This window comes from Salarias fasciatus, chromosome 18 (genome assembly GCF_902148845.1).
Source record: "Salarias fasciatus chromosome 18, fSalaFa1.1, whole genome shotgun sequence".
NCBI classification, from domain to species: domain Eukaryota; kingdom Metazoa; phylum Chordata; class Actinopteri; order Blenniiformes; family Blenniidae; genus Salarias; species Salarias fasciatus.
In genome coordinates, this window is record NC_043762.1 from 15,819,311 (window position 1) to 15,941,206 (window position 121,896).

At 42.6% G+C, this 121,896-nt stretch overlaps 5 protein-coding genes, 1 long non-coding RNA gene and 1 pseudogene across 12 annotated transcripts; 5 read left to right on the forward strand and 2 right to left on the reverse strand.

Moving 5' to 3' along the window:
* Nucleotides 1–1,372, reverse strand: part of LOC115405983 (C2 calcium-dependent domain-containing protein 4C-like) — a 2,832-nt pseudogene extending 1,460 nt beyond the window's left edge.
* Nucleotides 1,373–33,933: 32,561 nt separating this feature from the next.
* On the forward strand, nucleotides 33,934–36,955 carry LOC115405440 (phospholipid hydroperoxide glutathione peroxidase-like). The gene is made up of 5 exons (XM_030115018.1): nucleotides 33,934–34,074; nucleotides 34,779–34,930; nucleotides 36,200–36,224; nucleotides 36,304–36,363; nucleotides 36,548–36,955. Exons 1-5 carry the CDS (start codon nucleotides 34,006–34,008, stop codon nucleotides 36,578–36,580), a joined length of 339 nt encoding a protein of 112 aa, XP_029970878.1. The 5' UTR covers nucleotides 33,934–34,005; the 3' UTR covers nucleotides 36,581–36,955.
* Nucleotides 36,956–49,360: 12,405 nt separating this feature from the next.
* Nucleotides 49,361–50,822, forward strand: LOC115405441 (uncharacterized). The gene is made up of 3 exons (XR_003933431.1): nucleotides 49,361–49,394; nucleotides 49,427–49,443; nucleotides 50,654–50,822. It is a non-coding gene; the product is annotated as an uncharacterized LOC115405441 (long non-coding RNA).
* Nucleotides 50,823–54,096: 3,274 nt separating this feature from the next.
* Nucleotides 54,097–58,265, forward strand: LOC115405439 (phospholipid hydroperoxide glutathione peroxidase-like). Its single transcript, XM_030115016.1, has 7 exons — nucleotides 54,097–54,185; nucleotides 54,926–55,020; nucleotides 55,112–55,256; nucleotides 56,168–56,319; nucleotides 57,449–57,473; nucleotides 57,553–57,612; nucleotides 57,798–58,265. Exons 1-7 carry the CDS (start codon nucleotides 54,120–54,122, stop codon nucleotides 57,828–57,830), a joined length of 576 nt encoding a protein of 191 aa, XP_029970876.1. The 5' UTR covers nucleotides 54,097–54,119; the 3' UTR covers nucleotides 57,831–58,265.
* Nucleotides 58,266–59,524: 1,259 nt separating this feature from the next.
* LOC115405523 (phosphatidylinositol 4-phosphate 5-kinase type-1 gamma-like) lies at nucleotides 59,525–72,126 on the forward strand. 7 transcript variants are annotated; one of them, XM_030115121.1, is made up of 18 exons: nucleotides 59,525–59,672; nucleotides 63,126–63,154; nucleotides 63,293–63,382; nucleotides 63,492–63,622; nucleotides 63,717–63,834; nucleotides 65,286–65,438; nucleotides 65,863–66,162; nucleotides 66,250–66,458; nucleotides 66,534–66,617; nucleotides 67,424–67,472; nucleotides 67,605–67,689; nucleotides 67,784–67,945; nucleotides 69,413–69,569; nucleotides 69,646–69,714; nucleotides 69,820–70,372; nucleotides 71,027–71,101; nucleotides 71,747–71,833; nucleotides 71,957–72,126. In XM_030115121.1, exons 1-18 carry the CDS (start codon nucleotides 59,576–59,578, stop codon nucleotides 71,957–71,959), a joined length of 2,451 nt encoding a protein of 816 aa, XP_029970981.1. In that variant the 5' UTR covers nucleotides 59,525–59,575; the 3' UTR covers nucleotides 71,960–72,126. The 7 variants fall into 7 exon arrangements, with proteins under 7 accessions (XP_029970981.1, XP_029970982.1, XP_029970983.1 ...); XM_030115122.1 differs by lacking the exon at nucleotides 71,027–71,101 and having other exon boundaries at nucleotides 71,750–71,833; XM_030115123.1 differs by lacking the exons at nucleotides 71,027–71,101; nucleotides 71,957–72,126 and adding an exon at nucleotides 70,538–70,584.
* Nucleotides 72,127–85,532: 13,406 nt separating this feature from the next.
* Nucleotides 85,533–110,020, reverse strand: LOC115404967 (ephrin type-A receptor 4-like). The gene is made up of 19 exons (XM_030114336.1): nucleotides 109,803–110,020; nucleotides 109,170–109,237; nucleotides 106,616–106,813; nucleotides 105,672–105,782; nucleotides 104,989–105,343; nucleotides 96,870–97,025; nucleotides 95,690–96,205; nucleotides 93,688–93,812; nucleotides 93,376–93,535; nucleotides 93,177–93,288; nucleotides 92,398–92,456; nucleotides 92,085–92,198; nucleotides 91,801–91,986; nucleotides 91,654–91,715; nucleotides 91,302–91,511; nucleotides 90,616–90,792; nucleotides 88,101–88,303; nucleotides 87,837–88,022; nucleotides 85,533–85,695 (listed from the first exon to the last, which is right to left on the reverse strand). Exons 1-19 carry the CDS (start codon nucleotides 109,960–109,962, stop codon nucleotides 85,578–85,580), a joined length of 3,276 nt encoding a protein of 1,091 aa, XP_029970196.1. The 5' UTR covers nucleotides 109,963–110,020; the 3' UTR covers nucleotides 85,533–85,577.
* Nucleotides 110,021–117,275: 7,255 nt separating this feature from the next.
* LOC115405736 (C-C motif chemokine 18-like) lies at nucleotides 117,276–119,238 on the forward strand. Its single transcript, XM_030115417.1, has 4 exons — nucleotides 117,276–117,434; nucleotides 117,557–117,662; nucleotides 118,586–118,663; nucleotides 118,754–119,238. The coding sequence occupies exons 1-4, from the start codon at nucleotides 117,356–117,358 to the stop codon at nucleotides 118,893–118,895; spliced, it is 405 nt and encodes a 134-aa protein (XP_029971277.1). The 5' UTR covers nucleotides 117,276–117,355; the 3' UTR covers nucleotides 118,896–119,238.
* Nucleotides 119,239–121,896: the final 2,658 nt, after the last annotated feature.

Consider the following 121,896-nt stretch of genomic DNA (forward strand, 5'->3'; position numbering starts at 1 on the left):
GTTTGGGGAGGTGAGGGGGCTGTTGGGGTCGCTGTGGAACAGGCTCTCTTTGCGTCGGGTGTGAGGAGACTCCACCAGGGTGGAGAAGCCGTAGGAGGTCTGAGCCTTGGGGACGTACGGGAGAGACATGGCAGTCTGCGACTGGGGGTCGGCGTTGGTGTTCACGTTAGGGTTGACCTTGTCTCCTGATCCGGCGCCCGGCTCGTCGGCGCTCTCTATCTGGATGATGTGGCGGTTGGCCGACTTCTGGAGGTTGCGGGAGAAGAGGCGAGGGCTGCAGGGGTTCTTGCTGCTTCGAGCTCTGGGGCTCTGGCTGCAGATGGCATGGTCGGAGGCGGAGGGTCTCAGGGTGGAGCAGTGCTGAGATTCTGGGGTCAGAGACTCTTCAGGTGGGCAGCAGATCAGCTTGGGAGGGATGAAGAAGTCAGGGATCTTTTCTGGAGTGAGGACATTGGCATAAAGAGAGACAGGAATGGCCTCTGCTGCCTGTGGGGGCTGTGATTGTGTCCCACTGCTCTCCACAGTGCTGCGGAGCTTCTCCAGTAACCACATGCCCACTCAGACGCCTCTGCTCAGTGTCTCTATGCACACACAAAATGCACAACATCAAAGACAAAAACGAAAGGCTAAATGAACACAGCAAGATCACAGAAAATGTCAGTCTCAGACCACGTCCACTTTAACCTCACAGTTCACAATTTAAGGGAAAAATCTAAATACAGCGAAAAGGATATGTTTCATTTACAATACGGAATTTCACTGATGTAACATTCAACAGTAAACTCAAGTCATAAATCCAATCATAAACCTAATGATATTTAATAAAAATATACAATTATTCAATAAAGTAGACAGCATGGGATCTATTACAAATAAGTGTAGCCTCGAACAACAACGCGTTTGTTTTGCTGTGCGTGTTAATTGCCAAGTATTATATGCAATTAACACGCTTTTAACCCATTGGAATTTAAATTACGCAGTACAGTATTAAAGATATTGAACAAAGACGGCTTTAAGAAAACTTTTTTTCCTCGAACAAAGCCACATTTACTATCTTAGGCTCGCAAATCTTCAGTCGCGTATACCCACCTGTTGGCTGTATAACTTATTTCCTTCCAAACAATTGATCTCCGCTGTGCGCCCGTCTCAAAGCTCTCCGAGCCTCCTCTGTGCGTAAAAGGTGTTTTCCCGACGGCAGAAGTGTGATCCACGGCGCTCGCCAACGGGAAAGAGCTGCGGGATCAGCCGCCCTCGCTTTATATGATGGGGTCCCTGACTTCTGAGCCAATGAGAGGGTCCTGAAACCTTCCCATGATGTTTACCATCAAACTAATTCCCGTGGAGGCACGCGAGGGAGGCGCGCTACAGGAGAAGAAAGAAAAAAAGGAGGGGGGGTTGATTTCTCACCCACAAAGTGTTGCAAATTAACAGAGTTTCAAATCTCACCGCCTCATTGATTTTTAGAGAGAGAAAGAGATCGCTCGTGGCATTCACGTGAGAGCAGCAAATTCTCAGAGCGCCCCGTGTCTCCCAGGGTCCACGGACACGCGTAATTGGACTTCCTGGTGACAAACTGACGATAAAATGTAGAGACAATATGCTATTACCACCTGAGCGCCAACTGAACTCATTTACCAATGATAATGCCAGAAACATTTGTGAAAATAACACAGGATCGCAGATGCACGATAAGCAGTGATAAAGTAAGTGCAGAAGTGAGTCTATCTATCTATCTATCTATCTATCTATCTATCTATCTATCTATCTATCTATCTATCAGCTTGTTACTGGAATGCAGAAGTGCTTCAGTTCGGTTTATTTAATAATTTGGCTTTTGTTTTTTTTTTGTTTTTTGTTTTTTTAATCTGTGGCTATTTTCTCAAAATCTCACTGCCTGTTCATAATGCTCCCCATGCTCATGCTGCTGACTTTGATTTACTGCCAAAGTATGTCCTGTAGAGCCCTCGGATCAGACAAAGACCTGTGGCAAAAGCTGCCTCCTGTAGTTTTGGATACAAACTCTGAAAAGTCTCCCCTGCTGATAAGAAGATGACACATAAAATGAGGCGTTTATGCTTCCTCATGTTTTAGCTATAATATGATGGTCAAACAATGTGCTGACTAAAGAAAATGTGTTACATAAGTCTTTCTAAGCCTGCTTGAGCATTGACAGCCTATTAAATGTGAGTGGGTTTTGTTTTGTTTTGCTTTAGTTATAGTTGCCTTGTTAGTCAGAGACTTTAATAAGGACACAAAAACAAGTTTTGCTTTTGAATGTTTTGTTACATCTGCCAAAGAATTAAATTAAACTTCCAAAAGTTAACCTGACATTGGTTAACTTGTCATTGCTGAATAATAAGTCAAATACTTAAAACACAGTTAAATTCTGTATTAGTTGAGGCCCTAAGGGCAGTTCTTGAAGAAATACTGAACATTTATACTGTGCTTTAAGTACAAGCTACAATATCTAAACATTTTAAAAATCACTATGGAGCTGACATTTACTATGTCTGAATACTTGAGATTTTAAGATGTTAACATTAAATTTAAGAAATCCGTCTCCCTTTGTCATGCATCTTTACTCAAAACTCATTGCAGTCTCTGTTCAAGTTTTCAAAACAGCATATGGCACTGCAAATATGCCACGCTTGGACTCCAGATCTGGTCACAAAACTGCCAAATTACATCATGCAGAATGGTGTATACTTTCCATAATTTGCATGCAGGCCCTGCATAAACAGATGTAAGGTTTAGCATATAGACAATGAAGATGTACACAGAATAAGCCTAATGTGAGGGGATGAATTGTCTTTGTTCTCTATTTGGACCAATTTGTGGTTGGAGAGCGCCAAATGAAATGTATTCAACTCACAGTGTCTTTTGCCAGGTGTTAAACATGGAGGTGGATCTGTCATAGTATGAGCAGGCATCTCGTAGGAGTCATTTGGACCACTCCACGTTCTCCTGGTTTTGAAAGTGGCCAGCAAATATGAGGCCGTCTTACAGCAAAAATCAAGTCCGTTCACATGTATGTATATTTTGTTGTTTACAACTTAATTGTGCTCATAATTTGCACTTTATTTTCCCTTTAACATTCTTCCCAAATTTTAAATTTTTTCCATCTTCTTGAGGAGATTCTTGAGAGTAGTATAGATTTTCACCACAATTTAATTGTTTTCCTCAATCTTTTACACGTACAACCTGCTCCACAGTCTAATCTGTTGGTCTACAAACTCCGCTGGAGCATTTTCTGTCTGCCAGCTGGTAACTAGTTCTTGAGCAGCTTGTTATGAGTATGTACACACGGGAACTGAACAGTGTGACACTCCACCTAATAACAGCTCCACAGTACCATTTACGGAACGACCTAGGTACACTAATGCACATGTGAAAGTGCAAACACTTGCACAGGCTGCCTGCTTAGATTATGATGAGACTCCATGTGACCCCTTCTTTAAATTATCCGGCATAGTTTATCTTTGATTGCTTTTTATACTACAACTGCGAGTTGGCATGGTTCCGGTCCTCAGTGGATGCAGTAAAGGTCTTTTAACCCTTGCTGTCATAGTGGATAAATGACCAAAATAAGACTGACTTTCATTCAGAATGACAACAACCAGATCGACTGACAGATGTGTGACAAATACTCAAACGTCAGCTGCTGCGGCCACTCAGGTCTGCAAAGACCTAAATTACCAAGATGTGATTCATTCAAGCTGTTTTTTTTTCTAAGAGTAGATTACGGCCAATTATAGATTAGTGAAGAACCATTAAGTTGTACATCAAGGGTATGATTCATTCAGTGAACAGCGGTCCATGAGATTTTCTTACAGCTTCTGTATGAAAGGGCTGAAAATATACTCCAGATTTTCACAATAATGACCATGTAATTCTTTTTTTTCGGTGCATGTGGTGATATGAAATCATGTGCTTAAGAGCAATTCTACATGAATCACTCAAACATGAACTCTTCTGAAGTTTCCCATAGTAGTGTCAGTCAGACAGCGCCCACATGTTCCTGTTAGATATAAATCACAGCTCATTCTATATTTGTGGGAAAGTGTCAGATTCTACAATTTTATGGATTAACGACAAGGCCGGTCTCTGACAAATCTGCCACGTAAATACTCAACTTGCACTGAACATGACTGTATGCAGACTCATATACCAGCCGTCCATGTGGTATGACTTTTGTCAGTTGTAATTGGACCAGCGCCGGTGTGCCTCTGTTTATAATGAGGCCTTCCACACTTTATCTGATTCTTCTCGGCCTCTCCAACACAACCTACAGGATCGAAGACATCGTTTCTCACTCCAATTAGGTCTCTGCCGTATGCTATCTTCAGGAGCGGCTCCACACACAAAGCTGCACATATCACTTCAGCTGACCATGAACTGATCCAAATAATCACCAATCCTGTTTGATGGTGGGAACATTTTTTTTTCCCCAGTGCAGTAAATTGATCGCTCTTCTCAACAGCTCTTATCACAAACAGGTTTTTGTTGTTGTTGTTGTTGTTTTTGCCTTACACCTCCTTTAGGTTTTTTTTTGCTTGTTTCATGTATTGTTATGTGTTGTTTCTATTTTGATTTGTGGTTTCTGTTAAATCAGAGATCAACAAGAAAGATTTTTCTTTTGCTCCTGGCTGGTCAGTCTATCATCCTTGTTACTCCTGATTTTTCCTGATAACAGCTGAATAGTGTCTCAGCAACTTGTGTACCAAGAGTCAGGATCCAGCTGGTGTTACTGACGTTTCATCTAAACATGTCAAGTCAATTTTTTCATTTCTTCATATATCCATCCCTCTTCTATCTCAAGCAATTCAGCTTATTGGCTCTGGAGCCGGTTCATCACTGAGCAAAAACATAGTCAGTCTTGGTCACAGCTGGGTAATCTGAAGCTACCAGTCAACTGATCCGAGATTCATCATTTAAGGGAGACCCGGCCAAAAAATATCAAATAATATAATGTTCAGAAATGACTAAATGCAAACTAGATAGCAAATTGAAAGCTGTATCCTTACTATTAATGTAAATACAAGGAAGATTTGTCTATGCTGCACTTTTCAAAATTCATCTGAGGAGGGATGGTGAATATATTTAACAAATTATTGTTGGTGATGGAGCTGCTGGAGTAGAGGGAGATCTCCAAGATTCATTCATGTCCTCCTTCACTGCATCCATTTATCTCAGAGAAAGAACTCAAAGAAAACGCATGTGGGGATATGATTGGTCATAAAGTAGGAAAGGCAGGGTGAGACGGAAGAAGCTCATTCAGTGTCGCAGCCAGAAGACAATAGAGAAGATATGAACTGAGTAGAACTACATGATATATCACACTAAAAAGAAGAGAAAAATAAAACACTTTTCACTGTTTCATACCTCAAATGAGTGAGAGATAAAATGACAGGATTTTTTCTTCAAGTAAAGTTTTCCGCAGGGTTGAAACCCACATTCAAGTCATGTCAGCTTTGGTCTATAAATCCAGTCAGGTATCGGCGAACATTGCCTTATCCGCAGATCTTAAGCTACAAGCTGGTGAGTAATGATTTGGCAGCTCAGTCAGTTAGCTCAATGCCAAAGCATGCAGGGTCTCCAGAGATAAAGAAAACAAAAAACTGATCCTGTTTTTGTGCCCCGTGGCATGAGGAGCTTTTTTAACAAATGCAATCATCAGTAGATGCCATTTGTTTTTTATTATTCCAATATGGTGAAAACCAACAGGCAGTCCTGGAAGATAAAAAAACAAGGAGATCAAAAGCATCAGTGATAAGTTTAACCTGCATCAAGATATGACTGTTGAGTCTTACAGTCAAACTTCCTGTGCTGCTGATGCAAACCGAATCATACCTTTTCGAAAATGTGGTTTCTGGGCTTTAAATGCACACCTGATCACTGCAGTCAAGAGGAACCAGAACAAAGTGTCCCTGCACAAGCACTCTCAGAATACGAGACACACTCAGAAGTGAACGAGTGAGCGGGAGTGCCACAATATCTTGAACTGTAATAATAATAATGGTATAGTGAAGTATGTGAAAGTGTTGCCTTTGTTTGTCATTCATTGCGATTCATTTGCAAAATTCATTGAGATGAGTGAAGTGTCCAGCTGGGGACAAGCTCAGCCAGACATGGAGGTCGGTGGGGGAAAGTTTTTATTGAAAGTTCCCAATCTGGTGTGCTAAAAATAATTCAAACGTCCTTTTATAGCCTGTATTAGAAGTGAGAAGGATCCCATGAGAAACCTGGGCGACCGCATGATCAATAACTTTAAATCAAAACCCGGCTTGCAGGAGGAGGAAGTGATGAGTTCTGAGAACTCCTTTGCTCTTGCAGTTTTTTGATTTTTACCATGAAGGGATCATGATAAAACTTTAATAAGTTCATAATCAACACAGAACTGTGATTTATTCCAGTGTCTCAGACCTTTTAAAACTCTGTTTTTTAGTTTGGATGCTTTCATAATTAAAGCCAACAGAAGCAAACAAGTGAATTTTGGGTAAATTAAGGCTACGGTGTTGAAATAAATTGTGTGAGCTCACAAGCTCATTACATTTTCAGAAGAAATGTGAAATGTACTGTAAAAGAAAAACCTGAATAACTGCCACATCTTCAGTTCTGCTTTCTTCCGCCATTTGCATCAAAGCAGTGTCTCTGAGCTTGAACTAATGCAGAGTTTACAGTATCAGGGAGATTGTCTATAAAGCAGAAAAACTCTTCTCAGAGGATTTCAGAATCTTTATTTTAATTTCGTGTGGCTTTCTTGACACGGGCAGCGAGTTCAAAGCACTGTGCAGATACAAGCTGTTTTTTCGTGCCGGACCATGTGTCCGGGTCCACAGGAAGCAGAGAGCAGTGCGAGCGCCTGTCGGACCACCTGGGGAATTGAACGTCTTCACTGGTAGAAGGTGAGACGAGGTCCTCGGTGACGGAGGAGTTATTAGATAACTCCACAGTGAGGAAATTTAAATTAAATCAGCTGCGATCTCAGAATAGATATATCAAATTACCATTCATGCTATAGAGTCATGCACTTACTTTATGCTTACATTGTGTTTATTTCCTATTACACGGATATTAAACTCGGTGGAGATATTTATGCATCCCTCCCGATGATTAAAAATCTGCTTAGTCGTGGATAAATAGTGCAATACGCTATGAAATAGACAAGAAGATAATAATGCTCTCATCTCCGTTAACTTTCAGTGTTGGTGCTCAAAATAATAGCATGCTGGAAAATCTTATGCATACTGAATATTAGCTTGTTTTTCGTGCCAACAACTACTGCTGGGTTAATTTGCTGGAAAAAAAAAATTGTTTTCGTGATTTCTGCAATATTTCATCTTATTTGCAGACCCCCTGTGGGCGGATGAATACTGTTACTATGATAGCTGATCTATTCTACGTTTTTAAAAATAGTCCATTGCCTCCAGGGACAACTCTGGGGCAGTATTGTATCTTAAAATGAGTCACATTCAGGTTTCATTTGATGTTTAAATGTCAATGTGCTCACTTTGAATGACTTCTGCACCTGGTATCCTCTGACATTACAGACTGATATGAAAACCAAATGGGAAAAAAAAAAGCGAAGAAACTCGCCAGTTATTTTCTTGGTTACCGGAGAGCAAATGAAGTCTAAAAACAGGGCGCAGGGATCACGAGGTGGAATGTAAAAGAAGCCAACATCGGCGTCACCATCACGTTTTCACCACTGGCTCTTATTTGACTGTCATTATTGGTCTGATAGGGAAAATTGGCTCCACATCACAGCGAAAGTGGCAACTATATCAATTCCTTTCAGCTCATTTTTTTTTTTTGCACACCGTGTGCCAGAATTACTGACTAAAAGGACCTATTGATTTTTGTACATAGTCAAAGTTGGAAGTTGAATTCTTCTTTGAGAAATCGTGCAGGAAACTCAAAGTAAATGTCAAATGAAATGCCACTGGGTTTAAAGCCTCTGCATTACTTCGCGCCTGTCAGCGGTTTCACATTCTTTCTGCTCAATTTCTGGAGCCGCATATTTATGAATTTGTAGAATTTCCCAGTCCAGCCTTGTTTGACCCACGACTACCTTCAGTTGATTCAAAAGGCAGCAGCGCGCGGACTGACAGGAACCCGCAGGAGAGCTCACATCAATATTAACTTACTGAATTTAGAATATTTCATTTAAACTTATAAAACTCTCAACAACCAGACTCCACCGTATCTTAAAGAGCGGTTAGTCCCACATTACCCCGGCCTCACTGGTTCTCAGAGTGCTGCTTCCTGGAAGTTTCTTTTTAAGGTAGAACGGGAGGCAGAGCTTTCAGCCGTCAGACTCCTGTCAAGTGGAACCAGCTCCCAGCTTCAGCTATGGAGGCTGACACAGTCTCTATTTTTCAGGTGAGCCTGAAGACTTTTCTTTTTAATAAAGCTAACTGTTCAAGAAGTTTCATCTACCATTTTGTAGTGAAGCTGCCATACGTAGGTAAAGACTGCTGGGAGGGTGAGACTGACCTTTCCTTTCCCACTCTACATGATTCACTGTTACATATCACAAACATCTCTCTCTCTCTCTCTCTCTCTCTCTCTCTCTCTCTCTCTCTCTCTCTCTCTCTCTCTCTCTCTCTCTCTCTCTCTCTCTCTCTCTCTCTCTCTCTCTCTTCCTTATGGATCTCGGTGGAACTGAAGGTTCATATTCTGACACTCCTGCCAGCATCACATCTGCAGCCAGAGGATTTATGACAATCTGTTCATTGTTTGCTGCTCTGTCTCTGTTCTGTCCTTTTCTCTCTGTCTGTCCTCTGATCAGCTGGAACAGCAGAAAGTCTCCACATCAGAGCCCAAATGTTTTCCTCCCGTTAAAGGGAGTTTTTTCCTTTCCACCATCGCCGCTTATTGCTCTTGTCAGGTTGTTACCTCTGCCGAGGAGGTGATGTTTTCGGTAGGGTCTGTTTGTGTTAACAACGTAACTCAAAGAGTTATGCAAGTGTAACGAGTTAGTTCATTATTTCCACTTGCCGTCACTTCTACGAGTCGCACGATGGCTCTTGAACGCCTCCTCTTGCTGACGTGATCATGCATCAACGCTGATCCTGTCAGTTCGAGGTTGTTCACGTTTGAGGTGAGTCGGGTCCCCCTTGCGCTCTGTAGTTGGGAAAGTTTAAAATGATGTGGCTATTGTAATTAATAATATAGCATTACAACTTTTGGATTCTCTCGCAGGGGATTGTGTTTGTGCCCGACCGTAGAGTCATTGTGACGGCTGACCAGCACTTTCATTCATTGTCATTGCAGGTAAATATGTATATATTGTTCATATATTTTTGAGGCAGTTCGAGGTTGTTCACGTTTGAGCATTACAACTTTTGGATTCTCTCGCAGGGGATTGTGTTTGTGCCCGACCGTAGAGTCATTGTGACGGCTGACCAGCACTTTCATTCATTGTCATTGCAGCAATAAACGGCCGTCGTGGGGCGAAATCTCGACAATCGTCTCTGTCCTCGTTATTAAAGAAAACAAAAAAACACAACGCAGAGTCAAAGGACAGAACTGAACCTGCCAGCACCAGCAGCTGGCATGGTTACACTGGTGCCGTGACCCGTTCAGCTGTTTTTTGCGTCCGAACCGGGCGCCATCTATTCCTTGGAGCGTTGCAGACGGTGGAGGAAAGCCCGCGCAGTGGACTCCGCCCCGTCTGGTGTGAAGCGCCCTCAGACAGAAAAGCCCGCGAAGTGGAGCCAGCGCTGTGTGGTGGACGTTTCCGCGGTGTGAAGAGCCGCGAAGCTCGGTGGCGTGGTCAGAGACTGCACGGCGGATCAGCGCAGGTGGCTGCGCTGCGTGTCCGGGGGGCTGGATTGAGGAAGCGTCTTTTCTGCTCTGGCTGCGGTACACATTACACCACTAGGGGGCAGTGTTGTATAAGAAATTGTGGCGTTTTCTCCTACTACCTGTTTAAACAGCCTGGGTCTACAGTGATGTTTTGAGATGCTCATGAATGTTTGATTTTGTGTGGTAACCTCATTGAAATTTTTTTTTTCTTCCCTCATTTACCAGTGTTTTATTTGTTGGTTATTTCCTCATATAAGGGTTGTTGTATTGTTTGTGCAGGATGGATAAAAGTTTGTTTTTTGGAAGGGGGCGGGGTACAGTGACGTCTACCCCACTTCGGCAGGTTGGCAGGGGCAGAGGTACATTTTTGCTCTCCCCGGTGGCCCCCACACCAGGACTTGGTGTGAGGATTCTGGAGGAAAATGATGGTGCTTCCAGCAGCGTGGATCATGGCATGTGTCAAACACAGCTTCCAAAAGGGGGTGAGGCATCAGACCAGTACTTGGCTGGTGTGGCAGCGCAGATTGGCCTCTCCATAGGTGAAAGCATCGCTGCATGCCTGGAGTCTCGTTTGGGTACCGGGTTGGGACCTAGTTCTGCGAGTCCAGCAGGTAACACAGCTTTTGATCCATCGCTGTTGAATGTGGTGATAAAACCTGAGGTTAAAGAGCCTGTTGGATTCAGAGGGGATGGTCGTGATGAACACACTGTTCAGGAGTGGGAGGAAATGATGTTGGCTTACCTGAAGAAGAAAGGGGTTCCAGTTGCTGAACAAGCCGAAGAAGTGCTGAATAAGCTCAGTGGGAGGGCGCGGGAAGTTGTTAAAGTGGGCGTTCGCAGTAAACCACATGTATCCCTGTCTGGAGGCCCAGATCCTGTTTTTGAGATTCTGGCACAACACTTCAGTGGCACAGTTTCTTCTGAATTGCCTCTGGCTGATTTTTATGCTACATTGCCAAAGGAGGGTGAGGATCCCTTTGAGTACTGGCTGCGGTTGAACAGAGCAATGGACATGACACAAGACTGCCTTAAGAAACAGAGTAAATCATTTGAGTTTTTGCCTCATGACTTGACAGCCATGTTTATCAGACACTGCCCCGATCCAGAACTGTCACTGATTTTCAAGTGTAAACCTCTGTCTCAGTGGTCTGTTGCAGAGGTGCATGAGCGGCTTGTGGAGCATCGCAGGGGCAGTACACAGGTGTCTGGTGTCAGGATGCCCGCTCCGGCCCCAGCTCGTCAGCAGCAGCAGGAAGTGAGCTCATGTGTGCAGCAGTTGCCGCGGGCTGTGGCTACAGCGCAGCCGCCGGAGGTGCGACGTTCTGATGACTCCGTTGACAGGCTTGACCGCATAGTGAACATGCTGGAGAAGGTGCTGGATCAGCAGTCGCGGAGTAATGACGTGTTGGGTGGAGTGGGAACTCGCACTCGCCTCAGTCCAGCACCAAGGAGCAGGGTGGCTGCTCCCTGTGCTATCTGTGGTGATCAAGCACACACAACTCACTACCATTGCAGAATGGATCGATTGTGCTTCGGCTGCTACTCACCTGATCATTCACGTGCAGCCTGTCCCAAAGCTCCACCCAGCACTCAGTCGGCCGCAGGTTTGGCGGCTCAGATGGAGGGAAACTAAGTGGCCGACATTCAGAGGGGGAAAATGTTGGGCCAGAGGGTGAGCCCCCAGTGTGTACAGACAGTGAGGGTGATTTGGAGTCTGTTTATCAGAGTGTGTGCGAGGAGAGAGTCCTGGGGCGTAGACCGGTTCTCCAAAACATTCAGAGATTGAAATCGCATGACGATCTGTTTTATGAGACTGTGATCTTGGGTGGTAAATTACCAGTGAGAGCCATGATAGATAGTGGTTCCATGGTCTGTACATTGAGCTCTGCTGTAATTCCCCGACTTTGTGAATGTGATGTCTTGACAGGAGATGTTTTGGACTCCACTGATGTGGTTCTGGTGGGCTGTGGTGGTTCCAAAACAGTACCATCTGGTTTGTGCGAACTAGAGGTGGAAATTTATGGCTGCAGTATGACTGTCCCGGTCTTGGTGGTTGACGGCCAGAATGATGACATCATTTTGGGCAGTAACATGCTGCGCTGCTTGGTTCACCAGTTGAAGTCAAGACAGAGTGTGGCTGATGGAGCCTCCACTCCCGGAGATGATGGCAGCCCTGTGAGGAAGCTGTTCAGTCTGTTGGCTGGGGTAGAGGAGGGCACAGAAGACCTGCCAGACAAAATTGGTACTGCAACAACCAAAAGAGCCATTACACTGGAGCCGCTGACTGAGCACCTGGTATGGGGTAAATTGCGTGGTGGAGGTGATATGCTTGCTGGCAGTACTGTGATGTTGGAACCTACCAGTGCTGGGTCGGGTCCCAGATCAGTGATGGTGGGCAGAACGGTTGCAGTTCTGAGAGTTGATGGGTGGCTGCCAATTAAAGTTGTTAACCCCTTTGACAGACATGTGACCTTAAAGAGAAATGCCAAGCTGGCTGATGTGTATGCATGTACTACATTGGAGAGCTTATGTGAGGCGGAGTTGTCCACTGGCACTGGTGCTACAGTCAGACAGTCTGTGCAGATGTCTGTTGAGATCTCAGGTGTGGGTGCTGATGCCCATAGCCTGGTCACTGACGTTTCCAGTCTTCCCGATCACCATCCACCTTTGAGAATGGAGGGTCATGCTGACCCTCTGAATGCATCATTGCATGCAATGGGATTGTCAGATATTGACATTGACTCGTGTGAGGTGTCGCAAGCTGGGAAGGAGAAGTTGGTTGGTCTCATCTCAGTTCCAGTCGATCTTCTCAAGAGACAAGCTGGACTGTGGGAAGGCGACTGGTTGTTGTCACCGGATTAAGGTGGTTGATGAGAAGCCATTCCGGCTCCCGTGCAGGCGTGTCCCACCCACACAGTATGAGAAGCTGCGGCAAGTACTGGACGAGATGGAAGAGAAAGAGATCATCCGTAAATCCAGCAGTGACTTTGCATCACCGCTTGTTTTGGTCTGGAAAAAGTCGGGAGATCTAAGAATCTGTAACGACTTCCGTTGGCTCAATGCCAGGACAGTCAAAGATGCACATCCTCTCCCGCATCCTTCAGATGCCTTGGCAGCATTGGGTGGCAACGCCTTCTTTTCAACTATGGACCTCACATCGGGGTATTATAATGTTGAAGTACACGAGGCTGACCGGAGGTACACGGCATTCACGTCCCCTTTTGGCTTGTACGAGTACAACAGGATGCCGCAGGGGCTGTGCAATAGCCCGGCGACATTCATGAGAATGATGCTGAGCGTGTTTGGTGATCAGAACTTCCTCAGTCTTCTGTGTTACCTTGATGATGTGTTGGTGTTTGCCCCCACTGAGGCTTTGGCATTGGAGAGGCTTGAAATTGTCTTCAGGCGGCTCAGCGCTAACAACTTGAAGTTGGCCCCGAAGAAATGTCATTTTCTGAGGAGATCGGTGAAATTTCTGGGGCACATTGTGACGGCAGATGGCATTAGCTCAGACCCAGAGAAAATAGCCGCCATTACATCATTGACTGAAGCGGATTTGATGGAGGACCAGTCAGATATCCCGTCTCCGCGGAAGATCCGGTCTTTTATGGGCATGGTGGTGTTCTACCAACAGTTTATTGAGGGTTGTTCGTCACTGGCTAAGCCGCTGTTTGAACTGGCATCGAATGTGAAGGGACCCCGTGGAAAGGGGAGGAGGCCCCTCAAAGAAAGGAGGGTGCTCCGTGCAGGTGACTGGACTGAGGAGTGTAGTCAGTCCTTCAACCAATTAAAGCGGGCCCTGTTGGATCAGGTTCTTCTGGCACACCCAGATTTTGAGAAGCCATTTCTGCTGTCTGTTGATGCGTCGACAAGCGGACTTGGGGCAGTTCTGTCACAGGTTCCAGAGGGGGGATCTACCGCCAGACCTATTGCATTCGCAAGCAAGTCCCTCAGCCACGCCCAGTCAAAGTATCCAGCGCATCGGTTGGAATTTTTTGCACTGAAATGGGCCGTGTGTGATAAGTTTCACCACTGGCTGAGAGGACACGCTTTCACTGTTTGGACGGATAACAACCCTCTGACCTACATTCTGTCCAAGCCACGGTTGGACACCTGTGAACAGCGTTGGATTGCAAAGTTGGCACCTTTCACATTCGGAATCAGGTATATACCAGGGCCGCAGAACATCGTAGCTGATGCTCTGAGCCGAGAGCCGTTTGCACAGGAGACAGTGTCTCATCGGTTGACCAGAGTGGCCTATGGGGACCTTCTGGCGGAAGCAGCAGCTGTGTGTGCATATGGTGTGCAGGAGGCTTTCCGATGCTCTGTTCATCCCGGAGACAAGGCTGTGGATGGGTGCAAGGCAGTGAGTTCAGAAGCTGTTGTGGCTGGGTCTCTGGAGGCTGACGAAGTCTCAGCAGCCCTTCAGGCACATGATCGAGTGGAGCCCAGGCTGTGTCAGCAAGCCCTTCTTCTGACGCACTTCCCACAAACTGTGCAGTTCCCAGATTGTTCTGGTTTGAAGGTGATTCCACAGGAGGAACTTCTAGAGAAGCAGTGTGCTGACCCTGTGCTGTGCAGAGTACTGTCCTATGTGAAAAGGGGGCGGAGACCTTCACGGAGAGAGCGGGCTAAGGAGCCAGCAGAGGTCAATAGACTCCTGGGAGACTGGAGCAAGTTGACAGTCAGAGATGGCATATTGTACCGTGTGTCGAGGAACGTGCTGACGAGGAACAAAACATACCTGTATGTGGTCCCTTCATCACTGCGGGTCAGAGTTTTGAGAGGTGTTCATGATGAGGCTGGCCACCAGGGTCAACAGCGGACGCTGTACCTGGTGAGGCAGAGGTTCTTTTGGCGGGGGCTGTGCAAAGATGTGGTGGAGTATGTGCGGCGCTGTAGGCGGTGTGTTGTGGCAAAGTCTCCGGATCCTGAGGCTAGAGCTCCATTGGAGAACATCAGAACAACTGAACCTCTTGAGCTGGTGTGTGTGGACTTCTGGACGGCCGAAGACTCTTCCAACAGATCACTTGATGTCTTGGTGGTGACAGACCACTTTACCAAACTGGCTCATGCGTTTTTGTGTCCCAATCAGTCTGCCAAAGCGGTGGCACATCAATTATGGCACAATTATTTCTTCATTTATGGGTTCCCCAAGAGAATACATTCCGATCAGGGGGCCAACTTTGAGAGTGCCTTGATCGCTGAGCTGTTGGAGGTCGCTGGCGTTCAGAAGTCACATACTACTCCTTACCACCCAATGGGGAATGGCTCTTGTGAACGGATGAACAGGACCCTGGGGAACATGATTCGGGCTTTACCTCCAAAAGCCAAGCAGAAATGGCCCACAGTGCTGAAGTCCCTCACTTTTGCCTACAATTGTACAGTTCACGAGACTACTGGCTATCCACCGTTTCTTCTGATGTTTGGGCGGGTCCCAAGGCTGCCTGTGGACATCATTTTTGGCTCTGTGCTGGATGTACCAGAGGTCACTGATTATGATCGGTACATTCAGTCTTTGAGAAAGGATCTGAAGGAAGCCATGGATGTGGTGCAGTCGGTGGCGTCAAAACAATTGCAGCGCCATGCTGAGCTGTACAACAGGAAAGTGAGGGGCGCACCTGTGGAACTGGGTGACAGGGTTTTGCTGGCGAACAAAGGGGAGCGTGGGAAAAGAAAGATTGCTGACCGTTGGGAGAATGTGGTTTATGTGGTGACTGGGGTGCAGGAGGGCAGTCACACTTTCAGGATTCAGAATCCCTCCTCAGGTCAAGAGAAGGTAGTCCACCGCAACCTTATTTTGCCAGTAAACTTCCTTCCAGTGTGTGATCAGTCATCCGAGGATGGGGTGGCAGTTTCATCCCTGTCTGATTTGAGTGATCTGGATGTGGAGGGAGCATCAGTGGCTGCGTCCGAAGGCTCGACTGATTACAGAACCAGAGTTTAGGTGTCTGGCTTACCATCGGCGTCAACTGGGGGAACCACTGTGGATGGTTCAGTCGCAGCTGCTGATGAGGAACCAGCTGTTTTGATGGCTGATATGGCATCTTGTTCTGATTCTCACTCGGTGTTGGATGACCTGAAGCCAGCTGAGGGTTCTGGCCTTGGTCGTGACTCACTTGAGCCTGCGAAGGTCCCGTCGTGCGAGGCTGGTGTGGAAGATCTGGATTGCTCCAGGATGGAGTCGTCTATGGTTGTGGATACCATGACTGTTCAGGACACCAGGAGTCGTGTCATGTCTCGGGCTGGACGGCTGTTTAAGCCCGTGAATCGACTGATTGAAATGATGCATCAGAGGATGGAGATGGCATCATAGTTTTTTTTGTTTTGTTTTTGTCTGTTTGTTTTTTTTTCTGCCCCTTTTTGAGTGTTGAGACCTGGGGGTATTGTAGTGTTGGAGTTTTGTACTGACTTGTGATTTTGTTGCGTACGGTCGGTGTGACCATGCTGAGGTGCAGAATGCGACAGAGTATAATATATGTGACTGGCATATGTTGCTCGGTGTGTGGGGTGGAGGTTTGGCCAGCCTTTTCCTCATACTGACTCTTTGGGAGTGGTCTTGTGACTGAGTTCTGTATCTATTCATGTAATTACCTCAGCTGTGTGATATTTGTATGCTTATGTAGATGTTTGTATATATATATATATATATATATATTTTTTTTTTTTTTTTCTTTCCTTGTTCCCTGTATTTGGAAGAGAGTGCTGGTCAATTTTTTTTTTTTGCTTTTGTTGACGGGCAAGTGGAATTTGGCAGGGGGGAATGTAACGAGTTAGTTCATTATTTCCACTTGCCGTCACTTCTACGAGTCGCACGATGGCTCTTGAACGCCTCCTCTTGCTGACGTGATCATGCATCAACGCTGATCCTGTCAGTTCGAGGTTGTTCACGTTTGAGGTGAGTCGGGTCCCCCTTGCGCTCTGTAGTTGGGAAAGTTTAAAATGATGTGGCTATTGTAATTAATAATATAGCATTACAACTTTTGGATTCTCTCGCAGGGGATTGTGTTTGTGCCCGACCGTAGAGTCATTGTGACGGCTGACCAGCACTTTCATTCATTGTCATTGCAGGTAAATATGTATATATTGTTCATATATTTTTGAGGCAGTTCGAGGTTGTTCACGTTTGAGCATTACAACTTTTGGATTCTCTCGCAGGGGATTGTGTTTGTGCCCGACCGTAGAGTCATTGTGACGGCTGACCAGCACTTTCATTCATTGTCATTGCAGCAATAAACGGCCGTCGTGGGGCGAAATCTCGACAATCGTCTCTGTCCTCGTTATTAAAGAAAACAAAAAAACACAACGCAGAGTCAAAGGACAGAACTGAACCTGCCAGCACCAGCAGCTGGCATGGTTACACAAGGATTATGCTGAAATTTTCAGGAAACGTTCAAGATGGGACGAGGAACAAGTGATTAGATTTTGCGAGTGAACCAATTAAGCTGTTTTCACTCTCCGAGTGCTTTTCCAGTCATTGTTGGTTTATTTTATTATTATTATTATTATTATTATTTTTGGTATTGTATGAATTTGGATTGATTGAATGTCGACACCACTGAGCCAGATCACTATTTGCCATGTCCACTGTTCGATCTGATAAAAACCCTGGACGAGAAATCGATCAGCTGACCCTGCTCCTAGAGCTGAATAAATACGTTCACACACCAGCTCTGCATGCACTAAGAGTGGCTATAATTAGTGGGTTACCATGTTACTGTGAAAAAGGCTGCGCTGGTCCTTTGTTCTTACATCTGCAGCGGGGATGTTGGTCTTTCACAACTGCGGTTCAAACGGTAAAATGAAATTAAAAACCTGAGGAAAAACATCAAGACCATAAAAAGCGTGAAACTCCCAGAACAATTACTAAGATATCCTCCGGGTACCACCACTGCTGCTCCGTTAGTTATTGTGTCAGTGAGCAGTACTGGTAGATCGCGGTGTTTTGGTTGGCGGACGGCTCATTTCACTGCTGCACTGATATCCGCTTCATGGCTCCGAGAAAACCAACCCATCTGGTTCTGAGCTGCCAAGCACCGTGGTAAACAAACAGGAGATAAGAGAGAAGGAAAAAAAAAAAAAAAACGAAAAGGAGGGTGGATTGTGTGGCGCTTAGCGTTGATCTTCATAGTTATGATACATTTGTTGCGGGATTATGACTTATACAGACCAACAGACCAGAAGCCATGAGTGTACACAGGAGAAATAAACATGACAAACTGAAAAATAAAAGGAGGGGACAGATGGAGAGGGGGTGAAGACAGTGCAAGATGAGGCATGTACAAAGTGAAGAGTGGACTTAAACCATCTGTAAACCAGTTTATAGAAGGAGTTTACAGGAGAAAGGACAACAGAGAAAACAATCAGCGCGAGTGGTATAATTGTTACTCTCTAGAAGATGATATTGTGTATCAAATAAACACATAAGGACAGTATAAAACTAATGCTCTCAGCTCTCGATACAACGATAAACTTTCTAATCATGTAACACGGCACAACCTGAAAAACTCCCAATTTCACAGTTCCCGTCTTTCAGAGGTGAATATCGACGACTACCTCTCCGGCGTGAAGAACAGGGTCACAGTGACCACAGAGTACAGTATACGCAGCTCACACGTCAACAGATTCACATTCACTAAAGCAATACATCACTGAAATAGTTTGAATTACACGCATCCCAGTTATTTCACTGCGCATAAGATCCGCAGTTCTCTGATCTGACACCAAAAAGCAAATCAAGATGGAGGAAATACAAAGACTTCAGACTTGGTATGAGTGATGTCTGTTCTAAAGCAGGTGCAACAGAATACAACATTCACTATTTAAAGTTTTAATTTCATAACTTTGAATAATATAAAAGCAGTTGTAAACACAGAGACGTGAATCCAGCGCCTCTTTGACAGTAAACGTTTACCGCTCATCAGTCAGTGCATGCTGTGAACGCCAATTTCCTTTGAGGCATTTGCGCCTCAGGAAAAGCCAGCAACAGACCGAAAACCGAGCGAGAGGCGGATTGGTTAGGATATCGAGTTGCTTCCCAGAAGGAAGAAGTTGATGTCCCGTGTTCATTTACCCCCACCTGCTTCACACGCACACCCCCAGCTCACGAAATATAACAAGACGGAGGTGTCAACTGAGAAACAGCTCTGCACTTCACAGTCAAATCAAAAGTTGTAATCATTGTGATTACATTGCACATTCAGGGTCATTGTTATGCCATTTTGCATGTGGTGTCATTCTGCCAACTCTGTTATGTTTTCACATGGAGTTACTCCTGAGTCACCCTAATACGTTCTTTATGAAAGCTAAGAAGGCTTTTTTTGTGCCCGGTAACCAACTGAAATCCTTCAATCTAGAGCTCTTACTGCGTGCTTGTTTGTGGGTGAGTTTTCTACATCCCTTGTGGCTGCTTGGTATTTTGACAAGTGTGTGACAGTGAAATCTGTTGACAAGGGCAGCGTGATGAATCCTTACACAATATGTTGGCAGCGAACAGCGTCTCTCAAACAGACAGAAAGAAAAGAAGGAACGACTGAATGGCACGCTGCATATTTTTGGAAAAGAAGATAAACACAGCAGCTTTGATTCATCGGCGGCGCAAATTAATGGGTGAATGAATCGTGACAGACGTCGGTTGGCGCGCGAACAAGAGAAGCTTGATTAGCTCCACAACCAACAGATTTCAATACTTTTGCAAATTATAAGCCAGTGTCCAGGCTGCTTCGAGCTCCCGTCACATTATTTCATTAACTTCACATAAACATGATAAATACATGTTTACCACCCGTCTCTGTATAGGTCATGCATTTTCTCACTTGTTTAACTGAAGAATTGCCTGCAGCAGCAAGAGTCTTTTTCTTTTTAAACATTCTTTTCTCTCTGAACCTGGTCAAACTGTCCCTATATTTGTCTCTGCAAGAGGCACAATAATGCAGATAATCTAAAAAAAAAAAAAAGAGACTTTCACTATTTTTAAACTCTAAAAAGATACATATTTTTAAAGGTATATAGCAAAGTCATCTCGAGGAGAAAAGTAGATGAATTATCAAATATAGAATGAAATGTCGCCTCATGTGTAAAAAAAGTGGTCGTTAGAAACTCCAAGTGTGAGCCTGATCTTTACTAAAGGTAACTGTGACATATCTCAGAGCTAAAAAGAGAATAAATGAAGAATATGATCGCATATAAGCGCTTCACTTAAGCGTTGCAAAAACATTTCCAGCCACACTGGAGTCGGAATTTTGAAAAAAACTAAATCGACAACGTGACAAATCAAAGCAGCCTTTTAGGGTTTTTAATGCAGCACTTTCAATAAGGACGAGCTGGTCACATGTCCTCTTTCGCGTTGTTGTTTTTCTCGGAAAAATGCTTCCCCCCCCCCATGTGCACAAGTTATTTTAATATACTTTCTGCTGCAGGAAAAAACATCCTGCTGTCTTTGAATTGGTTACTCGGTATCAACTCCAAGCCCAGAGGGACATAGAAGAAAGTGGCTGTAATGAAGTCCTCTGCTAAGAGGAAGAATTAAATGAATCATGAACGGTTTGGGCTGATTTATACGGTGTTGTCAACACCGAGTAGTGCAGATTGAAGCATGTTTTGCCATTTTTTTTATACGGGCAGCGTTTGGATGACTCATTGTCCTGAATCACCAAGTAAATGTAAATGATTGCTGGTATTCATTGTATAGCGCAGTAATAATGGAGGAGAAAGGTAACAACAGGGCTGGAGTGCACTTCTGCTCTCCACACCACCTCGCAATCTGTAATTGTTGGTCATGTTAAAAAGTCATGGCGGTTTGATGTTTTCAGTTTTCCTTTTTTTCTGGTGTGCATCAGGAAAACACTCAAAGTGAACCATAACAGCGCTGGTCAGATTGTATTTTTATTTTTTTTTTAAATGCTTTTATTGGTTACTACTCATTTGCACTGCAGCTCTCTCAGTTCTGTTTAAATGTTGTACGAAGGAGAAGGAAGTCAAGTCACGGGTGACAAAACAAAAAAAAAAAAAAAATACAGGTATGCGTGTCGATAATCAAAATTCTTGAGTGTTAAAAAATAGATCTCATAATACTGCAGGAGCAATCGTCGCCCTCTGACTTCTATGACCTCTCTCCTCTCTCCTATGACCTCTCTCCTCTCTCCTCGAAGACCTGACAGTGTTTCCTTATGAATGTGAAGAGCTATCATTTAATGAAATGGAAAACCAATTCAAATATGAGAAAGAAATAAAAAACGTATTATTTTACTAGGGAGTTCCTCAAAAATTAATCTCTTTTGCTTGATGGATCTGACCAAGGCTGCAGCAATTGCAAACCAGCAAGGTAAAATAAACATGAACAAAATAAATGATCATTACAAAGGCAGCAGTTGGTAATAACCCCCATCGCTCTATTAACCTGGCACTTCATTTATTGAAGACACTTGGTCCAAATGTTTGGTTTACAACAGTGAGTCACCTCCCTGCTGATTTTAACTCACCCAAGAAATCCCAAAAAATTAATAACCCAATGAATGTGATGGAACTCTATGATAGATCATGTTGTTGTAGCACTGCCTCATGGCAGTAGAAACTTTTAAATGGTGTCACATGCTCTTTTGCCAACAGGGTAATATTTTCACAGCATATAAAACGGTTTTCCACCAACACCAAAAGTACCGACTCTGGAAACACGATCGCCACAGAGCAGTGGAAGAGAGAATCCTCGTCTGACGAATCGTGTTTTTTTGCATCATGTGGATGTTTGGTTGCGTGTGTGCTGAATACCAAGTAGATACATTGAAGCAGGCTGCATTATGGGAAAAGGCGAGACGGCGCAGGCACAGTGGTATTATGGGTAATATTCTGCTGGAAAGGCTTGGGTCCTGCTGATCAAGTGAGCATTAATATGAATATTCCCTGATGGCAGTGACTCCTTTCAGTAAGATGAAATCGCAGACAGTTGAATAACAATTTGAGAAAAAGATCTGCTGTGTTGATCCAGCCTCTGAGCGTCCTAAATCCTGATCTAACAGAGTATCTGTGGGACGTGTTGGGCAGATCTGTGGAGCCTTCACCTTGAAACTCACAGGGTTTAAACGATATATTTCTAACATCTTGGCGTCAGACACCACACCAAATGGTTAAGGCTTAAGTGGAGAGAATCTCACAATATTACCACTGACCTTTTAGCATATGTGTAATTAAAAGTACCCTCAGAATGTCTATGCAAAGAGTGACTGTACTGTCCACTATGGATCTTTAATCACCTTTAAAACTGAAGACAATAAGGATGGTGAGTTCATCAGGTTAAAAAAAGCAGTGCACACTGTTTATTTAAAGTAAATAAGACAGGGAATTTGTGTTTTTATGTGCCTGTAATTAGAATGAATTAGTTAATATTCTAATAACTGGAATGGCTTCAGGAGCAGTTAAATAAAATGCAGGCATTGTGTCATTATCTCATCACTGGAGCTGCACATGAATTTTCCAGTTTGGGCTGATGTTGAAAAGCCTGCACGCCCTCACTCGACAGTCCCTGTCATAACACACAGCCGTCAGCGTGTTACTGCGTGTGATGTAACCGTGAGAAATGTGACGCCTGTCACATGGGAAGCTTGTAAAGTCAGAAGAAGGGAGAGAAATTTAAGGACAGTCACACCTGAAAAAAAAGAAGAAAAAAAAATCGACACCCTCCAGAACAAATGTTAACCATCTGCCTGTCTTTGTTAGGCTGCATTTCTGCGGCTTATTATATTCACTGACTCATTCATGTTAAATTTGATTGTGTCTTCAGAACAGGCCTACACACTCGGTGAATGTGACCAACGCGGTGTCCGCCATCCTGCTAACAATCCCCCGTGGAAAGGTTGGATGTTCTTGTGTCCGTGTTTCCCGGTGGAGGTGTTCTCGCCGGCGGCGCGGTGATGTGACGCTTTCAGACCTGAGGTGGTGAAACAACAAGGGGCCACACATAGCAGCACAGGAACATGTGTTTATTTATGTTGTTAACACTCCCACGAACTACAGTTGGAGACTTATCAGCTCAAACCATCTTCATACGGGCGCCAGCAAACTTGGATGTCGTTGCTGTTAGTCTTGTGATTTTAATGGACTCAGCCAAAAGCTTTACCTACACGTTATGTTCCTTCCACAGCTTGTTGTCTTGGGGATAAATTAAATTTAGCTTTTATTATCACTTCATCTGTCTGTTCTTCATTTGAGGTCAGATGTTTATTTCATAAGTACGTTTGATTTCAGCATTTTTAAGTCTGGTACTTTTATGTAATGTAAACTTTCAGAGCCACATAAATAATCCTTCAGCCAACATGTATTTACAAAATGACACATATTTGCCTTGTAGCAAATAGTAATGCAATAATAGCCGATAATGTGATAAATTTGGCAATTTTGAATACTATGAAGCCAATAGCATAATTATTTCCTGATAACGTATGCCATCTACTATACTGATTTAGATAACCTCTGAATGTGAGTGTGTGTGGATGTTTGCCTCTGTGTTGGCCCAGACCTGGCCCTGGGCCAGGTGTGTGACCCCGCTTCAGCACCCCGCGACCCTGAAAAGGATCAAGCGGATCAGAAAATGAATGAATGAATTATGATAATGGAACAAATATTAGGGCTGCATCCCTCTAGAGCTTGAGAAGGGATATTATGCTGACGAAATTCATTCCTGATTTTAATTGAAAGATTCATAATTTCACATTAGTGGTATTGGATTGTCTCCAAGCTTGAATTTAGTCATCAGGATTAAAACACACACATACACACACATATCAGGTGTCAGATGTGGAATCTTTTGTTCCTAATGGTATGGATTTTTCCACGTATAAATATAGAGGTAATAGAGCGAGAAAAGAAAATCACAGTAACATAGATGATAGGAGGTGAGTACAGTGCATTTGTGCTGAAAATATACATGAGGGATATGGCAGCAGTTCTCTGCACAAATACTAATTGAGCCGTTCTGTGTGCAGGTCAGGATGAACCATTACAGTGAAAATACACTAATTTGCTGACAGAGAGACAGAAAACACAGCAGGGTGCAGACCTCAAACAGAGAATAAGGGGAGAAAGATACAAGAAAAGACCAGCAGAAAAGACAAAAAGAAAAAAGAAAAAGAAAAAAAAAAACCTGAAGACAGCAGTTAGCAAAACAAAAATCTTAAAGTAGCAGGAAGGAGAGCAGCGTCTTTTAGAGATTTCAGCAGAAGCCATGTCTTGCTGCGAGGCAGCAGGTGATCAAATGTCTGTATTGTTCTCCTTTGTGGTAATGTGGATACACTCATCCCCCTTTTGAAAGCACACCCAGAGCAGCGGTGTGCCGCCGCCATCGCCAACAACACGCCATGTGCCTTAATAATCCAAATAACGACATGAATCTTAACAAGTAACTGAAAGACTCTCTCTGTTGTTTACCTCACATCATGGCTCACATCCTCTCACTCTTTTTCAGACCGTCAGACTTCATGTATTCCCGTAACGAAACCTTTGTTGAGTGGTCATATTCATCTGCTCATTGACTTTTTAGGAGACACATGCTGCCCCTGTTGCTTGAAATTGATTTTCTGTAACAAGCAGCGGCAGAGCGTCCGTTCTGCTGCAGCTTGTTTCAGATGTTCGGTGTCTTTGTGTGAAGTGGTGCCTGCAGACTGACCTGCTGATCAGGAGAATTTTCTCTCTGGAAGTGTAGATTTAATCAAAGAATAATCAGTGGGGAAATAATATAAAATCACAACATAGTGGATTATTGTATTCTGCTCATTATCTATAAGGCTTGTAAACAAACTTTAGCAGTCAAAATCCAGAAGAGTGTAAGACAATAAGCCACATGTTGCTCAGGGTGGAGCGTGAATGTCTTGTGTGCGTTTTGCGATGAAATGACTGTGATTTTATTAAAACCTGAGATGAAAAAAATGGTCATTATTATGGCCCTATAATAAAGGGCACACCAGGGACGGAATTGTATTCGTTTCTCTGCAGCAATCACGAGGCTCTGGATCAATTAAATGTCATCATAGCCAAGTGTGATTCTCAGATTTCCATCTTTATTGTGGCTCATATTAAAGTGTCCCAGTCGCTGCCACTCAGACCCGGAGCCCTCCCAGCACACTGCTGCCACTTCATCGCCTCACAGCAGGGGTCGTGTTAAATGCTTAATGAGCTGTACGCTCTTTCTTCAAGACGCAGCACTTTCAGTCGTAGATGAAAAGTTCAGCTCTTGTTTCATTAGACTCAAAAATCAGATTTCGACTGGCAGTCTGTTGCTTTCATTTAATTGCCATTTTGCCATATTGCGCAGATTGATTGAGCTCCGCTCTGATTTTGTTCTTAAATAAAAATCTGTCATCCTAACAAGGACAATCTGCTGAATCGTCTGCTAGTATTAAGTTTTTTCTTTTTTTAGTTTATGTTTTCACTACTTTCTGTTGTCATGGAACAAGGGTTTCTCACATCGAGAAAGAAAATAACAGTATGGTCGAGTGTACCAGCATCTCACATTCATTTCTGCAATTTAACCATATATATGTTACAGATTATTTAATCTGCCAAGTGGGTTTGAACCCTTGTTTCTTGTACTGTTTTGGGGGTTTACCTCATCGAACATTTAACAACTATTTATAACTTTTATGTGTGTGTGTTCTTTTAATTTGAATTAGTTGTCCTAAAGTGTTTCACCTCCGTATTTGACACATTTCATCCCTAATAAAAAAAACAAAACAATTACAGCCTCTACGCCACGCTATTGATTATGACAACAAACTTGGAAAAGTACGTAATATTCAAGGATAACAGTCCCAGCAGGCCGAAGGTGAAAGCACACTGGATCTGTCAACCACAAAGACTCACATTCACGAGGAATTCAGAGTCAACAGTCTCAAATGTGTGTGTATGTGTGTGTGTGTGTGTGTGTGTGTGTGTGTGTGTGTGTGTGTGTGTGTGTGTGTATGTGTGTGTGTGTGTGTGTGTGTTTTTGGAAGATCATAAAAAAATACAATACAATTTGAGTTTTCTGGTTGATCTCTACTGATGAAATCCTTTCCAGCGGGTACATGCAGGTTAAGCCAAGGCAGTCGGTATAAATCTGACCCGAGTGCAGTGAGCTGGCTGCCAGTCGCCCGTCGACGAAACATCAAACGCTTCGACTCATGACAAGGCAGCCGGGTCTTGCTTTTGTACTCTTCCAGGGAAGAAGATGGAAGGAAAAGTAGGCTGATCTGGATCATTGAGATGCAGTCATGAGAAACAGACTGTTGAATCAGATTGTAGAATCTGTTGCCTTGCCAACCAAACCCCTCCGAGTGTGAGGGTTAAATGTAAAACATGCTCTGCCAAAGCAAATATAGGTTGCCATCTGTTTTCATTACACTCCTTTTGTTAAGTATTCTTAAACATGCAAGAATGTGGCGAGGTGTCATGTGGGTGTTCGCATCAGTGGTCCCTTTCAGCATCATCCAAATTTGATGAACACAGCCATCACTGGACCGCAATTAAGACTCCCTGATATACTTAAAAAGGCAGTGAGATGTGATAGTGAGCGCATGCGGGCTCCTATTATAGCACAACTTTGCATTCTCAACAGGTTTAAATAAGTATGTAGTATGTATGTGATGACCAAGAAGAGGAAAAGATAAAGAATAAATATGAAGCCAGCGACATTAACTGATTATTGCCATGAATTGATGCGGTTAGCAGTGAGTTCTTATCTATTTACCTCTTATTTTAAAACTGTTGTGGAGCTGCTGTCTCTCTGTTGTGTGGTTTCTGCTGTTAACTTAAAGTCAGCTGAGCTGGTGAACGATTTAAAGAGACAATCAGAAGCAACGCAATGTGAGAGTCACTTCTTCCATTTGACAACCGATAGTTTGATTTCAAGCGAGGAAACAGATTTCAAACAAGAATGTCTCAATGCTTACAATTCCATCTATATTGATCAGTGTTTCACATTATAAAAGGCAAAATAAAGCGTCTCATCTCCGTGGACCACCTGTTGCGATTTCAGTTTTTTTTCACTCCAACTTCAAAACTCCCGAGAAACTGCGAAAGTTTTGTGATCAATTTACTTTTTCTCTCTGACTATTAATCTCCAGTAGAGCTGCGAAGACACAGTGAAGGCAAGAAAACTTCAAACTTGTTGCTTAGGAACAGTGAGAAATAACCCTAAGCATCTGATCTTATCTCCCATGGTGCATGGTGCGCAGAGCTGTGTGTGTGTGTGTGTGTGTGTGTGTGTGTGTGTGTGTGTGTGTTCCGGGGGGTGGGGGAGTCAGGTTGAGCAGCAGTTGTTTCTAGGCAACAGATTTTTTTTTTCTTTTAATAGGAAACTTTGTTTGTTTTTCTATTTTCTGTCTTTTCCTATTCATTAGCTCTCACTTTTGCCACGATTGTGATTTCCCGTCATCTAGGTACGTTCAGCCGGTGCCCTCGAAAATGCACTAGTATTTGAAACACGGTAAAGACACTAAAACTGATGAGAAAAAGCCCCAGCTCGTCTTTGTGATGTTTCATAAAATAGATCACACACACTTATGCATTTTAAATTCACACACGATGGTTTGTTTACCTCTTTAATTGGCACTGTGTGTGTGACTGTGGCGGATGCGTGCGATTATCATTAACCTTCGACACTGTTTTGGAGACTCACAGCCTTCCTTTGCGTGCACGCCGCAGGTGCGTGCACGAGCCGCTGTGCAAATATTTGACCTATAACAGATGTTGAACGGCTCTCCAGTTTTGCTTCGCATGAGAGCACCTCGTTAGGTTACAGCTCCAACTGCCGCCGAGCAAACAAACCTTTTCTTTATCTGCCTTTTTAACTGCTATCAGGTCTGCCGTGCTGTTATTAAGGTGGCATCCGTGTGTCGTGCCACAGTTTAAAATGTCATCTCGTGACCTTATTATCCTCGGGTCTTTAATTGAACCACTAGGTGTGTGTGTGCGTGTGTGTGTGCGTGCACGTCAACGCGTTTCAGAATTTAGTATTTTTCATGCATTTCACTCAGAAATGTCTTAATTTCACTTAAACGTGAAAGGAGACAAGCAGTCGGCGAACACTAATTGATTCCGCTACAGCTACGTAAGAATGAAAACCACCTGCAAGGTGGAAACTGGCTGTATGATTTCATGATATTCACTTTGACAACCCAGGCAGGGCAGCACTAATTAAAAGAGTCTACCCCCTGCATTTCTCTCTGGCTCTCACACACACACACACACACACACACACACACACACACACACACACACACACACACACACACACACACACACACACACACACGCGTCAATTGCAAAACACATTGTTTGATTTCAGTTTTAATTGGCAAAACATTAACTATTTTCATTACATCTACTTTTTATATTGATAATTGACTGTTCTGACTGTTCTGACCCAACATCCTTATCCTGATGTCTTGTTTCACTAGGTTCTTTTTTTTCTCCTCTTTTCAGAGCTCCTGTTCTTCCGGTCCTTCACATTTCTCTATGTTGTTTTACTTTTTGGATGAACATACTGTACATGACACTTTTTTTTTTTTTTTTTGCTGATTATTTTTAAAAGCATTTTTTAACATCTGTCTGTAACAGTTCGCATTGTGGTGTTAATGTCTGCTGTGATCTCTTTTGTGTTTGCCATCCTGTGCGTCTCATGCATCGTCTTCTATCATCTCTCTATGTTTCATGAGGTCAAAGGTGAAGTGAAACACCGAACAGACACTGAAAGGAAACATCAAGCACACACTTATCCACATAAGGAGAACTCCACATTAAGAAGCCTCATCTGACCTCCAGGGTGAGATGATCACGTTCATGCCTTCAGGCAGCAGTAACACCGTGACGCTGTCTAGTTGACTAAAGTCTCTGTTTTTGAGCTCCTGTGTCATCTAAAAACTTCATTACAACTCCAATACACACCAGCTGTGGCTCAGATTGAAAGATGTGCTCATTGGATTTTTGATCCCTGTCTTTGCCTGTGTGTGTGTGTGTGTGTGTGTGTGTGTGTGTGTGTGTGTGTGTGTGTGTCTGAGGATTTCTTGAGTAAAGCGATCGAACATCTTAAACGGCAGCTCTGTCACCTGAATGGATGCAACAATAATTTCTTTAATGATCTCTGAGATCCATCAGGAGGTGAAAATGTGTTTTATTCATAAATTCCTGTTTAAGTAAATTAAAATAAAAGGGTCAGAATGTTGTTTTTGTCATACAAGTCAAACACAACACATGTTAAAAGCAGTCGTCTAAATATTTCTTCTGTTGTGTTTCTATCGTGACACACTCTAAAAATGAGTTATAAATTGATATAAAGCAATTCCAAGACTTTTACACCAGCAACAAGATCTGATGACCTAAAGAAAGAAAGAAAGAAACCTCTTCAACCCATATCGAAAAATTGGTTTAGTGAAGAAAACACAAGCATTCCAAGTAAGGGTCTAAAAACCATTGAATTGATGAACTTTTTTCCTCTGAGATGATAGCCTCATGAGTTACACTTTGGAGTGATCCCCTTGTGTGCTGCGTCCCACTTCAGCATCCATTTTCAGCTGGGAGTCTGGGACAGCAGCCAATTAAAGACGCTGAAGCTGTTTCAGAGGGACTCCAGTCAGTCGATCCGCTGGCCTCATTTCACACACAGTCAAGCGCGGAAACACAGAGAGGTGATAGATTAGAAAGAAGTCATGGTCATTTCAAATAAACTTGCGAAAAATGGAAATGCCAGCCCAAACTGTGGGATCACAAAACCTGACAACTGTGAGGCCCAAAGAAGGAGAAGGTTTGTGATTCTGAAGCCATAAAACTGTATTTGAACATGATCGATACAGTTTTTTTTTTTTACATCTATGAGTCCATGTCGTTTTTTCCAACCTAAAGTCGTTTCCTTTTACTTTCATTGACATCAAAACAGTTAAACGCTCGTCTTTCTTGCGGTGTTATATTGCCCTCTGTTGGACAGAAGACACAACTACAAAATTAAAAAGTTCACGTTTTGAATTTTTTTTTTCACTGCTTTATCAAAGGGGGTTAAGTTATTCTTGGTCATATTTATGTTTGATGGCGCGTTGAGTAAAAATGTTGGTATTCCTTTTAAACCTCTTTTATTAATGATGCGACGATTGGACAAGTGAAAACAAAGTTACTGTAAATATATGAGATTAAGGAAGTGGAGCTGCTTAATGGGCTGCTGGACCTTAAAAAACACACATTTTCAGAAGGTGACTTTTGTAATAGAATTGCATTTTTTTTTTTCTTTTTCATATATTTTGATATTGATGGACTTTTCCCAAAAACTAAAATGGCATTTTGTGGACAAAGAAAGTACAGTTGTTTGTTTGTTTTTTGTTTTTTTGTTTTTTTGTTTTATTAATGTTTGACAGTAGCTAAATAATTGATTATAATTCACTGGAAACAACCTGGCAGACTCTCTGTTGCTCTCTGTTTTCTACAGGGAACAATCATCTCCTGAGGAGGAGCTAAGGAGAGCAACCTGAGACAGCAGTGGTGTTGGTGCAATTCCCCTGTTCAAAATGATATCATGCAGGGGTTTTGTTTCTAATCATTTTCTCCTTTTCTTTAATCCACTTTTGCTGTTGGTACCTGTGATTATCCAAGATTTTTTCTTAATGTATGCTGCACTTATATCTTCAATGTTTTCTAAAACAAAATATATTTGATAACAAGAAGTGTTTCTTATGAGAGGGAACTTAAAAAAAAGTCCTCAGTGTGCAGAGATCCAACAAATGTGTGTAATTTAACACCAGCGTCATAGGACATTTGACTACAGCTGTTGATGGGATATGGCAAAGATGCTGATCATCATCTGTACTCAAACGCTGCCGCGCGTCTCCATGCAGTATCATCTGACTGCGAGCAAACAAACAGTTTACCTTTACAAACATGTGATCCCTGTGGGACAGGAGGAGCTGTTAACCACCAGCAAACATGCAATGCACACTGGGACGAAACAAGCTGGGTAAAAAAACCTTCCAGGAGGTTGCACATGACTTCAGTATATATAATAGCATAATACTTGGAAGTTGTTTTCTACCTCTAAATCATAGTTTCATGATCACACTGTTGTAGCTTTTCGTTTAAGCTGTATTTGTGAAGTAGAAAAGTGGGTCTATATGGCACTATTCTGAAAGAAAATACAACAGTTCAAAAAGGAAAATTTGTGTTCATTTGATTCCCAGTTAGGACACTTTGGTAAGAAATGGCTTCAATTGTCGGCTTAAAGCTGCCTTGAAATGCAGATGACAGAATTTTAAACACGCAGTTCAAAATGTGATTAACTATGGAAACCCTGCAATTAATCATGATTTCTTAAAAAACATTTTTTTTTTCTTTTTGGCAGCCCTGATTACAACACATTGCATCATGACCAGAAACATGTTTATTTCACACTTAATTCAGCTCAGTTTTTAAAGGTTCACACTGAAAGCAAAGTGACCTGAATCTGAAAAGTTTAACTTTTTTTTTTTTTTAATCAGATGCGATCCAGATTACTGTCTGTTTAACTGCTCCCTATTGCACCATCCACCACAGCAACTTACTGTGGACTTCACTAGTATTTACACTTCAAATGCTCATCCCATGGAAACCTGGAATCAAACCCAGGTCCCCTGATACCCCTGATATGTCAAGACTTAACTGGCATCAGGATAACAGGTAAATATTCAGCTTTGATCTGAGAACTCAAGCAGGCATGTGACCTTTAAAAAACAAGATCTGATCCTGAGCAAATATATCAAGATTACAAGTTAACAGAACAAACGCTGGTTGTTTACGATCACATGAAATTAACTGAAGGTACTTTCCTGACAGAAACATCAACGTGCAAATGATGTAACCCTAACATTACAGTACTGAACACATGCCAAAGGTCTGAAACGTTTTACACTTTTAAATTCTCCCTGAAGCAGAAGAGAGGAAAAGAGGAAGAAAGTGGTGGAATGAAGCAACATTCAGTGTGAGGCAGGAGTTTCTAATCACCTTCAAGCGTCTAATCTAATCAGTGCTGTGCAGATCTCCTCTGAGTTACAGTCGATGGTGCTGAAGGCTGTTATTTATTTAATGCACCATGTCTTACTAAAACCAGAGTTAAACAAATAGGAATGGAACACAACTCACTTTCCTGTGAACGTTTTGCCTTCGGGCTGTGGCTTCTTCTACTTCCACAGAATGGAGTAGTGTAGTGGAGAGCACTCCAGCCTCACAGCAAGAGTAACCCGGTCTGACTCCGAGATGGGTCACTGTGTGGAGCTTTCTTGTTCCACTTGACTTTAATTAGTGACTAAATCAACCGGCCCTGACTGTGAATATTTGCCCTGTGAGAGACTGTTGACCTCTCCTGGGTGGACCCTGCCCTCACCTACCAGCTGAGATGGGATCAAACACTGTGGCCACAAACTGAGTGAAGCTGAATGGAAATTGATGAACGTTACAGTCTGCAACTGTCTCGACAAACTGGCATTATTCCATTAATATTTGGTACTAAAAAGAAATACACCTCTAAGTGGGCGTGGCCTAAAGGTCATGTGACTAGTGTGGCCCTATAAGACTGTGGGCCCCACAGCTTTGTTGAGATCAAAAGTGGAGGAGTCCAGAGTCATGGTGAGTAGAAACACCCACAAACCTACGATGTGTGTGTTGAGGTGTGCATCTATCATAATGTGAATATGAACTTCCTGATATGATTGAATAATTTTTCTGTTCTACTACTTGGTGCGACAATCTTCACATCTATGCTGGTTTTTGACCCAGTACTTTAACTGTATTCTTATCAGTACTTCTTCTTTTCTTTTCTTTTCTTTTTTTTTTTTTGTTAATAATAACATTTAAAAAATGTATTGACAATATCGATCAAACAATCTTTTGAAAAAAATACCTTTGCCAACTGAAATGTAGTGATGATTACACTGAACAACAACTGAGACAAAACTGTCAGTGGACCATTTGGTACTGGATTGCAAAGACAGAATAAAAAGTTTTATCTTGAAAGTAAGCATTTTAAATTAGCCTGCTTTGAGTTTTATTTTGAAAACCACTTCACTTCCCTCAGCACCTCTTTCCTTTACTGAAATTTGTGAGTTCTTTTTTTTTCGTGCAATTATCACGTTGTTTTAATACATAAATTCTACATTCTCACTAACTGAACTAATGAAAAAGATACCGTAGATTGTCCAACTTCAACTATAATTTGTAAATTGTAAATGTCCAAACACTGAAATAAAGCTTTGAGTAAGCAACCGGTAAAAAAACACGTGCACACTAGTCTTTTGTTGCTGCAAAGTGAAAACCAATGCAAATTATTTCAACCCACATGTATGAAAGTGTTCAATAAAAAGTAGCAGAAAGACCACTGAAAAATATCAGAATGAAAATTCAATTTGTTTTTTTCACTTTGCCCAACTGAACCCTAACCCACAGAGACAGGAAATAAATATCAGCAGTTAATATCTGACCAGTTCTACTTATCAGACCGATACTGAAAACAGAACTTATCATGCATCATCAGAATTTATTGTTCATCTTCTTAATATCCTCAATATTTTTTTCTGTAATTGTTTTGCTGTTTCTGTTACTTTTTTATATTTTACATCTGGCTTTTATATTTTGTATGTTATTGTTGCGCCAACCACAAATACAAATTCCTATTGTAAAAACTGTATTTGCAATAAACATGATTCTGTTCCGTGCCACAGAAAAATGGGTCCAATGGGGAAGAGGTTATTGATAAAGATTTGTTTTCTGTCAGTTTCAGGACCTCTAAAGAACCAAAAATTAAATAAAATCTGCAGTCAAGAAATGACATTCCTGCAAGTACATCTCTGACTTGTCGCTGTGTCCTTTAACAAATGATTGTCCTTTGTGTTTAAACTACTTAGCTGAGCATTAATAATGATGATTAAATTTGTTAATAATACAGAGTCAACTGTGTGATTCAGGTTTACCCATAAACACACGTGTAACTTCCGTGCCTCTCTGCATGCAGTGTGCTCAAGTGGCAGACTGGAAGAGCGCCAAGTCCATCTATGAGTTCTCTGCCAAGGACATTGATGGAAATGAATCTGCTCTATAGCAATGCTAATCATTCAACATAATGGTTTTCTTGTTTTCTCTTTCAGAGGGTTTGTATGCATCATTGTAAATGTTGCCTCTAAATGAGGTAAAACCAAAGTAAACTACACTCAGCTAGTGAAAATGCACGCTGACTATGCTGAGAAAGGTTTACACATCCTGGGCTTCCCATGCAACCACTTTGGAGGACAGGTAACGTGTTTTTGCATGTTTAGTGTGAATTATTTTAACATGATTGATGTCAATCCAGTCATGTTGCCATGCAGCACATGGCTGTTGAATCTTCACCCTTTCCATCTTGCTCTGAGTTTTAGGATGGATACTTCTTATCATGATTCTGTCATATTCTGAAATTTACCAAAAAAGCAGATAAATAGAGCTTTCATGATTTCATCATGGTTCCCTCATAATATTTTGAAAATAACCATTGTTAACATTAACCATTCATTAAATGACCATAGAAAAGGTAAAAGGAGCTTTATTTAGTCATTACAGTGAAGCTGGGAAAGTCCTCAGGGTCATGAACGGACTCACCTTTGGCTGCTCTGTTCACATCTGGTCATATTTTGTCTTTGTTAATTCCATATCGGCTCTTATTTTGGGCACAGTTCACTAAGGAGAGATCACCAGTCTATCATAGTACAAACATTCAAACTCAAGCAACGTTTTTAGTTACTAATAAATAGCAGAACAAGCAAGCCCCACTCAGTAAACCATCCTGGAGTCAGATCGGGTTATAGGTGTGTGATCAACTCTGATTAAATCATATCAAATTTGTTTTAACTGTCCAATATGGTTTCAGCTATTTCAATAATTTCTCATTTTAAATGTGTCAAAGCATATAAAGTGTTGTAAGTTTTTTAAGTTCTGTCGTTAACTTTTCTTTCATGTCACAGGAGCCAGGTGCTGAAGCAGACATTAAGAAGTTTGCTAAAGGTTACAATGTTGAATTCGACCTCTTCAGTAAGATCAACGTTAATGGCAGTGACGCTCATCCTCTGTGGAAGTGGATGAAGGCTCAGCCCAAAGGCGGAGGACTCTTTCTCAAGTGAGTTATGATCCTACTTACCTGTTTAACTGGGATTTTATGGTACATGAAATAAATAGCAGCCATTAACTGGATGAATTTAACAGAGAGGAGATCTACTCAGCATTGATTATGTCAGACTCTTTAAGGTGATTATTAACGTCATTTTTTAGGTTTGACACCACAGTTGGCTGTCAGTGAGCGTTACTGTCCTGGATGCATCAGACGTTCTGAAGCTACTCAAAGCCTGATAACAACAGGCTCATTGTAACCAGATGTGTTGTGCCAAGGAGATTCTGGAACCTGCAGAGTGTTTATTAAGAGACACATTCGGAGATGGATTCCTCTGCTATTTGTACTTTTGGTCTTTTGGTAAAATTAGAGACAGTTCATTCTACTCATTCTTCTTGATTCCTCCACCTCATCTTTTAAAAAATAGAACTCAATAATGAAAATTTTCAAATCTTCATCTCAGCGACTCTTGTGATTATTCTGTTTTCACCTTTGTTCATACAAGAGAAAAAAATAGCTATTTCCTCTTTGCTTGCACATCACGATCAGTAGTTAACTTTTTTTGTTTTTTTGTCCTGAAATACAAACTTGCTATCTGTGCCCTGTTGAATGTTGCTTCATTCCACCATGATCTTCCTTCTTTCCTCTCTTCTGCTTTTGGGACAGTGTGTGTCAAAATGTTTCAGACCTTTGAACAGCTTTGGCATACTGTCAGTATACCAAATGTAGTTGTGATAAGTTGATGTGCTGTGAGGACAGTAGGCTCAGTCACTTTTGGCTGTCTTTAGTGGATGTTTTTTGTGGAGTGTGCAGTGGTTTTTACCTTTTGTACATAAGAATTTAGAGATTGATCCATTATTAGGTGTGATCTTGTGAATCCAGACTGATGAAATGTTATATGGGAGTTCAGGTTACTTGTAAAAACATCAGACCTGTGTCCTGTTTAAAGCCAGAAATGAAAGTATTCCAGATCTCACCTGAGAGAAAATTAGTTTTGTTCTTTTATACGCTTAAAAAAATCATGCAAGTGTCACATCAATAAAGTCAGATTTGGGTCACTGAGCTTTCAATGTGAACAAGCAGCGCCACTGGAAGGAATTGAGGTTGCATTTCAGAGCTTAAGTGGGCTGAGAAATTTCCCTGTGAAATAATTAATGACTTTTACTCTGGACTATTACCTGTACATGGAGGTGAGCTAAAATCACTATGAAATAAACCAGTTCTTGGCTGTGATGCTTCCATAATGTGTTGTAATATGTGTGTCTTTTCCTTTCACAGTGCCATCAAATGGAACTTCACAAAGGTAATCAGCTTTCATTGTTTGTAGCAGTCCCTTAGACCCATCCTCAATAATGTCATATTATTGTCTTTTTACTTTCCAGTTTCTCATAGATCGAGAAGGTCAAGTGGTGAAGAGATATGGTCCAACAGACGATCCCGTTGTAAGCAACAATCTATTTGTTTTTATTGTAACACATATTACTTTAAGCTTGACACATTTGTATTTCTTCAGATTTTTTGCTCATTTCTGGAAAATAAAATTTTAAAATAGCCCAGATATAAATGATTTTTTTTCCCAGCTAGCCAGCCTAGACTTTTAAACTTTTCCGTTGTTTCTCTACGCAGGTGGTGGAGAAGGACCTGCCAAAGTACCTGTAACCGTCCTATAAATGTTAGTGTGACTCCTGGCCTCTCTCATGGACTTCAGGGTATTTGTGTGTGTGCCTGGACCAGTGACGGCCTGTCCGTAAACCCAGCTTTGGGAAGGACATGGCCTGATGATCCTCAGCGTGCAACTAAACTCCAGAGCCCACCCCAAATCTCTGAATGACCATGTGAGAGCACAGTCAGACTTACACAACGGAACAACCCTCCCACTCCGTGATTCACACTGAAAACAGCCATTCCTTTTTCTTAGTCATCATGATCTTAACTGACTCGTTTCTTTGTGCATCAGTGTTTATTTCCATGTACCTTGTTCTGTTTCGCTCAGATTTCTGTCAAGCTACTGATTTCAATTATTTGAACAGCAGGCCATTTATTGAAAATGAACCTATGACTTGTAATGAAACTGGAAAATAAATGCTGTCTTGAACACCATCAAGTGTCTCTTCAAACGCCTACCTTAGAAGATATATAAATAATTGTAATAACTCTCACTAGCCACATTTGAGAGGTGTATTTCAACTTTCATACTTCTTTATCCAACTTGCAGTAACAAAATGCAAAAAAACCCCAACAAAAACCAAAAATAAAAAATCAAAAATCAAAAAACCAGCACCAAAGTTAGCCACTGTAACAAAAATTAATTGAAAATTTTTTTAAGTAAGAAAAAAAAACTTGACTTTATAGTGACTAGGCTTTATAATGGATCAGTAACTTTTACTGCAGTCCAGTTCAAAAGCATTCGAAAGATATGCGGCATTTAATTGCATTGTCATATATCTAATTAAATTTACCTGAATAACATATCTGTAATCAAATGAGATTTCTCTGACACAACCCAAACATTATTTTATGGTAATTTGATCTGGCAACACATGTAAATACATACCGAGCCATCAAAGGGTCTCAAGATGTCTTAAGACGTGTCATAAGACGCATTTGTTGAGATGTCTTGAGATGTCTTGGTAAGTCAAGACGTGTCTATAAGACGCGTCTATAGACATGGGTCTTAAGATGTCTTAAGATGTCTTGAGATGTCTTAAGATGTCTTGGAAATATGAAGATGTCTTAAGATGTCTCAAGATGTCTTAGAAATATTACTGTCTCAAGATGTCTTGTAGGCTCTATGCACAACTCAACCACTCCCTGAACTTCAGGAGGCTCGTTTCCTGTCTTTCATGATAGGATGAGCTGATTAATGCAGGTGTGTCTGAAGTTGTTACAGAGGTCAAACACACCTGCATTAATCAGCTCGTCCTATCTTGAAAGACAGGAAACAAGGAACCTCCTGTATGAGCTCCATACAGCCACTTAGTCTATTAGATGCAGCGGACAAAACTAAACTTTCTACTGCATCTAATGTATTTTGTGGCCATATGGAGCTCATACAAACCCACTTCAAAAAACTATCCCTTTAAGGTATCCCTTTTCACTATTCCTTTTCCGTCAGTTGACTTTAACATTTTATCTTTTATTTCAGTTAAACTTTCATTACTAATGTCAAAAAAGAATGAAAAATTGTATGACATACTCAGCATTTAATAGTAAAACACAGTATTTACAGAATGATTATGTTTACAAACTGATTATATTTATATTGGTATCCTTCCACCCCCTATCGTTCCAGCCCCTATCATATAGGGCATACATCTCAAAATCACATTGTACACATTAAAGACTGCTTCATTCAGGCACAACAAAAACATCTGTATTTTGGACTGGTACCAGTCCAAGGCTTTAGCAGCACAAAGAACTGATTGAGTGTTTACTCTATATGAGAGTGAAGGAATGTGTTCATCAGGTATTGTTTGTTCCTGGAATTGTGGATGATTTTTTTGTCAACTATTTGACAGTACTGTTCATTGGTGGCAGTGGACTTTGTCCCGATTCCTAGCTGTCGATTTGGTTCCCAGAAGCATTTGTGGTGGAGGAACATGAGGGTGTCAGTGATGACTGCCGTTGGGAAGAGGAGTTTTCCTCCTTCTTGGTATTCTTTGCAGCCTGTCAGGGGATCTTCTCTGTGTTGAGGCAGGAAGATGGTGCCCTCAAACAGGACCAGTGGATTATCTGGGGAAAAAAAACGTCATGCATTTAGCTATGGGTTACATCAATATGTTTAACTACAATATTTAACCTAACACGATAGCATCAAGCAGGGCCGGCTCTAGGCATAGGCGAACTAGGCGGCCGCCCAGGGCGCCACGTACGGGGGGAGCACGCCGTGGCCGTATAAGGGGCATCCGACACTCCGTGTGAGCACTGGTCTGTGCTGCTCTGACGGCCGATCATTTGGCTTTGTTCACCGCTAACCCCCCCCCCCCCCCCCCCCCACACACACACACACACAGCTTGGTTCCTCTGTAATCTTCCTTACATATTTCATTCAAGATCTTTTAACTACTTTACCTGAGATGGTAGCCCATATGGCGGTGATTTTCACTGGTTGCCTGTCACTCACATGGGTTTGGTTGAGGGGGGCTGTCTCCACAAATGAGCCAACTTTTATAGTCTTTATATCAAATCTGCAAATGAAACAATACATGTTAAACACACTTTGGTTTGCTAAAAAGATGAATTATAAAAGGGGTATTCCACCTCTTTAGATAAATATCTAAGGTCCTAATCTAGGATGCACAGCATCTGGGAAATGCTATGCAATCCTATTGTGTTGTTGGTAGAAATGCAGTGCTATAATGCACTGAATACAGGTTTCTCAATTAAATACATTGCTTCCACTATTAAACACATAGATAACATACTTGTATTTTTGTGGGGACAGTGTAACACTCTGGTGTTTCGTGCATCTCTCCGGTTGCCCAGAAAGAGGGTTGTCAATGACGGTGATGACAGGCTTCCCCCGTATCCAAACCTAGGAAATAACAGCATATGATGCAAAAAAATGCTTCCATACAAAAATATTGTACTGATTTATTAATATGCATTGTCTGTACTTGACTGAGAATGATCAACTACAGGGATCATACCTTGGGTCCAAGGAAGATCTGTTCCCCTGCCAGGACTCTATCCTCCATCCTCTCCATGAGGTCCGGCTGCCGCATCATTTTTGCCACTTTCAGATGGCATAGTTCTGGCATTTGGTTTCCAAGCTGTAACCCTGTAAAGAAATAAGTTAGAATAAAATAAAGAATGTTGTTACCATCATTTTAGACATTGTTGGTTGAACTAACATGCAGGAATATGTTAACCCTTGACTACTGTGTTAAAACACATCCATAAGTCCTGTTTTGGCTTTTTAAAAGCCACAGTTTGAGGTGTTGTAAAAACATAACCCATTATGTTTTTTAATTTGTTTTTACTCAGATCTCTGCATCTAGCTCAGCCCATTTAAAAATCTTAAACATTTTGGATTTTAACCATTGAAATTCCTTTTTTATAAGAGATGCAACTGATTTGGTGAAAAAAAATGGTTATAAATTTAAAGTGACTGATTTTCAATTTAAAAAAACGATCAGAGGCTGGAGATTTTTTTACAATAACATTGACTTTAGTGCTTTTTCTTTTGCACCTCATCAGATTTTAATTTTTACTACCCTTTTTCCTGTGTTGGCTGTTAACAACCCACAACCTTACCTGATGTAAAACGTATCAGAAAAATATTTCATTTCTTTCTTTTCCTCAAGCTCATCCCTGATAAAAAATAATGAATACTTTCAAAAGATTATGGATTTGAACCTTTCAAATGCCCATTCCATATTGATTTGGTGGGAAAAAAACACACAAAATGACAGTTTTTCAAAATAATAAGTAAATAATAAATAAATCAAAGGATGGATATTTTTTACGTGCTATCACACTCTTGGATATGTCAAAGATTAGTTAAAAAAAACAGGCTTTGGTGCTTTATTATATTTTGCGCAGCATCAGATTTTAAGTTTTACTCCCTACTGACTCCCATAATAACCACATTTTTTAAAATGCAGCCATTACACTGCCGTGGAATCACCTACAAAATTTGCATTTAAATTGTTAAAATCGACAATTTAAAATAGAAACGTTAGTTTTGATCAGGACTGAACCTGACAAAGAGATATGGGGAAAAAATGTTTAAAAAAAATAATTATTTGATACATTTTTACAGCAGGTAAATGTGTGACTTTTAAATAAACAGGACAAAGGGGTAGTAAATTTGCCTACAGTGTGTTTTCGACCATTTAAATTTTTATGATCACATTTTTTAATTAATGTAGAATAAATAGGGTTCCCACTCTTTTCGATAAATCATTTTCCAGGACTTTTCCAGGACGTTTTCCAGTGTCGAATAACCAACTAAAGTTACAACAAAGGTTGTGGGCAATTCTCAGGTCAATCTAACCATCAAAAAACCAAGATTAAAAGATGATGGCCAATATCTCTAGCGCCACAGTATCATATTGAACTTAAACTCTCAGGCATGAAAATTGTCTGCTAGATGGCTTTATATATTGTCTCGCTATTCTAAATTTATGGTTTACACATATATTTTAATCTTTATTTAATCTGCTTTTTATATATTTTTTTTGTTGCTTACTGTTTGAGAAGCCTAACTTTTATTTTGTCATATTTATTATTTCTTTTTGTCACCATTGTTGTGTGTTTTTATGTTTTATTCCTTAACTTGCATTATTTCATCAACTCATATCTTATGGCTAAGTGTGCATTAGTTACCAAGTATATTTTTATTTTGTTTCTTCTGTTTAAATTTGTTCACTAACAAGGTAGAAGGAAGACAAATAATTTTCCAGGACAATTCAAGTTTTTCATTGACATTTTACTTTTTTCTTCATTTTCCATAGGTTTTTCATAACTGGAAAATTGGCCAATAATTTTTAAGATTTTCAAGGTTTTCCAGGATGTGTGGGAACCCTGATCAAGTTTCCTCACCAAAAATGTTTTCTCTCACTTAAATATAGCGAAACCCAGAGACCCAAGGGGTTAACAAGCAATATAGTTATTTCAGTAATACATTTTAGTAACATACAATGGGGGAAGTAAGTATTGAACTCATTAACTGTTTTGTCATTACATTTATTTCCAAAGATGCAATTCATGTGACATTTCTTCCAGACACTGGTATTAACTCAAATAATCCACACATGAAAAGAAATCACAACATTCAAATCCATAAATAGTGATTATGTGGAATTAAGTGCAATAACACAGGAAAAAAGTATTGAACACACTATGGGAAAGCTGTATAGTTTGTCAAGGAAAGGCACCATACCATCTCACACCTGAAAGTAATTAGTCTTTGTACTTCCTATAAGTGCAAACCAACATCAGCTGGGTTAGTGCTAATTGATGGCCCTATAAACAGGTTGTTTTTTCAACAAGTAGTCAAACAAGACACATCTCATGATGGGTAAAAGCAAGGAGCTCTCTCAAGACCTTCGCAGCCTGATTGTTGCTCAGCATCAGAATGGAACTGGTTACAGACTTATCTCAAAGAATCTGAGTATTCCAGTAAGCACCGTTGGGGCCATTATCCGCAAGTGGAAGAAGCATCACCTTATCATCAACAGGCCGCGCACAGGAGCTCCTCGCAAGATTTCTGACCAGGGAGTCAGAAAGATGGTCAGAAGAGTTCTCAAAGAGCCAAGGACCACCCGGAAAGCACTCCAGCAAGACATGGAGGCAGCAGGTACAAGTGTTACAGAGAAAACGATAGGCAATGCACTCCACCGCCATGGCCTCTATGGACGCTCAGCCCGCAAGACTCCGTTCCTCAAAAAAAGGCATGTTGAAGCTCGTCTAAAGTTTGCTAAACAGCATCTGGATAAGCCTGTGGAATACTGGGAGAATGTTGTCTGGTCAGATGAGACCAAAATTGAACTTTTTGGCTGTCACACTACACACCATGTTTGGAGGAGAAATGGCACTGCACATCACCCAAATAACACTATACCAACAGTGAAGTTTGGTGGTGGAAACATCATGGCATGGGGTTGTTTCTCATCTCGTGGTACTGGCAGACTTCATATAATTGAAGGAGCAATGAATGGAAACATCTATCGGCAAATTCTTGAGATGAACCTCCTGCCATCCACCAGGATGATGAAGATGAGACGGGGCTGGACCTTTCAACAGGACAACGATCCGAAGCACACGGCAAAGTTGACTCTCGAATGGTTTAAAAAAAAAAAGAAAATCAATGTGTTAGAATGGCCCAGTCAATCACCTGACTTAAATCCGATCGAACATTTGTGGAAAGAACTAAAGAGAAGGGTTCACCAGAGGGCACCAAAGAATATTCAGGATTTGAAGACAATCTGTGCGGAGGAATGGGCAAAAATCACACCTGAGCAGTGTGGGCGATTAGTTCATACATACAACAAGCGTCTGGAAGCAGTCATAGCAAACAAAGGCTTCTCCACAAAGTATTAAACGAGTCTCAGATAGTGTGTTCAATACTTTTTTCCTGTGTTATTGCACTTAATTCCACATAATCACTATTTATGGATTTGAATGTTGTGATTTCTTTTCATGTGTGGATTATTTGAGTTAATACCAGTGTCTGGAAGAAATGTCACATGAATTGCATCTTTGGAAATAAATGTAATGACAAAACAGTTAATGCGTTCAATACTTATTTCCCCCATTGTATTTTGAAATAGATTATCCTACCAAGCCCACGTCTTTGTCGAAGTTCAGCAGCAGATATCAGTGTGACTGATCCTGATGGCCTGTAAACAGGGGCGTAGCCTGGAAGCCCATGGACACAAGCATTGTCTGCTTCTTCATCATTTGGTGTTGACAATGTGCAAAGGGCATCCAGCACTGCAACCCTCTTCACCATTGTTTTCTCGATACTGACGCCATTCTTGTGAGCGATAACTGAAGTACAACATGCATATCAAAACAGTGAGCTTCAAGCATCTGTGGGGCCTAGCAAATAAAATGTCTAGGAAATTTACTTACCCATATCCTTGATCCTGTGGTGGTATCGCTCAAAGCGGTTGCAGTCACCAATCATGGGGTGGCCCAGCATATCTATTTGCTCCCAAGTATGATAGCCACAATGGATGTTGGCCCGGTTTGCCACCTCTGCCTTCCATATCTTAACAAAACAAAAAGTTTGTAAATGTCTAAACATACAGTAGCATTGAAGAAAAAATAACATGGTTGTACAAAATTACCCTCTCAAATAGTCTGTGATGGTCACATATCTGAACCTGGAGTTGCCTTGCCTCCTCGTCAGTTAGACTTGCTGATCGAACTGAAGACAAGTAGCCACTCAGCAAGATGTTGGCTTTGGTGACAAGGCGGCAGTTGTTGTGGCCTATGTATTCAGCAGAGGCTGCTGTAAATGCCTCAGGGCAACACAAAACATCTCTTGTCACTATGGTCCACATTTGAATAAGATGGAGCACCTCACAGCCAGTGGCACATGCCAAGTGGTGAAGATCTGGGAGCTGAAAGAATAATGTGTTGTGTAATTGATGTAATCTACGCATAGCACAAAAAGCTATTAGGAATATATCTATTTAAAATGAACATGCAGAAGCATCATCTTTGGCTGGACTGTCAGTGAGTAAATGCAATGGATATCTATATAACTTTATTACCTGCTTGAGCCAATGAGGTCTCTCAATTGCAACAATGAGATCACTAATGAACTGTTGGACTTGTGTCTTCATGTTGCCCCAAATGAGACTTATTTGTAATCTTCCAACACCAAGAGCATCAAGGTGGAAGTGATCGATCCTTGTCTGAAACAAAATACAAGGCAAACTGTTGTATTATTTTTAAATGGTTTCTGTCACACATGCTTACTATTTCAATCCTTTCAACGCAAGGTAGAGCAGGACATGTTCAGTCCATTAGGATGGTTGCTCGGAGCTTCTTTGTGGCTACAGATACATTAAAACAATTACCTGAATGTGTGGTTCAACAACAATGCTATCGGAGAACAGCTGGTTGTTTGGGCTATACAGAGTCCCAGTCTCTGTTTCATGTTGTTTTCTCTCCACAACACCCATTTCAGACATGGCAGTGATAATGTTGTTTGTGTTAGCCTTTGTCCTGCGGGGTGCTTCACTGGCAACCAGTGGACTGAAGAGGTCGGCCTTGTCAACTGTGCAAAATCTACATCTAAGAGAGGGCACAGTATGAGGGATTAGGAATACATCTTTAATATTTTGCACAAAAAAGCAATAAAATCAAATAGCTTGTGAAGTAATAATGAATCTAACCTTTTGTTTGCAGTGGATGACAAACAGTTAGCACAGTGGTTTGCCTGGGGCATGTCTGCATTGATCTCACCAATTCCTCCACAAACAAACACCTCACCCCCATAGTAAGGGCAGTCAGCATAGTAACCTTCCTGCAGTTTCTTTATGTATGGTGTAATGGCATCCATACACTGCTGAAACGATGTTCCTGATTTGGAAATAAGATAAACTGTATCAAATCCTATATTAATGCCATGATTTAAACAATTAACTATCTAAATATAGTGACTATGCTACCTGGTTCTCCGAGGCCTATGATTCCCATGTGTTGCCTTTTTGCCCCCTCAGAACGAGGCAAATTACCCAGGGAAAAGTACATCCCATTGGTGGAATGGTACTTCCACCTGTACAGCCCAAACCCATCAAAATACAAATGGATGTACAGCGGGAGCACTGGTACTCCTTAAAGAAAACAACAATTAGGCATATTCATCTTAGTTACATCAGTCTTACTCTTTTGATTGAACATGTTATCCATATTATTCACTGACCATGAAAAGTTCTACTGTACCTGTGGGGAGGTCTCGTTGTTGTTGTCCCTCACTGCAGTGAGGAGGGAGAGTTGAAGCATCTCTGATGAACCTGCTGCTTGGCTCTGCAAAAGCTGTGGCAGAGTGGTGGCTGTACAAGTAGTGGCCAGTGTACTGTTGGATCTGTGGCATTTTTCTCACCACAGCATTTAGTGTAATGGACTCAATGGCATCAGAGATGAAATTTGTTCTTTAACTGGTGTTATATGGTGATAGTGCTGATGATTTCTCATCTCCAGGCCACGGAACAGCAGCCTGCACCTGAGGACCAGGTTCCTTTTAGAGCTATCAAAAGCAATGGACTCTACTCTTGCAAGTTGTGCTCTCCGGTTGGTGTTAATGCTGATGACGTCAAGTGCAGTTACCTGGAAAAAAATAGTAAATAAGCCTACATAAGATGATGACCTGCATCTCATTTGGATGAGGGCTTTTTAAAAAGTTAGAAATTACCTTGCCCACATTTGTCTTGACAGACTGTATGCAAAAGAGCTTGCTCTGATGAAAGAGCCTTGAATTGAAGGCATCCCTGTGGCAGTCAGTCACTGGCACAAATGTCATTTTGGCCATGTGCATATTGTTTTTTAAGATGTTGTCAACTGCCTTCTCCATATCAAAGTGGAAGAAATGAGACTCATCACCATGAACACTAATAGGCACCATTGGTAGGTTTTTCCTGATTTTCTGAAATGGGGAAACAGTCAAATTACATGAATACAGTATCTTAAAAAGGGCCTATTTTTTTACTTGCAGTCATTGACGGGACCCTATGTGAGTGCCCAATGTAAAGCTGATGCTAAAACGCCTTGGTATCTAACTTTGCTTTGCCTACCTTGAAAACACTGACATTTGGTGGTACATCCTCCTTCTTGAAACTGTCGTGTGACAGGATTTCTAGTAAACTGGAGAAATTACTCTCTGAAATGCCAGAGGTTTCAAAAAACAGGCTCAGGGCTGCCTCAGTGAAGGAACTGAATGGATATAGATCCACCTGCAGAGGCAAGGTATAAGCAAGCATACAAAAGCATATGACACATCTCTCAATAAACATTTCAGCAATAATTAATGTGGAAATCATGCATTGTTGTGCTATTTTCTTATCATATACTAATTTTGTGAGTAGTGTAACCATCGATTGCACAGTCCAAAGACCGCATACAGTAAAAAGCCATGCATTATCACAATGTATCAAAATTGTAAGTTGTGACTCCAGTCCACACGTCTGATTATTAGCCTACCATTTCATTTTCAGCATCATCTTCTGGCTCAGGAGCTTCCTCAGTGTCCATGATGTCTTCGTCTGGATGGGGCATGTCTTCATCTGCATCCTCTTCATTGGCATAGTCATGCATCTCATTGTCCTCATCAGAGTCCTCCTCATTGCGCACTTCAGAGGCACAAAAGCAAAGCAGTCTGTGAGCAATAAAAAGGCTTTCTATTTTCTCCATCAACAATTATGAAAGATAGTCTACCGTATTTTCCGCTCTATAAGGCACACATGAAAGCCTCTAACTCTCAAAATCCTTATAATGTGGTGCACCCTTTTAGGGGGAAATATGGTGCCCAGAGCTGACAGCCTGGACACTGGGATGCCAGGAGCGATGGGAGACTTCACCAGCTGGCTGGACATCAGTGATAACCCCAGAACAGCCAAGATGGTCTGACAGACCCTTTGGGTTTTTATAATTGAAATAAATTTGTTAAAAAATAATTCCCCTGTCCTCTCCTAAATTAGTTGTTAGTTACTTGTATGTTTTTCTGAAGCAAATAAGGTCCTAACAATGACACACATAATATTGCAAAGCATTTATACCTCCAAAGGAAAAAAAAAAAAAACAAAAAAACAAAAACAAAAAAAAAACACACACTTTGCGGGGCTTTTTTTCTGGACTGATTTGTTTTGGTTCATGCGCGCATCTGAACAGGGAGCTAGCTCTGACAGCAGACAACCGGACAGACGGCCAAAAATATCAGCCAAATCCTAAAAGAAAGACAATAAAAAGAGGCATAATGAAGGTGGAAGAAGCTTTAGCAATGATACAAGAGGGAAGTGAGGGGGAATCGGATGGCGGAGACGTGTCGGACATCAGCGATCTTGACTGGAGTGAAGAGGAGGAAAGTCCTGAATCAGAGTCAGAACAGCCGCGGACCAAACAGCGAAAACAATGTAATCCTGCCCCAAAAATACCCGACCGACCTCCAGCTGCTGTCCAGTCCAGCAGAACCTGCAGCGGCGCACGAAGCGCTCACGCTCACCTCCAGGTATAGAGAATTACTGTAGGCTACTGTCAGTTTTCAACTAAATAATAATAACATAAAATGGTGTAAAAAATAAATAGATTAATGTAATAAATCTCAACAACAGTGAACAGGACAGTTGACAGCAGGAGCACTGCAGTGTCTCCAGGTGCCAATTACAGATTCAGGTAAAATATTATATCCTCCATCAAAGTACAGCAAACCATGTATTTCTCGTTTCCAGAAATTAATTTTAGAACGAACATATTTTCTTAATAAATACCGTTGTCCTGTCAAGCCTGCAGTCCCAGAATCAAAAGAGCAGGGTGAGGAATGACCGTGTGGGAAGGTGTCCGTCCTGATGCACAGCTGGGGAGACTTATTTTACTAATTTTAATGTTCTTGATTATTATTGACGGTTAATAATACAACTATTTTGTGTGTGTTGGTCTGTGTGTGCGTGTTTATCAGGGAAATGAGTGCGCGGAGTGTGTGTGAGAGGTGACGATGCGCAAATGCGCACTGTAAAAAGTTATATAAATTTTAAAACCTGATTTGAGGCATTAATAAAGCAGACATGAGGCATTAAAAGGATTGCTGATCCTCTTGACTTAATGTTTTGTTTATTTATCTTAATTTCTAATATATTAGATTACAGAAAAACAACCTGTCGGTGTGCTCCTGCGCAAAAACACTGTAAAATGTATGACTGTCAGGCTGACCGTAAAAAAGATTTTACTTACCGTGCCTTTGGGAAACTTTACATGTTACATATTATATGGTCTTTTCTAGATACACAATGTTGCATTTGGAAAGAAAAAGTCATGCGAAATCAAAAGAGGAAAAAAAGTGTAAAAGGACAAATAGCGGATTTCCGTGATCCGACAGCTGGTCTCACCGTTGAGGCTAATGTCACAGGTGACCTGCCACGCACTCATCCTGCAAACCCGCCCTTCAGCAGCGGTAAAGAGGAGCTTCATCTCATCAAATGATGTGACGGTGCGTGTGTGGGCTTCGCCAGTCCAATACACTACTTTGTTCTAAGGTAAGATGCTAACGCTTACTTGTCTTAAGACATCTGAAGACATCTAAATATTTCGTAGAATCTGCTTGCCTCATAACTAAATAAGATAGTTAGATAGATAGACAGATAGATACAACTTACCTTCTGCATCTTCCCTGACTCTCATGGGATGAGGGTTGACGTTGTTGGAGCGAATTCGCAACATTTGTAAGACGAAGTACACACGATAGCGTCAGGCTGCTGCGACACTGTTACGGTTGGGCTTGATGTGCGCTTCACTGACGCGTACGAGTTGGCACGCGCCGTCTTTTCCAACCCCTGTTGAGCGCGAGCTGAAGCGCAAAAGCCCGCGAAGCAATCGCTGTTTGCTAGGAGAGTGAGCTTTAAAACACAGTAGTGAAAATGCCTCTGTCCAGACTGGGAAATTTAACATCAAGCAGTGAAGGCGAAAATCAAGGTTAGTAATAGTTATAGCCAAACGGTCAGTGTACGGTGTTTGATGAAAAATGAACTAAATGCCCCTTTCGATTATAAAGTTATATTATTTGGTTATTGGCCAGCTAGTTACCATCAGTGTACATGTATCCAACGTTTACTAGGCTGTATCAAGGGTGACAGTTGGCCATCTTTGGAAGAATAATGCTTGCTTTTCTTACTGAACCAGAGCAGACTTTACTGCCATACAAAATAGTAAAATATGATAATGCCAGCCTGCTTTACTCCTTTAAAATCTTTGTGATTTAGATGGAGAAGGCAGGAGGAGAGGAAAGGAGAGGAGAGGACAAATCCTGGTGCCAAATCTGTCAAGATTTGGCACCAACAGAGGGAGAGTTGTTCGAGGTGAGTGAGTAATAGACATAGATTAACTTTATCATCATATACATAGACAATTGTATAAGTCCAACTGAAAGGGTACAATTGCATTTCAGTGTTATTGTACCATATTTGCAGCAGTAGCGTATGCATGCTACATTACAAGACAAATAAAAATTGTTCTATATCTAAGTAAACTGGTGGGTGGGATGGTTCAAATGTTAAATGACTGGTTTTATACAGTAGCCCTGTGTGCAGTGGCTCGAATATGTGCATTGTACTGTATATTTACAGTGACCTATGCATGGAGTTTACACAGGAGCCTACACATCATAAATATAGTTGAATGATACACATTGAGCCTCATTCACTATGTTCTTAAAGAGATAGTTCACCCAAAAATGGAAAATTAGCCTTTGTGTACTTACCATGATGACAGTGGAAGGGGGTTAGGGAGCTATTTTGCACAATATTTTTGTAAAATAAATTATAGAACATTGCCTACTTACAGCATCAAATAGCCCTTGTATTTGTGAAGATAACCTTTTCATTTTGGGTATGTTTTTTCACGCTGGAGGTTGAAAAGTAGGTGAGGAGGCAAGGATACTATGAGATGTGCTTTAATTGTGTAAATGAAATCGATATGCGTTCATAGCTATAGACTGATGTCTTTGATTTTGCACCACAGGGTCAGCTGAACAAGAAAATGAGGCATGCTGTCCCTGTGTGGCATGTTCATGCCCATGCCACCTCATGACTCCAAAAAGGATGACAAGTAAGTAAAAAAATAAATAAAGAAATAAAATAATATATGCCTGTAGCTCTCACCATTGGCAGCTCCACTATCACGACAAGACCTGGCACACAACCTTAAGGGAATAGTTCGGTTTTTTTTCAAGTGGGGTTGCATGAGCTCCATACAGCGACTAAGTAAATTATATACAGTACACAGCTATCTCCTCTCCCTCAGTAAGGCACAATTACTCCAAGTTTGGGACGTGTAACCAGCCACAAACAGGGAGGTATTGAGGAGGGAGGATTGATTGATTGATTGATTTAGTTTGTTCCTGGAGCTCACCATCTCCCAGAAGCCCATGTCTTCTCTATGATCAAGACCTCATAGTCCACCTCCATTACATCCCTGTCCTTCTATCTATCCCAGCAATTATGTTGTCTCTTAGTAATGCAGGAGAGTGTATGGTTTTTAAAATTGGTCAAACTTATTTTGTTTTTCCAGGCAATGAAGGGGGGCAGAAGAGGGCATTGGAGAAGAGCAAGGCTCTCTTTCTTCGGAAAAGATACCCCTCCACTGAGGAGAAGTCAGAGCTGTTGGTGAGGGGGCTTCAGATGAAGACGGTGAACAAATGGTTCATTAATTACCGGTAAGAAAGGTCAATAACATGGTATTGATCCATAGGTCCTGTAGCCTAGTTTCGAAGCTCTGTTTGCACAATATTTAGAATTTACTCATCTTACTGTACCCTTATGGATGTAACAAACGGACTGCAGATTTTACTGTACTGTCAATACATGCACTTAAAAAAAAAAAAACTGTAAAACTACAGTGAAAGCCCTGGCAGTAAAGTTTTCAGATGGATACTGTAAAATTATAGTAAATAATTGTATTTTTACAGTTATTGTCTGTAGTTTAGTGATACAGAGTAGATTTTTAAAGTCAAAATTCATTAAAATAGAATATATTATAGCTGATAAATGCCCACAAGACATACATACGATGCCAAAAACATAAAAAGTCAGATACTCTTCATGTTAATCTCTGCAAAAGAAAATAAAGTTTCTCAATTCGAATGTTTAGTGTGTCTTTGCAGTGAATTCAATTGAATATAAGTTGAAAAGGATTTGCAAATTATTGTATTCTGTTTTTATTTACGATTTACACAGCGTAACAACTTTACTGGTTTTGGGTTTTGTATATTAAAGGAAATTAGTCATTTGATAAAACTCACAAATTCTGTAAAAACAAAAAAAAAATCCCACAAAATTGCAGTGGAAATCATTGTGTTCCATATAAATGTTGAAAACTTAAATTACTCCCTAAATCTGTAAGCTTACAAATGTTTTATTGTTTATGAATAGCAAAAATCTGCAAGAATCAGAATAATTTCTGTTACATTAATTAAAGTGCACTTTTTGTAATATAGTATATTTTAGATTGTATTTTTACAGTAATGTACACTAAATTACTTTGGTGTTGCACAGAAACTACTCATTAACTAAAAAAAAAATAATAAAATAGAATCACCTTAACTCAATTAATGACCTGCAATTTTATGGAGCACACTGCAAATTTCTGTAATTTTACATACATTTCTTCATTAACATTATCAAGGAAGATCTGTAAAATGACATTATATTTTATGTATATTTACATTTAATATGATCAGTAAGTGTCAAATTACATTTAAAAAACAATAATAATGTATTATAATTAGTGATTACATGTAATTCTAAAGGTCAATATTTAAATTACTGCTAGTGTCTGTTGATTTACAGTTGTTGCATTGTATTACGGATGATACTGAAAAAAAATAGAAAAATTTATGTAAAATTACAGTTAATGATGTAGAATTACAACAATTTTTTATAAAAAAAAAAAAAACCCAGAATATTTAAATCATCATAAATTACAATTATCTGTAATTTTAAAGGTGCTGTAGGCAGGATTTTGCTAGTCAATGCTAATTTTTCTGTATTTTCTTTGGATTAAATGTTAGAGTATCCATTGATAATCCTTTAGGGGTGTAGCATAATTGTACTACAATGAGGGCGCAGCGTTTCCATCTGTCTCTGTTCTGAGCTGAAAAGGAATCTCCACAGCTCCAGGTATCTTTGACCAATCAGAAGAGCCCCAAGGCTCTAACCGTGATTGGTCGAGGGGCATTCGTCGCACGTTCTTGTGGGAGGGGCTTAACTTGCATAAGGGCGTGATGTCAGAGGAAACAGGACAGGATTGGCTGTGCTGGGTTTCAAATGGCCATCTTTGATGGGTCAAATCGCCATCTTGCGGAGATGCTGAATCCTGCCTACAGCACCTTTAAGCATAAAACCTAAAACTACTGTTAACATCTATTAAAATACTAGCATATTGTTTTATTGGAAATCTGTAAAATATTACAGAATATTTCCTGTGAATTCATTCCCATTTTAAACAGCAGTATTTCTTTAAAATTGCAGATACACCATGTTTCTTGAACTGCGGAGGCGGGCAGCAAAGAAAATCGAAATGGAGAGCACTGAGGCTGATGTGGAGCGCTTGGTGGCGAGGGGCACAAACCTGGCCTTTGCCCACCTCCTTGGCAATGGGAGAGAACTAAATGAGTCCTGCAGAGAAACTGTAAAAACATACCTGCAGGCTTGGCTCAAAGCCCAAAAGGAGGGAAAGAACCCCAATGCCAAGGCCATGCAGGCAGTGCAGGACATGTGCAGTGCCTAGTGTGCGTGTGTCTGTATGTTTGTTTGTGTTCAAGCTTGAAATGCATTTTAATTTAATGTTGTGATGTTCTGAATTTGTCTGATTGTGTTTTGATGGAATTGTTCATTGCATTCCCTAATTCATTTAAATTCATATTTATTCAATTAAATAATAAAATATTATATTCTTTGTTACATATTGTTGCATAGATCATTGAAATTGTCTTGTAGTGTATTTAAATTTGAGTTCTATGATATTTTTCTGTGATATTTATTTAATTCAGTAATTTATTAAATAAACATTTTGTAAATTTAATTTCACCTCCTGTTGTTCTCACCTGTATGTTCATCTTCTGTTGAAAAGGTGTTTCAAATATTTGTTACATAAAAAAAAATCACAAAAAAATCCTCTGAAAGCAATGTTTTACAATTTTAACTTAAGTTATTATTTGTTTTTACCTTATTGATCCCATTACGCAGAGCTCTCTGGGAAATTAAAAATAATTCAAAATATATATTGAAAAATAATTAATTACCATTTAACACTCCAACAATGTTATCTCAGATTTTACAGTAAAAAATAAAAAGACCATTATCATAATATTATCATCATAATACTCCAGTTGAAACGAGACAGCTTGACCATGTCTTTGAGACACACATACCATGTCTGAAGCCATCTTAAGATGTGAATGTCTTAAGACAAAGGAAATATGTCCTAAGATGTCTCAAGACACTCAGTGTCTTCAAGACACAAAAATCTGTCTGGGTGCATCTCACATTCTGCTTTGGCATGTCTTAAGACATCTTCAAATTTTTGTCTTAAGATGTCTTCAGATGTCTTGATGTACAAAAATGTCTGGAGACGTCTTGATTTTGGTTATTAAGACATCTTAAGATGTCTTGAGACATTTTGATGACTGAGTATGTATACTGTAAGCTTTTTTTCTGTCATGAGAAGAAAATTATTGGTGACAGAATTCCAGATCAAAGAGTTTGAATGGACATTAAGATTGTGAGTGTACTCAGTTTGACAATCTAGTAGAAATGTAGATTTGATTTTTTTTCTGAATTCACTGACTTCTCACCTTGGGAGAGATTAAACAATCGCCTTGTTTCTGTTTTTACTTCGCTGTATTTTTGGTATCTGTTAAGATTTGCAGCTGCATTGTACATTAAAAGACTCCTGCAGGTAATCCACGCCCACTTGGTGACGTAAGGACGTCTCTAGGTGGGCGTGGTTTGCGGGTCATGTGACGAGAGTTGCCGCCATGTGGCTGTGGAGACCCGCAGTGTTGTTGGGTCTGATCGGAAGCAAAGGCGTCCAGCGAACCATGGTGAGTAGAAGCAGCGCGCACATATCGACAGAATGTCTCCCGGTGTGTTTTTACGGTGGTTTCAAGCCCAGTTTCCCTCAGTGCTGCTTTCGTGATGAACTACGAGAAGGTCAGATTTAGAAGGACTATTTTTGTTTACGGTGCCACAGAGAAATGGGTCCGGTGGGGAAGCAGCTGCTCGAGCTAGCGTCGTAATAAAGATTCGCGTTTTCTGTCGGTCCAAAGGTCCAAAAGCGAAATAAATTGAGTCGCCAAGAAAATTCTTAAAGCTGCTGCAAAAACATCTCTGGTTTATCGCAGTGTTCTTTAAGGAATTCTCGTTTTTTGTGTTTAAGCTAATTGACTGAGCATTAGCAGTGGGGATTATATTTGTCAATAATCCGGAATCAACTAAGTGATGCAAGTTTGCTCATTAACAACGTCAGTACAGGTTTTTCTCTTAAATGTTAGCAGTACAGAGGTATAGATTCAACCTACATAGAGGGGCTCGGCCGTTAATCTCTTTGTTTTTCTCAAACTTGAATCAGATAAACGCGGGTGCGGCCTGTACAGGGGGAACCCTATTCTGTGTTTAAATTCTACGTGTGGGGGGACATGAAAAAGACAGATTACGGAGATGTGAGCCGTCGCGCTCTCAGATTGCTGGTGCCCTTTGTATTGTTTCATTGGACTTTAAACTTGTGTCTTCAGGTGTTACTCAATCTCACCTACATGTAACTTCTGTGCCTCTCTGCATGCAGTGTGCTCAAGTGGCAGACTGGAAGAGCGCCAAGTCCATCTATGAGTTCTCTGCCAAGGACATTGATGGAAATGAAGTGTCTCTGGACAAATACAAGTAAAATATATTTATGTAGTTGCAGCGTGGATATCTGCTCTATAGCAATGCTAATCATTCAACATAATGTTTTTCTTGTTTTCTCTTTCAGAGGGTTTGTATGCATCATTGTAAATGTTGCCTCTAAATGAGGTAAAACCAAAGTAAACTACACTCAGCTAGTGAAAATGCACGCTGACTATGCTGAGAAAGGTTTACGCATCCTGGGCTTCCCTTGCAACCAGTTTGGAGGACAGGTAACGTGTTTTGGCATGTTTAGTGTGAATTATTTCAATATGTTTGATATCAATCCAGTCATGTTGCCATGCAGCACATGGCTGTTGAATCTTCACCCTTTCCATCTTGCTCTGAGATTTAGCATGGATACTTCTTATCATGACTCTGATATTTTTAAAGTGACCACAGAGAAGATAAAAGGAGACATTTCTTTAGTCATTACAGTGAAGCTGGGAAAGTCCTCGGGGTGACAATCAAACATTTGTTCATGAACTGGCTCGCCTTTGGCTGCTCTGTTCACATCTGGTCACAGTTTGTCTTTGTTAATTGCATGATTCCATATTGGCTCTTATATCGACTCATTCTTTGACCACATGTGTTGAAGGATTGTTTTCAAACTTCAGAATGTTGTACATTGTTCTGAATTACAAGTCTGAATTTCTGGTTAGATGTTGGTTTGAAGTGAGCAGCTGTTACATCAGCAGCATTAACAGTTTTGTGTGTGTGTGTAAAGTTTAACACACTGTTTAAGTAAAGTAGTGGCAAATCCATCATTCAATCAGTTTATAGTTATAGTACGCTGGAGCCGATCCCAGCTGGCAAGAAATGAGGGCAGGGTTCACCTAGGAAGAGGTCACCCAGTCTATCACAGCGGAAACATTCACACTAGAGCAATGTGTTTAGTTACTAATTAAAAGCAGAACAAGCAAGCACCACTCGGTAAACCATCCTGGAGTCAGATCGGTTTATAGGTGTGTGATCAACTCTGATTAAATCATATCACATTTGTTGTAATTGTCCAATATGGTTTCAGCTATTTCAATCATGTTTCATTTTAAATGTGTTGAAGCATATAAAGTGTTGTAAGTTGTAAGTACTGTTCTGTATTGTTGTATTCCATCCTGAAATGAACTTTTCTTTCATGTCACAGGAGCCAGGTACTGAAGCAGACATTAAGGAGTTTGCTAAAGGTTACAATGTTGAATTCGACCTCTTCAGTAAGATCAACGTTAATGGAGACGATGCTCACCCTCTGTGGAAGTGGATGAAGGCTCAGCCCAAAGGCAAAGGATTCCTGGGAGAGTGAGTTGTGCTCCTATATACCTGTTTAACTCAGATTTTAGTGAGACCTGGTGCATGAAATAAATAGCAGCCATTATCAGGATGAATTTGCTAGAGAGGAGAGCTACACAGCATTGATTAGGTTTGACACTGCAGTGACTACATGGACCAAATTTGTTTAAATTTGCACTACATAAACACTTCAGTCTGATCATGTTTGCACCATCTGATTGAAATTTCAGTCGGATTGGGGGATTGGTACAATCCAGGGTTTATCCTAAGATTGTCCATGTAATCAGCACATTGGCTTATTTCCTCCAGTCTGAGGTTCAAGCGCATGTCTTTGACGTCAGTTCATCAAACGAAACGGCGTGATCACGAACTCTGTGGCTTGGAAAGAAATAGCGGGACTGTGAGGTGGGACCATTAGCAGAGTAGTACGTGCCACATAATGCAAAAAAGCAGCCAGTGCTCATCTCTTCCTGACTATATTCCAGACTAAGACAAAGGATCTTTCATGTTTCAAAAATAATGAAAGAAGATTCTTGTCAATAAGCGATATAGCAACGGTTAATTCCATTTTTGCCGTTGGCGTACTTCAGGGTAAAGCCTTTAGTGGAATTCACAAACCGCAAATGTTACAGTGCAAAGCATTGTGGGATTGATCTGCAGAAATTAATCAGGTCAGATCTTGGTACATCTTTTAAAAACAAGAACTAGATGATTAAATGTACTTAAACCTTCCTCTTCGTGATTATTGTGACCCTCGATCTATTTTCACCTTTGTTCATACAAGAGTTAAAAATGGGTTTTCCACATTGCTTGAACGTCATGATCAGTTGGCAGCTTTTTTTTTTTTTTTTTTATCCTGAAAGAGAGATTTGCAGTCTTTCCTGTTGAATGTTGCTTCATTCCACCACATTGTTCCTCTTTCTTCTCTTCTGCTTTTGGGACAGTGGGAAAAGTGACAAAATGTTTCTGACCTTTGAACAACATTTGTCATACTTTAGATAAATAAATAATTCATATGATGTTTACTCTGAACTATTCCCTGTATATCGAAGTGAGATAAATCTCAGTGAAATAAACCAGTTCTTGGCTGTGATGCTTCCATAATGTGTTGTAATATGTGTGTCTTCTTCTTTCACAGTAACATCAAATGGAACTTCACAAAGGTAATCAGCTTTCATTGTTTGTAGCAATCCCTTAGACCCATCCTCAATAATCTCATATTATTGTCTTTTTGCTTTCCAGTTTCTCATAGATCGAGAAGGTCAAGTGGTGAAGAGATATGGTCCAACAGACGATCCCGTTGTAAGCAACAATCTGTTTGTTTTTAATGTAACACATATTACTTTAAGCTTGACTCATTTGTATTTCTTCAGATTTTTTGCTCATTTCTGGAAAATAAAATTTTAAAATAGCCCAGATATAAATGATTTCTTTTTTCCAGCTAGCCAGCCTAGACTTTTAAACTTTTCCGTTGTTTCTCTACGCAGGTGGTGGAGAAGGACCTGCCAAAGTACCTGTAACCATCCTATAAATGTTAGTGTGACTCCTGGCCTCTCTCATGGACTTCAGGGTATTTGTGTGTGTGCCTGGACCAGTGACGGCCTGTCCGTAAACCCAGCTTTGGGAAGGACATGGCCTGATGATCCTCAGCGTGCAACTAAACTCCAGAGCCCACCCCAAATCTCTGAATGACCATGTGAGAGCACAGTCAGACTTACACAACGGAACAACCCTCCCACTCCGTGATTCACACTGAAAACAGCCATTCCTTTTTCTTAGTCATCATGATTGACGTATTTTGTGCATCAGTGTTTATTTCCAGGTACCTCGTCCTGCATGTCAGATTTCTGTCAAGCTACTGATTTAATTTATTTGCACTCGTCAAAAGGCCATTTATTGTAGCTGAACCAGCGACTCATGAAGAAATTGGAAAATAAATGCTGTCTTGAACATCATCAAGTGTCTTTTCATACAAATACCTTATTCATTTTCTGAATTGGGTCGCTGGAGCCAATCCCAGCTGCTAATGGATGCACTGAACAGTTTGCCAGTTCATCACACAGGGGCAGACCAACCACACACACTCAAACCTCGGGGCAGTTTAGGATCGCCAGTTACGCTCACATGCCTTAGACTGTGGGAGGAAGTCAGTAACTGGAGGAAATACATGCACACATGGGGAGAACATGCAAACAATGTATTAATCTCCCAATATGAATTGCATTTTTTGAAAGTAAGTGCATTCTGTAACATTGAGCAACAGGAAAAGAAAATGCATCTTTGTGAGCTTTTACACAAAATTAAAAGAGACTGGCCTGGCACACGATGGCAGGCATGACTGGCATTGCACTATGAGAAATGAATTGTGAAATTAGGAAATGAACAGTTTGATGATGAATGGAACAGAGGAAATGTGATAATATTGACTATTTCTCATTAATTTCTGGTCAAATCAACAGTAAATGGTGCAGTTGAAACAAATCTAGTAGTGATAGACTTTGAGAAGTGTTGAAGGTTAGGCTATTAATAGGGTCATATGGGCATATTGATTGATGTGCATAATCTGTCGATTGCGCTGCACAAACAAAAGATCCTTAATTAGATCTTGGGTTAAATATTTAAAATATGCAAATAACAAAATCTCTGTTAACTTTTGAAACTGAACGCGTAAGACTGAAAAATGCATTTCAGCCGGAATGTGCCAACATTGTTTTGATTGTTCATCTAATTAAAAATCATTCATGAAAATGTCACATAAAAAAAAACATCTGATTATGTCCAGTGTTTGAGTGTCTTTTAGTGTTTCTGTCCTGATGGAGGAAGCCTCAGCGTTGAATACACAAATAGGGGTTTCCAGTAGTTTATCACGTGCGCCCGTCTGGACATCAAGATTCGAAGGGTCGCTGGTGTCACTGCATGTTTTATAGCTGGGCCAGTCGTGTCCTGTTCTGTTCCACAGGTATCGCTTGTTTGCGGCGGTGTAGGGTTTCTGCAGCTTGCGCAGTCGTGTGATGCTGCTGCGTGGCGGAGACGCGCAGCGGCGCTTTGCGTGCGGATGATGACGCACGGCAGCGGCGGAGGTGATCCGCGGCACCGCTGGCTCTGAAGCGTGCCCACGTCGCCGCATCCACACAGCCGCAAGTAAACATCCGCGCAGCGGTGCGCCCCGCGCTCCGGTGAGGTGGCATGACGGGATTTCTGGGTCGCTCGGAGGCGCGCGCCGCGGCTCGTGGTTCTCGCTGAGGGACGACGCGGCGGCCGGGAGATGGACGTGGGGGCTGCGGAAACCGGGGATGGAGGGAGCACCAGCCAGGCGGCGGGCGCCGCCGGCCTCTGCCTGCAGCTTGACTTGGAGGACACCGGTTCGTATGATTCTTCTTGTTTTTTTTTTTTTCTTTTAATGCAGGACGAAGCTGTCAAACAGGCCCGTTCTTCATCCTTCATTCTGTGGGCCGGTGTTTGCAGGCGCACGGGGACGTTCTCATCATGCCTACACTGTATGTTCATATGACATTGAACATTTCCCTTATGAACGTGATATAATCGAAAAACCTGCACTGTTGCATTTATTTCCTTGTTATATAGCCGTCAAGACCAAAGCCAGTGCAGCTCGGTGGTAAATGTAAAGTGGCTCATTGGCACAAATACAGAGAGCACATTAAGCATGTGTACACAAGGTCCCACTGGAAGAGAGGAGCTTGGATGAGAGTTATTTTCCTTGAATGCGTGTGGTTCTGTTTACATGCATGGCTGAGTGACTGTACACATGTCAAAGTCCTTTAACATTGTCAGCCAAAGCTGGACTCCTCTGTATGAGGTATGTATTTATCACATGTACACAGTAACTCACTGGAGGGATCTTCAGGGGCCTTTCTTGTGGACCCACAGGGTAGAGTGCTGACCAGCTGCAGTTTAGTCCCCCTTGACTCCTATAATGGACAATATTAAACTCTTAGGTGTCTTTTATTTTCCCGTCAGCTGAACTGTCTTTGCTGTTCTTACTGTTGCTCTTGTCCTCCTCCAAGAAAAATCTGAGGAGCGCTTTATGTAATCTCCCGTGGTATTATGGCATAAATCTTGCTCTAATCCCATGCGGATAGCAATTGTAACAGTGGATGTCATCTGTGTAAATGTGCATGGCGTGTTCACGTTTGGGTGAAAACTGCAGAAATATACATGAGATCCATTTCAATTCAGCAGCTCCAGCAAGCCGTGTTTGCGTGTGCACACTGATGCATCCACAGTGATGTCAGATATTTGTAGAGTGATTATTATTATTAAGTACGTCAGATTATACTTGTGTGCAGAAGCCCTAAGGGCTTCAAAACCTGCCCCTGTATTCACTGTCACATTAATGTCAGTTACAAGCCGCCATTTTCTCAGCTGGTAAGGGAAAGATCTAATCCTCTTTACTATGACACACACATACACACAGGCCTCCGGGCATACTTGTCACAAACACTGTCACAAAATGCTTCATTACAAGAATATCAGTGTGAGCAGAAAGCAGGTTCGTTTGGAGAGTTAACCAGTAGCGCTGAAGAAACACGACGTGTTACAGGTAGCCCGTTATCCTGGACTCACAAATGTTAGTGTTTGTCCTGTCTGCTGCTGGCAGCTCAGTGACACATTATTCGGGTCTGACCCTAATCCCTCTGAGACTCTTTGTGCGCTCACCCGCACCACGATACTCCTTCACATTGTTCCGCCTGGCAGGCTTTGTTGCACTACTAATCTGCAGGTTACAGGTGTCGTCATCCTGACAAAAGACAAGCCTTTTTTTTTTTTTCTTCCTGTCACTGCTCATACGAGCTTAAAAATAACTAAAATGAAAAAAAAGAAAAGGCTTCACTGTCTTATGTCTGTGTGGTTGCAGTCAGTTGGGTTTGGGGGCTTTTCTGTGTGCGGCTTGGGATATTTTCTGCTTCCCAAAACAGTTAGGTGTGTGTGTGAGTGTGTGTCTACAGACTCTGATGGACTGGTGACCGCTCTGTTGTGTACCTTGCTTTCACCTTGGGCTCAACTCCAGCTGGATTAAGTGATATAGATGATACCATTACATGTCTTCTTCTACGTTCTCCCTTTCATATTTTCTAACCTTTTTGTGAGGAGTTTGCATGTTCTCTCCGTGTGGATTTTCACTGGATTGTTCACATTTGTGTGTGAATTATCTGAGTGACCTTTGGAAAGAATGACTATTATTGTGAGACTAATATACTTGTTATTTCAGGCCTCAAACTGAACACAAACTAAGAATATTCTCACTTTGATTTGAGAGCTACAACACTGATCCTAAATTAGAGTGAAATTCTTTAAATAAATTTCATGCAGCTTTCAGATCGAGCTGAACTTTACTTTGGGAAACCAACAGTAGAAGTAAGCAATATTTTGTCATTTTGACAAAAAAATCAAACAAAGTAATAACATTTTTATAAGCCACAGGTGGCCTTTTTTCAACTTTAATTAACAAGACAATGCATTGACATAGTGAAAAAAGTAAATATTATTTGCACAAGTATTGTGTTTGAAGCCAGTGGTTGCAAATAGCATGAAACATTTTACAAATACAGGTGTGATATGGGAACAGTTGCCACTGTGAAGCAACAAAGACCGAAGTATACCTACATGTATATGTAAATAAATACTTAATGGTCACAACAAACTCTACTAATTAACTGCTTACTGTAACTTTACAGCCTCGAGGCCTCATTACCCTCTTACCATTAGAATAAATAATGCTTGAGCTTTGTTTACATCTACTTCCCCATCAGAGAGAATTGATTGTTGTACATTGTTGTGCTGCATATAAATTGTGCTGCGCTGTGGCTTAATAACATCAACATCTGCTAGTGTGTGCCGTCCACTTCAGCTTGGCTTAGGGATTCATTACCGGCGCTCTGTCAGCAGCACTCTCCTAATCTAGAAGGTTCACATGATGATGTAAACCAAGCAGAGAGTGCCGCGAAGTGCCGTGAACTCTCTCTTTTCCCATTCACTTCCTTCCTGCTCGTTTCATCCTCTTACACGCATGCAGACGTAGTGTGTGTGTGTGTGTGTGTGTGTGTGTCCCACAGCGGTCGGAAAGATCGCTCCTAATCCCAGCCTGCGATTGGCTGGTGGTGTGATCTGGAGACCGTGGCCAATGGCAGCCCTCAGATTAGGGAGGAAGTCAATCCAATAGAGTTTTTACCTTCAAATCTGACTGATCCAGGAATAGAAAACAGCGTCTCTGCTGTGTTTTGACTACTGAGTGGCAGAGTTGGTTTTTGCCAGTTTTCCTGCAGTTTTGTTTTTTTTTCCTTTCTGGATTATCAGATAATTTGCATCTAGTCAGGCAGTGAAGTCTTCAGCTGGTGAGTTAAACACCAATTTATATGGAGCAAATTAAGTCGAAATTACATTTATTTTTAGGTGATATACAACAAATGCATCACGCATTTCTCTGATGAAACTGTTAAATCAGAATATCAGGTGAGGAATATAAGTTTGGAGGTTGCAAGATGCATTTTTACAGTTTTGCAGGAGGAGAAGGTTTTTCTACTTAAAAATCATATTAAATTGAATTAAAGTTCACTGTATTACAGACTCATGTTTAATGTTTTGTAACGGGAAATTATCCAGTTGCACTTTTGCAGTGTGCATTTTATCAGTGGAACATTTGGGGATATTTTATAAACTGCAGCACTCTGATTTGAATTGATTTGGTAGCACTGCTCAGTAGCCATCATGCCAAACTGATGTTACATGATAAGCCAATGCATTAACTTCTTAAATTGAGTCTTTCTTGCATCTTTTCCTTCTGTCTTTATCTGCAGACTCATCCAAGAAGGCTCAAATAACCGAGGTGAGAGGCCACTCCACACTCTACCCCTGCCTGTCTCGCCTGTCTCTGGCTTTCCTCGGATTTCCTTCTTTCTTCTGTATTCGTTTGCTGTTCTTATAAAGTCCCTCCGTCACATATGCGTTCTTCTCTTGGTGACAGATGCCATCCCCATTTGGAGCGGGCCAGGCTCACGAGAAGAAGATTGGCCACAGGAGAGTCGATGCCTCCGGAGAGACAACCTACAAGAAAGTAGGCGTTTCGTACTTGTCTCTCTCGGTTTGCTCAGAATCACGATTCCATCACCGACTTTCCACCCACGCCGAACGCCGTTGCTCATTTCTTTGCTCTCCGCCTTCAGACCACCTCGTCGGCCTTGAAAGGGGCCATCCAGTTGGGAATTGGTTATACTGTTGGCAACCTCAGCTCCAAGCCCGAGAGAGATGTGCTCATGCAGGACTTCTATGTGGTTGAAAGCATTTTCTTTCCAAGGTGCGTTTACATGAGTGTCTTTGCGTACGAGCATGCGAAGTGTTTAATGCTGCCTCTGTTCTTGCTAATTGGGCTGTTTTTTTGCTCGATGCAGCGAAGGCAGCAACCTCACCCCCGCCCACCACTTCCCAGACTTCAGGTTTAAAACCTACGCCCCCGTGGCCTTCCGCTACTTCAGAGAGCTGTTTGGGATCCGACCCGATGACTACCTGGTGAGACACGCCGCCAGATCAGTCCGTCTAAGTGCTTCCTGAACAAAATTCACTGCTTATTAAGCATCGGGGCTTCAGTATTTAGTAAAGACATGTGCATATTATCTCTACTAAAACACCAAGTGCTTTTATCCCACTATGTTCTCCCTGTTAAGACAATAACTGTGCGATCTTATCTTTAAATGAAACCTACTGAACATTTTTAGGTTAACCAAAGAGTGTCATGTCTAAAGGTGCAGCAAAGATGAACAAACAACAAACTAAACAGATGCATACATATGTACTGTACATAAATGCAGACAAGCACAGACTTGCATATGAGCAGATGTGTGCAAATGTAAACACATACACATGCTCAAACATGCTCGCATAGAGATACATGCATAGTGTATAACAGGACAGATGAACAAAATAAGTTTTACATGAACTAAAAGGGCGTCAAGAACATTTTTACTGAAAATAAAAGTGCCAGTGATACAGACCATTTTATTTTATTTCATTTAGTTTGATGCTACCATAATGGATTACGCTGCTTGGAAAATATTGATTTGTGTGACGTTCTCTTCAGTGAGCGTTCGATTGATGGTCAGTGGAGTCAACAGAGTGAACCGGCTCAGATCTCTGCCGCTCTGTGAATGAACAGCAAACTTTCAAAAAACTGTGCAGACATGTAAACACTGGAAGGCGTGCCGCTGTTGCGCACACGTTTCCGTGCTGTGCCGTGCATGTAGTGAACTCAGCTGCACATTTAATCTCACGTTCTCCATGTGCCAGAAGCAGATTAGCAGACCAAAGCCTGCTTCTTTAAAAGCAAGATGGAGGACGCAGGTAGTTTGTGATTGTACCTGCATGAGGTCGCGTCATGACTGCTGGAGTTTCGCCGTTAACGCAATTTGTCAAGCCAGCCACAGAAAATGACTTTGTTAGACTAAAGTAGGGAGGAGCAGTCAGCATGATCCCTCACTTCCCTCACAGCCACATAATTTAATTATACCTAAAGTCTCCTACATTGTAATTTAGGTACACATAATCTCTGTTATTTAGCGGTATGTGGATTCAACATCTACACAGTTTAGGTAATAACTTCATCATTATAGTGACTAACACTACATGCCTTGTAAATGTCACTGTTACATTTGCACTTGTAAAACACAGTTTTGGTTTGTTTTTTTTCTCCCACTGAGCGATGTGAGTGGGTCGATGTATTAGTGTTTCGGTTGGCAGCGGGGTGACCTTATCAGATGAGTCACTAACAGTGGAACATTTACAAAGTACAGCCTCAGCTGAAAGCAACTTAAAACATAATATCAACGTGCAGATTATAATACCATGTAACAAAAGCCTTAATAGAAATCACTGTTTTGTTTTTACAGACTTTGTGCTCTCTGTGACGGAAACATAGCTACACCTTGTCAGACGCTGATGAGTTTACTCTCTCTGTCTCCTTCCAGTACTCGCTGTGCAATGAGCCGCTGATCGAGCTGACGAACCCCGGAGCGAGTGGCTCCATTTTCTACGTAACCCGAGACGATGAATTCATCATCAAAACCGTCCAGCACAAGGAGGCCGAGTTTCTACAGAAGCTTCTCCCCGGATACTACATGGTAGGACCGACCAAGGCCTTCATCTCTCACAATCCCTTTGATTACATCCTTCATTTTAAACACAGAGGTTGTTGCAGCCCTGCACCTGTTCAGAGATGGAAAACGGTAGTCTGCCGTAGGATTTGTTACAGTGTGCATTGTTCTTGTGTGGCGTTTTTGTACATGATCACCTGCTTAAGAGCAGCGCAGCACCTGAATCTTCTAGTCATCTCTATCCTCTTTATCCTCGCCCCTGGCCCCCAGTCAGCAGTGACGTCAGGTGGCTTTGTTGATCGGTAAGAGCAGAGAGTCACGCTGTCTGGCAGGTGCGCGCCGCTGTGGCTCAAACACTCAGACCGCATGCCGGATTAGCCGCTAATGTCCTCCTCCATTGTTTTCCCCCTCCCTGCCTTCTTTCTTTCTCTTTCTCTAAACCCTTCTGCAGAACCTGAACCAGAACCCCCGGACTTTGCTGCCGAAGTTCTTTGGGCTTTATTGCATCCAGTGCGGGGGCAAGAACATCAGGATCGTCGTGATGAACAACATTTTGCCGCGCTCGGTCCGCATGCACCTTAAGTTCGACCTGAAGGGCTCCACATACAAGAGGCGGGCGTCCAAGAAAGAAAGAGAGAAGTCCAAACCCACTTTTAAAGACCTGGACTTTCTGAGTGACGTTCCTGAGGGCCTCATTCTGGATCAGGACACTTACAATGCTGTGGTCAAAACCCTGCAGAGAGATTGTCTGGTGAGGCAGAAAAATGAAGGTTTGCAGTACACATGTCTTTCTTTGAGCATGTTACCAGATTTGGAAATATTCCATCTTCTGCTTCAGGTCCTGGAGAGTTTTAAGATCATGGACTACAGTTTGCTGCTTGGTGTCCACAATAAGACCCAGGCAGACAGGGAGCAGCAGGCCCAGGGCTCCCCTGCAGCCGGTGGGGATGAAAAGAAGCCCGCAGGTCAGAGAGCGTTGTATTCCACCGCCATGGAGTCCATACAGGGAGGCTCCACCTGCAGGGACACGCTGGACCAGGACGACACGTAATTCATCGTTTCATAGCATCAAATATTGTCCTTACTGTAAATGAATGGTGCTAATTTTCATTCTCTGTCTAGAATGGGTGGCATTCCAGCCAGGAGTGGAAAGGGAGAGCGCCTCCTGCTGTTTATAGGGATCATTGACATTTTGCAGTCCTACAGGTCAGTAACCAGCCTCTCAGACACTGTGGAGTCACCTCAGCGTCTGTCTTTGGCCTGCCGTTCGATGTTGGACTCTTTGACTTTTCTTTTTTGATCGTTGTTATCATGGCCCAGAAATCACTTCCAGTGGGTATATCATGTTAAATTCCCCCTCATTTTGGGAACTGTTGCATTGTGGTGAGCTTCAATCGGTCCTCCTGCTACTGCTCCTGCTAATAATCAAAACAGTATTTTGTGGTGTAAACTTGAAGCAAGACTGAACAGGCCAGGCCAAACTGGAAAACTCGCCATCTTTAAGTTTATTCTGGAACAAATAAACATCGGATTCCATTTGATTCCAAGTGACTGTTCAGCATTTGTTTAACTGTACTGGTGCTTTGCACATTGTTGCATGTGTTGTAAGTTGAGTGAAGTCTGAGTATCTTTTCAAGTTTCATGAAGCTGGGACAAGTGTCCTCTGTTTGGAAATCACATTATGGCCACCCTAGAATTTGATGTTATATTAAAGAGTAAATGAGTTTTACATGCTGCACCTTCAAACATGCCACTTGACATGTAAAATAAATACATAAAAAATAAATAAATAAGGTAAAGGTGACAGGAGAAGGTCCATAGTCCCTCTGAGGCTAAGCATTGGGTTGTATTAGGATTGAAATTGTCCTTCAGTCAGTCCAAGAGGAGTGGAAGTGTGAAGGTCCAAGGAAAAAAAATGCACATAAACACTGAAAATGGCTTCAGCGCTGAGTTTCCAGGTAACTGCTTCTCGCCTGTGAATCTATGAATAATTGAACTGCGTTGTCTTTCAGACTGATTAAGAAACTGGAGCACTCTTGGAAGTCTCTCATCCATGATGGTGTGAGTAGCTTTCACACATCTGATACTCTACCGTCACTTTATTAAATCACAGTTTTATACACTTTTATCATAGGTTAAGTGAATTCTGCCTCTGCTTCCTGTTTGAAATTGCTGTGTTTTGTTCCCTCTCAGGACACAGTGTCAGTTCACAGACCCGGCTTCTATGCAGAGAGATTCTTCAAATTCTGCACCTCAGCTGTCTTCAAGAAGAGCAGCTGTGAGTCGACGTGTCCACCTGGACCTTCAGCAAAGAAATGAGAAACTCCCCTCTCAGGAAACGAGTGCAAGTAAACAGCATCCTCTTCTTACAGCCCTGCGATCATCCCCGTCGAAGAGGGGACGAGGAGTCCTCATGTCCAAGTCCAGCGCCGGAGCCAGCCAGCGTCCGTCACTGACTGAGGAACGGCAGGAAAACCTGGACAACCTGGAAAACCTCAGAGGTGCTCGCAACTTCCCCCTGCTGGAGGACAATGGTAAGATCTATGAGTCCCACGAGCCCACAAACAGATCTACAAGATAGAGAAGTCAGGTTTTCTCTGGACCAGTATTCATAATGTTGACATTAAGTTTACTGGATATGTTCATACTGTATGTATAGCAGGATGAGGAGATAAACGGTGCACTGCAGAATACATAATGAAGGAATAAAGAAAAATACAGTTGTCCTTATTGTTTATTTCTTAAATATTTTTCCCTAATCCTGGCTTTGCCAGATAGAGGAGTTACTCTTTGTTTCCTAAACACTGAACGAGGCTCTATTGTGATTCTGCTTCGTCTCAATCCAAACCCTACCCAAGTTTTAATTATTTTTAGATTATTGATTTAGCAGAGTGATTTGGCTTAAAAGGAAATAGAAAAGACAAAAACACAGTAAATAAAAAAATAATAGCGGAGGAATACATAAAGGGTTCAAGTGTACCAGACTGACAATGTATGAAGACTCACTTCCTTCAGGAGCTTCCTGATTACAGTGATGGAATAAAAATGTCAAAGTGGTCACTGCATTTCATCTCTCTGATGTTTCTGTGCTGTTTCCTGCTGTTAATGGCTCTGCTAATGATCCTGGTCAGGGAAAAGGAATGACGCAGCAATAAACCAGCAGAAACCCATTAAAAGCAAAAGAAGATGCGATATACATCCTCCGAAAGGCTTTATCTAAGGAGTGCATCACAGCACCATTAATAATGGTGGTACAGTAAATAGAAATAAAACAGTGACAGACAGCATAATTATTTTTGGCTTTGAGAACATTAGAGATGTAAAAGTATACCACTGACTTTGCAGAAATGTGCAAAAAAGTTAACTTTAACAAACAGTTAATGAATACGATCTTCACTTTTTCTTTTTTGTTTTTTTTTACAATAATACAAAGTAGAAAATGAGGAATCAACAAATAATCTCTCCCTGAACTGGTGACTTGCTTCATTTTTAGATTTATTTTGCTGTCAGCACAGTCTGATGTGTCTCCTTCGTGTTCTGACTGATTCCAAACAGCTTGAGAGGATAATGCTTATTGCTGCTCACTAAGTTTAATTGATTTTTTTTTTTTTTTTTTTTTTTTTTAATTTTCAAATATTTTTGGAGATGGACGGTGAAAATTATTTCAAAAAGTATGAACTTCATATTGTCTTTGCTCTCTGCATATTTGTAATCCACCACTTGGTGGTGCTCTAGGAAAGTGCCTCAATGACCAAAACTTTCTCACTTACAGAAAAATTTAAAAGCAGCAGGTTTTGTTTAAACTTTACTCAGTGTTACAATTCACAAGTTCTAACGTGTGGACCGCATTCTGGTGGATTCTTAAAATTTGCTGCTGGGCCAATTGAAAAGTGAATGAACCGAGTGCTGCAGTCTGGCCACAGACCTCGGTTTGGGAATCTCTGGACTGGAAGATCACCACGGGTTGTTCTTGTCGTCTCTTGCTTAATTTCTCCGTTTAGGGAAAGAGCCACCGTGCACTCCTCCATCCTTCGAAGATGCAACCACGGCTTCTATTGCAACCACTCTGTCGTCCAACAACTCCCTCCCCACCACGCCGTTCGACACGCCGGAGCATCCGCGCTACAGGAGGCAGACGCACTCCCCAAACATGGCCAGGTGAGACTCCTGGTGCAGATATTCTGTCTTAGATGTGATCAGTGAAGCTTGACGGCTCGTCATTATGTACTTTCAGATCACAAAAGGAAGTAGTTGAGGTTCACGGTGAAAGACAAGACACTATAACAGTGGAGGTGGAGCTCAGGTACACACACACACACACACACACACACACACACACACACACACACAAACACTCATTGGACAACATATTTGGCTTTGATTTTAATGGTCTTTGTGTTCTTTGCAGTAAAATCCCAAAGAGCACGGAGCTCACGCAGAGGACAGAGAAGCTCTCTCCAAGCCACCTCTCACCCGACCGTCATCCACCTCGCGCTGTTCCGTCATCCTCCCCTCCCTCCGCGAGTCCGTCCACTCCGCATTCCTCCTCCACTCTTCCTCCCTCCTTCCCGTCGTCCTCCTCCACGGCTCAGTCTGCCGGCCAGTCATCGGCCACGCTTTCCTCATCCATCCGTCCCTCCACCAAGCCGCTCACCTCTCCCACGGCGGCCCAGACTCTCTCCTCTCCCGGCGCTCATCCGGCCGCCCTTCTCGTCCACCCCAGCTCCGCCCCGGACGCCTCGGCTCTCCCCGCCGCCTCGGCGTTCACGCCCATCTGCCCCGCTTCCCCTCGCTCCTCCGCCCACAGCTCCACTCATCAGCTTCCCTCGACGCCCCCCTCCTCCGTCCCTCCGAGCCCGCAGGTGAACCAGCAGGCGGCGCACATGTCCCGCAACCAGCTGTCTGTGTCCAGCAGCCACAACTCCCTGGACGGGGAAGTCCAGGTTTCGGACATTTACTTTGTAAGTGTGCCTCGTCATGCTCTGAATCCTGTTGTGCTTTGTTCGATGATGGTATTCAAAGTACAGCAAACTAAATTTAGCAACGCAGCAGTTAGGACAATTATTTACTTTACAAATCAGTTTTCAAGCTGTAAAAATGATTTTCTGTTTTTCTTTGACCTGCTGGGTTTTTCACAGTGGCCCAGTCAAGACAGCGTGGTAGAATTATGATGGTGAGGGGGCCTGTGTGTGTTGCAGTGTGCACGTACTCTGGAAATTGCACTCGCTGCCCAAAAAGCTTTTCCTCCGCAGCATAACACTGCCGATAATCATAGCTCGTGCTTTTTGAATGAATCAGCTAAACACAGGTGTCTCAGGCACGGCATGGTGTATTTCTGTGCATTCGTGCGTCTTGTGTCACTCATCGCTTCGTATCTGCTGTGTGTGGGAGACGTGTTTTATATAACAATATTGCATTCGTTCAACATTTACATTTTTTTTTTTTTTTGCTTTTGCCTCTTCATGATAACTGCTTCTTTCATCCCTCACATCATCTCTGTATTTTCTCTAGTTCAATCAGATCTTCTCATTTTCATGTGTGACCCTTATATACAGTATATATACACCTCTGTGTTCATCTATGTGTGTATGTGTGTGTGTGTGTCCATACATCAGTATGCAGATGGCAGATATTGGGTGTACTCTCCAGTTCTTGGCCGCCGTAAGCTAAACTCTAGCTCAAGTTACAATGTAAGTCCCCATCGAGGTAGTTATAGTCGTTTGTCCCTACATGCACTCCACTGGGGAGTCACAGGCACGGCTCCGCGTGGATCTTCAGAAGTACTTAGAGATAAAGCTACAGCGCATTTCACTTCATTTATTCTGCGCTCCAGTCTGCATTAGGATGCTTTGAAAACCACTCACTGCTTCTGAAATTCCATCGCCTGCATCTCTACAGAGCATGTATTTTGATGTTACATATTGACTGAGCATCTTGAACCTGCGGGAAGGTAGCAGTAGTGAGACTCCTCAGGTATTTACCCTGTAGTTAGATGGTGATCTGGTTCATAGAGTCTTGCTTCATTTTTACTGAAGCTGCGATCATAGACCCCTTGAAAATGTGTTCTGAAATCCTCAGTAAATTAGTATTTCTCTTTTACATCTAATAACGCAGCCACAACTTCAAGGAAGTCTTTGCACATGCCTCTTTATGTATCTAGTACTTAAATATCTTTTAAATGAGACATCAGCCTCTGTGGTGAAAAACAAACATGCATAAATAATCTGTTCAGTATTTACATGTGGGGATGAAACATCTCTCCCCCATCTATCTTACATATTTCGTCTCCTCCTCTTCTTTTCATGCTGCCCTCTGTTGGCTGGATGCGATCACAGCAGACTCAGGAGGACCGGGGCTGGGTGTACTCTCCTCTGCACTGCAGCTCAGACTCAAGAAGGGGCTCCGATGGGGAGAGTGAGACAGTAAGTACACAGTTTATTTGTGCTCACGAGTCAGTTTGCGGAGACAGCTGCATGCGTTCGTTTGTTTTCCTGTTAGTGTCCCCGTTATGAACCTCCCGTCTCTCCCCTGCTCTGTTTTGTCAGTAACTCCAGAGCGGAGGCAGGAGTGATGATGAGAACCAGAGGCCGTCTCCGTGGGCTAAAGCTGTGAGGTTTTAAAAAATAAACCACCAAGACCAGGACACTATGAAGTTTTAATGCTGGTTTCCTCATGCTGCATGTGGAAGTGAGCTTTGCCAACTGCAAAAAAAAAACAAAAAAAGAGAGAAAATCCCTGAAGGAATGCAGCTCCATACAAACACATGTATGAAGTACTTTCACAATCCTATAAAGAACAAAGACTAACTTTGCAATCATGAACAATCTGATTCCCATCATGCAAAGAAAATCATCTCCTAAATTCAAATGTTGGTCCCAAAGTTTCCAGATGTGTCAAACATCTATGTATGGATTGGTTTCATTCCGCCGTTGGCAGATCCAGGTTGCAGTGGCAGCAGAATATCCTGGCTATGCAATATGGTGTGTTATTAATTTGACTCAAACTGTTACACACATATTTTTTTTTTCTCTACTAGGGATATGTCAGAGGTGTGTATCATGTATTTTTTTTTTTTTTAGCACTTTATGAACATACAGATGGCAGAGGTTTTTGTCATTGTTTATTATGTTGTCTTTTGTTGTTGGGTGAAAACACTCAAACACAGTGAGAGTTTTGTTTGCTGTGTACACACACACACACACACACACACACACACACACACACACACACACACCGTTTCTCTCTCTGGTGCGCAGTCAGTCCACTGAACAAACATTGATGTGCTCTGACGTCGAATGGCTGTGTTCAAATTGCCTTACTAACTCATTGTTGTAGTCATATTTTGATATTGGTCCCATGTATTCACCCAAAAATTAAAACTAAACTGAATATTTTATTGTGAGTAAGTAAGAGATGTTTGGAGCAGAGTTAAAAACAGACAAGCAATCATGCATTTTCACTTTAAGAGCGTAAAGAAAAAAGTGTGGATATCTTTTGTAAGCTGTTGATAAAAGTGTATGTGCTTAAGCACATGCATGTGATGTGTGCGTGCCCTTATGTTTCTGTACGTGCATGTGTTTGCATGCCTATAATGTGTGATTGGGAAACCTACAAGTCCAATATTTCTATGTCCTGATTGTTTGTCAGAATGTCAAAAAAAAAAAAAGGTGTTGTTGTTCCAGGCCATGAAAGGTTGAAGCAGCTACAAGCATGTTGGCTGAGTGAGAACAGAATAAATAAAGATACCCTAGTTTTAATACTTCTGGAAAAAAAAAACATTATTTATCAAATTAAGTAAAGAGGTATTCTAAGTTTCCTGTACAGTTTATTTAAAGAAAGAGCATTTCTTTTCAAAAAGGTAATACTTGTTGAAACAAGACGAGGCTTCCTGACGATCACCGGTGTACCACGATGCTGTGTTACTGAGAGAAACCTGCCTGTTTGTAGGCAACAGTGTTTGTAGCTGATCACTGTGCAAAAAATAATAAAGATATATTGTGTAAAAAAAAAAAAGAAAAAATGTCTTTTTCCTTTTTTTAAGATTCAGGTTTTTAACAGGTTCAGGTGATTTTATGGTTCCCACTAGGTGGCAGCACAGTGTCTCAGAATGAATGAATTTCAATTGTTATTGATTGGAATCAATACAGTGCTTTGATTTACCTGGAAAATCACTCCTGTTAATTGCATTGTAAAATTAAATTGCATGACGATATACGCCAGAATATGAGTGGACTAAAGGCTGTGAATCAATGTATTGTACTCCTGATGGCACATAAAAGAAAGGATCATATTTTAAAGCCTCGTGTCCTCCGTTCGCCTCACACTGACGTTTTAATGCACAAATACTTAATGATATGAATTCCTGATTGACTGACTGGTGAGCTTCACTCCTTCATCAGTTAAATAAACTACATTTCAGAATATCTTATGTGCATGTCGCCACAGAGAAAGAGTTTTTTTTTCTTTCCTGTGCAGCTGTCATTGTCCTGTCTCATCCCGTCATGCAGGCCACACAGTGGTGAAGTGGATAGGATGCTCACGTCATAGCGTTCGATTCTGGCCTTTGGGAACTTTTTGAACAGAGTTTGCATGTTATCTTCCATGCATGAGTGGGTTTTCTCTGAGTCCTCTGGCTTCACAGCACACTCCAAAAAGAGGCATTTTAGGTTAAATGAGGAGGTTGTGTGGTTTTCTGTCGGTCTGTTTGCACTGTGATGGATTTGCAATCTGCCTTTGGCTTCGGTTCCAGTCCTCTGCTTCCCCAAACTTGCTAAAAAGGGAAGAACTGATGTAAAATAACTCTTTAAGCGCTTGTTGATTTAAAAATGAATCACCTAATGGCGACAAAATAAGCTGCTGAATTTCCAAGTGAGAAGAAGAAAAGAGATTATCTAAGTGACTTTAAATCTGAAATGGGTTTTGGTGCCAGATGGACCGGTCCGGGAGCTTTCAGAGACTGCTGATCTTCTGGGATTTTCACACAACTATCTCTTGGGTTTATGGGGAAAACTTTCCAATAAAGACGGAAAAAAAAAAAAAAAAAAACTTCAACAGGAAAGAATGACTTGTTTGAAATGACGGAAAGGCAACAGCAACCCGATTGACAGCCAACTATAATTAAGGTGGACAGTTCAGAAAACACTTGAACCAGCTACAAGAACAACAGAATTAATTTGAGTATGCTCAAAAAAAAAATCACCACAACACAGAGAGTCTCAAAGTCTGCACCATCAGTAATTAAATTATGATATAAACATGAAGGCATACCTTCTGCTGTGAGAGCAGTTCAGGCTGCTGGAGTCTGAATAATTCTCATGGACCCAATTAAGCATTCTGATTAGGGATGGGTACCTTTCACATCTGAATCGATACGATACCGATACTCGGTACCTGCGAATCGATACCGGTATTTTTCGGTACCTGTTTTCGATACTTTTTTTTTGGGGGGGGGGGGGATATGCATTTGGTAATTAAAGTTATTTTGTATATTTTAAAAAAATAGTCAAAACTTCAGAATTTTAAACATTTATGCTTCAATAACATCAACTGAAATAACTCCAACATAGAACTTGAGAAAAATGTGTGTGGGGATAAAGTAAATAAGTTAAATAAATAACAATAATAAATAACATAATAAAAATAGACTCAAAATAAATAGCTGTATGAAATGTTTCACATTTGCACCTGCTGCCCATACAGTAACAAACAACTTTCAGCATAAATAACTGTATAAAATGTTTCACATTAGCAGCACCAGGCCCCTCTACAGTAAACACTCAAAGGTTTACTGGAGGATCAGAATTGTATGGTTCCAACTCGTGATTGGGCAGTCATAATGCCAATCAAAGCCACGTGGGACCGCTTTTGCGTGATGACATATCATGTCGAGTCGCCGCCTCGATGCGCGCTCTTGTTTCGAGCCGCGCATGCGCAGAGCATTGTTTAGGAAGTGACATGCAGCGGGAGCGACCATCGCAGAAGCAGAAGCCGCAGAAGCGGCTTGTTCCTCCCGCGAACAACTCCGAATAGGGGCGGGGTGGCCATCGGGAGGTCCCCCCCCCCCCCCCCCCCCCCCCGCCTGCTCTCACGGCCCGTGTGTGTGTCCGCTCTCCCGGTATATTATATATTCGCTCCCGGTCTGCGAGTCAAAATACTCCGAAGATTTTGGACCCACGTCACCGCGTCCTCCGCTCTTGCCGATGCATAATGTCAAGGTGCGTTCAGGGTCAAAAAAAAAAAAGAAAAAGGTGCGTTCAGGTACCGAAATGTGGTACCGACGGATTTCACGTGAATCGATACTCGGTACCTAAGCGGGAATTTGGTCGGTACCAAAAAATTACCGAAATTCGGTACCCATCCCTAATTCTGATGATCAATTACTCTGCTGTGCTGAAACTCTATTCTCTAATGTATCATGTAACATTGTCACTTCTTTTGAATAATGTTTCTGAAGCATGAAAGCGGCTTCACTGTGTTCAGACGTTCTCCACAGTCGCCACGTCTCAATCCAGTCGAGCGGCTTTGGGAAGTGGTCCAACGAGGTATTCGCATTATTTATGTAGAGCAACAAAACAAATCCGCTGTTTCATGTAATCATGTTAATACGGAGGGAAACGATCATCACTAGAAAGGCAGTTTTGAAGCGATAACGATGGTCTCCTGGATGTATCCTCTGTAGACACACTCACATGAAGGAGAAGGATTTGAATTAGTACATCTGTGATTGATGGTGCTGCAGTGGTGCTGTGTGCATGTGAGAAAGCCCACTTCATGTGTAATCCGAGGCTGGGAACGTCACTCAGGGTGACAAGTCAGCCATGTCGAGGCCTGATGGGATGCGTGATGGACAAGCATCAGCAGCTCATCCGTCCTCAGTGGAACCGTCTCCCTCCTCACCTTTTCCCTTTCTTTTTTGTCCTCCTCCATCAGGCTTCACAGTCACACCATCAGGTCATACATTAAAAACTGGTAAACGATCACATGTCAGTAATTTCCATAATGGGAAACTCCATGTTTGTCCCCAGTAGGACGATAGAAGTTTGAAAGCATTATAAAGTGTAGAATCAGGTTTGGGTCCCCACTGGTCCTGAAGAAAAACCTCCACCAGGCCCAAACAATCGTAAATCCTCCTAATATCATTGTATGAGCAGACAATGGCTTCTACGACAGTAATAAATGCACGTACACACACACACACACACACACACGAGCAGAGCACGCTTAATCCGTCTGCTCCTTCCCTGTTCAATCCCTTCTTCCGGATTCTCAGCCAAGAAATACAGACTGAAATTCTTCCTTTTTCTCAGCATGTCCCCTGAATAACTGTGTGAGTTAAACAGTGTATTTATATTACATAAAAAGTTGATGAGCTGCACAGTCGAACTGGTTCTTATCTTACTTTATTATGATGACTGTGAATGCCTCTCATTTGGCACTTTAACTCCACATTCAGTGTCCCATCTCTATATGTCACTTACTCACCTGGACACTGAATGCTAAATAGTCCTAAAGAAATATGCAATTTCTTCCATCTTTGAGTGATACTTACTAAAATCTACAGAGCCCAGATGTTTTTTGGATGGTGTTTAGGCTCTTTTAAACTAAAAATATATGTTCCCTTTTGACATAATAGCTCGGCTTTTCTTCCAGAGCCCAATCGCATGCTTGTCAGATGGATTTGGGAGTGTATGAATATCTGTCTTTGTCCGTCCACTTCTGCTCCACCCCCTCGTTTTCCGTCTGGGATAGGCATGAGACACCTGTGACTTTGAAAAGGAATAATACCACTGGATTAATACAAAAAAGAAGACCCTCATAACTCCACAACATAAAGACGCTAAATGGCTGACGCAATAAGCTACACATGTAGAGCAATAAACTTAATATTTGAATTTGTTTTGATGAATTTAAAGCTGAATTGTGAAGCGGCAGACGTCTGTATCTTAGGTGAACGGGACATCACAAAGCTGAGCTTTCATCTGCACAAAACATCCACAAATGCCTTTGTTCTTTCAAAGGAGAGAGGGCCGAAAGCCACAACAAACAGGCTGCAGCCCGTGCGTGTGCGTGCGTGCGTGTGCGTGCGCACGTGGAGAGAAGAGAAAGAAGAGGAGCGCACCAGAGAGAGCGCGGAGACAGATCAAAGCAGGGGGTATGTTTTTGAATCTCTGTGTGGGAGGTGAAGCCTCACCTACCCAGAATGCCTTGCCTCACTCCTTGCAGCCCACTCAGGTTTGTAGGAGCATCACTTTCCTCTGCAGCCAGCGATGCCGCGGTACGAGCTCTTCTTCATCACCACTCATCTCCGGTTATTCTCAGAGTGTCTTGAAATGCTGACTTGGTGCGAACCAGCAGCCGGGTCCCTGATCCGTGATACATACTGTAACATGTATCTCCCACACACCGACTGGCCGTGCGAGGTTCAACGCTGAAGACAACGAACCGAGTAAACAACAGAGTTTTAGCTGAGCCTCCGTGCAGATCTCTTCTCCGCTGGATCCGTGCCCATCCCCCCTCGTCCTGAGTCTCGTGGAGGGATCGAAGCGTCTCTTTTTAACTCAGCGTGAGAAGCTGCAGACAGATGTCTGTCCGTCCCCACACAGGGAATGTCGTGCCCTCTCACACAGAGATGAAACGCCGCGAAAGTCTCTCGGTTGCGCTGTCAGTATCTTAAGGCAGTGTTTATCTTTGGCAGGCTGAAGAAAACAAAGCCATTGATTTCTAATCTTAATCCCCTTCCACTGCTTCTCTCCTATTGATCATCTATCCATCCTTAATGAGATGGAGGGATAGAGGGATGGAGGACTGATGAAGGGCAAAACTTTCCCTGACAGCGAGCTGCCGTGGCTCACCTCTTCTCATCTCTTTTCCGTCTCTGTTGCTCGTAGGTCTCTCGGCGGGTTGACGCTCTACATGTTGGACTACAAAACAAATGTGGCCCGGTGTTTCTGTGGTGGTTCATCAAACCCCGAGGCGTGCAGAGCTGTCAGGGTTTGTGTATGCATTGAAATTGGATGACATGGATGCATGCACAAAACACACAGGAGCACATACATGCATACACAGCGAGCGGGGGATTGACTTTCAGTCCAAACACAGCTAATTGTGTTTCTGCCCGTGTACTGCCGTGTCGCTCAAGTCTGGAAAAAAAAATGATAAAAAAAACAATTCTCCTGTGCCTTGTTCTTACAGGGGTAAACAGTCATTCGCCTGATCTTTAGACAAATACAATTGAAGCAGCAGTGTAAATACTTGTAACCCGGTTTGGATTTTTAGTTCATGTAATCCAAAGTGTGCATTAAATAATTTAAAAATGTAGTTAAAAGTCTATGGGTTGAAAGAGTTAAAATTTATTGATGTGATGAAGTGATGAAGTTAAGTTGTTTTGAAAAAAAAAGAGATAATTTTGGTTATTGTTTCCATGAAAAATGTCATTTAAAATGTTCATGTGTTTGTATAAAAATGTTTGTAAAAATGACCACTGAATGTCCATGATTATGTTTTGTTTTTATTATTTTATTGATTAATTTAACGAGTTGAGAGGTGAGATGGGTGGAGTCAGGAAGTGAAACAGGAAGAGAAGGGAGAGGAGGACACGAGGCGAGGACGGCCTGGAGATGCGTGGCCGTGGAAGGGGAAGAAAAGTCGGTAAAACACCGAACTTGTGAGCTTTCTGTAGATGTCCGCCGAGAAACAACACGTTACTTGCACCCGGATGTTTATGGTGAATAAGAGTGGTTGTTCCGGAGTCGGGAGGACCGTGTGAAGACTCTACGTGCTGGCAGCTACGGGCCAGTCAAAATGAGGGGCTCGGCGCGACTGGTTGGACTCATGGAGGTTCGCCTGCTCGGCGGATCGTTAAGCGTGTTGTCCTGCCTCTCCAGCTGTGAACCGTGAGTCTACGGGCGACGAGGACTGCCTTTAGCTTCTGCACACAGTATCGCACCGAGGACGTTCCTCCCTCGTTGTGTTTGGAGCCGCGCTGCAGCGCGGAAGGACGCCATCTTGACTGTAAGTCGATCTTTTTTCTTTTTTTTCTGCATCGTGCTGAAGCGCAATCCAGCCGTGTTTTTTTTCTCTCGGCTGCAACGCACTCAAAGTTTTTTCTTCAGGCCTGCAACGTGAGTTTATTTACTGGGTACCCACATTTCAGAGTGGTTGGTTTTTATTTAAATATAAAGGACAATAGATTTATTTTTGTGATTTGGAAACTGAAAGTGTTTTTGTGTGGTCATTGAACTCTGTTTGGTTGGAGTGATTCCTTCAAGGAAAAAACTGAGAAAGACATTTAATTTGGGGCTGATTGTATTTTGTTTGACTTTTATTTTTCCAATACTTTTCATTATTTCAGTAAACAGTTGAAAGTTCAACCATTGTGTGGTGATATTGTGTGAAAAGGTGTTATTTGGCCGATTATTGGGGAAATTTAAGTGTATCTAAAAGAGTATTAATTAACCATAGGATACAAGAAGAACATCTATTTCAAAGAACTCGGGAGCGCACTCCACTATTAGGTCAGATCACCTAGGGGGCGCTACATACTGTTGACACAATTCTGCCAGATCTCCACACCCATGTCTTCGCCCGGCAGAAGATTTGGTCTCATTCAGCAGCTACATATTTCCAAAAAGGTTTTGCTGAAGCTATAAATCAAATGTGTGCACGCTTGGTTCAAGTGGAGCCGATCACAACTAGCTCAGATATTTGGAGGCACAAATTCTCTTAACTCGTGTTTCTTTAGATTGTGGGAGAAAGCCAAACTGTCAGCAGAAAACCTGCGGACATGCAGGAGGAACATGCCAACTCCTCGCAGCGGGTTCGGCCCAGAAGCCTTCCTGCTGTGAGGAGAAGTGCCAACCTCTGTTCCACTGCGCTGCCCCGTGTGTGTCGCAGTCAGCTCCTCCTAATGAGGCCTTTATTTAACTTCATCAGGTGAAGATCAATCAAGTTTCCACTCAGGATGAATTTAAACTAGGAATGTTTCACCTCTGATCTCAGTTGCTGAGTAATTTCTCTGGGTTGTGGACTTAAACTATACTGGATGGATGATGGATGGATGGAATTGAGTCACTTCAAGTGATTTCTGACACCGAGCTCATTCAAATTGTCTTTGTCGTGGTTTATTACTGCATTTGTTTTTTTGTTTTTCTTTTCGTTGAACTCGAGACATTAGCATTTACTTAAAGTCTCATTTTCCACAATAAGTGTGCAGGTTGCAGAATAATGACACTATGAAAACCCAAACATCTGTTTAAAACCATAATAAAATACATAATTTTGCATATTTATGAGTCTTCAGTGAAGAGGATATGTATTTTGAATCATTATATTATTATTGTTTTTTTGATGCTAATACTGGACCTTTTTAAAATTCACTCCCGTCTTCACTTTTAGTGTGTGTGTGTGTGTGTGTGTGTGTGTGTGTGTGTGCGTGCCCTCTGTGAATCTACTAAAAACATTCTGCTAACTTGTGGAAGTTTTAGATAAGATAATAATGACATTATCTTATTTCTGTTGCAGCCGTAGCAGGAAAAGATCCACTAACCACGATCCTTGCGTGAGGAAATACGCTGGACTTTACTGGGGCCTCGATCTGCTCTGACACGATGTGAAACACTGAGCTGCGTTGTCGGGATGAGAGAAACGTTGTAGAACACCTGCTGTTGATGTTTGAGATCCTGAGAGGGTATTTGTGTTGTTTGCTCCCGGACTTGTCGGATTAATTTTAATCACAGTGGTATTCCCTTTGTGATGGGGGAGGTCCGTGGACCACCCCACCCACATTCCTGAGGCATCACTGCTCAGAGCAGTTCGCAAACATTTCAGGGAAAACAAAACAAAAAGAAAAGATGTTGAAAAAGATCTCTAAAGCTTTCATAAAAAAAAAAAGTCTCCTCTAACAAAAACATTGCTGCGCTTGCAGAACTTTAGAAGAAATTGGATGGTTGGGGATATATAATGCATGTCAGTGCAAAAAAATAGCACCCTGGGGGTATTTCTCCCTAAGTGTGTTATAATGGCTGCAACAGAAGTCATTAATAGCGGACTAATGCGAGTCAGATGCTACCTGTCCGGCAGCAGCAGCAGGGGAGAGAGAGCCAGGACACGAGTGACTGGCCAGCATAATGAGAGGGACATGGCCTGCCAGCTCAGGCAGCTGCTTCTGTGGTGGGGCTGAGAAGTGTGTGTGTGTGTGTGTGTGTATGTGCAGGCAAGTAGGCAAGTGGTTGTGTGTGCATATTTTTTCCCTTTTCATTTTCCTGTGCTTTCTCCTCAATGTATTTCTCATCGCCGGCTTCTAAAAATACAGCTACACACACACACACACACACACACACACACACACACACACACACACACACAGTTACAGAGGACCTCATCAGGCTTACCGTGGGAACGCCTGTGGCATTATGTCAGTTATTGAGGTGATGCTTTTAATCCTGAAACAAATCTAGACTTTGTGCGGTGTGTCGCTGGCTGTGTGCGAGTGAGCGTGCCTGCGCACAAAGCCCAATCTCGCACCCATTAGATTACGGCTGGTCGCACAGCAAAGACACCCCACTGCCACTCCCACATGGACGAGCGGGCAGGATTAGCCAGCTCTGTGCCCGCCCTAATCTGTGGACAAAAAGCCCACAATCGCCTCCCGCTGCGACATGAAGACAGAGAGATTCAATTTGATCTGCACTCCTCAATATAACTAGAGTGTCTTTTAGGGTTAAAATTACTACTGCTCACTCTGCCATCAGTCGATGTGGATTCACCCATAAACTGTGTCCTTTTTACCCTGCAATTGATCCGTTTTATGTCAATTTGGAACACCTACGGGCTTTGTGGCAATAAATGCAAATGGTTTTTCCATTTGGCAGACTTGGTAGGAATCTAAACACTGCATGGGATATCTTTGGTAAACACTCATCTCAGTGCATGCATTAGGATCTGTCTGTTTACTCTGGGTCCATCTTTTCATTGGGCGACTGACATGTTGGCATCTGTGGGATATTTGAGCTCAGTGAGTGATCACAAGATCATGCAAGGACAAGCAGCAGCGGTTGAAGCTGCTCACAGACTTTAGTCTTGAAGAAGTGCAAAGATGTAAAGAGTTGCTCAGCAAAGCTGGTGAAATTTCTCTCTTTCCATTTGTTTTGTTTTGGTTTTGATTTTTTTTTTTTTTTTTTTTTTTGCAGGTCTCTCTCTTAGTAATCGCCTGGCCATCTGGGAGTTACTCAGATTGAAGTTGAACCACCTCCATATTGAGAGAACCCAGCCAATAAGACGGTCTTTGCTTTATATTCGAGATCCACCAGGCAACACCTATTGACACAGCACCCCGAGGTCACCCGGAGCATCTCGGGATCTCCCAGGCCCACTTGCAGTCGCAGAGAAGAAACAAGTTAAGGATCCTTTTGTCATTTCATTGCTCTTCTTGAATGGTGGCCAAAAAGCAGTGGACCAAGAAGAGCGAAGGCCAGTCTTCCATCTTCCAAACAGCTATCAAAAAGCGTCACGACAACCAACTAAATTTTCCTTCAGAGAAATTTAGGTCAGCCGTCATCAGGCTCTGGCACAGTCACAGTCATAAGTTGATTCAAAGTGGCAACCAGAGAGACGGAGCATCGCAGCGGCACTGTCTACTCACTATTTCCACAGTTGTTTACTCCTAATACTGTTGGCAAAAACCATCGTACCAGTTTTGTAAATTGAAAGTAATTTCAGTGCGCAGTGTGGGACATGGTGAGAGGTTTACTTCTCCCTTCAGCGTGACCAAAGTTGCCCATCCCTTCCTTCGAAAGTGCGCGTTCAATTTAAGAGGATGGATAAATTGACGCATTTAAAACCAAAGTTCATGGTGGCACTGAGCAAACACACTGAAGGTATTCCAAATAATTTCACTAAATTACAGACATGTCGACATTGTGAGATCATTAGATGAACAGTCTGCGTTTCCCTGTTAATGCTTCAGCAGTCTTCACTCAATTTGCATAATCATTTCCATTTACGCACTCATGTTCATGACTGTAGGTGATCGCACACCGCTGGGACCAACTCGGAGTTCAGCATCTTTCCCAAAGGCCATATGAAAGTGGAATCCACCGGCAAAGCTTGGGAATTTTTAAGAGGACCCCCATTCTAATCACGCGAGCCACAACATCTGCGCACACGTCAACGACAATCAAACCGGCGACACAATCAGCGCTTTCATCCACTGGGCTTTGGCTCGCAGCGAGCCGAAAAACCGGGTAATTATGTGTGTCAGTCTGGCAAATAATGAGTTGATCTGCATTTTGCATGCAGCGACTTTCCCACCAGAACGACGACACTTCTGTCGTCTCTAAAGCAGAGTTCAGATGCTGATGCCTCATCACAAAAAGCTACCTGCTAAATGCGGTGTCAATATCTCATTATTTGGCACCGGCTGCCTGTTTTATTGCCTGGAGCTAAGTCGACTCGGTCCCTCTGTCTGTCTTCCTCTTACTCAGAAGCATCTGCCTCATTAACCACCATCAGCATTTTGTTTGCTGTGTGTGATTTGGACGCATTGAGAAGGAGGCAGGGGGTCGCATGTGTGTGTCTGTGTGTTCATTTGTTGTGTATGTGCAGGCAACTCTCATTAGGCTGGAAAAACATTGACATCTTTGCCAGGAAACAGATCATATCTCCTCTTCCTTTATATATCAAAGACTTCCTCCAATCTAGTCCCTGGTGATTCTGTCTCTGTGTGTGCGTGAGCGTGTGTGTGTGTGGTATATATTTATATATTTTATGAGTGTGTGTGGTGGAGTAGCGGGAGACAGATGTTTGCTGAATCGACAAGTTTGCGCTGCGAACTCAGCCCAATTTAGCCGACAAAAACACACGATGCCACACAGACGCTCACGGTGACAGCCCACTCTTAATTTTCTCTCCATTTAACTCGGGCTCTCGTTCTCCTCTCAGCTTTTTTCTCCCCCCCCCCTCAGCTCCTTCTTCTTTTCCTTTTCCCTCTTTGTGTGTGTTCTCTCTTTCACACACATTCAAACTGTGTGTGACTGCACCAGCAGCATTTCGGCTGGGTGTTCTTCTAGAGTTGTTTTCCTTGTTAAAGGCACCCTCTGACTAAGTCTCAACTTTCACAGGGGACACTTTCTTCTGCCAAACTCAGAAATGATAAACATAAAGTGCTGGAAATCTCACTTGATACCCTAATTTCCATACATAACGCGCACTAAATGCACGACAGAGTGAAACGTCTGCTTAAAACAAAATTAAAACTTATATACATGGATGAGTTTGGCATTTATTGCAATGCAATATGGCACTCATTACAATATCTCCTCAGTGTTTCTATTTTACAATGTACAAACTAGTTCAAAAAAAACAAAAGGAGACCATAAATAAACAAAATGTTTCATGTAGCTAATTTTTAGCATCAAACAAGAGAAACATACACGGACACCGATGAACGACATTCTAATCTAAATGTCTAAGAAACGGTAAGTTTTACATTTAAAAAAAAAAAATTTTATGAAATTAAACTAAAAACATGAAAATCATACAGTTTGTTAGCATGATCCTCCAGAATGTAACCAGCAGGGCCTGTAATGATACATTCAGTCCGGCTCCTCCCACTCTCACTTTGCATATTAAGATTTGTTCAAAGATATTTGACATCTTAACAGGGGGGGGGGGGAATCCGTGTTGGATGCTTTCGCACTACACACGCACGCACGCACACGTACGCACACACGCAAACACAAATACACACTTTATTCAAGTCGAGCACAAAGCAGCAAAAGAAAAAAAAAAATAACTTGGAAGCCATTCTGCTTATGCACATGTCAGTCTTCAAAAAAAAAAAAAAAAAAAAAAAACTGATAAAACAAGGAAAAAGGAACTGGTTATAAGAGGATGAGGCATCACTCTGAGCTCCCAGTAGCTTAATGCTATCTGCAGCCGCGTCCAGATCACGGTTTATAGAAAACTCCACAGAACGGAAGTTCCCAAAAGTGCTGCTTTTTCACTCTTCTTCATCATCTTCTTTTCACATTGTATTTTTACTCCACCACGCCTTGTATTTCCACAGGTAAAGAGTCCCTCTAAAGTGCACAGATGAGGTAAATGAAATTCTTCGCAAAGAAAAAAAAAAAAAAAAAAAAACAATAACACATTCGTCTCCGTTTGGCCAGGTCAGACAGGAACCATCGAGTGCTGCATGTGTTGCATTTGAGACAACATTTCCTGTTGCACACTCGCGAGTAGCATGTCCTGATGTGACAGTGTGATTATTCCGAGTCTGTCCATTTCCCTGTGGAGGCACACAAACAGATGTTCAGACACACGAGGGCACCGGGATGGTGATCTGTGCTACTATAACCAATTCAACACTTTCATACACGCAAAAGAAGATTTTTGGCATTCAGGATGAATCAACATTGGGATCACTCAATAAATCACTTAGAGCTATGAAATAAGAATATTCCTTGACTTCATAATGCCGCTCAAATATTTTTCAGTACATCAGAAATTAAAATTAGAAATGTGTTTTTTATTCCTTACTAATTAAAACAAGTATTATACATTATTACGATATTTTACATTTGGACCATGCTTATGTGCAAGGCATTAGAAACTGAATTTTAACCAAATTAGAGTGTGTTTGTTTTTAACAATGATACAGAAGTGGACAAAATTGTTAGTACCCTTCGTTTAATGAAAGAAAAATTCACGGTGGTCTGAGAAACAACTTGAATCGGACAAAATTCTATGAAATTTAACCAATGAAAGTCAGGCTTTGCTTTTCAACCATGCTTCAACAGAAAATTAAAAAAAAAAAAAAAAACTCAAGAAACAGTCTTGGACAAAATTGGTGGTACCCTCAACTTAATGTTTAGTTGCACAACCTTTTGAGGCAATCACTGCAATCAAACGATTCCTGTAACTGTCAATGAGACTTCTTCACCTTCCAGCAGGTATTTTGTTCCACTCCTCGTGAGCAAACTGCTCCAGTTGCCTCAGGTTGGAGGGTTACCTTTTCCAGACGGCATGTTTCAGCTCCTTCCAAAGATGTTGGATAGGATTTAGGTCAGGGCTCATAGAATTCCACTTGAGAATAGTCCGATGTTTTCCTCTGAGCCATTCTTGGGTGTTTTTTACTGTGTGTTTTGGGTCATTGTCCTGTTGCAAGACCCATGACCTGCGACTGAGACCAAGCTTTCTGACACTGGCAGCACATTTCTCTCTGAATCCCTTGATAGTCTGGAGATTTCATTGTACCCTGCACAGATTCAAGACACCTTGTGCCAGATGCAGCAAAGCAGCCCCAGAACAACAGAGCCTCCTCCATGTTTCACAGCAGGGTCAGTGTGCTTTTCCTCATATGCTTCATTTAGAAGTTCTTCTGGGCTCTTTTGTTACCATTCGTATTTTCCGTCTCTTTGATTTGTCATCAATTGTCCTCCTGCAGCTGCATCCAGGAAGGTTGGATACAGTCCCATCAATCTTGAATTTCTGAATAATAAACTGTAAACTGTAGTCACAGGAACATCAAACTGCTTGGAGATGGTCTCACAGCCTTCACCTTTAACATGCTTGTGTATCAATTTCTTTCTAATCTCCTGAGACAACTCTTTCCTTTGCTTCTTCTGGTCCATGTTGAGTGTGGTCCACTTCATGTGACTCCCTGTCGCTCTCTATATGAGCCGCTGACTGATTACAAGATTGCAGACACCTGTGATGCTAATTAGTGGACACGCCATGGACTGACATGTCCCTTTGGTCAAATAATTTTCAGTCTTTTCTAGTGGTACCATCATTTTTGGCCAGGCCTGTTTCTTGAGTTTATTTTTTTTAATAATTGTGTTGAAGCATGGTTGAAAAACAATGTCTGACTTTCATTGGTAAAATTTCATAGAATTTTTATTTATTATTACTTTTGTCAGATTCAAGTTGTTTCTTTGACCACTGTGAATTTTTCTTTCATTAAATGAAGGGTCTGTACTTCTTAGTTATGCTGCCATCAAGATTCAAAGTGAATCTGAAAGTTGCAGATTCTGCTCCAGAGGAAAGAAACCTCAAGTTAAATCCGCGTTTGTGGGATCTGATATTTTTAAGCCATTTTTCAGCTGTTTAAAAACACTTCATGGCGTTGACAGACTGAAGCTGCTTCAGTGAAAAGTTATGAGGCAGATGAGGAGCGTTGATGTTTATTTAATCAGCAGAAGCTGCGACTGCAAGTTAAAAGACTAAAATTAAAAGTGGGTACTGGACATCTGGACTTCATCTCTCCGTGGAAAAGAACTCTAAAATGTCGCCCCTCTTAGACAAGTCGACTTCGGCTACAAGTTTAGACACAAGCAGGACTGTTAAGTGAGGGTAGCAGAATAAATTTGCTGATTAAATGCATGAGCGGTTTGACTGGAATCCATTCTGACGCAAGGTGAGACTCACTGGTGTGTTATTCCGAGGAGGCTGTCGAGGCTGGTGTAACCTGCCGCTGCCAGCGTGTCCCTGTACCTCTCCAACCCGATGGACTGCAGCCACTCACACATCGACCGCTCCGGCACACACACCTCCGGTACGACTGACACACACACCTCTGGACCCAGCCCCGACTCCAGCATGGAGCCCGTGGGTCTGCGAACGCAGGGAAAGAGCAATGTTACCGCACTCAGCAGTCGATCGTGCACTGAGAGGCGCTCGGGCCTGGCTTACATGTCCATTATGTATCTGTCTCCACCCGTCCGGCGCAGCGTTCCTGGATTCCGGATGAGTTTGTCCAGCATGTTGAGTATCTGGCTGAAGGTGGGCCTCTCCGCTCGCTCCCTCTCCCAGCAGTCCAGCATGAGCTGGTGCAGAACCACCGGGCAGTCCATGGGCGCCGGGAGACGGTAGCCCTCCTCCACCGCCTTCATCACCTGGGAGACAGAAGAAGTGATGCTTTTACCAGGACGGCTTCCCAAAAGCCTCAGGAGCGAGTGAGAAACGTTTGTTCCATTGCTGTTTAACCTCAAGCTGTTTTCGGTGAAAGAATCAAAAATCCCTCTTGAACTCAGAAACCCTGACTTTGTTCTCAAGAAGGCCGCATACGGTGACATGTTGGCATATACATCGTTCTCATGCTGGTTTCACAGCACAGCCTTTCATGTGAAGTTAAGCTGTTTCTGCTATTGAAATGCAGCGTGGCGCTTTAATTTTCACTCGCAAAGAACACAAGAGCAACTTTCCCAAACACATCCACTGGTTTGCCCGACCAGCACGTTTGTGAATTCTCTATCTCAACTACACGGTTTTCGATTGTGAAGTCAATTTAAGTCAGAAATCCTGCTCGTCCAGGCTTCCTGAGTGCAGCTTGACTCAGTCAGTACGGAGGAGACGACAGCAGCTTCGTGAAGATACAAATAGACGTGGTTCTGATTGAGATTAGAAGCTGACATGACAATGCCAACATCCTGACGCTCATTAAGCTTGACATATGTCATCTTAGTTTTAGATGATAGCAGACCACCAGCAGCAAAATACCACAAAAACACTCTTTGATTTCTATTCTGAGAAATAAAATAATAATAATAAGAAAAGATTGCATGCTGTGGCACTTACAGTGCCACTTGATTGCTAAAGCGGAATGTTTTTTCGCTTAGTATTTTAATGCACTGTAATGTTTTTGCAGGATGATGGAAACCGACCACAACAGGACGTCGGTCAAACTGCGCAACTGTCAATTAAAATTCACAAAGAAGGAAGGAAGAAAATTTATTGTTCCTTTTCATGGTTTTCTGCGATTTCCCCTCCCCGTTAGCGTCTGACCACCAACTGCAAATCGTTTCAATCTTTTGCAGATGTGGGCAGCTCCGCTGTGTTCGGCGAGTATTATTGCGGACTTTAAAAGTTAACATGCACGCTTCAAAATCAGTCAGATTCTGCAACCTTCAACAATATTACATTTCAAAATGTGAGTTAGTGTGTAAAACGTAACGCAGCTGTGACAAATGAAACCTTGCAAAAAAATGAATGATTGCCGTCATCTGACTGAAACTGCACTTTAAAGGACATGTAACATATCAGCTCGACTGAACTCCTGCTATTAGTGACCGACGTGAGCTGTGGAGGGGAGTGCAGGAGTCTGAAAACTCTTCATTGTTTCTGACTATTATGGTCCAGTACAGACCAGCTGAAATAATAATAATAATTCGACCTCTCGTCCTTGTGAAGATACTAGCGTGTTATTTTGAAAAAGAGTTGTACTAATTCCTCTTTGAAACGGATATATTAAGATGGATGAAAATCCCCACAATGATGAGGCTCACTAGGAAAATGATCTGCGGCAGATGAAATCAATCATGTTCAAATATTTCCGTATTCCAGACAGCCTCTCTGACCCTCTCGAGCTGAACAAGCTTTGAAAGGAAAGTTCTTGCTGGTACTGCAAATTTCCTCTGAAAGATGATTTTTCTGTCAGATCTCAAAAACACTACGGAAAAAAGAAATAAATAATTTTCCCCAAAACTTATACTGCGTATATGTGCATGCAAGTGTGTGTGTGTGTGTGTGTGTGTGTGTGTGTGTCCGCATGTGGCGAAGGGATGACACTAAGCAGCAAATTCACTCTCAGGTCACAGTATTTATCCACAATAAAATGTGCTGTGATGGTGAACTGAACCTCGGTCTGCTGGCCTCTCGCTAAAGGATTTCAAAGCCAGATTTACACATTTTCAAACAGTGCAGAGGTCAAAAAGCTTTGGCTCAGATGCAGAGGACAATTTATTTTCCTCCTCTTAGTCTGCTCTTAAAATATGCTAAAGAAGAGGTTTCATTTATTCCTTTATGTAAATTGTATTAATTTAAGTCCAAACTGTAGAAGTGAAAGTTCTTGGATTCGACTTCGAGGGAAAAGTCAGCGCACATAAATTGCGTTTATGAGGAATTTGAATAAATGGTTGTCACAGAGTATTATGTCCCAGTGAGTTATTTATGTGCTTTTAAACTTGTGTTTAATCGTTTGTCTTTCAATTCATTTAACTTTGAGATTAATGGCCCGGGGTCGACCTGCACATGCACCCTCACAGATTTGCTTTTAAGCAAATCACCACATTGGATATGTTATGCAAACCACTTTAAAACTTTAGTTATTGCTGGATATTATTAACTTAACATTGCAAATACAATTCATGACTTCTAAAACAAAACGCAGAGTCTCTGGTGTATTAGACTAAAAGACGCAGCCGCTTACATCCTGGTTGTTCATGTCCCAGTAGGGTCTCTCTCCGTAAGACACCACCTCCCACATGACGATGCCGTAGCTCCACACATCGCTGGACGTGGTGAACTTCCTGTAGGTTATTGCTTCTGGAGCCGTCCATCTGATGGGGATCTTCCCTCCGGGGGAAAGGTAAGTTCCAGTGGCCTCCTAAAGCAGAGGGGAACATCACAGAGTGTAAACGACAACGTCCAGTACCTGGAGCTGGTGTTTCTTTCCCGAGGTTTGATCATCAAGTCACTATCCACTGACATGCTCCCAGTCTGCAGATCTAACAGTTCCTCCCATGCTGTTGCTATGCAGAACTCAACATAACGCTGGGGCCGAGTGTTATCGTCCAAATATAAGACAAAGGGACATTTTTCAGACCTATTTCTTTCTATGAGTTTATTTGTTCAGTAAAAAAAAAAAAAAACTGCCCTTCTGGGAACATCTGCTTCAAGATTGTTATACTGATGTCTTTGCAATTGACAAATTCTATGATAAGTGTGGTTTCCATGAGTCACAAATCTTTGGCAGCATTTAACAACAAATGTGAACTGCACGTAATCAGCCTGCAACTGTGGAAATCAGCAGATAAAGATCCTTCTCTCAGGTTTGTCTTTGTAAAGAAAAAACTGTAGCTGCAAACCCAGGTGTTCAGTAGGTTGGAGTCTCACCCTCGTAGTGTAGGCGGCCTCGGGGTCGTCCTCCAGGACTCGGCTCAGACCGAAGTCGGACACCTTGCACACCAGGTTGCTGTTGACCAGGATGTTTCGAGCCGCCAGGTCTCTGTGGACGTAGTTCATGTCCGACAGGTACTTCATACCTGAGGCGATGCCACGCAGCATCCCCACCAGCTGGATCACCGTGAACTGGCCGTCATGTTTCTGAAAGGTCAGACAGGCAGGTTAACATGGAGCAGCACTGTGGGGAGCGTCAGACCAGAGTCAGTGAACAGTCAGGATATCTTAGAAAACATTTTCAAAGTTTAATGTATTGTAAGAAAATGAAAACATACTGTGCACATACCCGAAGAAATGAGTCCAAGGATCCATTTTCCATGTACTCTGTGATGATCATCAGTGGCTTACCTAAACAAGCAGAGTTTAAGACTGAGCTGAAGGATCAGGTTGAGTCAAACTCAGTGTGTTTGAAGCTAGCCCTGGCGGCGCTCACATCTGGTGACGACGCCCTCCAGCCTGATGATGTTCGGGTGGTCGAACTGCCCCATGATGGACGCCTCGGACAAAAAGTCCCTCCTCTGTTTGTCGGAGTATCCCGCCTTCAGACTCTTGATGGCCACGTAGATCTCCCTCTTCCCCTGCACTCGCAGCCGACCGCTGCACACCTCGCCAAACTCCCCTGCACACAGACGGCAAAGAGCAGCGTCAGCGCCAAGTGAGAGTGTGTGAGTGTGTGTGTGTGTGTGTGTTGTAAGTGAGCGCCAATGCCAGGCTTACCCATGCCAATAACTTTCTCGATATGAATACTGCTGACATCGATCTCCTTGGCGAAGTCGTGGATGGCCTGATCGGGGTCTTCGTAGGTGAACGGGTCGACGTAGATTTTCACTCCTACCAGGAAGAAGACGTGAGGCGGGAGGAAGACGAGGAGGAGGAGGAGGAGGCATGCAGAGGAGGGTGAGAGATAGGAGTTGTATAACTGCATATGTTATGTAAATATCTTTGGCAGTACGTTGAGAAGATATGTGCAGGTGGATCTGAGAGAGGAGAGGAAAAAGAGCATCCATCTGTCTCTTTTCATGCGCAGTACCTGGGTTAAGATGCTTCTCCTCCTCTGAGTCCTGCTTTGTTTTACTGTACTTGCTCCTCCTGGCGACACACAAATGATTGACATTTAACACAAAAGCACGACACACAATGGGGGCTGATTTTTACTTTCGCTCTTCATGTTTTTTGTTTTCATTTTTACAGTTAGGTGCGCTGACAAAAACAAAAGAGCATGTGTCACATTAACTTTGTGTGTGTGGTTTATTTTATTGGTAGGGCGACGCCTTCATAGGGTTTTTAAGGATTTGCCGCAATAGAAAGCAGTGACAAAGAGAACAGAGAGGGACGGGCTGCAGGAAAGCACCAGATGAAAGCATTTAGAGGAGGGAGGGGGAGGACGATGCCTCAGGTAGCACAAGATAAAAGGTGTTTTCCATTAAACAAAGAAACTGTCAAAAACACCTTTGTGGCTGAGCAGGTGTGTGCGTGCATGCATGTGTATATATGTGTGTGTGTGTTAGCTGGTCTGTGGACACCTGTGAGTGCTTGTGAGCGTGCACGGCAGCGGAAGCTGACACACAAGCCGCGCGGCTGAAGACACAGTAATGACAAGTCAGGGACAAAAGGATTATCACTGTCTCCACTCTAATCCCCTTTAAAAGCTCCAGGTAACACAGACGCACATTTTTAAGCAACACGGCAGCAGAGGAAACATGGCTGTTGTTTGTTTGTGCAAACAAGCAGATATCAGCGGATGTACATATTGAAGAACTCAATCCAATCTATAGGTTTGCGCGTGTGTGTGTGTGTGTGTGTTTGTACCTGCGACTAATGATGAACACAGCTGCAGAAATCAGCAGTAAGATTCCGACCCCGCTGACAGACAGCAGCAGGAAGGCAGAGTTAACTCCCTCTCCAATCAGAGGGAAGGGATCTAATGGGAAGGGAAACAGGAGTCGCTAACCAGAAACTTATCCACATTGACGTCGGCGCATGCTGCAAAATGTCAGGGCGTGAATACCTGAGTTGGTGGAGAATTCGAACGGCGCGCTGAACTCCCCGTACCCGGCGGCTGTGCGAGCGCGCACATGAAACACGTACACGGTGAGAGGGCTGAGACCCGTGACATCCACACTCTGAGAGAAGGTCCTCATTATGCGGTACGACCTCTCTTTCTGATCCTGATTAGACAGAACAAAAAAAAAAAAAAAAAAACCAGGGGTGTCTTTTCAAAGCGTGACTGCGGATCCATCTCCACTATCAGCCAAAGACAAACAGCGCGCCGGCGTATTGACATTCCTGACTGAGCTACATTAACCTGCGAGCGACTCACCTTTTCATAGAACTTGACCTCGTACTCCAGGATGACCCCGTTGGGTCGATCGGGCTGTTGCCACGACAACGACAAGCTGTGCCTGGTGACATCGGTGGCTTGGACGAACGAGACTGGCGAGGGAGCTGAGATGGAGAGGCGGGCAATTAGAGATAACAGGGCGACAATGGCCCAACTTTTATGGAGAACGACACACTTCATATTCTCAGATGAAGCCAGTGAGATCTGCGACAGCCCTGAATGCAGCGTATCCTGTGTTTCCAGTGTTTGTTTATCATCAATAGCATTGACCCAGTGCACCTGAGAACTGACCTACATCTCGTTCCTTCCTACTCCTCAGAGGCAGGCCTCATTCTCGGCGCTCTCTCTGCTCACATCCTTCCATTTCCCCTCCTTTTATCCGTGTTTGTCCTCCTTTGAGGCTGTTCATATGATATCGGGCCATATGGTAGTGCAGGTTGGGCTTGACACATCCCAGGCACGCTCTCATGCTGTGTGTGCACGGCTAAGTTATTTCCCCCAGGCACCTGGAGCTAAGCAGGTGTGCCGGCTTCTAAATGCCACCATAAAGAATTAAAGCAATGACAGTTGAGATGTAACAGCGTGCAAAAAAGAAAACAAAAAAACAGAAGACGCATATACAGTGGAGACTAATGGCGAGCGTGTGTGTGTGTGTGTGTGTGAGCGAAGCCACACACCAGCTGACGCCTTCACCAGCAAAATGAAACACTTCATAAAATGCGCCTTGATTTTTTTTGAATACTTCCGCGGTTGAACACCGAGAAGGAAAAGTTCAGCCGCTGTCAAACGTCTACAATACGCTGCACAGTTATTGTGCAAAACGAATGTTATGGTTTACTTTTTATTGTATCTACTTTGCCCTCAATCAGCTTTGTCTATTTGTTTTTAAGTCAGCGATTTACATTTTCCAGAGAGCTTTCTGACATTCTTTTGCAAACAGCCCTATAATTAATTCAGCTGTTGTTAGGTGTAGGAGGACAGAATAATAACTATGGCAACTATGACAGTGATAGTACAAGAGTCTGGAGTTGAGGGAAAGGAAGATAAGTGGCTGCAGCTCAATCTTTGCATAAAGAAATTACAGTAAGCTGAAACCTCTGCAGATTAGTGGATGGACACATTCAGATATGACTGTTGATGCTGATTTTTTTTTTCCTTTGGGGACGACCCAAAATAGCATCATAAAAACAATTCATTTTCTCATTAAGTCCTGGAATGGCTTCTTAAATCCCGTCTTCCTGGATGCAACATCCGAGAGTTTTAGAAGATGACAAAGTTTATAAAGTCCACCACCAAAGAAATGCACCTTGACCCATTGTGAAAACACAGTATCTTAAAGGGAAATGTGCAAATTCAGTAAAATTTCAAGTAGAGTTTGTTCATTTTGCTTCACTCCATGTATTCATGCATTTTTTTTTATTCCTTTTTTTTTTTGTGTTTGTCTGAGATGTGATCATGTTTAAACTGTGCCACACACACAACGGCACACAGTCCATCAGATAAGCCTCACAACACAAACTAGCTGTGGGAACCTAAAACAAACTGCAAGTCTTCACACGTACTACAGTTTTGAGGACTTTGTTTTAGTTACTGTTTCCACAAAATTATTTGCTTAAGAAATCAAGCATCGACAATATACTTGGAAAGAACTGTAACATACCAACATACATCACGTAATGCACTCAGCTCGTGTAAAAAATGCTGGGAGAGGGCTTATAAAATGTGAGTGTTTTAAAATACTGTCTGTATGTATTAACACACAGCGCTGGCTTATATCATACCTCCCCAGTTCTGAACATTACTCCTGGGGCCTTGACTCCCTGTGGGCCCTCATGCAGTGAGCAGCAGTTTGAAATACTGCTGACCCACTTACACACACACACACACACACACACAACGTCTCTGAGCAGATTTTCTGTTACTCCTCCAGTCAACAATCTGACCAACACATTCATCATCCACATGCACTCCTCGCTCTCACCGGCTTGGTTGGTGGTGACGCTGACGGACACGCTCTGCGTCGCCCCTGCGCCGCTGGCCAGGGAAACCCCATTGCGCGCGTGGACAATGAAGGTGTAGTGTGTGTGGGCTCGGAGCTCGCTCACGACCACCTTGGTGGTCTTCAGGCCCGTCTGGCTGGGAGAGAAGAGCACGTCCGAGCCGCAGGGCAGGCAGAGCTGAGAGGTGGGAGAGGGGCCGGAGCCGGAGCCAAGCCGGGGGTAATCGCCAGGCCTGCTCTGGAAGACGCCTCGGCCGAGCTGGACCTCGGGTCCCACGATCCCCTGGTCTGACTGCATCCCCAGGCCGCCGTGCTGAGCCTCGGGCTGGGAGAGGCTGCGATTCCTGGGGAGGGCCCTGCCAGCGGTCTGACAGATGAGACACTCCAGACTGTAGCTGGTGTCGCTTCTTCCGCCCAGCCGGCGAGGGGGGGTCCACTCCAAGACCACCGAGGTCTCGTTCACCACAGAGATGAGCTGCTGCGGGGCCGATGGTGGCTCTGAAGAAAAGAGGAAAAAGCTGGAAAATGAATAAAACTAACCATATATACAGCACATAAAGAAAGTGGAGGAATATGTGTGGAGCTCTTGGCATGGTCTAAAACGTAGACATCTGGCATTAGACTGAGAATCATTCAGTTCTGAGATCTGTTTGATGGGTTAGATGTTTTCTTCTGTGGCATTTATTTTTTATGTGTGCCTCAGCATGTGCGTGCGTGCATGTGTATGTGTGTGTGTGTGTGTGTGTGTTTGCCTCTGTGTGTTTTCATTTTTCCCAAGCCAAGGAAACCATGTGCTGTATATAGGCATAATTAAGTTTAAGACACACAAACCAAGTTCTCTAAGTCTGTCACACAGGACCTACTCACAGACTTAGTGAGACAGACAAAGAGTGCAAGGGAGAGAGAAAAAGGAGGACATTTATTCACTCTCCAATGTCTTTAGTTATCGCTCCCAGACAGGATGTAGATGGTGGCTTACTCATAAGTAATGGGATTCAGAGACAGGGGTGGCATTCACACACATTTGTGCTACTCTCTGTTTGGTAAAGATAGTCTGGGAAACAATGACTGTTGTTTTTTTTTTTTCACTGCATACACATATTTTAAGTTTATCACCTCTATATTATCCTACAAATATTTGTGCTTGGGTGTGTGTTCTTACGGGTGCAAGCCATGGAAGGGGGGTCGGCGTCCGAGCGAAAGTATCCAGAGTGGCAGTCGCAGACCGTCGCTGCGTCTCGGAGCGAGTGGCTGTGCGGAGGACATTTGGAGCATCCCGGGTCTGAAGACTTGGCCTTATAGAAACCAGCAGTACAGGCTGTAAAGAGACAGACGCATCAAGTTAAGACATGGCGACTGATTTCTGGAATTTGTAAAATTCGACAAGGATTATTTCAAAAACATATTATTTGGGGTGAAAATGTGATTTCAGGCCCTAAAATATCCTCCAACCAAAAGCGGAGAAACACAAATTTTTAGTATTGTAGTGAGATTCTTCCTATTAAATTCTGAATGTACCGTGGAGTTTGGGAACATCAGTGATGCTACTGAGCTGTGCTTAATTCTCATTCTGTGCGTTGCTTGCGTTTGCCTACATCTCACTGGAGAAGAAAACAAAGGTTGAACTGGACATAAACCGCCTCTGCAAAAATTTGTATAATTTATCATTTCAACACCAGAAAATAAACAAATCATAAAATATGAATATTTTCTGGTATTCCTCGTCATATGCGATAATAAACTCAGTCCATTGGGTTTCGTGCATTCAAGGTTTATACCAGCACATATGTGAAGAACAAAATCATACACGTGACATGATTCAGACTGACCCGGGCTGGATGATTTCCACATGTTAAAATATCTACTTTGTAAATTGTTCATGAGAGGGAAGGGCATTCTGCACATTTACTAGGTTTCAACAATGCACACAACAAAGCAGAAACACACTGCAAGGCATCTTTAAAATTGCATTCAAGATTAATGAGCTTATACCAATTAAGGATTATCCAATTAAGGTTTACCCTGCTGCACGCAGCCAGCATTGACTGGAGGTCAGCAGTGCCCTGACCCTTGATACAGGCTCCTTTATTTATTTATTTTTTTACATTGACTGCTTGGAGAGAGTAAACAACATGTTACCCAACACAAAGAATATTTTCTGTGCGTAAAGGATCACGATACAACGCTGCGCAACTGCAAAAGGAAAATCTGGAGGGAGAGAAACCGACAGCGTGTAAAGGAGGGGCACTTTGACTTCTTCTCTGTTCAGTTTTGATGAGCAAAGAAAGAAACACCTAAAAGAACATTTACTGATCAGCTCCCACTCACACAGAGCAACCAGAAACACTGGAGCTGAATACATCAAAACTCTACAGCGCAGGCAGCCCACACAAATATAATTGACATTTAAATATATGAAAGAGAAGAAACCGAGAAAGAGAGAGGGCGAGAGAGAGAGAGAGTGGAGGGAGAGAAATCTTCTCTCTGTATATCAAGGAGTTCATGCATTGACAGAGCTACAATGCAATAAATGAGTGCATAATTATACTGCTTGACATCCACTGGTGAAGCAAAGCAAGACTGGTTACAGCAGTTTCTCTCTCTCTCTTTAATTTCTGAAGGAAATCCTTCATTTGTTTCTAACGCAATCAGTTCTTCGCCACCTTCTTTTTCATCATCACACCCTATTCATTCCCCTTCCTCGATCCCAACACCATTCCCAGTCCTCTCCTTTTTTCCCAACCCTTTCACAGTTCCGAGGGAGATGAGGACGCCCCAGTGGGAGTGGAGAGGAATGTGGGGATGATGTGTGTGTGTGTGTGTGTGTGTCGGTGTTCAAGTGTGTCAGCATGCTTTATGACACCCTCATCAGTAAATGAGAGGGAGGAAGTCTCCTCTGTAATCTACTCAGACCAACTATCCTGGCCCATCTGTGTGAGGCTCCACAGATTTGCTCTTTCACACACTCGTTTGCCCTCCCTTTCACATTTCACAATCTCCCTCATTCGCTCCCCGCGCACTTCCTCCTCGACCTCCACTTATCGGTCTTTGTGTCTCTGATAGCTCGCTCGCTCTCGCCGTATCTCCATACATCCCTCCAACTCTCCCAACTGTCGAGCCATGAGAAAGCTTTGAAGTCGGCTGGCGTGGTTCTCCTGCTCCGCGTCGACTCCCGGCTAAACGAGACCGCACACAAACAGCAAGGAAGCCAGCCAACCGAGACCTGCAAATTCACAAGCACATTCCCAGCTGGTAAGGGAGGCTTTAATCGGGAGATTTGACTCATCGTATTGTGTCGGTTCATGTAATTAAATGCAAGACATGATAAGGTAATGTCGTTCTCTGCCTGTGTATTCCTTTGTCTTCAATCATTTAATGTAGGTAAGTAAGCCATCGGTGGAGAGACAGCGAATCAAATTGCGAAGAATTTGACCTGCTGAGGGCTTAAAAGTTGATTGCAGGCCTGAAGACGCCTCTGCCAGGGGCAGCACACTGCTTTTGTGTGCTTGGAGCAGCGGCCCTCCATCCTTGTCTCCTACACAGAGGACTGAAAGAAGGGCCCAGAGAAAGAAAACCATAAACTTCCTTGAGCGCCCTCGCATGTCTCTATTTTCTCCAAAGCCTTTTGTGTCTTCTTTCGCGCTGCTTTCCGAGAGAGAGAGAGAGAGGGGGCGAGCACTGGTGACCTGGAATAAGAGCTCATGAGGGTGTCATTAACCTGACATTAACCCTACGTTACTCAGGGCCGCACGAGAGCCCGGACTCTGCCGGCAAACTGCCGAACGCCAAGCGCACACGAGCGCGCACAGATAAGATAAGATGAGAATTTGAATATATGTCTGTGGGTACATTTATATTCCTCTTGACAGACAGGACAATAATTACAGTGTAATCAGCTGTTTGGCTGCTTGAGACGAATTAGAGAAAGTGACAGAGTGTGAATGGAGGAGAGGGCTGAGTGGAAGAGAAAGGAAGGAGAAAAAAAGACAAGGAGGAAGAGATAAAGAGGTGAAGAGGAGGAGGTGGGGGAGACAGGAGGGGAAGGTGCCCTCTGATTACTATCAGCATTGTCTTCATTTGCATATGCATTCTTGTGCTACCTAAAATGCAAATGCGGCTCATCGCAAATCCAGCTAAGAGCTTCGCCGGCACACTGTACGCATGCATGTGTAAGGTCGCGTGTGTGTGTTTTCTCCTTGACCCCCGTGTTATCTGTGGACGTCCCCTTGTTCCCTCCCAGCAGAGGGGCGGGAAAAGAGGAAGCACCCCCGGCCGCTCCAGTCTGACACCTGTCGAGGTGATGGATGGAAGGAGGGATGGATTGACAGATTGATAGACTGTCACGGTGGAGGGAGGGGCCGCCGTTAATCACCGGGGTCATGCCCTCTTTAATTAAAGCTCTGACTGGAGATAAGGCAGAATCTTCTTATATTCCTACTGTATGTCTTCATTAAAAAAAAAAAAAAAATGCCCGGCCCCAAAATCACCCCGGCATTCCTCCGTACGGTTGTCTTTTACAGAGGCTCGTGCATTTTAGAGCTGGTTTGCATTTAAAACCTTAAGAATGCTCTCAGTGGAAACCACCGCTTTAAGTTTGTCTAAATTTAAATATTCACAAAAACGGGTGGTTTGAAGAGAAACGTGGATGTGTGTGGATTCGAGAGAGTGTGTGTGTGTGTGTGTGTGTGTGTGTGTGTGTGTGTGTGTGTGTGTGTGTGTGTGTGTGTGTGTGTGTGTGCGCGCCTGCCCAGAGCCAACACTGTGAACATTACCATGTGAATGGGGCTCTACAACAATACCCCACCACACACTCCTCCCTATCAGACACACATCACCCCCTGCCTCCAGCCGCAGCACCCCCCCCCCCCCCCCCCCCCCCCCACCAGCCCCACCACCAGCCCCCCCACCTGCCCCGACTGTGGATCAGCGAGAAGAGTGGAGAAGAGAAAGAAAGGATAATGAGAGCAAGACAGAGAGAGTGAGAGTGGAGCTTGTTTCGATGCCAGAGCGCTACAGACAGCCTGGTGGAGCTGGCAAGCCTCCGCTACGTTAGGAACAACCTGGGAGAGGGAGACAATAGCACACACACACACACACACACACACACACACACACACACACACACACACGCGCTTTGATTGTGATAGTGGAACGCAGACCATTCTCCCCACCTGAGTTTGGCTCACTTTACACAATCACTTATGTCATTCCCTTGTCTTTGCTTGTTTTGTCACCTGCCATATGTGCAGATGCGCGCGCGCGCGCACACACACACACACACACACACACACACACACACACACACACACACACACACACACACACATGCAGCTCCTTCTCAGTTTGCCCCATCACACTCTTCTCTAGGCATTCCTGGGCAGTCCTCCAACATTGGAGGGAGGAGGATTTTGTTAAGCAGAAAATCTGAGATACAGTACACACACACACACACACACACACACACACACACACACACACACACATACATCCACGCTCTGTAAATCAGCAGTCCAACGTGTCCCGAGTCCAGAAATGCGATTCGATAATTGGAGAGAGCGAAGACAGCGATTACGCTCTCCTTCTATCATCTGCTTACTCTTCATTCTGTCATCCCTCTCTCTCTCTCTCTCTACCTCTCTCTCTCGGAGTGGACGTCTTTCCCTCTGCCTCCTGCTCTTCCTCCCTCTCTCTTTCTAATGCTTCCTGCTGTTGACGAGACACTGCAGGTGTGCTGGAGAGAGGCACAACCATGAAATCTCTCTGGACGGAGGGAACGCAGAAACACAAACGCAAACACGCTGGTGCACAGAAACCCTTCCAGCCCTTCGCGGGCGGCGAGAGGAATCCAAGAGAGTCAGACGGTGGAAGAAAGGAGGCTGACGCGGAGACGGTGAAACAGAAAGCAGAAGTTTGGTTCTGCCTCTCCAGACCTTCACATTTCAAATTCTCTCTGTTGTTCCTTCCCCGCTCGCCGCTCGCCTCCCCTCCTCTCCCTCGTTTCCGATGCTCCCAGACGAATTGCAGCTGTCAAACTTTTGACGTCTTCATCTCCCGCGGTCGTGACCCTGCACTCCACGGCTAAACTCTCTCAATGTGTGTGTGCGAGTGTGGAGCTGTCAGTCAGCCTTTTTTGACGTCTTCATCGGGCTCAGTCATGACCTCGGTCTTAACCAGGGCTTTAGAAAAGAGGGGGAGTTCCCTCTCTCTTGTGTTCCTCTACTCGTCTCCTTTGCGCCCGACGACGGACCCCCAGCGGGGGAGGGGCCGGCGGGCATTGATGCCTTCTGCTGTCAGTGGCCTTCTTTCAATCCCCCCTTTTCACCCCATTCAACATCTAATCCCTTCTTCCTTCCCAGAGCTTCTCATCTCATCCTCTCCTTCCTCATTACTGGGTGTCAACAGTGAAAATGAACTTTTCACATTTCGCCGCTTTAACGAAGCCCAGTCTTGTTTTAATTCAGTTCAACTGGAATTTTTGGAGACACTAAAAAAACATTCATGCTTTAAAGCATTTCTGCTGATTATATTATTTTAAATAACCATACACCTGAACAGTAGTTAGAGTGTACACTGAAATGTTTTCACACAAACACACAATAAGGCTTCTGACAAGTCAAGAGTCTGAACTGATAAAATTGTAAGACTGGATGATATATTTTACACTGTAAAGTGTTTCACTTTAAATACTTTATGATTTGAAGCTAATACTAAAGATGAGTTTAACAAAAACAGTGGAAACAGGGAAGAGCAACCCGTCCTCCATTTAAAGATTAATCCTACTAAGATACACAACAGAGCGCCACAGGAAATCCTTCCTTCCTGCAGCCATTAAACTCTACAACTCTTCCATGTTAATAGTTTTTTTTTGGGGGAAAATCCTTATCTGGGTCAATATTATATTTATTTATGTCCTGTTCAGCTTCAACATGTAAATACTGATATTTACTTAAAAATATTTTATTCTGTTCACCATCAGTTATTACTGCTCAACAGCAACACTGTTAAGAATTCCCTCATAAATAAATGATTTCAATTCCATTCTATTGTGTTTTATTCTATTCTGTCTATGATAGATAAATTCATGAGGGTAAACACATTATTTATTCAGCCTCTTCCTATTCAGTGGTGTCTTTTCCCTTTGGCCAGGAGCAGCGACTTCCTCACTATTCTTATCTCTCACTTTGGAATTGAAATAGTGTATTTTCCCAAACGGGTGTGAATCATTTTCCCCCCATGTTCCCTGTTCGGAATGAGAACTTTATCCGTGCGTGCTCAAGTCTGGCTCGGTTTGAATCTGCTGACTGAGGGATGGCACGTGAGCGTCGAAGGATGAGAAACCTTTTGACCTCCCTGACGTGAAGAGAGACAGATCATCCGAATCTCTTTTCTCTCCGCTCGCCCGTTCTCTCAGCGAAATCTGAAATGTTTAGGTGCCTGTCTTAATACTGCAGGGTCAGAGCTTTTCCCGAGGAGTGCCGGGTATTCATCCGGACTTTGATGGATTCCCACAGAAGCAGCTGCGCCCGGCCAACAACCTGACACGCAGCGAGAGCGGCGGGATGGAGACGAGAGGAGGCAGACAGATAGATGGCACTTCACATCTGCTGGAGGTTCAACAGTCAAGGGTCTCTACTAAATCTTGTTGAGGAGGAACATCTTTCAGGCCTTAGGGACCACCCCACAAACCTCCTCCTCTTTTCAGTGGGAACAAATGGGGCGAACAGGGTGAAGGTTTTAGGGAGCGTTTGTCGCATCGAGGATTTTTGGCCACCGTTCTTCCGATCACAAAGAGAGGAAAAATAAAAGAGTCAAGTTTTTTTTTTTTCTCTTTTTATCGCCAACTGGCACCAACTGCATCCCTCTTTTTATGCACGTCTCTCTGCTCTTCTCCCTCTCACTGTCTCCTCTCTTCTCTTTGAATTATGGGTCTGTTTGTTATACAATTAGTCTGCTGGGATGGGCTTCATAAATAAAACGGAGGGAGCAGATCAGTGCGTTGTTCTCCGCCGTCTCTCCATTGGTCTCCGTCCATCTGTGTGCGTGTGCGTGCGTGTGTGTGTGTGTGTGTGTGTGTGTGTGTGTGTGGTTCTGAGCGAACATGTTGTCTGTCTGTTGCTTTGCACGGATGTAAAGGGGGGGGGGAGATGAAGGCACAATTGTAAAAGTGCCTCCACCGGGTCTGTTGTCCCCCGATCACCCCGCTTTCGTTTCACACAAACACGCACATCCTTGCTCCTCACTATCAAAACACTCACTTTCCAAACATTCCACGTCATCCATGCCACATGTATGTTTTGTGAGAGTGTGTGAACAGCTTGCATATTTGCTACCGTAAAGTTCAAACCAAATTTGTAAGTGATGGCAAGACATTTTGAGTCCAGATGGCTGTGATTATGTCAGAGCACCTCTCACATCGAGACCTGGGAGCTGCTATTAGACTTTAAAGACTTTGTTTCTCGCACGCAAAAAAAAAAAAAAAAAAAGAGACAAAACTGCATTCAACCCCCACATAAACGGGAAGGGCGGACGTGTGACTAATGCAGCTCCATCCATACAAAAAGATATCCGCAACTGATTTAACCCGTGAAACTGTGTGGGTCTGAGTGGGATATTAACAAGAGTAGCTCTTAAGCTTAAGTAAGCATACTGAAAAGGAGTACTTTGTCACTCAACAATAAGAAAATCTATATTTAAAAGCTTACTGATTTTTGTAATTTTTAAAACTAAAAATTATGTGTAAATGAGTGATTGTTTCTTGACTGAATAAAGTACCATCTTGGAGCGTGACCACGAGGTTGCCAAGCAACACTCCCAGAAAAAAAAAAAATGCAATGCCTTAATTGGGTGCTGGTACATGGATTTTGCTTCCTCCTGACAGTCATTGTGGTGGGCTCCCTTTGTTTCTCATTTCAGAGCAAAGTTAAACGGCTGAGAGCTGTGTCGATTTTAGCATAAGTGACAAAATGTTGGACTCAGTTATCTTCGATTATCAGTTCGTAACCTTATCTGTCCCTTTAATGCAGACTTTCCAAACAAATGCCTTTAAAGCTCAAAGAGTAGTCAAGCATGTAGTAATTACTACAGTAACCGAATCCCAATTTTTCCTCATCGTTAGTGAGTACCTTGTTGAGCCTCTAATGGTTGTTTTTGTTGAGACGTGGGACTCTGAAGCGGTGACTCAAGGGAAGCTTATACTCGGAGCGCAGACTCAGTGAGTCACACTTCCACAAAAAACAGACAAATTATGGTAAACTCACTCTGCTGCAATCAGGATCACTTACATTTACATGCGCTGCCTTTTTCTTCATATCCTGGGCTGCAGAGGCATCCACCAATAGGAACCAACCACTCTCCGTCAGCTCCACAGTACATTTTAGGCTCCTCTCTCTCCTCTGACTGGTTGACGCACGACCCTCTGACCTCCACCAGGGAGGACGTGTCCGCTCCAGTGACGGTGTCGGGAAACGTAGCCAGGTTGCGAATGGTGAGCGGGCAGGTTTTATAGAAAACCCTGACAGAAACCAGAGCGATACAGGCGCCGACGTCCTGGAAGGCCAGGTAGAAGCCCTTCCGGGTCGTGACCTTCACGTCTCGCACCTCGGTGTTCAGTTTCATGATGCGATCGCCAACGTCCACCTAAATGGGAAGAAGACGGAACGGCACTTATGAAATGAGGAGTAAAGCATGTCCACCCCAGTTTCACCATTAGGCTGTCATTCAGATGGACTTTTATTGATCGAAAACCTAAAATGCATTATCGTGCTCAAATTAATTAAAGCAACAACTAAGCAAAAAGGCATTTCTGCGACTGCAAATCTGACACTCAAGATAAAAGTGCTTGTGGAACAAACTAAGAAGACTACAGCTAAGTGCCGGGGAAGGTATTTCCAGATAAGAGCAAATTAAAGTAAGTGGACGAGGGAGGATAAAGAAGTCAAAGTCTGTCTGGGTTGTTCAGTGTTACCTGGGTGAAGCTCTCATCTGCTGCCACAGTGTCCACCTTAATGAAGCTGCTCTCTTTGATGTAGCTCTCTCTGTCTTCGTTGGACTCGTGGTAGTACAGATTGAACGTCTCCTACAAAAACAAACGGGAAGGCAAAAAAAAAGAAAAGAAAGAAAAGAAAAAGACAGACCGAGGCATCTATTTATCATCATCAGCACTCATTTTTTTCTCTTAATGAGTCAAAGTGGATGCTGTGCTTGAATAACCAGCTGCTGTTATATATAATAAATCCCCATTAAAGGCACGCTGTCTATTAACTAATTAGCATAATAATTAATGGATCAAACAAATACAACCGCAATTTTAAATATTTGTACTTATAAGTTTTGCGAAAATCTTAACTATTTGTTGAATGATTGACTATTTTTGTTAGCGGTTGAATTTCTTTCTGTTTAATCCAACCCAACAACAATAAAGATAACCACAAAATGATGACAAACCAGTTGTGCTAACCACTGGCACAGGAGTTGATGTCCTCCTTGTGTTAAGAAAACATCTCTTTCCTTACAGCAGTGACCCTGAATGATGCTTCTTTCAGTCGGCCCCGTGTTTCTCATTTATCATATTAAAGTTATCCTATTTTTTGGTAAATATATGTGAATAACATGATTGTAGAAACATTTGGAGCAAATTCTGTGATAGTATCATCCCATTTTAGGAATTCTAATAAATACATCATGATATGGGTTTGATTCTGATTGGTTTTACAAATTTGACCAAATTGTAAGAGATATAAAAGGCAAATTATGGTGATTTTTAAGATTAAGATGGATTATCCAGATCAATGGGTGGACGAATGGACTGATATCAAGACTGACTAAAATCTTAAAGAAAAACAAAAAAGATGAAGTAAAAGTTAGTGTTCAGTCGAAGTGTTTCAACGAGTGCTCGGCGCTTCACTGTACCTTGCAGGTTCCAGTGACGCCCGGTAAGCTGTTACAGTCTCTGAGGGTGAACTTGACTTCGACGTAGACCCGCTGAGCGCCGGACCGAGGGATCCAGTCCGTCCGCAGCCAGTTGTTTTGGTTGGGCTCCAGGACATTACACACCTGGTACGTTCTGATGGGGATGTTCTTCTCATCCATAATGCTCACCTCTTCCCACTTTGAACACACACATGCATTTATATTATTGCTCCTGTTATGGAAACACCACACTCACACATGTTGAAGAACACCATATGGATACTAAGCAGATACTGTTTGTTAATATGTTCCATTAATACTTCACTTGATTCCCTGCTTGTCACGCAAACACTGATCCAACGGCACAGAACTCCACTTGAAATAATTTAAACTTCACTGGCAGAGAATGGAGTGCAAAAATCTTTGAGCTGTGTTTTTGGCTGAGCGGATGAAAGTAGGCTTTGGAAACGTTTCCCTATTAAAACAGACATCTTAAAATGAAGATTCACCAGTTCGTTACCAAGCAGCAACTCGTCCTGCCTTGCGTTTGATTGGGTGCTGACACTCACGTTTCAACTGAAATGGAGATACATTTCTCACAGAGAAAGGTTTTCCAAAGAGTCCCTGCTGGCAGCTGCAGGTGATTATATAGATTTGAGAAAAATGAAAGTGTTGGAACGACCACTGTGATGACAGCAATGTCAAAGTGTCCGACAGTGTGTTTGACATGAATAGGAACTAACTAGTGGTGACTACTGGAATGCTTATACACTGTTATGCAGTGGGAAACTTTCTCGGTTCCACTTGAGGAAGTTTTCGTCCTCACATATCTAGAAAAATAAACTCAGATACATTTCAGATGCTGGTGTGCATCCTCTAATGCAGCGCTGCCGTTTGAAGCCTCACAGGCTAACGTTCAGCGTTGCATCAATATTCTGCAGTGGACAGTGGTTCAGATTTGTTGCGAATCCAAGGCTTCTGCTGGCACATTTCCATACAAGTGAAGCAGGCTCAACCTTCACTGCGCCATCCATCTCAATAGAGCTGATTATTTGCCTTGTACTGTGACCCTTCAAATGACCGCCGAGCCTCCCAACTCCAAATTGGCTTTTTATTGCCACTGAATAATAATCTGCCCTGTCCCTCATAGTGAGAAGCTGTATACACACTAAATGCGCCGTGTCCAAAGAGAGAAAAAAGAGTGGGAGAGTCAGAGAATGACAGTGTGCTTTGTGGCAGAGGGTGTGTGTATGTGTGAGTGTGTGTGTGTGAGAGAGAGAGAGAGAGAGAGAGAGTGTCAGACCTGAGCCCAATCGATATGTCATCAGAGTCAATTTCATTGTCCAATATGGGGTGATTAATTGATGAATTAAGACTGATGCATATCTTGATAGATTCGTAAAAAAACAAACAGAAAACCGCAGCACAGAGAGCATTTCAGATTTGTTTTCAAATCAGCAATTGTCAAATTTTGAGTTTTTTAAACAATCATTTTGAGTTTCTGAAGCGATTTATCTGTCTTGACGATGATTTTTATGGAGCAGAGTTTTATTATTCTGAAAAATCAGCACTGTCACTGGCTTCAAAAATCCTGCCCTGCTGTTGTGTCGGGTGTAACTGTGCATCTCTTTGTGCACTTCTTTGTGTACAGTATGTGCCAGAGTGTGCATGCATGAGCAAAGGCATGTGCATATGCCCACGTCTTTGGGCTCTGTCAGTATTTGTGTGTTGTTTTATTGTCTCTGTGGGGTAAGCCTGTATTGAGGAAGACAGCTGTATAAAAGCTGACAAGGGGTATGATGCCTCCTTGTCTTGTCTCCTTTGGAGTTTTTGTCAGCAGACAGAAATCACAGCTGTCAGGGGGAAAAGAAAGCGTTGCGTTTGCCCCGGCCGTGCAAGGATGGAGTTTTGTATGTATGTGTGTGTCGCTAAAAGATGAGGAAGGCGGGGGGGTGCCTGTAATCAAAAGCTCAGTGCGTGCGGACCAGGACCCTGTCAATCAAGCAGCATGTGAGAGAATGAGAGAATGGTGACTTCAGAAAAAAGAGTCAAGTTCACCAATAACTCTTAAAAAACAAAACAAAGGCGTGAGAGAGACATCGAGCCAAGAAAAAGAAAAGAAAGAAGAGAGAGAGAGAGAGAGAGAGAGAGAGAGAGCACAAATATGGCAGATCACAATGTACCAACTACTAAAAGTACAAAAAGCTGAGAGGATAAAATATAAAACAGATATCTGATATTGCCAGGCTTTATTCTGGCAACTGCCTGGTAGTAAAAATCCCAACAAAATGACACCCACCACCAAGCTGGTTTATGTTTTCACTTGTGCCAAATGCAACGCCAGCAATCTCATATTAGCACTTAGGCTTGGTGAACAACAGCACATTTCAAAATCTGTGGGACGATTATTTACAGTTCCCAAATCAAGTGTGTACAAGAGAGTCTGTGTGTGTGTGTGTGTGAGAGAGAGAGAGTGACTGTGTTTTCCAATCAGAGAACAGGTTGTAAACAGTGTATCTGCGAAATAAGAAAATAAAAGGCAGTTCCCACTCACCCCTCCCTCTGAAGGACTGGCTGCCCATTTCAGTTCTCCTGGCACTGTCCTGGTGTCCAGCAGGGTCACTGAAATGTCACATTATACACAAAATGTGAGTTTTTTTTAAAAGGACAAGCAGCCTACAACACTTGACAGTTTTCCTGCACTGGAAATGCATTCTGAAGACAATATCCCATGAAATGATCATCAGTCAAACAGTGAGTTCAGGACAAATGTTAAACAAACAGCACATTCAGAGCTGTTTAGTTTAATTTAATCTATAGTAATTGGTATTTTAAAGAGGATTTAATTTTTGTGGTCATAAAATGAATTGCTCTAAGATTGAGAAATCTCATGAAATCGAGGAACAATCGTCATTATTAATTAATAATAAACCATGTCAGATTATTCACTGTGCAGGTGGGCACTTCTGCAAAACGGCCCCAGTGTAAAGAACAAACATGCAGCTGAACTAGAACAGGTCCGAAGTGTCTTTAACCCGGTGAAACATCAGCGACTCTGAAAAGCTCTCAAAGAGTAAACTTTGCGTTTGAGGTCGCGGACAGATCCCCTCTGCCGCTCCTGACCCAGGACGCGCTGCGCCGCGCCGCGCGCTCCGCGTCTCCCCCGCGCGCACGGAGCTCTCTTTACCTTCATTAGGCGGATAAATCCTCGTCCTCGAGCTCGAAACCAGAGTCGCTATTATCCAGACGGACGTAGAAAATGTTCGCCATAGATTCCCGGCCATGTGTGCCGCGTGGACGCGTGTGCGCTCCCCGCTGGCTCCGCGCGCTGGCTCGAGCGGATCCATCCCGGTGGGAAAAGTGTGTGTGAATGAACCCAAGTGTGAACAAGCGAGTTGGATGCAGCGGCGGATTCTGGGGCGGTCTCTTCTTTTCCTCTCAGATGCTTCCCTCACTCAGCAGACATGTGCCAAATCTCATACAGTGGCCTGTATCGCCAGCCTATCCGACAAAGATATTAATAAGTCCAACTCGAAATATGAAAATGGGTTTTTTTTTCAGTTTCTGTTGATTAAGCACGAGGGAAAAAAATACACACTTCTGTTCTTGCAAGTTGGGACGGAATTCTATCTATATAAATAGTATTTTTTTTGTTAAGTTTGAATTTAATGTCACTTAACAGATATATCGCCCACGCAGCGTGATCTCGGAGCCCACTGTGAACCCACTGATCACAGGAATGTAGCACAGGTTACAGTAAACAGACACACAAGCTGTCGCACGTCAGAAGTGGCATTTGGTAGTGATAAGGTAAAGGACGGCAGCTGGCGCGAGGTCATGAACGTAACGCCATCACGCCTTTTTTTTTTTTTTTTTTTTTTTTTTATTTTTAAATCACACAACCTGTCACATGCATGTAAAAGCATGAATGTGTCTCCGTTTCTTCTGTTTTGAGCTGGTTTGCTGAAGGCTCTTTGTCCTGAGCGGGGAAACATTGAAGAGTGTGACTACAGCGCCACCTGTTGATGACTCGTGGCTGCAGGAGGGGAAATCGAATGATCAGGACTATTTAATGGTCTATTGCTGGATATTTTAAAGCTAAAAGCAGGAGGACGGGAAGCTTCAATCATCCTCCCACCATCTGCCAGCTACAGTCAGTAATATCTTCAAACATGATATGGACATCCTACGTAAAAGGCGGAGATATAAAAAAAAACCAGGCGCAGGACTGTGGTCGTATATATGTGGAGTGGAGATCACAAAGAGCAGGTTCATGACCCTTCCTCCTACACTCCCCAAGCCTCAAAGACTCTGCTGAACAATTAGTCAGGATGGAAACCCAGCTTGAAGAAGTAAACACTTCTAGTTTTGATGAAGGTCTGCGGTTCCTCGTCCGTCCTCCGTTTGCTCTGGCAGCGAAACGAGACAGAATCATGTTCCGCTTTGCTCTGTCCATGTTTAACCAGTACAAAAGCAAAGTCAGCAAAACGAAAAGGTAAAAACCGTCAACCAAAGTGCAAAGTTTTGGCTCTGGTTTTCAGGAGGGATTTATTAACAGACTGTACACGTGAGTGCACGTGTAAGAGAGAGTTTGACTGCATTTGCAAATATTTGTTTGTGTGAGTCTCCATCTCGGTCGGTCTCCATCTTGCTTTTGTGTCTTTGCAGTTGCTACGCCGAAACCATCCCAGTTCCCTGTAAGGCCCCATAATGGAGCCAGGAAGAGCATCTGGCACTTCGAGACGGCGAAAGCGACGGTCCCGCATCGACCTGCCACTCTCCCCCCCGTCCACCATAATACCGTTTTCACGTCTCATTCTCCCCCAGCGCCACGAAAGACTGCGCAATCACAAAGGCCCAATTAGCCAAGAGCGGACCGCGATTTCGCTCCGGGACCGATGGGCCAATGGCGTCGGGCATCGTACGGCGAGGGCCTATGGGGGCCGAGGCACAGGTGGGAGGGGGGTGTCTGTGGGGCGGAGGTGACACACTGACACGGATGGAGAGCGCTTCGTTGTTTCTGGTCATTTGTGTCACCCGAGTTTTGATTGATGACGGTCGGGATGCTTTTCCCACTCTCCCCTGAGATTCCCAGCTCTCTGGAGGGGGTTTCCACAATGATCACCCCCAACTGCGAACCCCTGCTTTAAGTTTGGCCTCGCGCCACGCCGACACACATCGACGCAGACTTTTTTGTTCCGCTCGGGGCCCCAGATGGCTGCTGCCCACACATCTGTATTGTGAAGCTCTAAATATAGGCCCAGTCCCTGTTTGTCGGAATATGTCCACATGTGGGGTTGCGTTCGTACACACACACACACACACACACACTGAGGGTACACAGAGAATAGGACAGGATGAAGAAAAAAAAGAAAGAAGCAAAGTACATACGAAGTAGCCGAATGTAAATTTGTGCGTGTGCGTGAGAGTGTAAAAGAGAAAAGCCCGAGGGACGGTTAGGTGTGTGGGCGGCAGGGAGAGATGAACAAAAGAAGCAGAGAAGAGAGATGAGGAGCTGCGCATTGCCAGTGAGGATTTGATTGGGTGGGTGGGTGGCGGTGGTGGTGTGGAGGTGGGGGGTGGGGTGGGGGGGGGTGTTGAAAAAGGATCTTCCCTCAAAGCCTGGCTAAGATATTCCTGGAGCGAGATAGGGTTTCATTTGGCTGGTAGTCCTACACACGGCGCTTAAATTGCACTGGGAGATAAGGCCGTTTAATATTCATATAACTCCAGTAATATTCTCGGGGTTATGACAGATAATAGTCAGATTTTCTAAATGTGCACGGTGTGAGAGCGTGTGGTTGAACTCCTCTGGCCGACAAAGCGTCATTAGCATGTCAGAGGCGTTCCGCTAGAACCCGGTTCTCTCCGGAACAGCTGCTTGTCTGGCAAATTACTCCGTTCATGTGTGGGTTTGCGCATGCGTGTTTACGAACGTGCCTGTTCACCATAAACAAAGGAAGAAGCGAACAGAAGGCTCCGTCGGAAACACCAAAACACCAAAAGTGTGTGCGCGTGTGTGTGTGTATGTCTGCCCCTCACTTCGACGAGTGAAGAAATCTCCGTCACCGTCTTGGTTTGGAGAGGATGTGCGTGTGCACGTGGAGTGTGTGTTTGTGCGGCGTGTTTGCATGCGATTGCATAAACATGGTGTCAGAGTGATGAGATGTTCCCTCCATCCATCTGTTGTGCTGGCATTTACATCGTAAGAGGGCCACAAAAGGGACGAGCGGGAGAGGAAGAGACGGAGATAAACAGAGATTCTACGACAACATTAGTTTTGTCAGACAGTCGCTGTATTAATAACTTGCTCTCGTGTCACCTGCGGAGTTCTGAGGCTTTGTGACCTTTCAGCACATATGAAGCTTTCTAAATATTTTCTAGAGGAGCAGAGAGTGAACCTGGTGTGTCTTTCTGTGGTTAGAGAGTGTGAGCGTATGTGTGCTTCTCTGAACACATGAATTCATGCACGAGAGACAGAGACGGAGAGAACACCCATTGTTCTGCTCTTCCTTATCTATCGTCTCGGCAGAGAGCCCGAGCTGCTCCCCCCCACCCCCCCCCGGCCATGTGACCCCACTCTGATACCAGCAGCCCTCGTCTCCACAGATAACAGGCCACCCTAAAAATACTCCTCTTTCTACCACTTTGCTCGATTCTCCTCACCTCTTCTGGCTCGCTGTATCCTCCAGAGCCTCCCCGGCCGGGCGCTAGCTCTGCCAGACGGAAATACCTCTGGGCGCTTCCTAATGTTACAGAGGTCTTTCAATTCTGCGTCTTTCTTCTGTCTTCCACCGCTCGCTGTATTGGAGGCCGCTGATGTTACGGTACCGGGCTTGAACAACAACAGATCCTCTCAGACTGTTACATCACAGGCTTTCTTTTAATTTTCTACAATAATTCCTCATCCACCACCCCCCCGCAGCTCCTCCAGTCACCCACAGCCTGGACGCAGGGCAGATGGCATGTAGGAGGAAACGGTGAGGACAGAATCTGCCAGGCTCACAGAATTATACATCAAGTCATTTACCATAACTTCCGAGTACAATACTGAAGAGACTATTGTTTTTCATGTTGCTAATTATGACAAACGGGACATTTTTTGGAGTTCATGCAACAGCCGAGGATTCTGAGGGGTTTCACTGTCATCATTTCTAATCTCCACCGCCTCTCCTGTCTGTTGTGGAGTTTCTCCCACAATGCCCCTTTCTGGAGGCTGGAGGAAGTTTCTCACTAATCTAAAATGTTGTTATTCCACGCCGCTTTGCCACATTTGACATTTGGCTGTGGTTTTGTTGTTTTTGTGTGCGCTCCGTGTATGCGTGGGGTACGTGTGTGAGTGTGTGTGTGTGTGTGTGTGTGTGTGTGTGTGAGTGAGTCCTCGGCTTTCTTTCGGCCTCAGCCCACGCAGGTGACCAGAGGGGGTCTTGTGTGGGTGGACAACTCAATGGTGACCCCCTCTCTCTTCCCCCTCACTCTCCCTCCTCTCTCTCCCCTTCCCCTTTCTGTTTTTCCCGTCTTTCGTCCAGCAGTGTGAGTTCTAGAAAAGCAAGTCGGGGGGCCCGAGAAGAGAAAAAGTCTTCTTTATACACAAACATTCACTAAAATAGCACAAAAAAAGCGAAAGTTATCATAATTCATGCACATAGAAATCAGTGAATGTGTAGAAACATGATGGTTGAAATTTCTCACGGAATCAAACTAACAGTTGATAAATAATTAACCGAACAAAAACTGTTTCGATAAAGATTTAACTGGCAAACTTGCACTAATCAGCACTTTTTATTGCAACAAAGGATCAACGGAAACCACATCATGAAAAGGAGTTACTCAAAGTGATGAACCCACAAACAAGTCAAAAGCCCTTCAGCAGTGAGCAGCCATTCAGTGACTTGTGTTGGTTTTAAAGCGGCGAGCATTTCTCACTCCGTTCCTGCTGCTCCTCAGATCTCTGTGTGCAGTTAGCAATAAAATCCCACCCGTTCAGCAGAAAACGAAGAAAGCAACTTTGTTAGCTTGTTTTCGGGGGAGTGAGTCATTATCAGCTGCTGAAAATAGATGTTTGAATCTGTAGCTGTGTTTATGTGGATTTGTCGGTCTGACTGGTTTCTTTCAGATCAAGAGGTAAGATTGTCCTTTTCACGCTGAAGAAAGAGGAAAGATTGATAAGCTTTGTTTACGGCGCGCACGCATATTCCCACGTAGAACTTCCCCCAGACGCCCACCAGAACTGGAGATTTGTTTGTTAGCGGGGCTGATCAAGCTTGCCGTGTTTCTTTTTTGAATCTCCTTTGAAACTGCAACACAAAGGAAACTGACAGTTTCAATTAAATCTACAATTAATACGTCCTCATGCAAACCGCAGCTCGTGAACAGTTTCTAACACGTTTTATTCTTAATCAATTATTCACTAAATTGCTTGGTTTATGAAATAAAATAAGTAAATGATAATAAATTCAGGCTGCAGGAAGCCTTCAAATCATCTGCTTGGAAGAAAAATTGAGTTTTTAATGACATGAATCAGAAAGACACTTGTGAATCTTGAAGAAACAAAGATTTAACGTCATTTAAAAAAACTTAAAATACAGTAATGTTCAATTAAAGGAACAGTGATTCAAATATTTTAATTAGCTGCTGCACTGTGACAGACTTTTTTGAAAATACATTGAATTATTAAACATTAGAAAACAGTTTGCAGTGAGGTTGTAAGGTTAACCTGGCAGGGAGATGTGTGTGTGAGTGTGTGTTCCTTTGTGGAAGGAACGATAAGAGGCTATTTCACAGAGACTACCAGGGATTAGTTCATCAAACTAGACAATTGGCACTTTATCACATTACGATTTTCTTTATCTGTACATAAATACAGGAAATAGACCTTCACACACACAGAAAGAGACACAAAGAGAAGACAGAATAGTAACGGCTGCTCTTAATCTTCTATTGTCTTCCGCCTTTCATTTGATTTGGAAGTGTGAGGGGATTGTCACGTGCTTCCTAAGCTATGCTTTTTAAACTGTTTGCCTAAAACCCAGCGCTGCTTATTGTTGCTGTGCCAAACCGTCACAATGACTAACACAGGCAGGATTTGCTTCATTACAGACTCAAGCCAACACTGCCCCCCCCCCCCCCCATGGGTGGAAATACCAGAACCTGCTGTTGGACATCAGTGAAGGAGTGGGACTTTAGTGTGAGGAGCTAAACTGAGACGTGTGGGCCTGACTGTGAAGTGGGAGGACAAAGCAGGGCAGAAGTTGGGCAAGTCATAATGAGAAAACGGCTCACAACAGTCAGAAACAATTGGGGCTTTTCTCAATCAGATGAGTAGATGTCTGATCCAATATCCAATGTGTCAAATCTATCAGCGCATTTCAAATGCAATCATGGACACAATATCAACACAATTACTCTTTCATTTGATTCCTCTGTAATTATTGTCAGTGGATATCTCTCTGCGTGTAGCAGGGAAAACAATTACTGTGACGTGAAGTCACTTCGGCGATGGCCCCGAGATATAGGGCAAGAAGCGCGTTCAGATCTGTTACTCACACGATTTACAGTTTATCTGCTGAGACTCCGGAGACTCGTTCAGCTGGCAGCACTGACTGGAGCTGTCGCCACGCCGTGACAGCAAGACGCCGAATCCCTCTGAGATTCAGCAGCCCTGATCTTCAGCTGAACTCCACATCGTCGGTGGAGATTGGCGGAGTTTCGTTCTGAAATGGATGCAAAAAAAAAAAAAGGGAACTATTCTTTTTTTTCTCTCTATCTTCAGCTTCTTCAGATTTACACACAAGCATTTTATGTAACTGTCAACACAAACAGACGCAAACATAAAGCAGATGTCGCACAAATTGGGAAACCTACACTGACGCTGAAACATTCATAAATTCATTCATGGATGTTGCAGCAGCTTTTCTTTTTTTTCTTTTTTTTATGTGTGCGTAGTGTGCCATGCTGGAGGTGTTGATTTCTTATTTTTACAAGTCGTCCTTCACAGCTGCCACCTTTAGTTTGGGTTGTGTACAGTACGCTAGAGAGCGTTTACAACTTGAAGATGTTGTGCCTATCTAGGTCAGCCTCGCTAGATTTGGAGTTGTCAGCTTTCTAAATAGGTCATGCTAACGAAGTGGGGGGGTCGGAGGGATTTTTGACAAGCCACTCAAGCTCCATCAGTTTTCACCACTGAACAATCTAAAGATTGCTGATTCTGTAAAAAAAACCTGACAACTGCTTTATGCTGCACGGTCAAATTATGACAGAAGATATGAAGATCTTTTCTTGTTCGCGCTGGAACCCTGAAAGCAAGATGAAGGAAAAATCTTGTCCAGCAAATTGTGCTTTTTGTAATGTTATTTTGAGGCTAAATGCACTAATGATGAAAAGATTTTGTGAGGATTACTGTCCGCTTTGCACGATTATTAACTCAGAAAATAAGAATAAAAATTAGAGCTTGAGTAAGAGAAAGTATTCAGTCGAATGCATGACTGCACCAGTTTCGCTGTGATTCTCATGCCCACAACGCCACAAAAACAAAACTTGGGGTCACATGAAGGCATATTTCAGGTGTAATCAAAGTGCTAGGTTTGCAGTTTTGGTTACCATGATGCAACAGTGGACTTCCTGTCCTCAATTAAGGAGCCACAGGCAAAAAAAAAAAATTCCACAGAGCATCAAGTATAAATTTCCACATACATAACTTGGGCGCTCATTGCGTCTGGTGCTGGGTCTTGCGTCGTCAGGATGGCATCGAAAACTCTGATCGCCCTCACTGTTCTCCTCTGCTTCGCGCTGGGAATACGAGGCCAATATCAGCGTACCCGTAAGTTTATCTCATCAATTTCAAATGTTTATTCGCAGTAAGATCCAGAAGATCTCACATTACATCTCTCAGCTGAACCAAATGAATGAAGTTGAAAGGTCTTTGTGTTCGTTCCCTCTCAGGTCAATCCTGCTGTGAACAATACAGAAAGAAACCAGTGGCTTTCGTAAACATATTGGGCTACAGAGAGCAAAAAGAAGGAGAAAACTGCCGCCTTCCTGCAATCATGTAAGATCATCTCCTTCTATGACTGCCTGCTACATCTGAAGACACTAAACCTTCACAGACGGACCTGAAAAGACAAACTACTAGAAGTTTTTCTTTCAATGAGCTTCATTCAGAGGAAGCTCAGGGTTCACCAATACATGGACCACGAAAAGACAAAAAAAGAACACAATAACTAATCATACTAACATGTAAAGAAAACCCACACATGCACCGGGAGAGCCCCTAAATCTGGAGTCATGCATGAGACTATTAAAATATAGCCTAAACGATTTAATGGAAAGCAGTACTATTGTAACTTTTGCAGATCTTGAAAATAGCTCTTTTTTAAGTTTTTATATTTTCCTGGTAAGGGAGATCAATTTATACTAAGAGGATTATGGTTATCAATAATGTTTTCTCAGCTGTTCTATTCATTAATACAACCACATGTAAAAACATTAAAACCCCCTGACATTTGATCACACATGCTCTCATTTTCGCGTCTAGCATTTCTTTCTTTTTCAAAATCAAACAATCAGATTAATGATTCACGGTGTAGCAGGCAAACTGATTATGGTATTTAATTAAGGCTAGAAGATGATCCTAAGTATGGCTGATTCTGAGAAAACCAGAATACAATTCAAAAGTTCATTTTTTCTCTAAATTAAATTTAAAAAAAAAGAATCTTCATTTACTCTCTATTTTGATGATTTATCCATAAACAATTCTTTTTTTGGTTTCGTACACTGTAGAATTGCTTGTTTGGCTGCTGCCTCTCACAGGGTTACAACAGCAAGTCAGCAAGAAAACAAATGATGCTATGTCAAAAATGTCTAACATTTCAATAGACTGGCTGTTTTTCTAAGTTTTTAAGCAGATTTCTTAAAAGTTTTGAGCTCATATGAGTGTAGAAATAACATCCACATGTATGTTGACTATTCCAGTTTCCTCATGACCAACCAGAAGCAGATCTGTGCAAACAAGAACCAGAAGTGGGTTCAGGAAATTCTGCGGAAACTCAGGTATGACATTCTGCGTTGACCTCGAAGTCATTACAAACATTCTTAGTTTGTATGTAAAGATCTTTTGACTAAAACCTATACTTTTATTAGTGAAAAACTGAAGAAGATGTCAAAGCCCAACTCAGGCAGTGAGGAAGAAGCACCAGTGGCCAAACCTGGAAGACGCCCAGTTCATGATGGCAGTGGATTTATCTTCAACATCACAAACGGCACTGAAAGTTTTTATGAGTAACGTACCAAGCTTTTGAGATCTGGCACAAAAGAATTATTAATGTTTGAGCTTCAGATTGAGCTTCGGGTAATGAAACCATGCAAATCATCATTACCTCCTGAACAGGAACAAAATAGTTAGATTAATACGTGCTTTAACTATCTGCTACATCATTTTATTACAACTCAGGAGCAACCTGAGGAGGGCGCCCTGCTTCAGACACCCGCCTATTATTCACCATGCTACCTGAATGAGGCTATATTTAGATCATGCTATGCTTTTCTGCTATGATTTCAATGTATATTCCAGTAAATATCCTGTGCCGATCATAATTCTCATACATAAATAAAGTTAAGCATTCCAACGCTGTTGTGGATATTTGTTTAAAGTAATTTTGAGACTTCAATTTTGCCGTGTAACTTTCACTGATACAGAGACTGTGAGGCAACAGTCACTATGGAACTTTTTGCGACAGAACCTGACACTCCATGGGAAAGCATCTTGGAAAAACATATGTTTTGCAGTGGAGACTATATAACCTGTCGCTGCTGAAGGAGTATATTTCATATGAGTACCTGGTGTACGAATAGAAAAGATGAATCTACTGAGAGATGTCTGAAAACTCTCCGAAGAGCTGTTCTGACTTCTGAGGACATGCAAATGCAGCAGAGGAATGACGCAGAAGTGGTTCCTCGCACTAATTCAGCCCCTCAGGGGTTTTGGTTTTCCATTCAGAAAAGGTAAGTCGCTGCAGTTGCTTTAAATGCCCACTAGAGGGCAGAAGGAATCTGCAAATGACATCTCCACACACCATCACCTATCCATCCATCCATTCTGTGTTGTATTGAATTTTGGAGGCTGGGTCTGACCCCTGTTGAGGGCTGGTGGAACTGGGGGCATCCTGGCCATGAGCCACTGTGCCACTTCAGCTGTATGTCTTTAGATGTAAACGGTCACGAATACCAACCGAAGGAAAGAAAATCTGAATTATTGGTGATTTTCAATATTTATATGAAAATTTGTCAGAAAACACGGTAAAGACGGTCAATAATGAGAAGATTATTAACATGCATAGTTTGCTTTGGGGAAAGATGACTCCCATGTCAAACCGAGCTAAAGACCACAGACTTATTAGTCATAAAACAAGCCATGAAACATGGGAAAAACCCCTCTGATTAATAATAGCAATAAAAAAAAAAAGAGTTCCGAATTCTTTAATCTGCTAAATGTCACACGCAGAGCACAAAAGTTCATTCTAAATTGTTTCTTTGGCCACTCTGCCAAGAAGTACACTGTAATGGACAGATGCTGACGCTCAGGAGGACACAGAAGAGATGTAGAGAGAGTACATCACGTGCAAGACCATACAAGGAAGTTACAACGACAGTGAGAACAATAAATAAACACATTATGTAATTATAGTTTGTCAATTAGAGCGTTGTTTTTCTCAGAACACAAAGCATTGCTGCCTCACAAGCTCAAGGCTGAGCTGTGTGAGCAACAACTTCTCAAACATGGCAATACTGTAAAGGTAGAATGAACTGGATCTTCAACTTTTAAAAGCTTTTAAATGTAAGCAAAACAGTCTGTCCTCAGGGCAATAAGGAAAATAACACAACAGAGGGCGGCTCGCTTATGAATTAATCATTGAACAGCAAACTGGTGGCGCAGTGGTGAGCGCTCTCACGTCACAGTGAGATATTCCTAGTTGGAGTCTGGGTTTATCGGCTTTCCTGTAGGAAGTTTTAACATCTTGTCCAGAACAGAAAAACTTCTGGATGCTCCGGTGTCCTTCCACAGCGGAGAGATGTTGCATCTGAACCCCGATCGAGGTGAATTCACCACGGAAAATAGTTCAAATTTATGGGTTCAGTTCTGAAGACAGTTTAATTTTATTTAAAAAAAAAAAACACTTCAGATTCCCAGCGAGTACTAAAAAACTGCAAGGCCACCGTTTTTCTTGGGCTTTTGACTCAACACAATAAAAGTTGACCTTGTTGCTGTCAACAGGCTCAAAAGAATAAAAAAAAAAAAAGAAAAACAGAAAAATGAGGCACAAACATGAAATTTTCACATCCACTTGTTTAAAGCTGTTCAGCTGCTTTTACAGATCAAAATGCGTCGCCTCAATAGAGCAAGTCTTACTGCTGATACTAAACAGTGTAAAACTTTCTCTGCTGAATGGACTCAAATAAAAAAATAAGCAAAATCACTGCCTGTAATCCTGTTTCTAAAAAAGGTTCTGAGTTGTATATTTAGAACACATTTATCTCTGCATGAACAAAAGAGCCTCGAGGAGGACGGTATTTTAATTCGGCCCTAATAAGACTGAGTTGCAGCAGAAAGGATGAGTTTTCTTCTGCAAGCTTTGGTGCTTGTTGTATCGGCGGATTCTCAAAGCAAGTTGAATCAAACGAACAGCAAATTAACGAAAAGTTAACGGCAAATGACTGACCTGATTCAAGTTGCTTTGTGACGCCTCGTACCTGAACAAATGAGAATCTCTTGTAAAATATTCTGGGTTTAAAATAATATGGTCAAGACTGACTGGAAAGTTTAATTTTGAGTCTTTTTGCTGAAGGACATTTGTTTACCTGTACACAATTAGGAAGACAGACCGTATTTTATGATCAATTATTGCAGAAAAAAAACATTTAAAAAAGAAGAAAGAGTGACAATAACGTATGAATGACAATGCCATTTATTTTAGAAATGGACACAATCTGTCAGTTGAATATTTCAGTACAGTCTTATAAATAGTCTTTAGGCAAGGAATTAAAATACACACCTGACAAATAAATACACTTCATAATAAATATTAAATGCAGACAGCATCAGATGGAATTTTAAATTACTCTAAAGTCATTAAATACAGTTGTGCATGTTGTTGGGAAGATGGAGCGCTTCTATTGGGTGGAGGTTGGCGGCGCCGAAGTCGTCCTGTTGGTTTTGCGAGCGTTCCTGTAAAACACACAAGTAAAAGGCGAAGGTGAAAATGACGACTTGTTTTACGCGATACATC

Bases quoted from the DNA above. Each gene is read 5' to 3' on its own strand.
- LOC115405440 (XM_030115018.1), top strand. From the start codon at position 34,006: ATGCACGCTGACTATGCTGAGAAAGGTTTACACATCCTGGGCTTCCCA. The intron at 34,931-36,199 runs GTGAGTTATGAT...TTCCTTTCACAG, and splicing joins GGCGGAGGACTCTTTCTCAA to TGCCATCAAATGGAACTTCA. The intron at 36,364-36,547 runs GTAAGCAACAAT...TTCTCTACGCAG, and splicing joins GTCCAACAGACGATCCCGTT to GTGGTGGAGAAGGACCTGCC.
- LOC115405523 (XM_030115121.1), top strand. From the start codon at position 59,576: ATGGACGTGGGGGCTGCGGAAACCGGGGATGGAGGGAGCACCAGCCAG. The intron at 65,439-65,862 runs GTAGGACCGACC...ACCCTTCTGCAG, and splicing joins TTCTCCCCGGATACTACATG to AACCTGAACCAGAACCCCCG. The intron at 66,163-66,249 runs GTGAGGCAGAAA...CTTCTGCTTCAG, and splicing joins CCCTGCAGAGAGATTGTCTG to GTCCTGGAGAGTTTTAAGAT.
- LOC115404967 (XM_030114336.1), bottom strand. From the start codon at position 109,962: ATGGATCCGCTCGAGCCAGCGCGCGGAGCCAGCGGGGAGCGCACACGC. The intron at 93,289-93,375 runs GTATTCACGCCC...CCTTCCCATTAG, and splicing joins CGAATTCTCCACCAACTCAG to ATCCCTTCCCTCTGATTGGA. The intron at 91,987-92,084 runs GTAAGCCTGGCA...GTCTGTGTGCAG, and splicing joins CGAGAAAGTTATTGGCATGG to GGGAGTTTGGCGAGGTGTGC.
- LOC115405736 (XM_030115417.1), top strand. From the start codon at position 117,356: ATGGCATCGAAAACTCTGATCGCCCTCACTGTTCTCCTCTGCTTCGCG. The intron at 117,435-117,556 runs GTAAGTTTATCT...GTTCCCTCTCAG, and splicing joins AGGCCAATATCAGCGTACCC to GTCAATCCTGCTGTGAACAA. The intron at 117,663-118,585 runs GTAAGATCATCT...TGACTATTCCAG, and splicing joins TGCCGCCTTCCTGCAATCAT to TTTCCTCATGACCAACCAGA.